This window comes from Zingiber officinale, chromosome 5B (assembly GCF_018446385.1).
Source record: "Zingiber officinale cultivar Zhangliang chromosome 5B, Zo_v1.1, whole genome shotgun sequence".
NCBI classification, from domain to species: domain Eukaryota; kingdom Viridiplantae; phylum Streptophyta; class Magnoliopsida; order Zingiberales; family Zingiberaceae; genus Zingiber; species Zingiber officinale.
Genome location: NC_055995.1, coordinates 5,864,856 through 6,008,502, shown reverse-complemented (window position 1 = coordinate 6,008,502; position 143,647 = coordinate 5,864,856). Strand labels below are relative to the sequence as shown.

Sequence of the window (143,647 nt, the reverse complement as noted above, 5' to 3'; positions counted from 1 at the left end):
ATAGGGGCCGAGAGGAGAAATTGGTTTTGGTCTCCAGATAAAATTAAGCATCCCGTGTTCGCCCCGAACACATAACTTAATTTTATCAATAATAATTCATTCCACTAGAGAACTATTATTGAACTACTGCACCAATCCCAAATTATATTTTTGGGCTCCTTCTTATTATGAGTGTGTCAGTCTCCCTGTGTTTAAGATATCGAATGTCCACTAATTAAGTGAGTTATTGACAACTCATTTAATTAATATCTTAATCCAAGAATAGTACCACTCAAACTTATCGTCATGTCGGACTAAGTCAACCTGCAGGGTTTAACATGACAATCTTTATGAGCTCATCTTGGGGACATTATCAGCCTAGATTACTAGGACACAGTTTCCTTCTATAATCAACAACACATACTATAAGTGATATCATTTCCCAATTTATCGAGCTTATTGATTCATCGAACTAAATCTCACCCATTGATAAATTAAAGAAATAAATATCAAATATATGTGTTTGTTATTATATTAGGATTAAGAGCACACACTTCCATAATAACTGAAGTATTTGTTCCTTTATAAAGTCAGTATAAAAGAAACGACCTCAAATGGTCCTACTCAATACACTCTAAGTGTACTAGTGTAATTATATAGTCAAGATAAACTAATTCCTAATTACACTATGACCTTCCAATGGTTTGTTCCTTTCCATTTTGGTCATGAGCTACTGTTTACAATTTATAAAGTATTGATAACATCATCTTCTGTATGTGACACCACATACTATGTTATCTACAATATAAATTAATTGAACAACTACAACAAATGTAGATGATTTGACCAAATGTGATTCTTTATTTAAAATAAATGTTTACAAAAGCTTAGGCTTTCAGTATATACTCTAACAAATACAACATATATAAATGTCCTTAAAAAAGACTTTTCTTGACATTTTAGAGTGTCGTTATATCTTTAAATTAGGACACTTTTCATGTTAGCATTGATATTGTATAACGACATTATAAAATGTCAAGAAATTGAGGAGGGTCTAAGGACGACATCACTTTATAGGACATTTTTGGTAGATGTCACCAAAACGTTAGTGTCACCATAAATATGTAATAAGGACATTTATGTGTGTCATGAAAGACTAATTTTCTTGTAGTGAGTGGAGAAGAAGAGTTCAAATGCATATGTCTGCGTACCTGCACCCGTTGCAATGGGCTTTCTTTTATACCTTTTACTAAGGGGAGGCCCGGTTGCATCGCGGGGCTACCACGTAACCGCCACTTCTTTATTTGTACCCCAATCAGTTCACGTTGGCCTCCATATTCTCCACTTGCCTCCCAAGGTATTTGCCAAAAGCTGAACTGAGGGAGCCCAGAGTGATCGAGCTGTAGGGTTGAGATAGGTTGAGCAAGAGAGGTTTGGCATGATTGGGAGAGATTGGTTGATACTAAGCTAAATGGTCGAGTAGGCTAGAGTTGTCGGGTGTAGCCGAACTAAGGAAGTCGAGGTCGACTGGATTTAGGGATGTAAACGAGCCGAATCAAGTCGAACAGTATTAGGCTCGAGCTCGGCTCGTTTAAGTTATATTTGGGCTCGAGCTCGGCTCGAGCTCGAATCGAGCTTTTATCACAAGGCTCGAGGTCGGCTCATTTTAGAATTATCAAGCTCGCAAACAGTTCGAGTTTGGCTCGTTATTAGCTCGATTATCAAAGTTAACGAGCCTAACTCGTTAAGCGAGCTTAGATTCATTTTCGGGCTCGTTTAGAGCTCGTTTTGGCTCGTTTTAGAGCTCATTTTTTGGCTCATTTTAAAGCTCATTTTAAGGCTCGTTTTAGAGCTTTTTTTTTTTTGCTCGTTTTAGAGTTCATTTTTTTGCTCGGTTTAAGGCTCGTTTTTTTGGCTCGCGAGCCTATAAACGAACATGCTCGTGAGTTTACGAGCCGAATATCCTTAAGCTCGAGCTCGGCTCGATAAAACTGTCAAGCTAGAAGTCGAGCTCAAGCTCGGCTCGATAAGATAAACGAACGAACTCGAACGAGCTTTTTATCGAATCGAGCTCCGAATAGTCCGCGAACCTTTTGGTTCATTTACATCCCTGACTGGATTGGAGTTGTCAGGACTAGCTGAGTTAAGGAAGTTGGGCTCAACTAGGCCAGAGTTGTCGGGCCTCAACTCGGGTCTATCGTGACCCATACTGATCTTTTTTATATACATCTCAACTTGACTTTTGACTAAAAGGCTTGACTCCTTAACTGGGCTGAACCACATGGAGGCCCCCCATCCACCACATTAGTAATGCTAATATGTTATTATCTATTAGACATTGATTTGTACTTTAATTTCTTGATTCTAATAATATATGACATTGTTTCATGAGATACTTACGGAGTTTTCCACTTTTCCCCATGCCATGACATATTTCACTTTGAAACTAGTGCAATTACCATTCTAAGCATGCAAGGTAATGCTAAAAGTTTGATATGAGCTTGAATAATTAGTAACAGATTTGTACTCGAGCAAAAAGATGATTACGCATTAATAGAAAGATAAATTATAAAATCGAGTATATCATATGGGAGAGTATATTTTTTCTCCGACTTCGTCAGGAATTGACCTCTGCTAAACAATGAAAGTAAAATTCAATTGCTTAAGAGGAAATTGAAGAGTAAAATCTCAATCCACCTTTTTCTTTCCTTTCCTGCTTACTTAAAGTTCTCAATATGCGAGGTGTTTTCTTGGTTTTTGAACCAACATTTTTCAGGTCACAAAATGTTGCATTAGGATGATGATACACATAGTCATTTGCTATATATGTGGGATGCTCTATTGGCATGAAATATGAAAATCTTGCTCAAGAGATATTGCTTGTCTTTTTCTTATCATAACTTTTGTGTCTAGTTTCAGTTTTAATTAGATATATTAATTTAATTGGAGATTTTTTTTTCTAAAAAATCATGCATAATTACATGAAATATTAATTAATTATCTAGAAAGGAAATATCTTATATTGATCTTTTCTGTTTTCCTATATTAATTATATATTAACCTGTTTTATTTATTAAATTTTATAAAAAGAGAATCAGTCCTAACCTGATAAATTAATCTAAATAAAGACATAGCATATCTAAATTTCTTAAACGAAGCCTCAGGTAGGAACGCCTTATGTTCTTTAAAGGGAAAAGAAGAGATTGTTAGGTTTTGAGGTTTAGGGTTTAGTGATTGTGGTAGAGATCAGGACGATGCCTCGAGATAATGACGACGAGGAGGAGAAGGGAGAAGAAGACAAGGGAACATTGTTGAAGTGGGACGCCATTCTACCGGACGAACTCCTGCAGAAGGTGCTTTCCTTTTTGCCCACCGCCAACATCATCAAATTGGGCATCATCGTGTGCAAACGGTGGTACGAGGTGCTTCACTCCTATTGGATCAGGACGATCCCTAGGCATAGTGACGGCGAGGAGGAGGAGGAGGAAGAAGAAGACAAGGGAGCATTGGTGTCGTGGGACGCCATTCTACCGGACGAACTTCTGCAGAAGGTGCTCTCCTTTTTGCCCACCGCCAACGTCATCAAATTGGGCATCGTGTGCAAACGGTGGTACGAGGTGGTTCACTCCAGCCCCCCGTTGTCGTGGCCGATGATGGCGCCACAGAAGCCGTTGTTCTTCAGGCGCTTCTTTAACGACGCCAGCGGCTTTTCGGGCCGCGTATACGACCCTTGCTTCCTCCGGTGGTCCAACTTCGACGACTTCCTCCACTCAGACATCCAGTACGTGTCCTCCTCCTGCGGCCTGGTCTGCTTAATGAACCACGATGACAGGAACCACTTATTGGTCGGCAATCCCATCAAGAGAGATTGGAAGCTGCTTCAAGTTCCCGGCTGCCGTGACACCTTCTGCAGGACGATGGCCTTGTCGTTCGACCGCAGCACGCGTGGCTACACCGTGGTCGTTGCCAAGTGCTGCCAGAAGTTCGAGGAATGGCACTTATTTGTCCACATCTACCAATCGACGACGAAATCGTGGGACATTCACTACGCCCCAGTCCTCATCCTCTGGAAAGGCAATCACCAGGCCGTCATATGCGACGGTGTGCTCTACCAATTCATGTGCCATCCATATGGGAACCCCAGCTTAATGGCGTTCGACCTCATCAAGCCGCCCTCTAGCATTTACCCTCTGATTCCTATGCCATTCCCTTGTGCCTGTGCTGGATTGATCAACCTGTCGAACAAATTGGTCATGGTTGCATTGCTCAATTGGGTCCGGCCGCACGACGGAGCGGTGATTTTAGAACTTGAGGATAAGAAATGGCGGGAGGTGGCTCAAATGCCGATCTCCATGTACAAGAAGTTAGGCAGGTATAATTTAATCTCCTGCGGCGCCGGGGACTTACTCTTCATGCACTCCCCAATGTGTCCGGAGCTACTGACCTTCGACATGAAGAAGAAGGTGTGGAAATGGGCGACCCATCCCTACACCGAGGGGTCGCTCTTCTGCTTCAAACAGGGGGCCTCAGTCTTTCGCGACCTCTGCTTCGGCTTCTGCTTCGAACCGAGACTCGATGTCTCTTCTTGATCTCTTTGCTGCTTCATTTAATTTACAACTCAAAAAAATATTTTTTAGTTCCTTCTTGTTTTGGTTACAAAAGAAATTTTTATTATCTGCCAAGACTTTGATCGTTTGTCTATGAGATAAAGTAGGAATCTGAACGTAGCATGGAAAATCATGACTAATTTGAAGGCTGTTTATCGCAAAGGTAAAGGGATGTGCATTCAGCATTTCACGAGGTAAAGCTAGGGGTTCCCTTGGCCACTTCCGACCATTGCCTTCTCTTAGAATAGGTGCCTCATCAAGAAACTGTCCAAGAGCTATGAGGATGACTAATTGTGCATGTTAAAGTACAATTAAGTTTTGTTGATAATCAATAATAGTAAGATGAACATGAGAAATCCTAAAAGAAACTAAACAAGAATCAAATATATGAATTGTTTAATCCTAGTGATGTAATAATAGGCCTTATATCTGAACTACTAGAGGCCACTCTAAAAAATATCGTATCTGTAAAGGATGTACAAAAGATCCAGAATCATATTGGGTCTCTTGTATGCAACCTTATTTTACATTTTATAAGAGATTGTTTCCGCAACTCGAACACATGACCTCAAAGTCAACTTTATTGTTGCGTTAAGGCTCCCCTTCTACTTTAACTTGTTAACTAGATCGAAGTAAATTTATTAAACTTTATTTAATTATTAATGGTAGACTATTTGGTTTACAAATAAAATTAAAAATCCAAAATATAGTTATTCTTAGTTATCGAATAAATTGTATTTACTTGAGGTTTGTCTATATGCATGAGCATTGTTGATCTATGCTTTTTTTTGATAATGTATTTTTTAAAAAATATCAATTATGAAACAAATAGTGCTGGTAATTTGCAAGTTCTATATATTCTTAAAAAAATTAGGTTTTGGGATGATCATTACATATCATTTGATCCACTTCATCCAAAATATAAATAAAAGGGTTGTTTTATCTGTGATTCAGTTATTAATTTGGTCTCAATTTCCTCCTCGGTTCTGCTAATGATAGATAAATGGTGAAAAAGATTTCAGTTTGCACACAATAAGAACTCACAGATATCCTTGTTTTTTCGCTCCCATTTTTCATTGCAAATAAGTTGTTCTTATCTTTTTTCCTTTAAATCTCTATATTTGCATGAATTGAGTGGCGCTGACAGTAAGGAATCTATACATTGACAGATAATTGGATAGAGAGCAGAGAAGTTACTGATCTTCAGAAAATAAAAAGAATTATACTAAATATTGAAGAAGCAATCATACTTGCTTGAGTACAAATTTTAAAACTTATATATAGTGCAGAAATCATGCATCAATTTTAGGTGCATCAAACATCAAATCATATGTAATATGATCCATATAATGCAGAAAATAAATGTTAGGAATCTTGCGACGTAAAACAAAGTAATCTAATACCATCCATATAGTGCAGTAAATGTCAAAATCAACAAAAGAGAACTTGCCTTGGTGTTTTTGCATATGGGAGATGACTAGCGAGACGTAGGGAAAGACGACCTTAAGCGTTCCAACGGGGTTCTTCCTCTATCTCCTCCGAAGTTGCTAGGGTTTGGATGGGGGAGGTCGGCGGCTTCAAAGGTGAGGGGAGGGGAAATAAAACATGTATTTTAAAGGATAAGCCGGGTCAGATTGCTAGCCAATTGGGTCGGGTTCGTTAACTTATTAATACATTAATTGCTTAAACGTATTAATGCTTGAATGTTTTTTTTAGGCGCTACAGCATTCTTTTGAGCTATTCTTGTGAAGACAAGTTTCATCCTAATTTCTAAATATTTAGAGCATTGTGAAGGTTCATGTATGAGCATTTATAAAAGAATCACAGAATGATGAATTGATCTGTTCATGGCATGACAGTATACCTTAAGCACTACCTTTTAACACCAAGATTGTTAAATTTAACAGTGTAACCAGCTTGGCTTATGTTACTTGTCCCCACCACCTCTAGTTTGGTACCTTTCAACATGTGGCTGGAAGGTGGGTTCTTCTTGATATCACTTACACCAGATGATACTTCCAATACACTACCAGATTGATTGTATTTGGAACTCTCTATTTTTGTCTTGTTTGGATTTTCATTATTCTTTTGTGCCTATATAAATCCTTGTTATCTCTCAGCTTCTCACACATTTCCTTACAAATCCCTCCATTTCTTCAGAGGTTCTATTCTCTTAAACTCTATACATCTCTCTTAAACTTTTATATTCCATAGCTTCTTCTGTTCTCTTGTTTCTAATGCTTGTATGATGCTGGAGATGGTTCTTAAATCTGGTCTCAGCGACAGGTGGAAAATGTCAACATTGGCTATAGGCTGACTATTACTATTTATTTCTGTGCACATTTGAATACACAGTGAAATTATTTTGATGTTGCCAAATTCAATAATGTAAACAAGAAATCTTACATCTTTTAGATGAGTAGTTGGACAATTGAAAACCATGAAGCATCCAAATTTATAGATTAAGAGGCTACATGCACTATTGATCTACATTTTTTTAGGTTACACCAAAGTTTGTAGCTTCTATTATTTTAGGGGAAAAAAAACTTACTCTCACTATAATATACCCCTAGGATTCTCAGTCTTTTAAGAGGCAACTCATAGACGAATTCATTTATGATGCCTTTCTACATGACGAGGAAGATGGAAGAGTGGTCCCTATTTAACAGCATACCCTACTAATTTTCTAGGTAGATCATCCACCATGACTTTTGTGTAGTTCAACTAACTCATTGAATTGATGAAGAAGCCACACCAACACACAAGGAAGAGGATTGATAGTAGAATTGGAGGGAAGATGGCAACCCACCTTATGCATTTGTACCTATTAGCTACTATAATAAGTCTGTTTGTACCTTATAATCCAATGCTATGTAATTTCAATATTTGCCACCCAATCCATCAATTTAAGTTTTAATCCCTTCTACTTGAGACAAGTGTCACATTTTGATTTGTGTATGTTGATGCATAACCTTGTCGAAGCGGCTTCATTGGGTCTGAGATAAACATTTGACTTAGATTACCAACAATCTCATGGTTGAGCTTGACTTTTCTAACAGTATCCAAATGGTAGATGAGCATGCTTCTTTAATAAAATGTCTCTGACATGGGTAAAGGCTTCAATGAGTGAATATGACATTTGTACCATGATTGTGAAAATTGCAACAAAGATCTTAGGACTTTGGGGTCCAACGACCTAAATTGAACTAATTGATCCAAATTCTATGCAAAATCTAAATTGAGTTGTATATCGCCTTCTTCAATTATTTACCATATGTTAATTTTATCTTTGTTTGATGCTTATACATTCATAATCCCAAATTTATAAAAGTTGATACAATGATAAATTTTAGATGTTAAATACCTTTTTCATAAAGTTGTTATTTTTAAATATCTAAGATCTGGCAATCCTACACCAATCCCATGCTCCGATGTTGTGTACCTTTCACCATTCCTAGTGAATTTTGATCCTGACTACATTGCTGATATAGTGTTACAACCTATAGGTATGCTAAATCTCATATAGATACTTCTAATTAGTCTTTAGCTTTTAGGTAAAAGTTAACTAAGTTGTATGTTCTTGCAAAAAAAAAAATGATTCTGAACTTTAGCACTAAGATGAACTTGGTTTCTTTTGCTTCTAGAAACATTAGGGTTAAAATGTTAAATAAGTCAATAAGGACAAGCATAAAGTTTGCTTTGGATGAGAAAACTTAGAGTTCTTTTTCTTTTAGACAAGATGAATTAGTACATTTTATCATAATTTTATATGTAAATCATCAAGAAGTTTATCTTCTCTCTGGTATATTTTGTTTCCATTTGGCTTATGGAATTTTATAGTGAATAATTTGTGTGCATCTAATATTGTGCATCTTTTATCATATTCTTTCTTTATAGTGGTTTATGGAAGTTATTACATCATTTTTATGGCATTTACTTTTTTTATGCTATTAGGTAGCTGCTATACCATATAATGTGAACAAGACTTGGGAAGCTGCTACTCCTGTGATGCAGGCCCCTCCAGTTAATCAACAATCATATATCATCAATCCATTGAATCCAACCCCTCTTCCAAATGAGAACTATGCTAATCAACAAAAGGTTATTTATTCACAAGCTCCCAACTTTCAACATTCTACTTCTAATCATGTCTCGGAGATTTTTTAGACACAATCCCAAACATCCCTGACTATGGAGGTATGCTAGTTTTCTAAAGTGCATATACCTGCAAATCCTAGGATTGCTCCAAATGTGGGACATAATGTGATGAAGACGCAGAAGGATAGTTCTGGTATAAATGCACCAATTAGACTAGCTTATGTTAGTGTCTCGATGCCAAAACCTATTACTAAATCTCCAGTAGAAGATCATGGGAAGATCAAGGTGATTGTTTCCTTTATTTCTCATACTTGCCCGTGGTTGTATTTGGCACAGGGTGGCATGTTAATGCTTTTCTCATGTTTCAAAAAATTTGCATTATTGTTCTTTATTTTCTGTAAGTTATGTTTCCTATAGATTCTGGCTTTCTAGATGGCATGAAATCTTTATTTATTTAAACCAAACATATTTCTTCCCTATCTTTGTCTAATTTTGATGGATTTATTAGGGAACGTTCCCACCATCATTATGTGCTTTATTTTTGGAAGATATGTGCCCTTGGGAAAAAAAAAACCCCTCCACCCTCCAACTACTTGACGGTCGGCTATAAGCTGACCCGGTGATTTACCTCTCTTCACATAACCTGAAAACGGACTCTGAAGGGCGCTTAGGGTAAGCATAATCATATTTTGCTACAAAAGTGGATATGTCTTTTGCCCATTGCAAGAATGATTCTCAAAGATTGGGAAATGAAAACATACTGAAACAGCTTAACCTTTGATCAAGACCAAGTTATTTTGACTTTTGCTTTGATATGAATACCATCATTCTATTTGAATCTTTCATGTTTCTTTTCAAAAAAATGAGGCAGTTAGTCTTCATTATATTGATTTTATGTTCCAACACAGGTTAAGCATAGTTTGGTGGTGAGGACGATTATGAAACAATATTTCCATCGAAAATAATCATAGATTTGTATGTGTAGAAAAATTGGGAAATGAATTTTATTTTATTTTTTTTGAACTAAAAAAAAAAATCTTAATTGAATTTCTCTGCTATATTTGATTGAGTTTTTGGTGGATTTACCATTGGTTTTTTAAACCAAATATTGAATATCTCCTAATGTTTTCTTCATATCCTTGCTCTTTTCCTACCAAATAGAAGGTGGTGAAATCTGTAATGGAAACTCTTTCTATGGGATTTTCCATGCACCAGAGATTAATTTGGTTATAGGCTTTACAATTTTAGATAACAATGCCATGATGATAAGCAGTGTACTCTCAATAGCTAAGAGTTTTGAATAAACACTTAATCATTTGGAAATCTTGTTAACTTTGTCTTTTCACTAAATTTTTCTGTGGATTCTAGTTAATTTTGTCTTTTCACAAGAGTCTTGAATAAACACTTGATAATTCAACATAAATAAATCCACTAAAATTTTCTAATTAACTTTGTCTTTTCAAGATTTTGATCTTATATGTTTATAGCTAGTAGGCAACTTTCTAATTTAGGTGTTCTAATCAATCCTCATACAAGCCCAAGGTGTAAAATTTAACCATTTTTAGTGATGATTGATATAGTGATTGCGTGTTAATCATTCATTTCACCTATGTTTTATCCGGTGTCATATTGTGTATAGGTGATTGCCAAAGCAACTGCCAATGGGACACTTTTTACTGAAGAATGGGATATTGAACCACTTTTCACATTGCCAATTGTGCAAAGGTATCCCACATCTTATGGAGATGAGATATTGTTACAATTCTTCAAACATTTTAAATTTAGCTTCACAATTTTTTTGCTGTAGGGCTCTATAACTCATGGAACCTAGACAACAATTTAATGGGATGATGAGTTTTAGTGCCATCTCCGTTGCTTCAATATTCAGAGCTTGACATAATTTTGATGGCTTCTTGATTGTTTCACTTAATGCAGTGATCAACAGAGTGGCTCTCCCTGGACAAACTCTAAACAGAGCCCTAGTAGGAGAAAAAGTCGATAAGAACCAGTTGTGGATGAGGAGTTGAGTGAGAAACTTACATCTGTTGATAATAACGCAACAAACAATTTCAGCTTGGGACAGGTTGAAGTAGCTGAAAAGGTGGAAATCTTTTCTCCACTTTTAGTTCTAATTTCATTTTTGGAAAAAGAATTCTGCCAATCTAGTTGCTGCTCCTGATCTACTAGCTGTGCTCCAACACTAGTTTCTACTGCACATATGACTGTAAATTTTGTAGCAACCAAATTTACTTATCTGATGTTGTGAAATGCTTTACATCACCATCATGTATTATGAGATATACACTATTGGCATACTTGTTTTAGTATTTCTTTTACTATAGTTTGATTGCATCACTTCTAAATCCCTATGAAATTTATCATTTTCATGTATATGAATACTGATTTTCATAAAGATTATATTGTTGTGCCATCCTTGCTTGTTATAAACTCTCATGTCCGGACTAATATTTATTCGATTAGACCTCACTTGTCAAATAAACCATCAAAAAGAATATTGTATGTTTTTCAAAATCTGATGCTAAGTTTCTTTTGTCACCTATTACCTTAAAATATTAACTTTCATAGTTATATGTTGTATACTTGTAAGCGTGTGCTATATGATGAGTTTTATGTTGCATGTACTGGATCACTTCCATGGCCTTTTTGAAATCAATTGATGAGATGCTAAATCTAATTTAGGTTAAATTAAATTTCAAGTTAATACATTTTCTGTGGATTCTTTTGAGAACCTATCATTACCTATATTTTATACAGTTTTTGTAATATATGTTAGATACTATGAGTATTTATATTTCTGTATTATATACTGTTATTGTGTGTTAATTATATGTTTCGAGTTAATTTCTTTTCTTGCTTTAACTTGGGTACTTGATTGGCCATTTCGCAGCTTGTTATAAAAAAAAACTCTGAGAGCAAGTCAGTTAATGGTTGGGTTGGTTTTATGTTTCCTCCCTCTCAACAACAATTTACTTTACCTAAATTTGCTCAGCAAGCAATGAAGAAGGCACATTTTCCTGACACTTCAAATGCAGCTGAAAATGTTGATCATTCAAGTGATAGTGACAGAGCGAAACCTGACAAAATATTATGCTAGTGTAATAATCATTCAAGTGATAGTGACAAAGAGCAAAATCTGACAAAACCTGAAAATGTTGATCATTAAGGCCTATGCTTAGGGCCTAATTTTATTAAGATCAATTATTATTTTAAAAAATAAATAGATTTAATACTTAACATTTACATTTAACAGCTATACTTCTTAGGTTGTATTAGGCATGCATGCAGCTTTTGTTCCATATTTGACTTGCTTCGATTTTTATTCTAGTGCTTTTTTGATTTTACTTCAGATTTTGCTAGCTTCCAATGCAATGATTTTACTTCAGATTTTGCTCCTTTCAATTTTCATAGTGCTCTTCAATTAATTCCAATAACAACTATATTTAATTACATATTAATTATAATTAGTGTATTCTCTAATCCTAAAATCATATCTAAAGCTACAATATAATTATATAAGACCTTACACATAATATCTTTTTTTTCATCTCATTTTGTAATTAGTTGATTATCTACTCATTCTCTCATTAGTGCTCCATGTATTTTTCCTCCCTCGTCATTGGTTCTCTAAGAAAATATCCTTCTCTTATCTCACTTGGTAATATTTTTTCGCTCTTTTCTTTTCCCCGAAATGTTTTTTTATTATTTTATAAAAATGATAAATTATAGAAGGAATAGACTATGAACCTAAATCTAGATTATTAGTAATTATATGATAACTTTCTTATATATTTATTTTGGTAATAGTTAAATTTTAAAATATCATCCAATTAAAATTAGCATGAATTTTTAAATCTAATTATTTAAAGAAAAAAGTTATATTTGTCATTGTCAGTTTTAAGTCTGAATAAAAAAGATTTAAAAAATTATATTTAAAAAAATATTATTAAAGATTTTTTTTAGCCTAGGGTCTCATGGAACTTTGAGACGGTCCTGGTTGCTATGGTAATTGATTTTAAAGAATGTGATGCATTTTGTTACCAGATTCCTATTCATGATAATTTAAGCAATTCTGTTTAATATAATATGAGCTTGTGCAACTGGCCGTGCCAATCACAGTTGAAAAGGCTCTAGTTGTTTTTGTATTTTTTGCACAACTACCATGTTTCTAAGTTGCATACCTAGTTAGCCTTGTTTCGATCTACCATTATTATTAAATCTAATAGCATTTATCTTCTTAACCTAGTGATTAGTGAACATGCACTTTTTTGTTTCTAATAGATTTACTTAAATTTCTTATGATGCATAAAAAATGATTAACCAGGCTGGTAACGTCGAGTCTGGATGATTGGTCCGATTTTATGGAAGTTTTCCATCGGCCAACGGATAGTTCAGGAGCTCAGCATCCTTTAGTTGCGTATTCTATTAGAAGAAAAAATTTCTACAAATTTGTTATAGCTGGGGTTCGAACTACGGATTTCTAGATGACAATCTGAATGTCCTATCGTTGCACCATAATCCCGGGGGCTTTCTTATGATGCATCAAATTCTTGTGCAAGGAAGCTATGTTACATCATGTACTATCAAGTGTCCACTTGTTGGAACTCTATTTTGATCTAAGGGGCTAAATTTAGTCCAATTTGTAAGTTGCGAGTTCAATGTCAAATGGTATATTGATTCCACTTTAGTCCAATATGTGGAAAGGAACTTCATAGTCTTAGATGAGCCAATGACTATTAATTAGGGCGTAATCATTTTGGGTTGATGATTGAGTTATATAGATTTCACTTTAGTCCAATATTGTGAATTGTGGGTTGATAAAAGAGCTAATAGGCTTAGACGATGACTCTATTTTAGTCCAATTTGTAAGTTGGGAGTCAATAAAAGAGCTTTATAGGCTTAGATGAGTCAATTACTATTAATTTGGGCCTAAGCAATTTTATCCATTGTGAGTTGTGAGTTAATAATTCATAAACTTTCGGATGAGTGTTGAATCTCTCGTGTGACCTTTTTTTACGATAATTCCATTGACCTGGAATAGAAGAAAGGAGAGGAACAAAACTATTGACGACCTAAGTTGAAAAGACATATTAACACATGAAAATAAGGGTGGGAAAGATGAACAGAAGGAATTAGAAATTGATGTGAAGAAATTAGAAAATTGATTTTCTGCGAAGAAGACAAAATTAAGAGCCCGTGAAACTCAAAATATATGAGGGCTTGAGATTTGTTGGATTATATTGGCTAGAGATTCAAAAAGACCTTAGGTAATATGAAAATACTTTACGAAATGTAATATTGGGCCACTATGAAATAATACCTATCAAAATTTATGGTCCCCATACTTTAGGGAATATAATTTTGCATGGATATGAAATAACACATACAAAAAATAACATCTAGACATGAAAAATGCAAAGATGAATATATAGGGTTTCATAAAAATTAAAGAATTAAAATATTAATATTGGAATGTAATTAGGTGAACTCTAAAAAATGATAAAATAAAAGAAAATTTTGAATTAAACATGTTTGAAAATGATTAATAGATTCTATAAATAAAGAAGTTGAATCAATATAGGGGAGATCAAATAATTCGGGCATAAATGAAAGTGATTAAAAAAATCTGAATGTGAGAAGCAATATAATGTTGTATTGATTTCAATGGAGAGAAAATATTCATGTAGCGGATCCATAGTTTGGAACTAGAATGTTTTAGTTGATATAGATGATCCTACAATTTTCAATGGTGATGAAGAAATACCTAATTTTCCTGACCACCCATACAAAGAGTCGTTATGTTAGGACAAAAATGTTTCTATAATTTCTATTTGTATCTAGCTGGAAGGCCGATGAAAAAGGTGATGAAGCTGCGAGACATGCCCTTGCAGTTCACTCTGCCGTTTCATCTGGGAATTATATTCTTTTTTTTTCAGACTACAAGCAACACCCAATTTAAACACTTTCTTCATGGGTACTTACTACCTTAAGTCCAATGTCATTGTTATTTTCTGTCTTGGCAATCAATTAAGGAAGTTTATTGAATATATAGATCTTTATGCAGAGCAGATGAGATTTGAGGCTCTGAAATGCATGTGCAAGTCTTCAAGTTGTCCCTGTTTCATCTATCACTGAGTCTTTGGCTTCTCAAAATTTACACTGTCCCAATCAACTCCTCACTAAAGACCCACTATCTGTGTTAGTACTATACAACTAGCTGCAAGTATAACGTCACAAGTTATCATAAAACAAACAGATTAAACCAGGAGGATATTCTCAATTCTACTTGCCATGCATGAAGTACATACAAATCTGCCCCAAATATGACGGCATTAATCTGGAGAGAGTCTTAGACAAGGTTACATAATAGTTCAAATATTTGTCACAAACTCACTAATAAGTAATAATCAACCAGCCAACATTGAATTATATGGTTTAAATCTAGTTTTTTAATGCATGGATGTTTGTAAGGGTTAAGTAATTAGAACCGAAACAATGTGCAGTGTAAGAAGAAGAATAGGAGAGAACAAGAAATAATATGAAAGCAATAAAATCTATTGTTCATTGATATTTGTCCTAAGGATAATATAATATATAATATTCAAAAAGTACTTGATCAATTAATTAATTAATAAATAACAGAATTATTCTAAGAATAATTCTGAGAATAATTATAATAGAATTATTAGAATAATCCAAATACTAATATGATTTAGTTTGGTAATTTGATCCGGTCAATTTTGATAATTCTGTTTTTCTCTTTTACCCTCCGACAAACTCAACGGGAGATCTCTGATGTTGAGTTTGCTTACTAACTTGTTGAAACGTTGTCTGGATAGTGGCTTAGTAAAGATGTCAGCGATTTGATCTGCAGCAAAAATATAAGAGACAGATAACTGCTGAGTTGTCACACGTTCACGAACAAAATGAAAATCAATTTCCACATATTTTGTACGAGCATGAAAGATTGGATTTGCTGTAAGATATGTTGCTCCAATATTGTTGCACCAAATTTTTGGTGCAATATTTGATGCAAGATGAAGTTCAGAGAGAAGTGATTGAAGCCAAATAATTTCTGACGTTGTATTTGCTATAGCTTTATATTCTGCCTCAGTGCTTGAACGAGATATCGTATGTTGCTTTTTCGAATTCCATGAGATAAGATTTCGTCCAAGAAATATTGCATATCCACTGGTAGAGCGTCTATCTTCAGGAGAACTTGCCCAATCCGCATCATTATATGCATGTAAATCTTGAGATGATTGGCAATATAGAAGAAGATCATGTACAATAGTACCTTTGAGATAGCGAAGTATTCTTTTTACATTATCCCAATTTTGTTCAGTTGGAGCATGCATGAATTGACAAGCACGATTTACCGCAAAAGTAATATTAGGGCGTGTGATAGTGACATATTGTAAGGCCCCAACAATACTTCGATAAATTTATGGATCGGATAGAGCAGGAGAAGATGAAGTTGGAGAGTTGTTTATAGCAATTGGTGTAGAGACCGACATGCTCTATCCATTTTGGCTCTTACAAACAAGCCTATGCAAAAAATTTGATTTATCCTTGGTGCTATCATAAATTTTTTAGAGGAACAAGATTATCGTAAGGTCGTTCAGTTGTTCTGGGCTAGATGAGTTCACTAGACACTCTATTACGGACAACAAAATCAACCCGTCAAATTAAAGGAAAGAAAATCTCAAAATATAGTATGTTGTAGTGGGCTAGATTTTACCCTTATAAAAGGTAGTGTCGCACGTCTTTCCACCCTTTATAGGTATCTTAGTCCACCTTTCATTTTTTATGCTAGTGAAGATCAAAAAATTATTTGAATATTATGATGACAGAACAATCTCTGGCTAGAGAAGGAGGTGAAAACAACCTTTCCCAAAAATGTAGATATGTTACATTAACGGTCCTCCTAATGTTGGTCTCACGAATATGAAGGAAGGTACATACAGATGTGCATGATGGGATAAACTCCAGGTAACAACTTTCCCCAAAACTTTCAAGCGTTGACACCCTTGGTTATAGGATTGAAAACATGAACATGCTCATCGACAAATATTATTAACCAATCATAGGAAAATCCAATTATGGTGCCATGGATATAAGAATTATTTTGAATCTGATTCTCTCATATGTTGATGTAGTTTAGGTGCTCATTTGATTCATCTTAACATATAGTTTAGGTGCTCATTTGATTCATCTTTAAATAGAAACAATGGAGAAATATGAAGATGAATATTAAAATTGTAGCGTATAAGATGGATAACAGCACGCCAACGTTTGCATACATTACCACGACTCAGAAAATCCATAATAGAAAGTTTTAAAAATATAAAATCTAGTAAATTTAAAGATGATAGCGGCCAGGGGCGTAGCTATATAAGGCTCAGGAGGTACGGTCGTACTCCTGGAATTCAAGAAAAATATTAATACGGTGAAAAAAAAATAACAAAAAAAAATGTATAGTCATAAATTTTAAAACTTTCTCGTCTTTTTAACAAAAAATTCCAATTAACACCCTTTCAACCTAACTCATTTTCCTCTTTTCCCAAGTCAATTTTTTTCTTTATCCGTTTATCTTCTTCTCCCTCTAATCCCGAACTTTTTTTTCCTCTCTAATTTTACCGACAAAATCTTTTGCGACATGTCGCTACTGTTACTATCGTCGAACACTTATTGCTACCATTGTCACTGTCATTTGTTGCATAGTCATTGTCTTCATTTGGCTAATGTCGTCGCTTCGTCAATGCTCCATAAAAAACACTTTTTAATTGAGGTGAAATTTATTTAATTGATTTCTTTCACTTAGCCGACACCGTTGTTTGCTGCCAGCATCACCATCATCATTCGCCGACTTCATCGCTTTGCCTCTCCTGAGTGAAAATCCTAGCTAGCCACTAATAGCGGCTGTAAAAAAAATAAAGAAATGGCTATAGTTTATAGTATAAGGAATTTAAAATAAAAGGAAAAAAAATCTTAACAACAATAATTGATACCTTATAAAAATATGTTTAATCACTTAATTGACATCTTATGAAATCAGCATTATACTTACCTACTACATTCTAAGACAGCTAGATAGGAAATTTTGGATAGCTACTTAATATATTAAATCAATTTTATTTTTCTCCCAAAAAACTCTTATGAGATAATCTCATATTGGTAGAAAGAACTACCTCATCCTTTTGACTAGCCAATGTTTAAACCAATGCATTTATTTTTTAAGTAGACAATGTGAGGTCAATAGTAGTGTGCAGTGAGCAAGACTTTGTGTAGTGAGGTCAAGAGTCTTGCTCACTGCACACTGCTATTGACCTCACATTTGTTACTCAAAAAGTAAATGCAGTTAAAACATTAGCTAGAAGGCAGTAGTTGATTGATGTTATCTAAGTCTTTTTGGGGAAAAAATAAAATTGATTCAATATATTTAGTAGCTACGCAAAGTTCTCCTATCTAGCTGTGCTAGAATGTAGCGAGTAAGCATAATACTGATTTCATAAAGTGTCATTTAGGTGATTAAGCATATTTTTATAATGTGTCAATTATTGTTGATAAGATTTTTTTTTCTTTTACTTTAAATTCTTTATACTATAAACTATAATAATTTTATTATTTTTTTACGACCGTTGTCATCTTTGGATTTACTAGGTTTCATATTTTCAAAACTTTCTATTATGTATCTTCTCAGCTGTGTTTGCCCGCCGCTGTCCGCTTTATGCACTATAATTCTAATATTCATCTCCATACTCCTCTATTGTTTCTATTTAAAGATGAATCAAATGAGCGCAAAAACTACATCAGCATATGGGAGGATCATATTCAAAAAATTCTTGCATCCATGGCACCATAATTGGATCTTCCTATGGTTGGTTAATAATTGTTGACAAAGATCATGTTCATGTTTTCAATCCTCTAACCTATGTGTATCGACCTTCCGTTGATCCCCCTGGATGAAACAATTGAGTGAACTGCAAGGGCATGTATGACAACTTCATCGCTCTTTGCTTCAGCTGATAGCCTGGGGATAAATGGATCAAAAAATCAGAGAGAGAAAACAATGAATAAAAGAAGCATGAAAAAAATAAATATGCACTAGCCATTGTGTCATAGTCCTGAGTCAAGTAAAATATTTAACAAAGAAATTAGGCATTTAGAGCAAAAAGTGATAACGCTCAACAATGCAATATCACCGGCCTCTCGGCTAGATATAACCAAATAAATCACGAGAGATATTTTTATCTTAGCATCAGCCTTTTGCATGGGAGGTCAGAAAAATTGGACAGTTTTGCAAGAAATTGGGCATTTCTTACAGCATATGAACATCATCATCATAAAAAATTGTAAAACCATCTACATCAACTAAGACATGCTAGTTCCAAACTATGGATCAGCTACATGAATATTTTCTCTCCATTGAAATCTATGCAACAACTATATGGCTTCTCACATTTAGATTTTTTTTAATCACTTTCATTTATCACAGAATTATTTTATCTCCCCTTTATCCCTCACACCTTCAACTCTATTGATTCAACTTCTTTATTTATAGAATCTTTTAATCATCTTTAAACGTGTTTAATTCAAATTTTTCTTCTTTTTTATCATTTTTTAGAGTTCACCTAATTACCTTCTAATATTAGTATTTAAATTCTTTATTTTTTTTTTTGAAACCCTATATATTCATCTTAGTGTTTTGCATCTCTACAAGTTATTTTTTTTTGAATGTGTTATTTCATATCCATGCAATACTACATTCCCTAAAGTATAGCTCCCATAAATTTTGATATGTATTATTTCATAGTTGCCCAATATTACATTTCATAAAGTATTTTCAGATTACTCTAAGGCCTTCTCGAGGGCGCCCTCCGCCTGAAGGTGGCGGAGGCGCTGGCTCGCTTCGGAGGCACCTTCAACACCTTGTTGAGGGCGCCTTTAGTAGTGTTCTCCAGCTCCTTTAGCTTTTCTGCTGTTTCGATCGCCTGGGTGATTGCTGCCAACCGAAATAGGGTTCATCCAAACCTAATTTCCGACCTTCTCCTCGAGTAGGCTTCCGCTCTGGCTTCTCATCCCTCGAACGTCGTGTATGTTCTTCTCATCCACCGGTGTACTCTTTCGCAACCCTCTCGCCCCTCGGATGCACCGAACCCATCGACTCCCTTCTCATGCCGTTCTTCTCGCTAGCTACATCTTCTGCTTGACTTGCTGTGCTCCTAAGCTCTTGCACACTTACCCTCTGTTTGGGAGCAGGTGAGGGAAGGGGAGGGAAGGGTAAATAAAGGGTAGAAAAATTTTTAACCTTGTTTGGGAGGGGGTGAGGGAAGGGGAGGAAAGGTAAGGAAGGGTAAAAGTTAACCTTAAGATTTGCTTACACCCCAATTTGGGTGTAAGGAAGGGTAAGAGAGATTAAGAAAACTTTTATTCCAATTTTATCCTTATTCATTATATTAATTACCAAGTGTTATTTTAGGTTTCTTATATTCCTTTTGTTTCAGCGTTGGTTCATCTTCCTCATTCCATTGCCGCTACTACACAACTTCTCGCACTCCACGGCATCGGTGCCGATCGACGCGGCCGGACCTTGCAGCATATCTCTCCAAAGACAGGTAGCCCTAATCTTTTCTTTTTCTTTGTCTTCTTCTTCTTCTTCTTCTTCTTCTATTCTCTACTGTGTCTTCTTCTTCTTTTTCTTCTTCTTCGTCGTCTTCTTCTGCTTCTTTTTCTTCTATTCTCTACTGTGTGTCTTCTTCTTCGTCGTCTTCTTCGTCTTCTTCTTTTTCTTCTATTCTCTACTATGTCGTCTTCTTCTTCTTCTTTTTCTTCTTCGTCGTCGTCGTGGTCTTCTTCTTTTTCTTCTATTCTCTACTGTGTAGCACTGTTTTTTTTTTCTGCTACCCTAACTTTATGATCAATGATATTAAGGGTCAGTAGCGCTGTTTAGACTGTGAGATGAGCGAAATAGCTAGTCTGAGTGTTGTATTAAGGATAAGCACTATATTTCTTAGCACTATAACATCAATAATCGTAAACAATGAGTTCTATTATAGGGACTGTTTAAATATAGTGCACTGTTTCAACACTATATTAGTACTATATGGTTCGTTGTGAGCACTATTTTTTTTCTATTTCTTCTATATTTACTGATGGTAACCTAACTGTTAGTGCACCCCTACATTTGTTCGTTGTGCACTGTTTAATCCTTAATCGTAAAATAGAAGGGCAAATATCTGCTATATAGTTCAGTAGTATCCCTTAACGATTAGTTTCTTAGAACGTTTGTATGTTTTGCAAATAGGGGTAGCTGAGATGATATTAGTCATAAGCACTATATTCCCCGTTAAGAAGGGTCATGGTATTTATTCTTTTTTTTTCCGCTTCTTTAATGGCATTTCCCCGTTTTTACTTATGGTAATGCTAGATGATATAAATAGCACTGTTTTTTCTTCTGTTTCTTATATTTTTACTTATGGTAATGCTAGATGATATAAGTAGCACTGTTTTTTTTTTTCTATTTCTGTTATATTTACTGATGGTAATGCTAGATGATATAAGTTCACATTGCTATCATGTCATATAGTCATGTAATTTGCTTATAAATTATACATACAAAAACTTCAACATGACAACGTTGCTTATATTGATGTGTTTTTGAGGTAAGACTAAAGTTTTCATGGTTTAAAGCATTACCTATTTATAATTTATTTATTTTTTTTTCCATTTATTTGATTATAGATGGGTGATGAAAATGGTAAATGGAATGATTTCATTAAGTTGCATCGTATGCATCAACTCGCATCGGCACAGGTTGTTTGTTTAGTTGTAACTTGGTATGCACAAAATAGGCACCAACAAAATAGTCAAATTCCTCGTGTTGTACAATTAGAAGGAGAACGTGTACGAAATGAACTAATGACAAAAGTGCTAACTAATTATCAATGTCGTAATATAATTAGAATGAGTCCTTCTGCATTTGTGGAATTGTGTAATCTTTTAGTCAAAGAAGGTGGTTTACGACCTACAACAAGAATCACTGTGGAAGAACAAGTAGTAAAATCACTCTATTTGCTAGGTCACAATGTTACAAATCGTGCACTTGGCTTTTTTTTCTATCGATCGGGAGAAACAGTGAGTCGTCATTTCCATAATGTTTTAAGAGCTATAATGGAATTAGAGGATAAATTTCTCAATCAATCGGCTGGGTCACAAGTTCCTTCAGAAATCTTCAATAGCAATCGATTCTACCCATTTTTTAAGGTAAAAATATTTTTCTTATCTTTTGACTAGTATAACTGCTTATATATATATTCAAAATTATTAATAATTTAAATATAGTATATCAGGATTGTGTTGGAGCAATAGATGGAACACATATTCGTGTTAAAGTTTCTCCCATTGATGCCCCAAAGTTTCGTGGTCGAAAGGATTTTCCAACTCAAAATGTTTTAACAGCATGCACATTTGATTTGAAATTCACTTATGTCTTAGCTGGGTGGGAAGAGACAGCATCGGACTCGAGAATAATAAAAAATGCATTAACTAGACAAGAATGTCTTAAAATTCTAGAAGGTAAATTAAATGACATATATTGTGATTAGACTTTCCTTTTACAATTTATTAACACATAATTTTTTTGTTAGGAAAATACTATATTGTTGATGTTGGATTCATGTTAAAATGCAGTCTTATTACACCATATCGAGGAGACCATTATCATTTGAAAGAATATAGTCGTAATCCACCACGAAATGCTCGGGAGTTATTTAATCTTTGACATTCTTCTTTGCGCAATGCAATTGAAAGAGCTTTTGGAGTCGTTAAGAAAATATTTGCTATTATAAGAAGTTCAACGGAGCCACATTATGGAATTGAAACACAGAAACAAATTATTTTCTGTTGTTGTATTTTATACAATTATTTGATTAATGCTGATCCAGATGAGGGTTTGCTTGCCGAGGTTGATGCTGAACTTAATAATAATAGTGAACATCAAGAGGAAAATCATAGTAATAGAGATGACAGTGACGATGCAAGAAGGGGAGAATTTCTTAGAGATTCCATAGCTGCGACTATGTGGTTAAATTATAATATGTGATATTTATGTTTATTTGTTTATCTACTGATTTTGGACAAATGCTCTTGTAATTGGATGACTATGAATGTTGACATTTTAATTTATTATGTGACTTGGATTTTATATCATATGACTATTTGTGTGATTATGTGTTTGATTATTACTATATTTTTGTTTTTAAGGATGCGAAAAAAGGACTTACAAAATGCTAGTGCAAGCAAGGCGAATAATCAATGTATCTGGACTAAAATAATGGATGATGCTCTTATTGATGCATATTTGAATCAGCATAATATAGGCAATAGGGTTGGTGGAACCTTTACTACACATGCATTTGAAAATATTGTGAATGAATTGAAAGCAAAATTTTCCGACAAACTTATCGATAAGGAAAGGATTCAAAATCGCATGAAACATATTAAAAGATGTTGGTTTTCATGTTATGATATATTCAAGAATGGTATGAGTGGTTTTGGATGAGATCCCATTACAGAATTCTTCATTGCTAAACCTGAAGTTTAGCAACAACTAATTGAGGTGTGTTTCATAATATGCATTTGAAAACTATATTTGATTTTTTTTTTTCTGTGATACTGTCTATAAATGAATGTTTAATATAATTATATTATAATTTGTAGATAAAACCAGCAGCTGCCGAATGGAAGACCAAGCCTATTCGAAATTATGAGAAGTTAGTTCAATTATATGGAAAAGGTAGGGCTACAGGACAATATGCTGAAACTACATCATAAATGCGAAAAAGAAAAGCTAGCATAGAAGTAGAGAATAATGTTGGTGGTCATAATTTTGAAACCATTGATGAAGTTGAATTTATGATTTCTCAACAGGAAATCCATTTGGACAATGAAGATGCAGTTAATATGGATGCCCAAATTCCAACTCAACCATCTAAATCTCAAGCTGACTCTTTTGTTGGATCATCATCAAAGAAGAAGAGTGCAAAAAAAGGAAAAGTTGGTGATGAGAATATAAACAATGCAATTGACCATGTAGCTCAAGCTATTATGAGTTCAACACATGAAATGGTTAAGTCAAATGAACTTCCTATTCCTGAGCATAAAGTGTGGAGTTTGTTGAATCAATTAGGTGTCGAGCAACATATCACTTCTACATGCTATTTATTTCTTGTTCAACGCCCAAAGATGTTGAAAGCTTTACTTGGATGCCCTTTTGAACATCGCAAAGACTTATTACTTCAAATGTTGGATGGAGAAAATCTACGACATGATTAAGTTTTTTGCTTGTTATGTGAGATGATTATATTTGGATGATATGTATTATGCATTTGGATGTTATGTACTTGGAAGATTTTGGATGTTTGTTGGATGATTATTATGTCATGTAAGACTTGATATTTGATTTTGGATGATTTATCTATACTTTGTGCCTTTTGTGTGTTTTTAGATGATTTATTTGTTGTTAGTCAATTACAACAGATTTAAATTCCCCTCTTTGCATCTTGTTTGGATATATATAATGATCAGGTAAACCATGAATGATAAAATTACTGATTTTGAATCATCAGTAGGAGGTTGCTTCTCCATTTTATGAGCAACAGTAGCTGCACTCTGCTGCTTAGGTTCATCAACCAAGTTGGTAAAATTATCATCTTCAATTATTTCATTTGGGAAATTGGTTGCATCTTCAGCAATGCTACCACACTCCTTCCTGTCTAAATCTGCTGTAAAGTTGGAAGCATTCTCCTGTTGATTCTTTGAGTCTTCACTCTGGAAACAATTGAAAAGTGCAAACTATTTAGTAAGAAATCATTGTCAAACCAAGTTTGAGATTGACACTTGGTTGAGACTATTTTAGACAAGCTTCCGTGAAGGAACTTTTGCCAGAATAATTTTGTGGATAACAATCAACACAGTAACTAGTCATATGCACAAATTAATTATTAGAAAAAACTGCTACATGCAGGCACTTCCACATGAATAATACTGAAGCAATAAGAAGTGTAGACAAGCAATTCCTCCCTTGATCCAACAAAGTGAGTTATTATCTGCACACTACAAGACACTCAGTCCTAACTATTTTCAGTGCTACATTACTTTTCTAGCCAATTATCAATATATCTAAGGGCATTTCAGCAGTGACACTAATTCACTTAGAACTCTTTTAATAACATAAAGTTTTTTTGGTCTCTCCAACCTTCACACTTTTAACCCCAATGGATTTGTAACAACTATACTGGAAGAAAGTCAAAGTAATGCTTTTTCCCATAAACAGTCCCTAATAGTGTTTGGCTTCAGAATATCAATATTTCAAGACATCTGGCAGATTTTTCACTTTATAAAATGTACAGGAGAAAAAAATGAACTCATAACTTAATACTTCTATCATTGTAAGATATAATACTGCAAAACTTGACAGATACTTAAATGCGAGGCTTAATTGAAATACAACGACTACTAATACATCAAATAGGCTTCTTCCTAAAGTTTGAAGATTCCAATTTGTCGTTACACGTTCAACATCAGTGAATTGCTTAAGCATCTACAAGTGTCAAACTTGAAACTAATAACTTAATTCAGAAAACTATCACACGGACTAATATAAATCAACAATTTGAAAAAAGGATGTTAGATAGATTCTGAAGTCGACAGTGATCTTTGTGCAGTCAGGCCTAGAAGCAGGCAGTTATTATGCAAACTCAAGCATAAACTAAAAACAACATGCTGTTTCTCACTCGAATCAGCTTGCAACAGATGAAACAGAGCAATAGACTGTAGGACAAGCAGTTAACTCATGATTGTGGAATAAAAAATGATAGAGGGTAATTTAGTAATATTATATACTTAACCTTCATTATCCTTCCTTTCCTCCCAAACATGAAAACATATGTTACATTAATGAACCTTCCCTCCCTCCCAAATAAGGAAAATATAAATATTTTACTTCCCTTCCCTTTCCCTCCCTTCCCTTTCCTTTCCTTCCCCTTCCGTTAATGAATCTTCACTCATCTCATCCAAACATAGGGTTAGACATAGGGATTAAACCAAAACAAGACCTAACCTAATTTGGTTGGTCACACCAAAAATAATCTTGGGGTTCCAACAGCCACCACGCCACATGTTGCCAAATGCACCCTGGCCAGCGCGGTGAATGCCTCCGCTAGGAACACGAGGGATATGTTAGCCCAGGACTCGGCAGACGTCTGGTGGCCAGCACGCTTGGAGACGGCGTAGGACTAACGGGCGTTCTTCGATAAATTGGATGTCAGGTAGAGGGACATTGGCAGCCGCCATGAGGGTAATCGAACGGTGGCGGAGGGGTGAGGGTAAGCGAGCTCGACTTAGCCTTCGAACGGAAATGGACGAATCTGCGAAGGGCAACGGACACAGATTATATATCGAGTGAGATGGAGAGAAGGGTTTTGATCACAACCGCTGGTTGTACTTTAAACGGTCCATAATGAAATCAGAGAAATAGGCTCAGATCCGACCGTCGAGTCAATTCATGGTAGAGGTAATTCCATATTGCAGAGGTATTAAATATGTTAATCAATAAAATATATTTGACAAAGAAAATGATAAATCATTAAAAATAACATTCCGATAATCATTGAAAGATGTCATTCAAAAACAATGTCAAATATAGCAGCTAAGAAGACTATATCACAAAGAATTAAACAAAGATTGAAAGAGTAATAAGTGATATATAATATAATTAACTATATATTTCCTTTAAACATTATCAAGTTTCATGTTGTAGCTGATGGAGACTTTTGAGTGTTCAATTTGATCTGCATGCTACGTGACGTCTTAATTATTATTATTATTATTATTATTATCAAAAAGTGTATATTAATCTCCTAAATCATCAGGTGGACCCTAAAGGAGTGTAATTATCGCAATTTAAATAAGACATTGACCTCGTGTGCGCACGGCCGTCCATTCCAGAAATGGAAGTTATACTGGCCGTTGGATCTTTCCAGTTCTTCCAATACCAGGGGCAATGTGTCAAACTTTATAACGGTTCAAATCTCGACGCCTTCTGTTTCTTCCCTGCATCCATCCCTCCGAAGAAAACCCGAAGACCAAGATTTGGATTCCTTCTCCCTGCGGTGCTATTTCCCCTCTGGCGATCTCCGAGCTGAGCGGGGGAAGCGATGCCTATCTTGTAGCAGGTGGAAATCTCTCTTCGTGCAGTTGCTATTGTAGGCTGCTCCTCGGATCTGGGACCGCGGGGGGGATTTGTTTGACCAGTTCGGGATGAGAAGGTAGGAGCTGCAGAAAGATGGGGTCTTGCTTGCGGGTTGTAGCGTTCTGGCTGGTGATCTTTGGCTGGTCTTTGTCATGCGGCACTACTGATGACCCTGTCGATCTCCGTCGAGCGTAAGTTTGATCTCTTTTGCTGTTTTTTTTTTCTTTGCTTTTCTTGTTTTTCGATTCATTGGGATGTCCGTGCGCATGAGATTGAACGGAAGGGAAAGGTTTACAGTCGCAACTTCGATTACTTAGGACATTCTTTACTCTGCTATATGACAACGGCAATGATTGTGTCTAAATACATTACGTAAGGGGCCATGTGGAAGATCTCTTCTTTGGTCGATTATGTAGCCCTCCTTATTCATTTGAATCAGAAAGTTCATTCCTTCTCTTGCTAGCAAATCAAACAGAATTAGTAAAGATGATACCCTGCACCTGTGCACTTGTTAATTGCCCATCTGGAATATAGTTCTGACCACTCCAACATGAGAACGTCCTGCAGTTCCATTCCCAGAGGATATCTTGGCCGTATACTGTATTATCACTAGCAGTGTGTTATCTCTCTCAAAAAAGCTTAATTGTTTTGTCCTCTCATTCTCCACCCAACTTGGCTGAAGGATTTCGTTTTAGAATACCTGCATCACCCACACTCCAAAACTTTTGGTATTCTTCTTGTCTTTCTATACTTGCTAGTATAGTTCAAAGGACTAGAGTTTGATTGTTTTCAGCAACTTCCATGCAGTGCAACCCCATTGTGGGTGGGACTTATCTTCTATGGCATGTTCCTCAAGCTGTGGAATGATTTGATGACTTCTCTTCATCATTTGAGTTTTTGTTTGATCCCCAGGCTTATTTTTTCTTGCAGTTTCATAGGGCTCACAGACAGATAAATATTCTAAGGGACTTCTAAAAGAGATATAATAACAAGTGGCAAGCCCAACTATTTCTGGCACTTTTACCATTTGTAATAAATACTGACATACTCGATGATTTTTTTTGGAAATAATTTTACAGTTTTATCGTGGTTGATTTAGTCAAAGCTTTTTCTTTATCTTTGGAGTCATAGCTTTATGTTGATTATGCAGGTTTCCTATCGTGGAACCAGATTCTGAGCATACAAAGCTTCGTATTGCAAGAGAGGGCTTGGAGGCAATTAAAAAAATTACAAATCCTATAGCTTCTGTTGTGGTTAGTTGCAACTTAAATATGAAATTGAAATGAAAATTCATAAAAAGGAAGGTAGGAACTAAGGTTCATATTATTTTTTGTTTTAACTCCTAGTTTGTGATTAATTTACTAATTCTTGGCGGCTCTTATTTACCCATTTGAATGCAATAGCTTTAGTCATTGTTGCTCCATATTTAATTAATTTTGCTATTCATTATTGTCAGGAAACAAATTACAGTAAGGATTTGAGTAAGTTCACAATGGAAATGGAAATGAAAATGTATTAATTCCTGAAACATAATGGTGTATATTCATGTATCTTTCCTAAAAGATGGAAGATCATCCATCTGATCACATCGTAACGTGTGATTGCAGTCACTACTTTTTCTTAAACAAACTCTGTTTTTGTAGAATAATTGTTCTCTTTTCAATTTGTGTCATTTTCCCAGCTGCTTGGACTGCACCAATCTGGTCTAGCTTGTCTTGTCAATATAATTTCATCTCCTCTAGTTTGTACCCATCAAGTTTTGACTTTTTTGGACTATATTTCTCACTCAAGAGAATTTTGCAGTATAAGCCTATCATTTTATTCACTCTCCTAGTACGCTCACACAATCATTTACCTTTACTGTGCCATGGATAATTCACACTCTCTGAATATGGATATGATCTTAAGAATCTAATCTCTCTCTCTCTCTCTCTCTCATTTTTCACATTTTTCACATTTTTCTAACTAGAACCATCTCAGGTTATTGGTCCGTATCGTTCTGGCAAATCCTTTCTTCTCAACCAACTTCTATCTCTCTCTTGCGACGAAGGTGCATTTTCTATTGTTTCTCATTTGGTTATTTTGTTAATAACTGAAGACTAAGGTTATTTTATTCTGCAACTGTCATGTGCAGGTTTTGGTGTAGGGCATATGCGAGACACTAAAACCAAAGGTGCATAAATACTAATGGTCTTATATTTGTCTCTCAAGTGTCAGCAAGCTACTTTTTGATGTCTTATGATAGTCTCAATCACTTTATCCACATGAGTTCTCTCGTTTCTTCCAAGATATAATAATATCCCTCATGACTATTCTTTGTAGGAATATGGGTTTGGGGTACGCCAGTTGAAATGGATTTTGATGGAAGAAAAATATCTGTCTTGTACGTTGATACAGAAGGATTTGAAAGTGTGGGGAAATCAAATGTTTATGATGATAGGTAATTAGAATATTTCTCCGTCAAATACAAGTCATATATTTAATTATTTGTTTGATTTCTGCAGAATCTTTGCTCTGGCTACAATTATCAGCTCTGTGCTTATTTATAATCTTCCTGAGACGGTTTGTTCCCAGTCTGTTGGAAATTTCATCAGTCTATAATGGGGACTAGTAACTTTGCAATCTGCACTAGATTCATTTGATTCCTTTTTACATGTAATCCAGTTTCACTCTTTTGTTTTGGTGGCTCCTGTTATAGATTCGTGAGGCTGATATATCTCGGTTATCATTTGCTGTTGAAATTGCAGAAGAGTTTTACGGAAGGTCTGCTTCTGGATTATGTTAAATAGAAAATTTTAAAGTTTATTGAAAATTATTGGTTTTTCATTCCTGACTGCTGCTTCTTTTTCCAACTGGTTGATTGTTTGGAGAAAAGGGTAAAGGTACTATATTGTTACTTACTATCCTATGCTTTGGAGGAGATATTTCTTGTAGTTATTCACGGTGGTGCCTTATAATACAGGGGCAGGATGTTGCTTTTGAGCCTGCTAAGCTCTTGTGGCTTATCCAACGAGATTTCTTGCGTAAGTTTTCTTTATATATCCTTCCATACTACTAATGATAATATATTAAGTTGTTCACATAATGTTTGCATAATCATACTTATCCTACTTGCAGCTTTGTGCTGATTATGATTTTAGAAGAGAGCAAAGTGAGGTGTCCTGCATTAATTGGAAATACAAATATGATGAATAGTTGGCCATAGTTTATGGTTTATTTCTTATTTTAGTATTTAATGTGAAGTTAATCATTGACTATTGTATTGTCATTGCACTACCATATATGTCAACTTTGTCATAATTTTTCCCTTTTATGTCTGTATTATAATTTTTCCTTTCTTTAACTTCCACAGCTGTGGCAATGTCTCTTAAATCATTCAATATTTTAGCAAACATGTTTTTATTCCAATTATACAGAAGGAAAGTCAGTACAAGAAATGGTGAATGAAGCCCTCCAGCATGTACCAAATAAGAGTGGTCAGTCAATTCTTACTTGTGACTTCATTGGTGTGTGTTTGATATTCAAATGAAACTACAAGTTATCTTAATAACTTATCTTCGAGTTATTTCTTGATTTTCAGGTAACAGAAATATTGATCAGGTATTGTAATTCAAAGGATGAAGTCAAATTTACATGAACGAGCATGTTTTGTCTCCTTTTACCTCAGTTTTCCATGTTTCTGGCTTTTCTGTTGGCACTTTCTTTCCCCTAGTCAAGTGGTTGATGGACTCATTCATCTTTACCCTCCATTTTCATGTGGTCAATCAGGTAAATCAAATTCGAGAATCGTTGAAGATAATGGGTGATAATAACACTGCTTTTAGCTTACCACAGGTAATCTATTATTAAGTTTCCATGACCTATCACTGGCACAACTGTTTTTTATATAAATGGTTACATATCCAAGTTTACACTTTTCTTTGCCGTGTCAACATAGTTCTTCATTTTTACATGAAATATCATGTGCATTTCACTTGGTTTTGCTATGGATTAATGTGAAGTTTGAAGTTTTATTGCAATCACCTATTTGTTTGACTTGATCTTGCCGTTGTTGACATATTAAACAATAAAAAACACCTCTTTCAAATGTGCTTAAATCTGTGTGGCCAATCACATGAGGATTGGCAATACAATTTATTGAAATATCATATTTTTTTTCCAATTTTCCTTTTGTAGCTGTGTAAGCGATGAGTCATCTAACTTAGTAGTGTATTGTTGGTCAGAACTGAACTCAGAATTTCATTTTTGCAATAAGGTAACTTTGATAAATATGTTTCCCGATTCACATACCTGCTACTATCAATCTCATTTTCAAGATTCATTTTTATGTTTGCAACTACTTATTTCTAACTTACTAGAAAGATTTGAATTTTTCAACACAAATTAGGTAGTACCTTCTAGCTGAAGGTGTACTCTCTGTTATATCTGATGCATTATGAAGTTTTCATGATCATGTTGTGTTTCCATAATAGTTTGGACCTGTGTGGTTATTTGCTGGTTGATTAATTGATTGAGAGTTCAAAATGTTGAGCTGATTTTGTGTTATTTTATTTGTATTGCTCATCTCGTAACTATATCATGCTCTCAACACTGGGTTATAAAAGTATGTGCATCTAAGTCAAATCATGTTATATTTCAATTTCATGGTTATAAAGGTTATGAAATTGTTGGCAGCCTCATCTCCAAAGGACTAAACTTTGCGATTTGAAGGACAATGAATTGGATCAATTGTATGTGAAAAAGAGGGAGCAGTTGAAACAACTTGTTGCATCAATCATTCGCCCAAAGCTTGTCCAAGGAAAATTTCTAAATGGAAATGATTTTGTAGATTTCCTGGAGCAGGTGGTTTTTCAGGAACTTATTATATGTATGATACTGTTTTTATGATTGGATAATTTGTGTTGGCTAAACTGCGATGCTTTTTGAAACACAAGCAAAGTCATGTTTGAAAAATTCTAATACCTTGGTTTCTTGACAGATTCTTGAAGCATTGAATAAGGGAGAAATTCCATCCACAGGTTCTATTGTTGAAGCATTCAACAAGGCAATTCTAGAACGTTGCTTGAAACTGTACAGTAACCATATGGACAGTTTGCAACTACCGGTAGAAGAAAAAAGGCTGCAGGAGGTTCATGAAGAATCAAAGTTCGAAGCAAAAAAGTTGTTTGATCATCAACATTTTGGTCGGAATCACGCTGAACAATCAATTTTGAAACTCGACGATGAAATAAACAAGGTAAACATATAACAAAATTATGGCAATTCTAGGGGCCTACTGATCTAGTTCAATTCAAACAGACAGTTCAAAAGAAGTGTCGATTAACAGTCACTAGAAGCCTAGAATCACAAATCTTTTTGCTTGCATTTGCCCTAATTATGTAAAACATATATAACAAAATCATGGCAATTTGATGGGCCTCCTGATCTAGTTCAATTCAAATAGACAGTTCAAAAGAAGTGTCAATTAACAGTCACTAGAAGCCTAGAATCACAAATCTTTTTGCTTGAATTTTGCCCTAATTAGTCATTCAATAGGAGTTGATGACGTATTTCAGTATATGGTTCTATCTATTCATGTAGTAACCTGTTGAATTTATTTTAGTGCAAACATATACATTGGTCTTCTGGACAATCCTGTCTGATGGCTGCATGTTAGCATGTCAACTAGGCAACTAAAAAAAAAAAACTTAAGCATGCTACTAGCGAACTTAGCCAATGGGTAAGTTGCCTAGCATGCATTAAGTGTGAAGTAAATTTTCACTTAATAAGATAGATTATGATACTGCTCTCCATTTTTTGTTTTCTGGTGGCCGATTTTGGTTATGCATAGAAAATTGATTATCGTGAAATGTCTCTCCTACGCATATTGAAATTTAATCTTGATGTTTCTCATGTTTACTATAATAATTTTTTATATTCACTTATGTAATGGCCATTACCAGGTTTTGAGAACATTGATTCTTATAAATGAACATCGGTCATCAAAATTGTGTGAAGCTCAATACACAAAGTGTGAGGATAAAATGGACAGTCTTCAAGTTATGAGACTCCCTTCCATGGCAAAATTTAACAATGGTTTCCTTCGCTGCAATCAAACTTTTGAAAGAGAGTGCATTGGACCTTCGAAAGAAATGTATAAGAAGAAGATGACAAAGGTTAGATTTCGACCCATCAATTTTTATTGAAGTTTACAATAAAATTTGAGACGCATTAGTTGCAATTAGTAACTTATTTCACTGCAAAAAGTAGACAAATCAGTTGGTATATCATTACTCTTTCTTGGTCCTATCCCCTTCAGATGACAAAGTTATCAGTGATTCCATTGAATATATTTTTCTCAACTTGTCGACTTTTCTTCAGATGCTAAGTAAAGCTCAATCCCTCTTCATCAAAGATTACAATCAGAGACTTTGTAACTTGTTGGTGGCTTTCTCACTCATTGTGGCGATAGTGGGCCGGTTCATCGTCAAGTTTATATTGTTCGAGCTTGCTGGCTGGATAATGTTTATTTTCTTAGAAACATACACAAGGTTGTTCTGGTCATCAGAATCACTATACTACAACCCTGCTTGGCACGCCATTATCTCTACATGGGAGACTATAGTCTATAGTCCTATTCTCGACTTGGACAGGCAAGTTTCAGGCATTTCTATTCGATACCGTCTCAACAAACATGAATCATTTGCCTGTTAAATCGAATGCAACCTTTTTAATCGATCATTTTCAGATGGGCAATTCCAATTGGTGTATTGCTTCTGGCACTGCTCCTATACTGGCGTTGTTTTGGTAGGATGAAGCATGGCTCTAGTTGGGTGTTGCCATTGTACAATAGCCGCGATGAAAGTGGCTCCAACCATCGAAGATCGGACTAAATGCACACTCCAAATGGACTGAGCTTGCTTAACCAGACGAATCTGGTACATTCATCAAGGAGGGGACATTGTTTCTGGAGATGCAATCTTAAAGCTTCATAGTGTTCTATAGATGTTCCTCAGTGTGGTGCAAATTGCTTGTCATATGGGTGTTTGAGTTGTCATTTTAATCCTTAATTGTACCAAATAAACTAGTAGAACATGTTCACCGAAACAATGATGCTTTGTAATCTTAATTATTCATTAACTACTGATGATTAATGTCTGAAGTATTATATTTAGTGTATTTTGAGACTCAAATAATGGATACGAGTGATAAAGCATTCAGCGTAGCAGTAAGAGAATAAGAGTTCAAATTTCAGATAAGATGAATATTTTAGAGATTAATTTTTGAATGTGTATAAGTTGTATTATTGCAAACAGCAATGTTTGATTATCAAACATAAGAATAATTTTTGTAAGGTAAATGGGAACATTGCATTATGTTGCTATGTGAAAATAAAAGTATTTGAACATTTGTATATAAAATTATATTTTAGCACAATATGAATATACTGGATAAAGAAAAAAGTCATAATTAAAAAAATAAGAATTTTTAACTCGGTTATCTTAATTTGTTAATTTTGATTAAAATTATCTCCAATTTTATTTCCATGTTATATTCTTAAAAAATTGTCAAACTCAAAATTTATAATATTTCTATATTACTTTACATTTAAATATATATTTTAAAAAATTAATATTATATATTTTAAATTTTATATAATATATTTTTTTATCAAGATTACTTTATTTATTACCTGATGTATCTATTTATTTTTATTTTTTAATAATCTAAATATTCAATTTTAATTCTAGAGGCAGTTGATTCGAGGAAGTTAGGTTGGTATATATTTAAAAATAAATAAGTAAAATGATAAACTCATCCTTTGGTTGTGCACTGTGTTTAGAGGAAAATTTTTTACAAATTCATCATAATTAGAGATTGAATTATGGATACTTAGGTAACAACTTAGATATCATGTTGTTGTACCATAGCCCGAGGGCTGGTATATATTTAAGCACTTTGAAATGTTTACTTTTTCATCTTTTTATCGAACCGAATAGATAAGTTTCTAAAATATTCAAATCATGTATCACAGTTTCAAAATTATCAAATCATGTACCCACTTCCCGTTTTACCCTCGTTCTCAAATCAATTCAATTGGAAAAAAAAAAACCAGTCAACTAATTTTTTCAGTCAAATCGATTTCTTTCTATTCAAAAAATCTATCAGCCAATTTTGGTCCAAATTAGTTGATGGACCTAGAGACCTCATAATGATATAAAATCAATTCTTATATGTTCGTCTAGTTCTTTTTATTGTAAAAATACTATTAAATATCAATTTGACTCAATATATTGATAGTACTGATTTTTTAAACATGAATTAGTTTTTCAAATATATTCGTGTTTAAAAAACATTATTCTCAATATATTTGATCAAATTGATATTTAATAGCATTTTAAATGAACTGGTGAAACTAAATTCTATGAGTTCTATAGTTATTATAATTATATCTATAACCTCAAACATCAATTTGACAAAATATATTGAGAGTGATAATTTTTTAAACACGAATATGTTCAAAAAATTAATTTGTGTTCAAAAAATCATTGCTCTCAATATATTAGGTCAAATTGATGTTTGATATTATTTTTATAATAAGAATAACTAGATAAACATATAGGAATTGGTTTCATGCCATTTCGAGGTCTCTATATCCATTAACCAATTTTTGTTAAAATCGGCTGCTAGAGATCTCGAAATGACATGAAACCAGTTCCTATGTGTTTGTCTAGTTCTTCTTATTGTAAAAATAATATCAAACATTAATTTAAAACAGTGATTTTTTGAATACAAATTATTTTTTCAGATACATTTATGTTTAAAAAATTATTACTCTCAATATATTTTTGTCAAATTGATATTTGATATTATTTTTACAATCAGTAGAATTATGAATATATATAAATGATTTTATGTCATTTTAAGATTTATATGTCTATTAGCCAATTTTGGGAAACCAACTATGAATTTTTTAAATAAATAGAAAGAAATTAATTAAAAAAAGTTAATCAATTTTTTTAATCAAATTAATTTGAGGACGAGGTAAAATAAAAAAAAATAAATATAAAATTTGATAATTTTAAAATTACAATATATAATTTAGATATTTTAAATATTTATCTACGTCGATTATGTGCCATGCTGTATAGACCGCTAATAAATTTTAATGTTTTAAAGGAAATTTAGGGAGAAATTTAATTTTGGTATTAAATCGAAAAAGAGATTCTAGGGAGTAGTGTTTTTATTTTTTTTTAATTCAGTTTTTTTTTAAAGAGCATTTAATTTTTATCCTCCTTTTTCTTTCTTTATCGAATGGGGTGCCGCCGCCGTTTACCTTGGCATGCTCGTTTACATAGCCAGAATCGGTAATCCACCAGCCGCCAGCCGCCCCAGCTCTGTTTCTCTCTGCTGTCGGAAGCGTGTCGAACTCCAGACGAAGAAGCGAGGTTGGCGATCCCTTGACGGAGAGAAAGGAATGAAGTTGAGACCGTTGGTTCTACTTCTTGTAGCATCTTCCGTGGTTTTTTTGCCCGGAGTTTTTGCGGATGGAGTCACTCCCTTGGAGGCCAAAGAGCTCAGAGACGAGGTATCGCTTCGTTGTTAATTGACAGATCTGGTTTTCTTCTTCCCTTTTTCTTTGGAAGCGGTAATGGGCGCCCTTTGTCTCCGAAAAAAATTTGATCTTGGATGAAGGTTTGACTTCCCAGATCTGTAGATGAAATTCATTGGTAGAAAATTGGGGGGTTTTGGTTGTTTTCCTTTAAATATGTCGTTTGCAGTGACTTAGTGGTAAGGTTTTTGGTTTTCGTATCTTCTTAATTGGATTAGACGACCCTTCATACGATAGCTTATGGTTTCTGATAAGATTCTCTTTCAATAGAATTTGAATTTCATGGAAATCTACGTGGCTATATTATCTACAGTTGTAAATTGCTAAATTTGAAAGGCATTGGAATATGCCATTTTTAATTTCTGATTTAAACTATTGTTGTTAGTATCTTCTTACTTCTCAGAAACTTCAATATGGATTTTCACATTCTACTATGACGTTTTAGTCTTGATGTGGTATGGCATTTCCTTCTTGATGATCCATTTTTGGTTATTGTAGCTCTTGACATGTCATTCACATTTTGAATTGGATCGTAGGCTTTTGTTTTTTTCATTTGCTGCTTTTTATGTTAAACTGACCTACGAAAAGTTAGTAAACAGAGTGAATGCATGATGTATTTTGCTGAAGAACTTTTTCTATGGTTGAAACCAACAACTTTTAGATAACACAGGAAATTGTGTTCTCTTTATCCATGCACTTGATTTAGTTGACCATTCTACTTCTGAATTAATTTAATTCTTCTCTGCTAGAGCCATTCTGCTTAGGACTTGGTTTGAGGTGGTAGTCTAAACATCAACTATTTGTTCAGGGAAAATGTATTTTCTTCAGTATGTGAATTATGTTCACTAATGTTCTAGGCATTTGTTTTTATGAACTAACTTGCACTACATTTTTTTTGCACGTGTTGTTAAACTCAATTAAATGTATGAACAGTTTGATATGCCCTTTATAGAAGTCGAAAGAAGAAAATTTTGTTTAGCAAGGTAGAAGGAGACCAAATCAAAATGGAATGGACAACATTTGTTTTACTAGTACCAATGCTAACAAGACAGCTTTGCATAAAACTTGATGTCAGTAAGATTCATTTAGGTCACAGCAAATAGTTGGGACATGCATTGCGTTCTCTTTTGAAATAAACTCATAAAATTGATTATTTAGTAGTTATATTAGAATCAGATACTCATCAGTTTGTTTTAGCTGTGCGTATACCTCTTTCTTGACATAGGTGCGTGAGATGTTTTATCACGCTTTCAATGGATATATTCAGCATGCTTTTCCTCTTGATGAATTAAGACCCTTGAGTTGCAAAGGAGAAGACTCGCTTGGTGGTTATGCATTAACTCTCGTAAGGGCTATTTATTTCCCACAAATACTTTGCTCTATAATCAACTTTGAAATCAGTTTCTAATGTTTGTTGTTATATTTGAGTAGATAGACTCCTTGGATACCTTGGCATTACTGGGGGATACTGAAAGATTCGGTGAAGCTGTTGAATGGGTCTCTAAAAATGTTAACTTTGCAATTGTAATCATTGGTTCCCTTCTCTAACACTTTTGTGTTTGTAAAATATAGCATAGATGTTCAATCTCTAAAACTTACTGCATTTATGCAGAATAAAACAGTTTCAGTTTTTGAGACCACAATTAGGATTCTTGGGGGCTTGCTCTCTGCTCATCTCATTGCCAGTGACTACTCTACGGTATGTGATTCATTGTCCAAAGCATAGTTAGACATGAGCCTTTGTAAGTCGCTAATCAGAATTGCATTTTGTTAGTGCTAGCTAGCATATTTCTCATTAGTGTTTCTAAAGGAAAAGCTTGTATTATTATTCTGAATATCATTTTTCACAGTGCCTATATGGACCTAATATTGCTACTTGCTAAAATGTTCTAAATAGTCTTATTTCATTGTTTGGATTTACAGCCTTTTTAACTTAAGTTTGCTAGGTTATGCTGCTTTATGTGTCAGGTATCTTTGAGATTTGTTTGTTCACACCAATGACTTATTTTCTGTTTTGCAAGTGCAAGAAGGTGTTGACTAACTGAACACAACATTTCTTCTTGGTACTTTTGTTGCATAAAACTTAACTATTGGACTCATACGTATATAAGAAGTTTGTTGATGCTGGAAGTTATCACTATTGGGGCAGTTGTATGAATAATGGATAGACAATCACTTGATCATAACAATATTTAGGCAAGATTATTAGCTACCATCACATATTATATGTGAACTTATAATTTGAAGATAGGAATCACATTAATAAGATGTGAATGTTGTTGGTGGATGTACAAAAGTTCATAGGAGTCAAGGACTCTTAGCTTTTGACCTGTGTTCATCACCCTTAGTTACCCATGGGATAATATCTCGAGGTGGGTTTATTCAGTTATTCTCTCTGATATGATTTGTTTCATAAAAAAATTGGACAATGAATTCTAGATAAAAACAAGTTAACAACACTAGCAGAAAGTATATTTTCTAGGTTAGAGTTCCACTATGCATGCTCATGTGAAAATTTCTTCATATTTCTTGTGCATTCAACAGATTCAGTAAACTTTATTGCAAAATTTCAAATAGGAACTCATAGAGAAGATATCTCACAGGGTATGAAGATTCAATCCTATGATGATCAATTACTTCATTTGTCTGCGGATTTGGCACAAAGATTACTGCCTGCCTTTGACACTCCCACAGGTTCTAACTTTTGTGTCTACATTATACACATATTATCTTCTAATTAATGTATCTGGTTATTGTCTATGTGCCTACTGGTCAACTATGTTGTTGTTTCATCCCCAAATTACGTTGTAACCATTCTATTATTCATCTTCTTCAGTAGAGTTTCTATAAAATGAAAAGAAAAAGACAGTCAGTTGCAGTTTTTCCTTCTTTTTTTCTGTTGGAGAATGCCTTGTGTTCAGACTGAGCCTACTAATTCCATATTAGTTATGTTGATTCTTTGGATTATTTCAACTTCCTTTTTCTCACAGGAATCCCATTTGGATCTGTCAATTTGTTACATGGAGTTGATGAAAACGAAAGCAAGGCAAGTTGTTAGTTTTGGATGATGAAGAATTTAAGAATGAACAGATGAATATGGATCAAACTGTATAATTTGTGGCATTGTCTCCCTTTATGATTTTCTAATTGTGATAATATGTTAGCATGAACAATCAGGATTCTGTTTTGCGTATGTCAAAACAATCTTGAACATTGCTCTGTTTTGCCAGGTTGATTCATCACTAAAAGGGGTCATTCACACCATTTATTTGAACCATGAGGCTTTTCTCTTTCTGTGCTTTTCTGATTATTGTTATTACAGCTTGTTTTCAAATCCACAAGGGATTGCAAACTGTTTAGCTTTGATAATGTCTTATTTTTATATCATCGCACTTGACATTTGGCATGTATTTTATCTCCCATCTTAAGTCTGATCCAATTTTACATCAAATTTAAAATCAATTTACCTCTGGTCATTCTCAAGAGTTGACTTCACTGAGTTGACTTCTCTGAACAAGTTTGTTGCTTCCAGACTCAAACTTCATCTACCTTAAATTTCATGATGTCCTATAGTTGTTTTCTAGGATTAATTTATTTATTTCTGTCATATTTTCACCTAATAGCATCTTTAGAAACTAAAGGATTTGAGGTAAGTAGGAAAAAAATGAATACATGTAATGCACTTTCAGTAATAAGAGAAGAACCAAGAGGATAGTCCAGATGGGTGGACATAGAATTGTTGTAAGTTAAAGTTTAGTTTCTTAGATCTATTGTTCTATGAGAAGTACATATTAATGAGGATATCATTAATAAAGATAGAGGAGAATTGAAATGGTGGGAAGCTTTTAGATTCCTTTGTGACCATCATGTGCCTCTTAGGCTAAAAGAAAAAATCTGTAAGACTAGGGTACAACCTGCCTTACATTATGAATTGGAGTGTTTGATTGTTAGGAAGTAACACTTAGAAAAAAATTAAGGTTGTAGAGATGATAATGTTAAATGAATGCATGACATTACCAGAAAGGATCAAACAAGTAAATTAATATTTGAAACCAAATAGGTGTAGCTCGAAGGGAAGGTAAAATAAAGGAAGATAGGGTGAGAATCAGTGTAATAGAATATCTGAAGGGTAGAGGGAGGCCAAAAAAAAACTTCAATTGATGTAATAGAAAATTATTTAATTCATTTGAATATTTTATTCTTGTTAAGCCAGTCTATAGTCCTGGTGACTTAAAATACTCTTTCCTATAGCCAAACCTAGTAGATTTACTGATTTACCTGTTTCTGATTCTGTTAGAACATTTAGGACATGCCTCTCCAAAATCTCCTGATATTGTTTGTTAAAATTCATGGCTGTATATTTACCTAGTGATATATGAGTATAATAGTTAAAAATTTTGTATACTTCCATTTAACTCATCCTAGAGAATATGAATTGTTGAGTTTTACGACTTTCATTTTTTTTTTTTAAGTTTGGAGCTTAGTTATAATATGGTTATAATTTGTCAATTCTGCAAATTTTGAAGCTTAGTCTATTCAATGATATGTTTTCTGGTTACAGATAACATCAACAGCAGGTGGTGGCACTCTGACATTGGAATTTGGGGTGCTTAGTCGTTTAACTGGCAACCCAGGTTAGTTCAGTATTTGATGTTTGAAGTAAGAAATTTTTTTTGTTCCATCAGTAACACCAACTCACTGCATAATATACACTCCTAGATTATGATGCTTTCTTGGAAAATTTAGTTTAAGATGCACCTACTTTCTCAGTAACCAGAATGATCAATTGAGTTCCACTCTATGATAAAAATTCTGCCTCTTTACCACCTGTTGTAGAAACATGTTAATGCATAAAACACTTATGTGCTAGTCACTATTCCAAAGGCTAGTAGCCGCCCGTGATTTACCTCTTCCGTGTTGGCCCTGGGACGGATTGGCGGGGGCACTGGGGGCGAGCGTATTCGCCTTTTGCCACCATGTTAATGCATAAAACATGGCACCTTGTTGTTTGCTAGAAAATTAGGTAATCTTCCCTCCTTGGGTGATTACAGATGAATATAGAATAGTGGAAATAGTGAACCCTTAAATAGAAAGCAAAGCTCACTTGGACTCCAGATCCAACTGTTACATGTAGGAATTTTATATTTCTAATGAGGGGGACCAAATTTTGTTGATCTATTTAATTCATCAAATGATAAGGATCTCATGTTGAAATTTTGATTTTTCTTAAGTTGTCAAGTGTTTATTTGATACTTTGTTTGGTCATGGGATACTGTATTCTCCATCACCATTTAACTCGTCAAATGATAATGTCCTCATGTTGAAAATTCAATTTTCTTTATTGTATTCACCATGTCTTTCTTAGGATTTATTATATCCGCTTCATGTAGTTGAGAAGACTTTGTATTTTTTCCCCCCTAAAGTAAATGAAAGAGGAGCTGCTTTTTCCATCATATATGATTGATCATCAGGGCTTTTTCCATATAAGAAGGGCGAGCTGCTTTCCTCTTGCTTCAATAAACTGGATAAAAAGGGCAAACAACATGTGCTGTAATGTATTGCTAAATGGTGTCAGATTAGTTGAAAATTACTCTGGTGTTTTGACACTGGAAATACATAATGTTAATTCTTCTAGATTCAATTAATATTGGATTATTCCATGACTTTGTTGCATATATTGTGATCCTGCAGTTTTTGAGCAAGTTACAAAGAATGCTGTGCGAGGAATATGGGCTCGCAAATCAAAGATCAACCTTGTTGGAGCTCATATCAACATTTTCACTGGTGAGTGGACTCAAAAGGTAATGTCTCTCTTGTCTTTATTTTCATAATAATGGATTTAGATTTATATTGTTATGAGCAGTACATGATTGTAAGTTTTATGTTCGAAGACATGATAACCTTTTTTCATACATCATTCCCTGGACACCAAGCACAGATAATATGAACTCTGTTGTAAATGGAAGGATGTGAACCAACCTGCAACCCATCAACAGCTTGCAACTGCTGAGAGTACATGAGAACCTTAGACTCATATCAAGTGCTTTTTAAGTGCTGATCCTTATGATTCATTGTTTCAAGACTTTCCTACTTTTTTTTGTACTTAAAGCATGCTTGTTTGCAATTTTTGTATGGGACTTTTTCAATCAAGGCATGGAAATATTATGCTTTAATCTTATGAGTGGTTATCCCAATATTTTGAATTACAATGCTCCCATTTGTCTCCATGCAGGATGCTGGGATAGGAACGAGCATTGATTCTTTCTATGAATACCTTCTGAAGGCATGTTTGCTTACTTAATAAATTCTAAATTCACATACATTAATTAATCTTCTAGCCTCTATCACCTTCGTCTTTGCTAGGGCTTTACTTCTGCCTAGTCTGATACAATAAGTCCCCAATAGACCTTGCCCAGGGGAGCTACGCATGTTCATACAATTCAATTTGCTATAAGCTTGTCTCATTCCCTTGGGCCTTTGAGGGTTGTTTCAACAAAACAGCTCTATCAAGCCTAGAAGGGAAGGTAAAATGGAATATATTCTCACTAGGATGCCACTAAGAAAGTGTTCTACACAAAGGACAACCAAAATTCACATTATTTTTTGAATTTGAAAATTGTATAGCTTCCAATCCACTGTCAATATGGAGTTAGGCAGACCATTCTTTTTTGCTTGATAATAACCCTTTTTCTGATGTGAATTGAAATTTCATTGTATATATTCATTTACACCTGTTGGTCCTTTAACAGGCATATTTGTTGTTTGGAGATGAGGAGTACTTATTTATGTTTCAAGAAGCTTACAAGGCAGCCATGCGTTACCTCCACCACGATCCTTGGTGTGTCATCATTTCTTCCTCTTCTATTAAACTTTAATTTCAATTTTTATGTTCTTTGAGTATTCCTTGATTTCCGATTCCTTATTTTGTGAGCTTCTAATATTTTCCATGCTTTCACAATCATTCTTTTAACTGATGCAGTCAAATGCATTTCTCTGGATTGTTTGTCCTTTATAACAACTTACAGGTATGTGGAGGTGAATATGAACTCTGCTGCTACAGTCTGGCCATTGTTTAACAGTTTACAAGCATTCTGGCCAGGGCTTCAGGTTTTAAACATTTACTTTTGTAAAAAAAATTATTGTAGGTTTAACAGTTAATATTCCTGCATTGCTGATTATATTAATTGTAAGGTTTTAGCTGGAGATATTGATCCTGCTATTCGCACACATGCTGCTTTCTTCAGTGTCTGGAAAAGATACGGATTTACTCCAGAGGGCTTTAATCTTGCAACTATGAATGTCCAGGTACTTCAATTTAGTTATATTTTTTCTGTTTACCCCATAGTTTTCTTAACATAGCTTGTTTCTTCAATTTCAGCTTGGTCAAAAGAGTTATCCCTTGAGACCAGAATTGATTGAGAGTAATTACTGGCTATTTAAAGCTACCAGAGATCCCAGGTATGCTCTTTGAACTGTGAATCAGAAGTTTCTTAATCATCATCATCATCGTCATCAAGTATTTCTCCCAACTATTTGTGTTTGGCTAGATGGTTCTTTTCCAAACTCTATGAAAGGCAAGCAGTTAAAATATCAAATCTATTCTAGAAATTCTTGACTTGCACAAGGCTCTCTTGTATAGAGAGATAAAATGGCATGAACTTCTTGCTAACAATAGTGGTACTTGTTTTAGAATCTGTATCCAGAAAATCTTGCTATACGCTAGGTGTTTTAGAATTGTAGCAACTTTCATCTGTGAGCTTGCTGTCTGAGAAGTGAACAAGGAATATGAAAAACAATCTTTTCTGTTTCTGCTTAGAATAAATTGCACAACACTAATAACCAATTGTTGACGTGTCTGGTTCATGTTCTACTTAGACTGACATGACTCATGGTACTTCCCCTGAGCTAAAAGTTAGGATTTTAACATTTCTTGCATCCACTCAATTGTGATTCTCATTCCATGTTTACCTCTTTATGTATTATTTCATTTTACATGCCATCTGAGTTTAAGGTAATCTGTGTACTTGTTCACATGATGCTTGCACAATAGTTTGATATTTGTTTACATCTTTTGTCTCTAATGAAATACACCTTATACTCGTACAATCAAATATTATCTGTGGGCATTACATATATGCAAATGTTCATATGTCAACCAGGTACCTTAATGTTGGAAGGGACATGGTGGCAAGTCTTCAATATGGAGCTAGGTGCCCATGTGGATATTGTCACATAGCAGATGTAGAGACTCACGAGCAGGATGATCATATGGAAAGTTTTTTCCTCGCTGAAACAGTAAGGATGAGTTACATTTTGTATTAACATGAAGTTCGGCTAACTAATTTCAACTATAGGTGAAATACTGAATCATAATGTGAAAGCCAAATTCCATCCATATGGTTTAAGAATAGCCTGCATCATTCATTGTTAAACTAATTCTTCTTTGGACCTGATCACCTGATATGTATTCACTTTCATAAATCTGCAAGGAGCTGCAGTTTTTTCCCTCATAATTTAACTCTATCTGCACTGAACAAGTAGCTTCTTATATCATACCTAACTTGTAAAGCATTGCAGGTTAAATATCTTTGGTTGCTTTTTGATTTAGCTGTGGGTCCAGATAATATTGTTGAGAATGGGCCATACAAGTAAGTATCACTAGATATAGCTTGAATATTCTACTCCAAGTAAAGCTTTTTAACTGATCTCTTTAACTGCAGGTACATATTTAGTACAGAGGGTCACCTTTTGCCTATTACTCCAGAAATATCTTTTATCAATGAGCACTGCTCGTATTTTGGAGCATTTTGCAAAGATGAAGCTAAACATGAATATGATGGCTATGAGACGACACTTAAACATCAGGAAACAAATAATACTCATCCTCATAGAACCCAAGTTCATCAGTTCAATACCCAGAATTCATTTTCAACTTCAGGCTTCATGAAGGTATGAATAATATCCTCTTCTTTTTTTTTTTGGTGAATCTCTTACAATCGCAGTCAACCCCCTCCCTCCGTCTGAGAGATGTATTGAACTATATGTTATGGGATACCAATACAATGTCTCTTTAATAGCAAGATACTTAGCAAATATTACGGGCCAACTAGAACAAATCCCATTCTATTCCCTAATTTTAAAACAAGTATATTCCGATGTTTGATTGCAAGAAAGAGCTTCGATTATCAATTCCCATGAAATTGTGATAACACAAAGAATAGCTATTTCTTTGTTCCATTCTAAATGTTGGTGCAATATTCCTCAGGTCAAGGTTGACCTGGTTGTCCAAGCTTGAGTCTTGGTTAGGGTTTCGACGTTTGACAATACAAGACTTCGATGATATGGACAAATGCAAGTGCAATTGTTCATTTGGGGAGATTGTTTGGTGCAATTCCCCTCTGATCAGGGTCTGATCAGTTTGGTTGTAGAAGAGTCGAGTAGGTCAAGGTTGACCGGATACTTGACTGAGAAAGTCCTAACTGGGATGTTAGGCAGAAGGGAAATCCTGGTGAGTGAAGCCAGGTGAAAGACCTAGTGAGTGAAGATAGGCAGTTTGGAAGTCCTGGTGAGTGAAGCCAGGCAGAAGGAAAATCCTGGTGAGTGAAGCCACGTGAAAGACCTAGTGAGTGAAGCTAGGCGGTAAGAAAATCCTAGTGAGTAAAGCTAGGTGAAAGTCCTGGTGAGTGAAGTCAGGCAGAGGAAAATCCTGGTGAGTGAAGCCAGGTGAAAATCCTAGTGAGTGAAGCTAGGAGAAAGTCCTGGTGAGTGAAGCCGGGAAGAGGAGAAGTCCTAGTGAGTGAAGCTAGGCAGAAGGGAAGTCCTGGTGAGTGAAGCCAGGCACGGGAGAAATCCAGATGGGTCAAGGTTGACCAGACATCTGGTCAAAGTCCAAGTAGGTCAAGGGAGTGACCAGATACTTGGCATGATGAAGAAAAGTCCAAGTGGGTCAAAGGGATTGACCGGACACTTGGTGAGGGAGTCCTAGCAGGTCAAGGGTGACCGGATGCTAGGCATGATGAACCAACAGGTCATGGATTGACCGAATGTTGGTTTGGGGGCTTGGGACTTGGTTTTGGGCAAAAACTAAGTCTGGATCGATTGGCTGATGCCCAATCGATCGGCCGATCGATTGGGAAGGTCCCCGCGACAAGCCTTGAGTGGGCAAGTCGCAGAGCACACAGAACGCCTCTGGATCGATCAGTGGATCGATCCAGAGACCCCAATCGATCAGTGGATCGATTGGGGTAGCGCGTTTTGTCGCGATAAGCCCTGGATCGATCAACCGATCGATCCAGGCAAATTCCGCAGAGCACAAAGGCGCTCTGGATCAATCCACTGATCGATCCAAAGCTTCCCCGATCAATTGGGAGCAATCCAATCGATCGGGATCCGACCGTTGGCGTCGTATTAAGCTGCAGGCGCTCGATTCCTTCGGTAGAACTTTAAGAGAACTCTCGAGCACATCTTCCGATCTTCACCAGCGATCACAGAGCTTTTCAAGGTTCTCACCGCCAGTTCTTGAAGCTCTTGGAGGTTCTTCCAAGTCAAGAGGCGGATCTACTGCAAGAGGAAGAAAGCTAGGGTTAGGGTTTTCTTGTACTCATTGTAAGCTTTGTGCTTGTATTTTATATCCCTTTCCTTTTCCCTTGTAGTGTGAACTTGTAGGGCTTCTCCGCCTTTGGTAGTTACCATAAAGGAGTGTTATTAGTGGAGGGTGCGTGAGTAGGTGTGGATTCTTGGACTAGTCACCTCTTGTGAGGTGGATACCAAGTAAACCATCCTTGTTAGCATTGTGTAGTTTGTTTCGTCTTTTCCGCTGCGTATTTCAAGAAACAAGCTACAACGAGCATTTAGCACGCGACGAGCTATTCACCCCCCCCCCCCCCCTTGCTACATATTCGGTCCCAACAAGGGGGATCAGAGCGGGGACACTCTTCACCGGAATCATCGCCGGAAGGGGCAAACAAAACAAGCAAAGCTAGAGGGTGAAGAAGTTGGAGCAAGAATTATCAAAGTCAAAGAATTCAAGAAGCTCAACTTCAAGATGTAATTCCAAGATGGATTTGGATTTGACACAAGGGTGGCTCCACCGTACACATCTACAAGCTTCGATTCTTGGAGATCAAGAATTGAAAATTTCTTGATGATGGAGATAGAGCAATGGTTTGCTCTCATGGAAGGATTTGAAGCTCCAACAAACTCCAAGGGCAAGCCTCTCAAGAAAAGAAAATGGAGTCAAGAGCAAGTTCAAAGGAGCAAGGCAAACGATAAAGTGACCAAGCTTTTGGTCAACTTATTGCCAAGCAATATTTTGGCTCAAGTTGGAGAATTCAAGGATGCCAAGGAGCTTTGGAGCAAGTTGGCATCAATTCATGAGATCCCCTCCACTGTACCGAATCAAGAGGAATCCAAAGAGGGCGACTCATTGGAGCAAGACCAAGAGAAGGACTCCGAAGTTGAAAGATGCTCAACTTCCGAAGAAGAAGTCCAAGAAGAAACTTCATCCTCAAAGGAATGCAACCAAAAGAGCAAGAAAGGAGCATATTCCTTGTTTCATGTACAAGAGGATGAAGAAGAAGATCAAGCCTCCACCTCTAGGATTGAGGGGGAGTGTAGATCATTGACCCCGGAGCAAGAAGAAGCCTCTATATCCGGGCCAAAAGAAGAAGAGGATGATGAAGCTTCCACCTCCACAAGTCAAGCAAAATCAAATGGAGTATCATCTTCGGATCAAGAGGAAGCTTCTACCTCCGGATTAAAAGGAGAAGATGCCACTCCTACAAGCAAAGGTATAACAATTTCAATTAAATAAAAACCATATTATATGCTTTTAATGTAGGGAAAAAGGGCATTACAAAAGTAAATGCCCTAAATTAGCCAAGAAGAAGGGCCAAGTGGCACAAAAGAGCAAGGAGAAGCCCAAGGAGACCATCCCCGGAACAAAGAAGAGCAAGGAGCACATTGTGTGCTTCTTGTGCAACCAAAAGGGGCATTACCGAAGTCAATGCCCTAAGGGGAAGAAGAAGGTGGTCAAGACTCTTGGAGGAAGCTCAATTCAAGGGGGAGCCTCCAAGGTAAAAAGAAAGATAACTTTTATTGAGCCTACCCCTTTAAATTATGGTAAAAAGCATGCTAGTACTAACCTATATCATTTTAATGGTATTTACCATGAAAATAGGAGGCATGATAAAGTTAAATAAAATCATGTAGCTTTTCATGCTAAAACCACTACACCTAGGGCTAGGAATGTAGATAAAAGACTAGGCAAGAACTCTAAGGATTTTAGCTACAAGCCTAGAAACAAAAATGCTCATGGACTTAATGGAAAACCAAAAACTAAGGACTTAGTGATGGAAAATCAAGTCTTGAGGTCAAGACTTGACAAACTAGAAAAAACCCTAAAAAGGATGGAAAATATCCTTAAAGGGCAAAATGAGGTTTAGGACAACAAGGGTCATCCAAGGGCCATAGAGGTTTGGGATACAAACCTAAAATCAAAAAGAATGTACCTACTTACCATAGGGTTCCATATAGCTATGGAACCAACCCTAAGTCTAGAGGTCAAGTCAAGGATACAAGGAAGTTATCCCTAGAAGTATCTTTGCAACAACAACGTGACTAAGACTTCTAAGAAGTCTAAGAAAGTCACAAACAAGGTCACAAAAGAAGCAATCCCTAGAGTTGACTTAGAAAAGGTGACTAAGGCTTCTAAGAAGTCAAACAAGGTCACTAGGAAGGTATCTAGGGAAGTTATCCCTAGTAAATACCTAGAGCATCCAATGAGCACCAATAGGTTTTGGGTTCCTAGGAGCATCTTCTCTACCCATAGATGGGTTAGAGAGTGTCAACTCTAAGAAGAAGGGTAGTTAACCCAACTTTGAAGAAATTGACACTCAAGGAGCATTTTCAAGGTTATTATCAACCTTTGAAAATGAAATAGATTTATGATTTACTATTTGAAAGAGTAAAATGTGCCAAATTTGAGAAGTTTTGGTTTTATTTTAAAATGACACATATTGGAAAATCATAAGAACTACCAAGTTGAGATTTTGGTATGTTCTTAGGAAATTAAAGACAATTTGAGCCTTAATTTAAAGTGCTACTCTTGTGAAAAAATGAAATATGGCAACACTTGAGGAATATGCTTAATTTCAATTGGCATAAATTAATCAAAAGAATTAGAAATACCAATTTAGGATTTGGCACTTTCTTGAAGCACTTTGGGCAATCTAGGGTTTAAGTTTTAGGATTAGCTAAGGTTAAGGATACTTAGATAGATAATCTAGGTATATTTTGTTTATACTAAACTTTGCCATGATTGTTTGTCCATTATATGCCATGACATCATGTTTTATTGTTGCACTCATGCCTTATCATGAAAATACAAAAATACTATGTCATGTCATACATACATCATGTAGTTATAGGAAAATTTTCTTTTGAAAATTATTTCTTTTTTATGTATGCCATAACATTATCATGCATTATGTTTATTTCCTTAAAATTAAGGACAAATGACATTTATAAACAAGTGGAATCAACAAGTAACATCCTTGGTGGATGTTTACCACTCAAAATGCCTAGATAGATATGCATGATCCCTAGATTAAGGCAAAATCAAAATTTACATCTCACAAAGATCTATAAGATGACTTGTATATGTTTTAGTGCACATTAGATACATGTGAGATGTAAGGATGATGAACAAGACTCAAGATGTTGATTTAGTGCATTCTTTTGAGTTTTAAATTCATCAAAACACATAGTTATGTGTTTTCCCATCATTGGGAAAGCTAATGTACAAGTCATGTGCATTAAGCCCAAGGAACATGGTGGGATATTGGTTTTGAAAATGTTTTTAAAATGATTTTGGAAAACCTTGGTGAAGGCTATCTTTTGATAGTAATCACCATTGAATAGTTAGACACAAACTTGAAGAAAACATTAAAGTTTTTGCAAGTTTTCAAGTTTGTGTCAATCTTTGAAAATATGAATTATTTTCTTAGAAAACTATTTTTCCATGATAAAGTATACCCTAAATAATGTTTACACAAATTTTTATGATTTTTGAAATTTTGTAGATTTTTCTACGGGTTTCTGAAATTCACTGAAAGTGAATTTCAGAAATATCAGGACCTCAATCGATCACCCGATCGATTGAAGGGTCTCAATCAATCGGGCGATCGATTGAGAGCAAGCTTCTCGCAAACAGAAGCCGTCTGGATCGATCCACCGATCGATCCAGTATTCCTGAATCGATTAGTGGATCGATTCAGAATGGTCCGATCGATTGGGACCCAACACCAATCGATCGAAGTTGCTGATTTTAGCTGGTAAAGCCTGATTTCAGTATTTTTGAACCATTGTTAGTCGAGGTAACCATTCCAAACCCTTAAAAATATATTTGTATACATAAAAAGGGTGTTTTCGTGTTGAAAACAAGGATGGATTGGTTAAGGAAGACTAAATTGAAGTTTAAGTTGAGGTTTGTTTCAATATTGAATTTTTGAACCTCAAAACTTCTAAATTTGGGTTTCCTAAAGGTTTAGGAATTCCAAGTCATTGTTGGTGCAATGACAGAAGTTACCACCATGTCTTTAGAGGGAGGGACTCTTTAAAGACATGAAAAATATTTTTTAAACCTTGAAAGGTGGTTAACCTTCTTTTCAGAATATGCTCAAGGTTGAGCATTTGAACTTTAATGGGGAGTGGATATCCTCATTGTTCAAGTGGTTTAAGTTAAAAATGCTCAAGGATGGCATGTGACTACATTAATGGGAAAATGCAGGGTTGAGGATAATGAAGGGTATGAGACCTTCATTATCGTGTTGATCACAATGAGTGAAATTGTGAACAACGATGAGCAACTCTTCAGGGAGAGAGTCTAAAAAGGGAGAGTTTTCAACAAGTGAATTTGTTGATGTGTGCCCAAGGATGGGGCAAGTTGTTGATGTGTGCCAATAGGGGGAGAATGAAGGGTTTAAGTCAGGACTTCATTATCTAGAGGGAGTTTGCCCTCTTAGGAGGAGAATGAAGGGTTTAACTTATGCCTTTATTACCTAGTGGCATGAAGGAGGTTTAGGCTATGAGATTAGTCTAACTTACAAGTGGTATTGTCAAACATCAAAAAGGGGGAAATTGTTGGTGCAATATCCCTCAGGTCAAGGCTGACCTGGTTGACCAAGCTTGAGTCTTGGTTAGAGTTTCGACGTTTGACAATACAAGACTTCGATGATATGGACAAATGCAGGTGCAATTGTTCATTTGAAGAGATTGTTTGGTGCAATTCCCCTCTGATCAGGGTCTGATCAGTTTGGTTGTAGAAGAGTCAAGTAGGTCAAGGTTGACTGAATACTTGACATGGGAAAGTCCTAACAGGGATGTTAGGCAGAATGGAAGTCCTGGTGAGTGAAGCAGGTGAAAGACCTAGTGAGTGAAGATAGGCAGAGGAAAATCCTGGTGAGTGAAGCCAGGTGAAAATCCTAGTGAGTGAAGCTAGGTAAAAGAATCCTAGTGAGTAAAGCTAGGTGAAAGTCCCAGTGAGTGAAGCTAGGGGAAAATCCTGGTGAGTGAAGCGGCAGAGAAATCCTAGTGAGTGAAGCTAGGTGAAAGTCCCAGTGAGTGAAGCCAGGAAGAAGAGAAGTCCCAGTAGTGAAGCGAGACAGAAGGGAAGTCCTGGTGAGTGAAGCCAGGCACGGAGAAATCCAGATGGGTCAAGGTTAACTAGACATCCGTGAAAGTCCAAGTAGGTCAAGGGAGTGACCGGATACTTAGCATGAGAAGAAAAGTCCAAGTGGGTCAAAGGGATTGACCGGACACTTGGTGAGGGAGTCCTAGCAGTCAAGGGTGACCGGATGCTAGGCATAATGAACCAACAGGTCAAGTTTGGATCGATCAACCGATCGATTGGCTGATGCCCAATCGATCGGCCGATCGATTGGGAAGGTCCCCATGACAAGCCTCGAGTGGGCAAGTCGCAGAGCGCACAAAACGCCTCTGGATCGATCCAGAGACCCCAATCGATCAGTGGATCGATTGGGATGGCGCGTTTTGTCGCGATAAGCCCTGGATCGATCAGCTGATCGATCCAGGCAAATTCCGCAGAGCACAGAGGCGCTCTGGATCGATCCACTGATCGATCCAAAGCCTCCCTGATCGATTGGGAGTAATCCAATCGATCGGGATCCGACCGTTGGCGTCGTATTAAGCTGCAGGCGCTCGATTCCTTCGGTAGAACTTTAAGAGAACTCTCGAGCACATCTTCCGATCTTCACCAGCGATCACAGAGCTTCTCCACAGGGTTCTCACCGCCAGTTCTTGAAGCTCTTGGAGGTTCTTCCAAGTCAAGAGGCGGATCTACTGCAAGAGGAAGAAAGCTAGGGTTAGGGTTTTCTTGTACTCATTGTAAGCTTTGTGCTTGTATTTTGTATCCCTTTCCTTTTCCCTTGTAGTGTGAACTTGTAGGGCTTCTCCGCCTTTGGTAGTTACCATAAAGGAGTGTTATTCATAGTGGAGGGTGCGTGAGTAAGTGTGGATCCTTGGACTAGTCACCTCTTGTGAGGTGGATACCAAGTAAACCATCCTTGTTAGCATTGTGTAGTTTGTTTCTGTCTTTTCCGCTGTGTATTTCTGAAGAAACTAGCTACAACGAACATTTAGCACGCGATGAGCTATTCATCCACCCTCTAGCTACATATTTGGTCCCAACACTAAATACATATTCTTACTCCATAAGCTTAAAAAGTCAAAACTATAAATTATAATGAGCAAACCAGGTTATGCAGATTTTGCCGGTTGGGCTGGCTAGTTATATCAACCAGGCTAGACATTCCAGTCGGGCATGGGTATTCTGATTAGGCCAAGCAGACTGAACTAACTGGGCCGTTAGGGTGGATAGATAGACTAGGCTGAATGACACATGCTTGCTGGACAAAATATTTCATTTGATCCCTTTTGTCAGTGAAAATTAGTTCTTATCTATTATATCATTCTTACAAATTGAAATATTCTACAGGGACACTGTCCAGGCTTGACCCATGCCCAGAGGTTTGGCATTTCATATACCGAATATAAAGAGGATACCTTCACTAGTGAAGCTAGTCAACTTCATGATCATTCTGTCATCGTTGTTACTGACCCAAGTTCAAAACCGACCAAGCACAGCAACGATAACGATAGCATTCAGGAACCAGAGGAGGAACTTAAACACAATGAAGGTGATACACAGCAAGAGAAGGATGTACCAGCTAAGTGAAATTTGCTTGGGCGAATTCCACAGAAGACGGTAATTTACCTTTGAGCGATGATGAATGTCATTTGAGTTTAAGAACTCAGACAGCCGATACAAAGTTTTCGAATGCTTATCAAGAATTCGGTCATCTTGTTGATAAATCATTATTGATCTGCGAATTTACAAGCATTCTTTTGATTTCACCTGGCAGTTAGCATCAATGACAGAACTGTTAGAACTGAGAAAGCAAAGACACTTGGAACATTTATGTTTCTAGATACCTTGTGGTAAAATTGTACAATAGGGTTAAATCTATTTGGAGCCAGATTGACATTTTTTTTGTTTGTTTAAGAAACGACTAACATGTCAATACTACCCTTTTGTGGAATGTAAGATTATATGAAATAATTAATTTATTTCTTAATTAATTGCAATTTAAAATTTCATTTGTTTATAGGATTCAAGGACTCGTCTGTTTGGCCCCTTCATTACTGACATTGAGTTGGTTGCTGTTCATATACTCAATGAATGCTTGCTGGCTCTTAATGTGAATTCAACAAAGCAGACAGAAGAAAGCAGCTGGCCACATGCGGCTAAGCGCAACCCTTCGCGACTAGATGTGCCACGAGCCAAGCCGAGGGCTAACACGGATCTGTGTCGATGACACTCGACCGAGACAGTCTGTGGCCCCTCTTTGCTAGCCAAACTACACCCACATTGATTCAGAGTTCCAGAGTCTTGTGCTCATGTACATTGAACAAGACAGTGGACTGCCTGCCAGCGTGCGCATTAGGTAGCTTGTCACAAAGATAATAAATCAGCTTGTTTCTTGCTTGATGAATCATTGACTTCTCAACCAAGAAACAAAGAAAATCTTTCTCATGTGTGGTGTGTTTGGGTTTGAGGAACAACTTTTGACACAATGAGTTATTATTATATCTACTGCAACTTTCCACAATGTCTCCTGGAAATATGTTTTCAGATATCTTCATCCAAACCAGTTCAATTCAAAGCAAGCATTAACTCACTGATTTCTTCACCTTCTCTAATTGATCACATGTGCTGTCGGGAGCATCATTGCACGTCTGATTAGGCCCTGTCTACTGCAACAGAGATGGTGGATTATTATTGCATGTCCATAAATATATTTTCCAATCCACCAGGACTTCGATTCAAAGAACAAGAGATGTACTCAAAACTTGATGCTTATCTTTTACACAATAGCAGGAAGGTACAAAACTTCAACCACACTATTCGACTTTGATACAAAAACAAGCAGGCAGACTTTCTATGTACAATTGCGTGAAATACAAGTAGTCCTGAAGAACTCTAATTTTTTTGTTCCTTTAGCATCTTTTGTGTTTCAGAAGATGATCCAGTTGACAGAGATGCAGTTTCAAGCTTTCTTTTCAGCAGGACTGTGGAGTTGGGCAAATCCAAGCAAAATTATCTATTTTCATAAAGAAAATACTGGATTCCTTTTGCATATTTGTAGAGGAATTGTGGATTTCTTAGTGTCTGGATTCCAAACCTCTTGCTTCAGATCCTTTCATTATCCTTAGCCTTTTGCAAGAACATATAAACATCCTGCACACATGAAATTAAGGAGATCGCAGTCAGAGAAAGCACACTTGAATTAGTGCAAAATCAAGTTAATTACAAGGAAGGAAATCATGAGACTTACTCCCAAGGAACATCTCCGACCAGCATCAAATCTCCATCTTTGTCTTCGTAAGTTATGGCGAATTCAGATCCATTGCACCCTTCTTTTCTTGAGAATTCTCCTGAATAATAGAAGAACAGAAATTTTCATTACTACTTTGTGGTAAAACACAAAAAAGAACATATTTTTATGGAAATAGCTGTTAGATCATGCTTCTTCACCTTGAGAGAAGCAGTTGAACATGCCGTCCAAGCCCTCCCTGAGCTCCTTGTACCCTTTGTAAACCTTGAGATCAATCTTCCTCAAGTAAGGAGCTCCATCCATGCTAACCTTCACGAACAACCCAGAAGCCTCCGACTCCACCTTCATCGCCTGGAAGCTGTTCTTCCTGTACGTTCGGATCGGCGGCCAACCAACCACTTGAGCCCTAGAATTTCACCAAACACCTACCCGTCAGCAACCCACCGAAATACGCACAAAGTTCGCATTTTTCTTTATCTCAATGACCAAAACTTACTTGGCCGCCGAGCCAGATCCGCCATTTCGGCAGCTGGAGTCGTCGCCCGCAGCGTCGTCCTCCGGCAGCGACCTTTTGCTACCCCTTGTAGCCAGCGCATCGGATCCCGGCAAACCAAGGCGTAGCTCGGTATCCTCGACGTAGCTCGCCATGCCAACCGGCTTCTTCTAAACCCAGGCACGAGCACAGGAAGCTACCGATCGATCCAAAACTGCAACCTCGGGATGAAAGGGTCGAAGACAACGATCTGGTTGCCGACGAGACGACCCTGTTCTGGATTTATAGCGTAATAGAAACAGGGGAAGAGGAGGAGGAGTCGACGACAAGCTTTCCGTCAGTGCGTGGAAGCCTTTTAGGGATTTAAAATCGACAACGAGGCCGGTCGGGTGGAAGGCGGACAAGGAAATGGACCATGCCGGTCCAATGCCAGGCAGGCGTCGGCAACCCCATCATGTCGCCCGGTTGGGATCCTGCCGTTCAGCTTCCTCGAGCGGCTGTGGGGACTCATCCTAGCCATTGAATCGAGAGGCAAGCCCCATGGGTGTGTTTCTGGGGGAGGTCCAATGGCGCGTTTTCGGCATAGTTGGCAACCCAATTAATTAATTGATGAGCACGAAAATTCCATTTTACTCTTATTTATTTTGCCGATATTATTATTTTACAAATTACTTGCCCCTTCATCTCTAACTACAAACTCAATTTGTCCTCAGTCTATTCTCAGATTTTCTTTAAGGTGACATATTTCTTTACTTCAGCTCCTAATAGATATAAATTTACTTAATTATCTTTATTTTTAATAAGTATATAAATTTAAATATATATATATATATATATATATATATATATATATATATATATATATATATCTTACTATTTTATTAAAAATCCCCCCCTTTACTAACTAACTTTGGTGAAACCTAAAATGTATTTACGTTAATGTCCTTTTTTTTTATTTACACTAAAAATAATTCTAAGGTTTATTAAGAATTCGAATCGAAACAATCAAATGATTCAGCTCGAGACTCAAATTACAACGATATAATGAATTTTTTCATCATTAATTTTCTCTTGTTTTATATATAAAAAAATATAGTTCTTTTTACCTCATATCTTAGAATTGACAACACTATGATCAAAGAAACTTCTATAAATATTTTAGGCCAACGATGTTAAAAAATATACTTTTCTTAGTTTTTTTTATTAAGACAAGTATAATATTAAATTAAAATAATTTTTTACATAGGGAAACTCGTTACAATAGTTTGTCACTATTGTATGGGTCAATTTATATATTATTATATTACACACGCAACGTGTGTGCACGATCACACTAGTATATATAATTTATCTTAATAGTACTATTTAAAATTAAAATTAAAATTTTTTTCAAATCAAATTAAAAAATTTCTTTATGGGCATATATCCCAATATTTTATGAAAGAACATCCATTTTGATAGAAAATATGTTAGATTCTAATTTAAATGGAGAGAAGTTTAAGAGAAATTATACTTCCTTTTAGACTATTTATTAGAGCTCTCGGACGGATCAACCTGTGGCGGGGTGGGTCGACCGTGGCGAGCTAACCATTTGGCGGGGCGGGGTGGGGCGGGTCGACCCATCAACATGGCGGGTTGGAAAATTTCCAACTCAACCCAATTCAAGGAGGGTTACGGGTTTGGCAGGTCAACCTGCGGGCCCATCAAAATTTAAAAAATAAAAATAAAAAATATTTCATATCTTCAATGTTTTACTTCGGAAAGGTTTCATCAATTAAATGTATCAATAAATATATATTTTAAATATAAATGGATACAAACAAATACTTATGTTGGATGAAAAGTACTATTTTTATTTCAAAATTATAACAAAGAAATATAATAAAATGACATAAAACTTAGTTTACATATATTTCTCAACCCGCGGACCAACCTAAACCCGTTGCAGGCCAACCAAAGCCCGTCGCGGGCTAACCCGCGCTGGTCGTCCCACGACGGGCTTGGGTTGATAAAGTTTCAACCCAACCCACTTAAATTGTTTGGCGGGTGGGTCAATCTGACGGACCCACCTAAATTGACGGCTCAGGAATTCGGAATAAATCTTTTCAAACCTAGGGACAATGGATAAAGTTTCAGTTGTGGTGAGTGATTTTAGGACAATTTGTTATTTTACAAATTATTTGGTGTTTAATTTGGTAAAATATTATTTATATTTATTTAATATATATTAAATTAATTAAATAAATAAGGTTGAATAACTCGTTAAAATAAATAAATAAAATTAAACTCATAATATTTCAAAAATAGAAATTATAAACTCTTATCAATATTTTCATGAATCATGTCTATGGTACAACGATAAAATATTTTTATAATTAATCAGACATTTATTGATGAATTCCTAGTTACAACACATAACACTAGTTACCGAGTAACACGTCATTCATACTTTCTAATTTACCCGGATAACAAACTTATGTTATGAAACTCAATAATCAAATAAATAAATTTAAAATATAAAAATATCAAATAAACACATTTCAACAATTTAATTTATTTTAGACTCACACGACTCATTTAGCTTATCAAATAAATTCGAGCACCACCAAATTTAACTCCATTAGACCAGCCCTACATAAAATCTTGCTAATGGTAATTTAGAAATTTAGAGGGGATAAAATAGTGATTAAGCATGAATTATAAAAAAAAAACACATTCACCTTTTCTAAAAAAAAAAATCACATGCTTTATCCTCGTGGATAAAGAAGAATAATTAAAATATTAATATTTACCTAAATAATTTTAAAAAAATAACCTGCCTCGTGCGACGTGTCGACACTTCACGTTACCATCGTAAAAGGCAAGCGGGACCACCGACGATTAAATCCAACGGCGACGCGATGTCAATGTACGTTGCATTTGTGTGGATGAAATTAAGCAAGCGAGGAGACGTCGAGAACTCCGACGCGTGCGTGTGGAAATTAGGAGTCCAGATCCTCTGCGCCCGCCTCCCGTGCGCCCTCTGTGCACGTCACTACGCGACAAAAAAACCACGCGCTAAACACGTGCGTTTCTCCGCTCCAGTAATAAAACTCAGCTCCAACGCACACATATCACTTCCTGCTGATCGGTCTGTTGACCGATCAGAAAGAATACTGATCGGTCAGCAGACCGATCAGCAGGAATACTGATCGGTCTTGCTGACCGATCAGCATTCCAGCAGGATTTTACCCTTCTACCAGTAATTGGTCTTGAATTGGGACCCCAAAGCCCATTAGACCCTAAAATGGAGTGCCTAGATAAGGTTTCTTCTTTTGGATGAAGTAGGCCAAGGGATCTGTAAAGTAAGTACTAATAGATTAAGACCTTGTCATGCATATTTTTAGCACAGTATCAGTGGCAGCAGTACAAAGATAAACAAACAGCAACTTAATGCTTTAAAAACCTTTTAATAGAGAAAGATGATAAAGACTTTAAATTGATACATCTTAAATAACTTACTGAACCAATCTATAGAAAGAAGCCGTGGAAACTAAGTAAATGTTAAAGACATACTTTAGAATCCATAAAAATTCTGAAATTCCCAATAACCTACACGTCATCCAACACTATAGTCCTTAAGAACAAGCAACAGACAACTGATCAACATGCTCATTTCATGACAACAGAAGTCTGGATAATCAATCAATTCTTAAAATATGAAAGATGTAATCCCCTTATTGGACGACGGAACAAGTTCTCAAGAAGAACCTAGGTACATCTCACCAGATGGAATTCCTGTAGGCCTGTGAAGATAATATCACCAGATGGAAGCAAATATCTTCCTGCTGGAATGCTGATCGGTCAGCAAGACCGATCAGCATTCCTGCTGATCGGTCTGCTGACCGATCAGCATTCTTGCTGATCAGTCAACAGACCAATCAGCAGGAAGTGATAGGTATGCGTTGGAACTGGGTTTTATTATTGGCGCAGAGAAATGCACGTGCTTAGCGTGTGGATTTTTTGTCGCGTAGCGACGGGCGCAGAGGGCGCACGGGAGGCGGGCGCAGAGGATCTGGACTCGGAAATTAGGCCAACAAGTCTTTTCTTGTCTTGTCTCGTGTCATTAACTTTCACACGTGTGCGCTGCCGTCACCGTTTTGGCAGTACGTGTAGGGCTCTGGAGAGCCGGACTTAGTGTGGGCCACCGCTGCCGGACAGTACCAACGGATAGAGTTGGATTTGAGAAAACCAAAAAATAAAAAAAAATATTTAAACATTTAAATTCGATTTGAAATCGGTGAAATTCAAAAATAAATATTTATTGAAGCTTAATTAAATGGTTAAGATGGACTAGTTAAGCTAATAATCATCTAATTAAATTAGTTGAATTGGTCAGGAGGGTTAAGATGGATGAGTTAATCAGGATAATTAGATTAGTTGACTGGAATAGGTTAATTGGATAGGTCAAAGTGACCTAATTAGATAAGGTCAAAGTTGACTAGTGGAGCAGATTATTCATATAATTAGAATTGTAAATGAATTAGCTGATAAAAATATTTATATTCATTAAAGGAGATAAGACAGACATTACGATGCTCAAGCAAAATGTTAAAGAGAATTTGACAGTAATATCTTAGGTTTCCATTTGTCGGTGTTGTCATTATTAACTTATATACAGCCAGAGAGTCTTCCATGACTGGCGTCCTTAATTAGAATTAAACATTCGATTAAAATTAAATTGACTGAGTTAAATGTATGAAAAATTAAATAAATTATTTTTTTTAATCAATCGGATGGAATCCACCGAAGTTCTTTATTAAAAAAACAATAAATCCAATTGATAAAAAATCGATTAATTTATTTATTTATTACTGAATTAATTGAAATTTTAAAACTTTATTCGATTTTAATAAAATAATCAAAATTTTATTTAATTAATTATATTTTTTAAATAAAAAATAATTAAACTCCTTATTCGATTTATTCTATCTAACTGAATTATAAAATATTATAAAATTTTAAATCGAAATCTAACTAATTAACAGAAAAAAATATAAAATTGAATTTGCTTTTTGAAAAAACTGAAAATCGTATTAACCAAACTGAATTTTTAAATTCGATCGATTCGATTCGGTTAACTCAATTTTATCAAACCCCTTGAACTTAGTCTCTCACTCATAGGCATGACTTCCAGTCTATTCTCGGTCGGTTTCAGTGTCGATCGGATTCCTTAGGCTCAAATATTTTTCACTCATGGGTATGACTCGCAGTTTACTTTTGGTCGATCCCAGTGTTGGTCGGACCCCTGAGCTCAATCCCTCACTTGTAAGCATGACTTCCAGCCTACTCGAGGTCATCCTCAGTCCCTCTGGCTCAATACCTTTGAGTTGGGCTCAGTCTCTCACTCATGGACATGACTCCTAGTCTATTCCTGATTGACCCTAACACCGGGCGGACCCCTGGTCCCAGTCCTTCAGTCATGGACACCACTCCTAGTCTACTCAGATAATTACAACCACTTGTCAGAGAATAACGGTTATTTATCAGGAGATATTTCAATACTCTGCCACATGCATTCCACGAAACCCTCTTTTGCTCAACGGAGATTAGTCGTACATCCTCCTTCACTCGACATACCTTGATACTAAACATTTTCTAACATTTTATTATTACGGAGGTTATGAAAAACGATAAAAAATGAGATCTTCTCCGTTGATTAAGTACTCGCTCATACACATAGCTACTACAATTCTACTCTTCACTTTCTTCCAATACTTTTTTACTTTGTCTTGATTTTGACTTGAACTTCGAAGTGTATTAGAGATATCTTTCTTGATTTACACCCTAATACTTCCGTGTGATTTGCTTTTAATGTGTGTAGATCCGTGGATACAATTGTTGACAGATCTTCAGATTCTAAAGCTCAATCCTCTCTTCATCAATGTTGTCCTCCTTATCATCCACTTCTGTTTGACTGGTTCATCAGTTGCAACGTCGGAAAAATGAAGGGGTGTCCATTCACCTTCAACTTCTTCCATTGAAAGCTAGCCATCAAAACATCGGTGGGTAACTGATATTTTGCTTGCTATATAAGATGACGTCCAAGAGCAATCGTTGATCAGAGGAGCGCAGCGGAGATGATCAGAGCTTTGCGAGGCGATCAGCGAACGGAGGAAAACACCCAGTGGTTGGGATTTGACTCGTGAACTTTGGAGCACTTTCCAATTATCCCGTGATTGTGATTCCGACAACGGCTACCCACTTCGACCGCCAACATTTTCAATTGCGACTTTAAAAAATCACTGTGAATGATTATATTTACTATATTATTTTATCATTATTTAATTTCAATTTTCATACTCTCAAAACTATCAACCCATTGTCATCCTTATCATCCACTTCCGTTTGACTCAGTTTCCCAATAGAATCACCGACCGAGGCTAGCCTACACGTCGTTCAACTCAAGAGGGTCATGGTCACTGTATTTTACATGTTCAAAGAGACTTGTTTTGACAAAACTTCGAATTGTACCAACAGCTAAGACGGCGGCGGACGCCCTCGGTGTTGGTGTGTGAGCCAAGGTCGCGGCGCTGACGGCAGCCATTGAGGAAGAAACGCAGCGGGATTTTGCATTGTTATCCCTTTCCCACATTTTGTTTCACTGGTCAAGAACACCACTCAAGAACAGAGGACTGTGTTTCACAGTAGGGGTTAAGAATCCAGCCATATAAAAAGATGAACACACGAAACCAATCCACTCATCGATAAATTAAAGTTTTTTTTTTGTTTTACATGCACAAGGGATAGACTCACCTTTTCCTTTTGAATTTAATAATGAATCCCTGTCAAGAGGCTTTAAAAGGTGAGCCATTCCTTGCTGCGTGCCCTCCTGTCAAAAGCAGGTTGGCTATAGTAAATACACGCTGAACTACTTCAGTGACTGTCCACGGCTTCAGTATGCTCATCACGCACCATATTCTTCAATATAATGGAGGTCACACAACTTCCGAAAAGACTGAGAAATAGAGCAAAAAGATCATCTGCGAAGCAAGAGATCACCAGTCTTCACATGGCACTACACAGTAGAGTTCCTAAGGGACCACCCTACATGGAGGTCTCCCGTTCCTTCTCCCCAGCCATCCCCGTGCTCATTTGAATCTTACACTTTTTGTATTCGTTGCAGAGTTTCTGATGCAGTTGCTTTCCATTTGTTTTGAGCTAGAAATTAAAAGGGGCGTGTCCCGAGTTGTCTGCATATGGATTCAACTGTTGGATTGAGAAACTCGGTATGAAGTTTAAAGTAGTCTTTGGCGTTCATCCTCTAGTTCTTTGACAGCATGAATGATCCTCGAGCTGCCGGAAGAAGCATGCGAGACCAGGAGGTGCAGTTCTTCAGGTCAGCTGATCCAATCGACGAGAAGAGGCAATCGATGCTCATATCTGGCCGGACTCAAGGACTCTCATTAACTCTCGGGCCGAGAAGAAGATCTGAATGCACGTTCTCTGAAAGAGAAGGCAGTGCATCTGTGTCCTCTATGTCCTCTGTGCTTCAGCAATCCAGATTCTTGAAGCCTGCTCGAGAGCTGCTCGATGAGGTCGCGTCTGTGAGCAGTGCAGTCGAGCTGAGCTTCGATGAAGACCCGAGCAAAGTAAGGCCATTCGGAGTGATCTCTCTTGAAGTTGAGCAGAGCAGCCTTGATGCTGATGTTAGAGTCGTCAAGCTCGTTGCTTTGTTGGATGAGGTACAGAGAAAAACTCTACTCTCCCTAACTGTTCATTCATCTCGATGACAGATCGATCGCCGTGTTTGATTACAGCTCGAGAACAGATACCGGCAGTACTTCCATAGAATGGAGAGAGTGATATCGTCTTTCGAGATCGTTGCAGGGAGTGGAGCTGCTGGATCCTACACCGGCCTCACAATCCAAGCTATGACCCGGCATTTTGCCAACCTCAGAAATGCAATCATCACTCAGATTCACAGGCATTCTTTCAAACACTCGCCGGCGCCGGCGGATAAAAATCTGAGACTGAAGAGAGAAGCTCTTCAGAAGCTTGGGATCATCCAAAACAAACAAGCTTGGAGACCACTCAAGGGGCTCCCTGAAGACTCGGTTTTGGTCCTTCGATCTTGGCTATTCGAGAACTTCCTTCACCCGTAAGCTCGATCGATTGCATCTTTCAGAATGTCTGAAGATTTTAGTGATCTTGAACTTGTGTTGCATTTTGGTTTTGGCAGCTACCCTGATGACAATGAGAAACTCAAGCTGGTTTCAAAGACAGGATTGACTAGAAACCAAGTAACGTCCATGCATGTTTCTAAATCTTTTGTCTGTAATTTACGAGTAGGGAGATGGCTAATTTTCATTTGTGTCTGTGGATTCAGATCTCCAACTGGTTCATAAACGCGCGGGTGCGGATATGGAAGCCGATGATAGAGGAGATGTACAGGGAGGAGTTTTCTGAGGATTCAGGAAACATGAGCCCATGTTGCAGGAGCAATGAAGAAACATAAAGAGGCCAGCAAAGTTAGAGGATTATGGAACTGAACGAAAATGGCATAAATCCAGTTTGCAACAACATCAATGCAAGTGACAAGAGTGTTCTGTTTAGCTTGTAGCTTATGGAATGTTTCTTGATATTGTGTGACAACGAGTTCAAACGGTCAGATAGCGATTCTTTCATTGCAATGTTTTCAAGAGTGTTCTGTTTTTTTCCTTTTTTCTTTTTAGTTTTCTTGGAGGAAGCCTGCCGTAATATATCCTCAATTTTTTTGGATCTTAAAGTTGCTATGATGGTTTTGTAGTAGATCATATGAATCAAATTGCACAAACATGGGTCAAAATTAGTTGAGTTTGATTGATATGGATAATTATAGTAAAAGATGATTATACTCATCTCATATGTCTTTCATAGTCCGTATCAAATTATGTGAAAGGAGGTAAATCATATAATCAACTTATAGGCGATCATCTTGATTGACATGGATAATGATTCAAAGATGGTTCATGTTAGATATTATCTTGCCACCATGTTGGATATTATCTTGCTATATGTAATGGCGGGGTCAGAACGATTTATCTATCTAAGTTGATTCGGGGCTATGGGACACGATTGCATGTATCGTCACCCTGTATTGTCTTCCTCTTTCTCTTACATTTTTCCTTTCTCCAATTGCAAATCCGAGCTACAACTCCTTCTCAACGCTATCGCGTGCTCTAAAGCTCGAGTAACCTAAGATGTGGCTCTGCCCATCTTTGGCTGACATGTTGTTTGTAACCTTAGTATTTATGTCATTTCGGATCAAACTCATTAAGTGATTAAATTAAAGGTTAATTGTGGAATTAGGTTATTGGATGTGAGTTTTATGTGTAGAACTTGTTAATCTGTTTTTTCATTAATGATAGGTGGATAATAGAATCAGGTATATATAGAGTATCATCTCGATAAAATTAAATACTGTCATCCAAATCTATGGAAGAATTGATAATTTTGAGGACGACAAAAACAATGACCACTACATTGAAACTCATAGTCTTAATTTATGCAATTTAATTTTTGTTGTAATTTCTTATTGTAATTTATGCAAAAAATTGTTGAATTCATACCATTTTGAAATTTCTATTAAGAAAACAATTCATCAATTCAAGACTAGCCAACTTCTATACAACTGAAAATGACTCGTGAATGATAACCATCTTCGGTAAAGTTATTGAATATAGGACAACTATTCGTGTTGATCTTGGGACGGACTGACGAAGACACTGAAAATGAACATATTCATTTTTTATCATCATTGAATATAGGGCATCTAAATTGTTAAAAATTAGATAGCTAACTTTGCTTCAATTGAAAGAAGGGTGGAATTAACTCATTAGCATTCTATAACTCATTAAATTTTATGAAATAAACTATTAATTGAATAAACGAATAAATAAGATTAGGAGGTATTTTATCTATATTTTACAAAATAAAATGGGTCAGATGTTATATAAACTACACAAGGCAAAATGGAAAAAGTGATTATTTTTTTAAAAAACAAAAAATCGGGTAGGCCCGCCGTGACCCGGGCCCAACGGCCACGCACTCTGGTGGGGCGGCCGTACCGATTGCCACGTCTACTTCTGAGTCTTCGCTTTGTCTTCCTTCGGAAGGCAGAGGGAGACCGCACTGGACACCGTTCGAAAGTTGAAACCCTCGTAGCTCTCTCTCGCTCTCCTCGCCATGGATTTGGACCCCGAGGGCATCTTCCGCGACGACTCAGATTCTGACGCCGAGTTCCATGAGGTAAAGCGATCCGTCTGTGTTCCTCGCATTTATCTGTCAGTTCGTGTGCGATTTCATGGTTTTCCATGTTTCCTTGCTGCAAATGATCTTCAGGAGAAGGAAGCCACTAAGGATCTCGCGGTCTATCTCATCGATGCGTCCCCTAAAATGTTCGCCCCTGCTACCGCTCCCGTGAGCTCCTCCCTATCATCGACTCTTCTCTGTTTCCTGCTCGTATACTATTATACTGAATGCACGTTGTTTTTTGGTATTTTTGAAGTTTAGGCAGAATAATTACGGAGATAAAGAAAACAAACTTTTTTTTCGATTACTAGAATAGCTTCAAAGTAAAACAATTCCTCCTTTGAGAATAATTTTTATGAAAATGACGATAAGCGTGAAGAAGTCGAGCGATAACCCCTCGCTAAAATCTTCACCATTGAACAGTGTTTCAGTTTGTGATGTGCATTGTGCCTGTTTGGATAATTAGTTAGTTGAAACTAGATAGATAGAAATGCTTCTCATGGGTATGCATTCCATGGTAGAAAAATTTCATACTACGAATTTCTTATCTCTTATTGTATTCTTGATGATCTGGACAAATTTACTGCAGATGAAAGCTTGTTTTTGTTCCTTTATTGGAAGATGATGTCTTAACTCATGTTACTTGCAGGATAATGCGGAAAATGGGACTTATTTCCATGTTGTAATAGACTGCATTTCTCAATCTTTGAAGTCCCAAATAATCAATAGATTAAACGATGAAGTTGCTCTTTGCTTCTTTAACACTGTAAGTGATTTTTGCTATTTTTTTTGTTCATGACTGTTTCAATCAACATTGGGACCGCAAGAACCATCTGAATACCATGCAATGACTATTTCCATCAAAATATAAACATTTGTTAGTTTATCTCTTTATTACTACCTTTCAGAAAATATGATTGTTATTTAGACTTAATATTTTGTCTATAAATTGTTCTTTGATTGCCAAAAATGGATAATTAACTTTTCAATTAGATTTCTTTTCCGCTCATAATCTTTGATTAAGTATTATGAATCTAGAGGCTAGAAAGATCAAAATGAATCAGAAAAACATAGATACATGGGAAGAAATGTATGTTTATTATTATTATTATTATTAATCTAGAGGCTAGAAAGATCAAAATGAATCAGAAAAACATAGATACATGGGAAGAAATGTATTATTATTATTATTATTATTATTATGTATTGTCAAATAGAAGGATATAGGTGAAATGAGTCTGAATAAATTTGTATTTTCCTATCAATTTATTTAAAGTACAGCCTGCCTATACATTATAACAAATATCCTCCTTTTTTTTCCACTTGAGGATTTCTGTTGGATATGATATATGTTGCTCTATGTAATTATTCTTGCATCATTGACGTCCATACTAATAAACTTGATTAACATAGCCAAGCTTGAGTTATTGCTTGTTGTTATTTGGAACTTTTTGATGTTCAATCTTTTCATCACATTACTGACGACTAACCTTGCAATCCTTCATTTGCTACTTTCTTGCAGAAAGAAAAGAAAAACCTACAAGATCTTAATGGTGTGTATGTCTTCAATGTCGAAGAGAGTGATTTCCTTGATCAACCTACTGCAAAGTTGATTAAAGAGTTTTCCAGTATAGAAAGTAGGCATTGTATTGCCTAACTACAACATGGTTGCCTATTCTAAATAATATTTGATGCATCAGTTCAAAATATTTTGGTGCATGTATGCGCTTAAGAAAACATTGAAGGGAATATTTAATGCTAATAGAGTTGTCTGTTTTAATATTTATGAGTCATGACCTGCTATAATTTTTTATCATGTACATTTGAATTCCACTTCATTTGTTATTATTATATCTGATACCTAGAAGATTATGCCGAACAGAGTTTGCTTATAGGGAAGTTGGTGAGATTGTGTAAGTGTCACATATCTAGGATGTACAAAGTGTCAATTTTTTCCTTAAACAAAAATAGCATATCAGTTGTAAATCAATATCTTTGATAAAATTAACATAGATGAGAATCTACTTATCTATTAAATGAAGTAAGATTTGGACAAGTGCAATTACTCTGAGTCTAACCAAATGTTCTTTGCCAAAGCATTATAGTGACAAGTTGTAAAGATGTAGATTTCATGCCAATTAAGCAAATACAACAACAACCAAGTCTTATCCCATTAGGTTGGGTCGGCTATAAAAATTCTTCTATGCTATTGAGCTCTATCCCCTACTATATCATCTATATTTAAATAAATTTTATCTTGTTTTATTGTTGCTAATCAAGTCTTTTTTAGTTTTCCTCGTTTAATATGTATATTTGTCATAGGTTCACATCGCCTAACTAAAACATTTTTTGACATGTCCCTACCATCTCCCTATAACATAGAAGGTCCACACACATATTGGTCGTTTAAATGGGTCTCTCAGAGTTTTTCCTCAATATATGCAACCCTACTTTCTCCCTAATGTTTTCATTTTTTATCTTATCCATCCTTGTATGTTCACATCCACCTTAACATCTTTATCTCAGCAACTCTCATCTTCTGCTCATGTGCTCAAGTCGTAGCCCAACATTCAGTTCCATATGATATAGAATGTTAAACTGCCGTTTTGTAGAACTTCTCTTTAAGTTTTAAAGATACTTTATGATCACATAAAACACTTGACGCTTTCCTCCATTTCAATTGTTTGTATTTATTGGAAGACATCTCTCAATCTCTCCATCCTTTTAAAAAAGATCCTAAATACTTAAAGTTCCAAATAACTTGTCATCTTCTATCTTAAAAATTGTCTGATTACGTTTAATATTATTAAATTTAAATTTTAAATATTCTATGTTTACTCTATTAAACCTAAAACCTTTTACTTCCAGTTTCTTGCCAAGATTCGAGTTTAACATTTACTCATTTACGTGTTTCATCTAACAAAATAATATCATCTGTAAACAACATGCACATGGTACCGTGTCTTGGATGCGTCCAATGAGTTCGCTCATCATTAGAGTATAAAGATAGGGACTTAGAGCTGCTAATTGATGTAATCTTATCTTTATAGGAAACACTTCAGAAAGTCTTCATTCTTATCGTTACATCCTTATACATATTCTTAATTAGTTCAATATATATTACATTAACACTTATCTTTTTTAGAATTTTTCATATAATTTTGGAAAGACTCTATCATAAGATTTTTTTAGTTCAACGAATACCATGTGTAGATCTTGCTTTTGTCCCCGATACTTTTCAATTAGTTGCCTAAGAAGATGTATAACTTTTATTGTTGACGTATGAATCCAAATTAATTTTCAATCACCGTGGCCTCATTCCTTAATCTTTTTTCCTATTACTCTTTCCTAAAATTTCATAGTATGGCTTATTAATTTAATACCCTTATAGTTTGCACAATTTTATATGTCTCCTTTGTTCTTACATAAGAGAATTAGAGTATTTACCCTTGATTGATCAGACAATTTTTTTGTTTTCAATATCAAGTTAATAATATCTAAGCCATTCAATTCTTGTTGCCCTAAGCATTTCTATACCTCTATTGGAATATCATCTAGTTCAACTATTTCTCCATTTTGTATTCCATTTAAAGTTTGTTCAAAAGTTTGAATTCTACAATGAAAATTTAAATTTCTATACTCATTTAACATACTTAAATTATCTAAGTTAAGCTGGTCACCTAAACTTTTATTAGAAAGTTGATAAAAATACCTCAACAACCGATCTTTTATTTTTCTTCATCATTTACTAGTATCCGATTGCATTCTTTTTTAATACATTTTATTTAGATTAGATCTCTTGTCTTCCTCTCTTAAAGCTATTATGTAAATGTTTCTTTCTTTCTTTTTTATTTAATTTTTGATATAAGCGTTCAAAAGTTTCTTTTTTGCTTCAATCCCTAGTTTCTTAACTTCCTTCTTGATTATTGTATATTTTTTAAAGTTTTCTGGTTCTTACAAGTATATAATGCCTTATAGGTGTCTGTTCGTTTTTCTTCCACTTTCTCCTCTACTTTCTCATTTCACCACCAACATTTTTTACTTTGGTGGTGTATGTTTCTTTGACTCACCGAGTATACTCTTATTACTATTTTCAACTTTGATATCATCTTATCCCATGTTGTATTCTAGTTGTCGTATATTTCTTTTAATGTTTGTATTGTTATCATCTCCTTAAATATGTTTTGCTTCTCATCCTTTAATTTCCACCACTTAATCTAGGAGTCGTGCATATTTTATTTTTATTGATAATATGCTTAAAGCGTATATCCAATACTACTAACTTATGTTGGGTACTTCCAATCTTTATAAATCTTTCTATCTTTCTTCCTAAGAATAAGAAAGTCAATTTGTGATTTATTATTCTCACTTTTGAACTTGACCAAGTGTTTTTCTCTTTTCGTAAAAAAATATATTAGCTAGTATAAGGTTATATGCTATCGCAAAATTCAATATAAATTTTTCTTTTTCATTTCTTATTTCAAACTTATAACTCTCATGCACCTATCATATTCCTCATTTTTTCATTCTGACATGCTCATTTATATATCCTCCTATAAAAATTGTTTTGTTTGACAGAATGTTTTGTAATAACTCATTTAGGTCGTTCCAATACTTTGATTTGATGTCTTTATCCAATCCTACTTGAGGTGCATATATGCTAATTACGTTAATAGTTTCTTTCGCCACTACTATCTTAAAAGCTATAATCATATTCCCTTTCTAACTACTACAACTTCATCCTTTAACGAAGTATCTACAACAATAGCCACTTAATTTCTTATTTTACTCCTTCCTCTGTACTATAACTTAAAAGCCGAGTTCTTTTTCATTTTTTCCTTCTCTTCTACCCATTTTGACTCTTGTATATACAAAATACTATTTTTTTTCTTAATCATCGTATCTACTACCTCCATTGTTTTACCAATTAGCGTTCTTATATTTCATGTTTCAAATCTTAGACCATTAGTTTTCATATAATATTTGTTCTTATTTAATCCATGGTGTGAGAACACTACACTCAAGTTCTCATGAAGTTGTAGCGGTCCTTGTAGATTCATTACATTCGGACCCTGCAACACGAACTCTTGTATATTTAACACTACATTCGAGTTTTCATGGAGATGTTGAGGTCCTTGCTGAAATGTTACCGTCAGATCCTGCAACGCGTTCCTTTCGTGCAACAACTTAGCATTATCACAATAGTTTAATGGTTTCATTCATTGAACATTTGCGACAACCTAATGCAACCCTCACCCTTTCTCATCCTGGCTTGGGACCGGCCATGACGGGCTTAAAATTTAGTTGTACGAACTGAGGAGGATATTTCATGAGGAAAGGTCATTCAAACCATTGTTCACCTTTTTTTTCCCCTCTTGAATTCATGGTATTGAAAGTGAAATTTGACCATAAGTTTATACTGTCCTCTGCTCAGTCCATAGTAGGTCAAAACTCAACATTTTTACTCTCCCTACTTTTATGCTACCTTATATATAAATTCCCAGTTGGATTTTGAAATACAAGAGTTGAGAGATGGTTAATTGGGTTTGGAGTTAAGTTTCTTGTATCGTGGTTTTTCTAGTATCTTTTAGTGTGGGTACTGTACAGGAGAAAATTGCTCTGTATTGGGATACTTTGACTGTAGGCAAGTTGAGGTTATTGGATGGCAAGGTAAGTTTGTGTACTTTCCACTTCGTTCTTTTTAGCAAGCAATTGCTATTAAGGTGCACTTTCACAGTCCAAATACTCAAGAGGCAGTTGATTGTATGTTATGCAAAAAGCAAGGTTCCTTTTAGGCATAACATACCTAAGAGTAAGACCCTCAAAAGAGGAAAAGAGAGAAAAAAACTATGAGCTTATAAGTATTGCAACTTACATGTAGTTGCTATATTTAATCAAGCATAGAGCTGAAACATATAGGGTTGTGGACAATTTGAGGTTAATTTTTATTGTGGCATTTAAATCTAATAAGTTAGATATATTAAAAAAAATCCATAAGGAATCTGATAATCTATCAGTTGATCTACAAAATGTAACTGATTCCTTCCTATTGTTAGAAGAGGAAGGAGATAATTGTAGATTAGTTGTCAAGATTCAAGAAGCAGACAGATGGACTTAATTATCTGTTGTTCTAAACTTTTCCTTAATACTTCTGCATTGCAATTTGTTTGATATGTTGGTTAAACCATAAAATTTCCTGAATTAATTCTAGATTGCATGGAATTTTGATTGATAACATCATCCGTAGCATTTGAGAAGTGTGGCTCTTCTGACTTATATTATGCTGACACCTCTATTATATGGCAGACATATTTATGAACAATATTGGAAGTCGGTATGGAATTTTACCTGGATCTAGAGATAATTCTTTGTATAATGCTCTTTGGGTTGCACAGGCACTGTTGCGCAAGGGGTAGGACCTACACTTAATTGACTGATTTTTCACCATAAACATCATTACTGATTATTTCTTTCAACTTCTCTGCTGACTAGTTCTTTTTTCTGCCAGCTCTGCCAAAACTGCTAGTAAGAGAATTCTTATTTTTACTAATGAAGATGATCCATTTGGAAGTATGACAGGTGCCATAAAAGCAGACATGATTAGAACAACCTTACAGCGTGCAGAAGTATTGGACATTATGTATTTGCATTTATATGTGGTTAGTTAATGGTGTATCTTTGAAAATAAATTATGAAATAATCTTCATTATTGTTTTCCAAGGATGCAAAAGACTTAGGCATCTCACTCGAGCTTCTTCCACTGGGTAGTTTAGATGAGGAGTTCAACTTATCCAAATTTTATGCTGTATGTCAGTAATGTCAAAATAAAAACTTTTCTGTATTATTTATTATTTTTAAAGTCATTTTATGCTGGATTTATTTTTCTTATGGTAGGAAATGATTGGATTGGAGGGTGATGAACTAGTCCAGTACTTGCCATCTGCAAATGAAAAGTAAGCTCTAGAATTTACACGTAATTATCCAGTAGTTTCTGTTAGCACTTGTACGATTTTGTAGCTGTGTATCACATATTTGATTATTAATCGTAAACATCTTTTGTAAAACTTTTCTTTTTATAATCAGTCAATCTAGAATGATGAACTTGTAAGTACCAATTTTTTAGTTATCATGCCTATATGTGGAGAATACATTCTTCTTGCTTGTTTTCATTTCTGAGTTGGCTGGTACTTGTTGTCTATCCTTGCTGGTTTCAGGGTTCAAAATCTTCAATCATAATGCAGTTTCAGTCTTTGATCAGAATGGTATAATACTAGTATCGTGTTGGAGTGCTGATGTATGGTTCTAATGGCAAAATTAAAGGTGAATGGATAAAAGAGATTGAGAAAGAGAAAAAAAAGGAACAAAGGTTTAAAGTACCATTTTATGCGGATGTTTGGTCTTTGACTAGAAAGATATAGGTGCAACACTATGTTGTGCCGACATTTTGCATACATCAAAGCATGTTGAAACTTTATTCTTTAATAGTTATTCGCTTAGTTCTGTTACTTTGAAAATAAAACTATAGCAATTAGATAATTAATTGAATTTATTTATCATATGATTCCATGTTGATATTCTACGTTCAAGAATGTCGGCATGCTGAGTTGAATTGAGATGATATTTACTTATTTAATCCTCTTTTACTTAGTTTTTTATTTGAATAAGATTATGTCAATTATTAATTAATTTAAAACAATTTTATTTACTTTTTATTTCAATATGTGCCAAGATAAATTCATATATGTTTGACGTGTATAATCCTATTTAATTTAACATGATTACTTGTAAGAATTAGATAATTAATTGAATTATAAATGTAGAAAAGTAAGGTAAAAGAAAGAAAATCTTGAATTTATTTTGTTATGTGTCATAACGTACAATGGCATGCTAAGTGTCTATACAACATGTACTCATAGGCACAGTGAGCACGAGAGAGATTATCATACCCTTCAGTATCGAAGTTTTGGTAAGTTACCGGAGCAATGTGTTTCGATCATATTTCTCAGCACAATCTGAGATTTCAGATCATGTTTTCAATAATCTCTCAAGCATAGATCAAACACAATTCACATCACAAGCTCTATGATGTGCATGCTTTGACTGATTGCATAGGAGTACTTCAAATGCCTATACCCAGCTTGAATTTAAACTGTCTTTACTTATCTTTGGAAATTGCATTTTTTGTTTGCTAAAGACTTTCTTTTAAAACTATATTGTGGTATATCTAATCACATGCTATTTTGTATAAGCGTGCTCGTGCAGGGAAAACATGATAATTGTAATGCTATGCACTCACCTCTCAGGTTAAACTGCATTTGAACAATTTTTTGGGTTGAACCATGTAAAGGAAAGTTCCAGTTATGTTGTTCTAACTTCTATGCTAATAATTAGTGTCGTTATTGACTAGGTTCTAGTTTCTTCATGCTTTTTTTAATGTTTGTAATGATGTTTTATTCTGATAGGAATGCTTGGGATTTGCAGCTTTATCTATCTAGTTCCCTTGATAAATTGCCTTTTTTATTGTTTCTGACTTTTATCTTCCTTTAACTCACAAAGGCCCAGAATTGTTATTTGCTTTATGGAAGAAAGATTTTAATTGAAACACAAGGCACAAACCATTCAATTTCTGGCAGGCATCATATTCTTTTCTGTGGATGTATAATTCAGGTTGATGGATATGAAAGATCAGTTGAGAAAAAGAATTTTTAACAAGCGAAAAGTTAGAACACTTACATTTTCCATAATAAATGGAATCTCTATTCAAGTGAATACTTATGCTTTAATCCGTCCTACTTTGCCAGGTACACCATCGTCAGTTTCCTAAAATGCTCTAATATTCTTGATCATATTATAGTATTAACCATTGTCATGCTCTATGTCTTCTCACTAAGATGGATGCTACTTTCTCTTTTTAGGGGCAACTATATGGCTTGATTCTGTAACTAATCTTCCACTGAAGGTATCTAGCAAATACAGAGGTCTTTGTCATTGGTTCTTTTCATTTTTAATCAACTTTACAAGTTTACTTGTCACGGTTACAATCCTCACATTGAGGAATATAGCTATTAAATAATTTAATCACTCAAAGTTCAGTAAGTTGTACTTGCTATATTTCTAAGTACATTTAATTAGATAAGGGCAAATAAGTAAGGACAAAAAGAAGTCCAATTTTAATTCTTTTCCAAATTGTGATCCCATCTGTTGTTTCTTTTTGCAAGGAGACCTTTTTCTCTTCCATTCTCCTTACTATCAGCTGGTCAAAAATATATACTGCTGACTGCAACCTTTTTAGTCTAATCATAGTATTTAATCATTCATTTCATCTTTTCATTTTTAACATTATTTTTCTTTGTCAAGGTGTTCTCAAAGTGTGCAACAAATTTACTTCTTTTTCTTTTTTTTTTTAAACAGTAATATATATATGATCAACATGTGTAAAAATATTAATTTGTAACAAATATTTACATATAAAACTTAAACAAAAAATATAGAACATGCAATTTTTTACTCATTAAAAGCAAGTTTTCACACTATTGATATATTTTTTGTTTACTAATTTACTTTGCCAAGTTATTTTAATCTCAGTAGTAAATTATTGATGATACTTGAATTCTACAATATATATATATATAATGAGATTAAAATAACTTGGCAAAGTAAATTAGTATACAAAAAATATATCAATACTGTGAAAATTTGCTTTTAATGAGTAAAAAATTTCATGTTCACTTCTGGGCGCCCAGTGTGCACTCAGTCGCGCACACCGGATGCCCACGGGGTATATATATATATATATATTCAATTATAACTCCCATAGCAGCATTTATTCATAAAATTAAATAACATTGATAAAATGTAGGTCCAATTATACTTTTTAAATGTAAACAAATATCTGAAAATAGCAATTTATGTTATTTGAAACTGTCTATACTGTGTACATATATATTGAAATGTTTGTAGGCTACTTTATTAATATGTTTTTAATGACACTGATATCCTAAATATTATTTGAATATTTCAAATAAATTAATTAACCATTAATATTGAATCGCTGAGTCAATTTTTTGTTCATTACTTACATAATTACAAAACATAAAAATCTGAATGTAATTAATTATAAAAACTAAAATATCAGACTACTGGTATAATTTATACATAAATAGAGGACAAGCTAAATCAATAATGTTCAGTGAAAAGAACAAAAGAACATTCTAGCTAATCTGACCTCTAGCCTTCTTTTATGTTAGTTGTGGTTTTTAAATGTTGCAAGTTTTAACTACATTGTAGTATATCAGGAGATGAGTTCATTAGTTAAAAATTTTCATTGTTCCCTTATGTTCTTTGTTTATTCTGAGCATTGATAGATTGTTTTATGTTTTTTCTTGTTCAAGGTTCTTTTTGTTTGTCTTTGTTCAATATGATAAGGGACCATAAATTAAATTTTGAATATGAAGTTTAATGAAGCACAATTTCTTGAGGAAATTAAAATAAGCAAATTCACTTCCTGTTAAACCAATCTCATACACTGCCCATATGTTACCTAAAGATATTCACAATGCAAATTTTGTATTTTTTTAATGATTTGTTTGTGTGATGAACTTTATACCATTCTTTTCAATCAAATGTTCTTTAGGTCATATTTTTAGTCTTAAGTACTCTGGTATTTGATGGCATAGATATTACCAAATAACTGATTTTGAAAGATGGAAATGGTGAGTTTTAAGATGTAATTGGCTAATTGACAAGTGAACGAAATCAAGTTAAATAATTGACTCCCAGATTGTTACATTGTCAATAACACTGATTGTAATGTCCTTTGTTTCCTCATCAGCAATCAAACCGAGATTATTGAGGGACTGTAATATCATTACTCATTCATTATTGTTTTGATGAGTGACATTTAACATAAGCATATGCAGCACCACATACTATGACTGTGCTATTCACCATGCACATTTGGTACTTATATGCACCTTTTGTTCACGGCTGCTAAATGGGTTATGTTTGGGTGTTCATCGTAGAATATGCTTCATTTGATTATAAAACTTTTTTAAGGTTAATATGGATATGCATCAGCTAATTTCCGTAATCAATATGCCAGATGTGATACTAGACCATTTCATTTGTTATTAGATAACTATTAAGAGATAACACTGAGAAGGAAAGCAATTGAAATGGCATTACCTTGAGAATCTAGTCCACATATATAGGAGCTTCATCATGTGAATCACCTTGTGATATAAGTAAATAGCAGTAAATTGGGTCTGAAGTAAATAATAGGATTGATTCCTAAAGGAATTTCCTTCTCTTCAGGGTTTCTGGATTGGTTCATCTCAATTTGTATGCCAGGTTCCCATCTCATAGATTGGTATTGGGCTAGTGCAATTTTGCACATCTTAATGCGGCCTAAGATCATGAAGCAGCACCATCTCTTTCTTTAAAAAAAAAAGCATGTACTATTGTGTTACATCACTTTCCAAGTTGAATAGCTGAACTTCAGTTTGCCCATCAAAATCAAATCCAACAAAATGACACCATTAATTATTCTAATATATATGCTTTAGCTTATATCAATTCATTTGTTTTCAAATAGGGCATGTTTGTATTCAGCATGTTACTTATTATGTGTCACATCCTGTTATTTTTGGTACAATGTTATGATGCTATAGATGCGACATAATTTGCCAGATAGAGAAGTCCTTAATCTGTGCTGACACTGGTGCTTTAATTGAGGGACGACCTAAACTTTTCCACTCTTACAAGAAGTTAGTATCATTTCTTCCCCCCTGTTTGTTAATAGAAGTGCCTTTTCTCTACTGCATGCTCACAGATCTCTTATGTATTTCCTGAGCTATTTACTTACATCATCATTTACAAAATAGATGTTGGGCTATTCTTATATGCACGTAAATTTAATAGACGACTTGTATCATTATATTATAACCTGATATGTCAAAATCCATAATAATTTTATGTAAATGGCATGCCTGGAAATGCAATTTCACATGGTAATATCATCTATCAACCAGATCCCCTTTGCAAATTTTAAGATTTGGAGATTCATGTTCAGACATGAAAATGAGTCTTCCATATTTTCATGAATAAAGTTAAGTAGAATTTTGTAAAATTTGCAGACCTTAGATTTATTTTAGTTCTAGTTGTGCAATTCTTGTTTACATAATTGCTTGTATGTATTTGAAAGTTCTTAGAAATTATTTCTAGTGCATCTAGTTTTGTGGCCCATAACCTTGTGATAATTGCAGCCAGAGAGTTCTCTTCTCAGCGGATCAGATATCTGAAATCAAGAAGGTTTCAAATTACCACCTTCGTCTTTTGGGGTTCAAGCCCATCGATTGTTTAAAAGATTACCATAATTTGAGGCCATCTACATTTATTTTTCCAACTGATGAGGTATCATTGCACTCCATTTTTGTCAAGATTTTGTCAAACATTTATTTCCCAATTGGTGATGTGAGATTGCATTCCGGTTGCAAGTAAACTTTGTAATGTGCACCTGTGTAAGAGGGAAGCAGATCCAATGTTATGATTTGGTTTATTGATTTCTGACATCAAATTTCTTGTATATGCACTCGTTTGAACCTGCATATGCTCACAAAAAAACTAAGATGTTTCTGTTAACTTGTTTATGAACATGCAAACTATGTCTCTAGAATTCAGGCAAAAACATATGCATATTTTTTTTATCTTTTGTATACCTAATGACAATCACTCTATTGGTTTCTTCCATGGGTTTTATTATTAATTGATATAGGTTGTCATGGCTGAAATTATTGTCTTCGTTTTGGTATTGACTGATACACAGTTATCTTAGTCAATATTGTCAAGACAGGATAAAGATAAGGTCATAATTTATTTTTTGATTTCATTTCCTGATAACTTTGAGTAGATGAAGCACTTTAAAAAGGTGAGGGGAGGGGAAGAGGAGATAGTGCACTAGTAGTTGTAAGGTGAGGTGATGCCAAACCAGAGAAATTGATCACCGAGATACATTTATAGATATGTGAAAAAATAGTTCCAATACTATATGCCATAGTAACATTATTCAATTTGAGTTTTAGAATTTCAAGGGGTTGATTCATTAGGATGCTACAAAATCTATGTTATGATTCGATGCAGGATATTTGCTTTGTTATTAATAAGTCATTATCATTAGTAAAGATGATTGTTATATTTGTGGAACTTTGCTGCTTTAGAATTTCAATTTAGTTGACTTTCTAATTTCTAATTTCAATTTACTTGACTTGTTCAGGGAAATATATGTCCTCTTTGATGAGTTTAGTTGTTTGAAATTTTGCGGTGTGAGTTCTCAAGTTGCATCACTTGTATTTGGAGTTAATAACCTAAGTGGAATTGGATTATAAGATTAGAACTCGAGTTCATTTTGGCACTGTTGGGAGTGTGCCTAATGTTGGTACTACAATTTCTGAACCACTCTGGCTAGGAATCGCCGAATCAATACTCAACCACCAAACATTTACTTGGTTTTAATATATGATGTGCACTGTTATATTTTCTTTTATATTTGAGCTAAAACAACTTGTTTTGGTCTATGTAGGAAATCATTGGGAGCACTCGCATTTTCATTGCTTTATATCGATCAATGCTACATCTTAAACGGTATGTAGCTACTTTCTAAGATACTGTTTTTCTGTAATGTGAAAATGATTTTTTTTTGAAAATCATGCTTTTTATTATTCATGTTAAATTGGTGTCTGTAAATCACCCTCTTATCATCATCCATATTTACCAAAATTGTTAAACGATCTCAATTCATTACAAATGCAAAGTCAAAATAGACACTGTTAGGAGAAACCTTGATCTTGTGGTTTGACAAGAAAGCACTTGTACCATTCTTATACAACAAAATCTAGTATATTTTTGATGGAGTTGATCAAAATAGATTATTATTTTTTCATGCTTATTATTTTGTCCAATAGGGGCTTGACTTCGTGCTTGTGCTAAAACTGTTTAATATGACATTTGCATTTGGTAATTTCTCATCGTGCTTCCAGGTTTGCTCTTGCATTCTACGGCAGCTCAAGCAGTTCTCGACTGGTTGCACTTGTTGCACAAGTAAGAATTTCCATTCACAATTGTATACCTCACAGTGTTATTTTTTGGAAATCTATTCTTAATAAAGATATCCAGGACTTGTTATTTCTTCTTCTGGTTGAGATCAATATGACAATATGGTTTTTCTTAAGTGCTATGCATAGTTGTTAACTTGTTATGCATGTCTTGTTTTCTGCTATTTCGCCTGATTTTTAGAATGCATGTCTGTTGATAGTTAAAATAATCATCTTAAACTTTATCATAAAAGTCAGTCCGTTTAACAATGGAATTCTCAATTTAAATATCCCCTACTAATATGAATCCAACTGGGCAGGATGAGATAGTAAATTCAGGAGGTCAACTCGAACCTGCTGGAATGCACATGATATATCTACCATATTCTGATGATATTAGAGATGCTGAACAGGCAAGTAGAATTTCTGGTTGATCGATTATCACGTATCTGATTTAACTTCTATGAAATTTTCATTCTTGTAAGCTTGCAGTATCACATAAGTGTTGATGCTGCTGTACCACGTGCCTCAGATGATCAGATCCAGAAAGCATCTGCTTTGATGAAGCAAATAAACTTGGAAAATTTTTCAGTGCTACAATTTGCAAATCCTGGTACTGTGCATTAATTTTTTCCCTAAGCTTATTGATTTCTCATATTTTGCTTTGTTATATTGTCAGCAGTTCTTCACTGGGATTTGTCATTGGCATAAAAGTGGTCTGTATTTACATCAATAGTGATTAGTCTGTGTGTCATGGTAGCTTATGATGCTAATTATATGCCCTATATTTGCCATTGTGCTGTTCTAAATTTTCCATTCTTAGGTACTTCAGTAGCTTAATAATCTGGTACCCTTTCACTTCCAAGTCTAATTCTCCTTCTCCAAACAATAAATCTTCTAATCTTCGCACGTGCCAGTTTACTTCAAGGTTTTGCTTGAAGAATCCAGGATAGTATCTGACCGAAGTGGATGGACCAATCCTGAATTCATTCCTTTATCTCTTTAATGTTTGTTTTATTATGGTACATTATTTCTTGATAGAATAGATATTAACAAATGAACTAAGCACATCATATGCTTTTAAAACAGATGAATAGGGCTGATTACTCTAATTGCCCCAAGGTCTCTGCCCATTGATCTGTTACATCGTTGTTGAATTTCAAGTACTAAATAACAGTTCATTCGATTCTCTTAACTGTGACTTCTGAGGAATTTTGATGCCAATTTTTCTGCCTAACTGTAGCTTTGCAGAGACATTATGGATTACTGCAAGTCTTAGCTCTGGATGAAGATGAGATGCCAGATTTCAAGGATGAAACCCTGCCTGATGAACTAGGATTGGCTAGGTATCTTAATTTGGTTTTGTTACTTTTCACAAGGGATGTCTTCGTGAATCTTGATTTTCTTTACTTCACATTTACGACAATAATATAATCCTAATATTATATGCAGACGTACAGTTTTCCGTGCGCTGGAAGATTTCAAAGTTGCTGTCTATGGACAAAACCATGACCAGGAGGAAACTGAACACATGGCTGCCAAAGCTTCCGGCAGTGAGGCTACTCGGAAACGCAAAATGATAGCCAACAAAGCCACTGGTGAGAGTGCAAAGTATGATTGGGAGGATCTTGCAGAAAATGGGAAGGTACAAGTGGTGCCATTTTATAGTCTCATGTCAGTTTTTGTTAGAAAAGCAAACTTAACTTCTCTTTGTAACTGATTACCCATCTGTGAACCATCTCAACCAAAGGGTCCAAATCAGAGCAATGTCTCTCCATGAATTTACTCGATAAGAATAAATCATTAATTAGTCGCCTTCAGTATATAGTGTAATAATTATTTATTTATTTATTTTTATATACTTTTTTGCAGCTAAAGGATCTAACGGTGGTGGATTTGAAGTTCTATCTGGCTGCACACAACCTTCCAGTGACTGGGAAAAAAGATGCTTTGATTAGCAGGATTTTAACTCACATGGGGAAATAACAAAGGTTGGATTTCTGTTCATAATATGAAATGAGGTTCTGAAAATTGCAGTTTTCTTTCTTGTTAATCTCCCTCTTCCCTGCACTTTGATGTTTTCTGGTGAATTCAATGAAATTTTGGACTTACAGGGTAGTGTTCTTCCAAGTTGGACTAGACTAGTTGATTCGACCATTTAGCTAGGCATAGGAGACCAAATTCTATGTGGTTGATCTGATTAAAGACAGTTGACTAAATAGTGGTTCAGTTGGTCAACTCCCTGAAACTAGACAAAGCCATAGCTTGTAGATCTAACTATTTCAATTCAAGAGGTCAAATTAGAAAGAGCTTAGAAGTTATTAAACTAAACATTGTGGATTAGACTTTTAACAGCTAATTAAGGAAATATTTTTTTTTCCTTAAAAAAATATATTATAAATAAATTGAAGCCACTGTTTGAATTAAATGGAAAACATAAAGTTAAACTAAATGAGAGTATATATAGAAAGAGGTTTTCATTGTATTTAGAGTGGGAGTCTCACCCTAATTTACAATGTTTTATTTTGTCATCTTCACCATGAAGTGGCTCCATCTCATAGTAGAATATGGGATTATATTTTATTTGGAACGATAGTAACAATGTAAAACTCATCACCTATCCAATCCCCTAATGGCCTAATCAATCTACCTTGTAAATAGCACTTATTCTTAAAAATCACTCATATTTCACTTCGTTATATGTGATCTATCTATTGCTTGATGAAATTCTTGAAGGCCCGTAAGGAATTTAAGTTGCGTAATTTGTAAAGGAGCCACTTTAAGATATAGGGATGATTTTGAGGTTTTTTATTTAAAAATAATAACACCTACGGTTTTTTTAAAAAAAATCTTGAATTTCTAGAAAAAAAAAAAATACTATTTTAGTAGAATTACAAAGTTAAATAATATTTATGTGGATAGAGGTTGAGCAAATAAGTTAAGTAGGTTGGAATATAATTTATGCATTTGGTATTAAAATAATATTTATTTAAACTTTGATCGTTATTTCTTTCAGTATTTACCATTTACTTGCAATATACATAAAGTGAAGGAAAAGAGGAAGGTGGCTATGGCATTTCCATTTACTTGTATGATATATAAAGTAAAATCATACGACTTTCACGATGACCGATGGAAGTTCGTGGGGGCGGAGTTGTCGGAGGGCTGATCTTCTGGACCGTTTTTTACGGTCCAGGGGATGGTCTTTTAGTATGTATTGGTGAAATGAATGATCCCCATTCATAAAATAGGTGGGAATCATTCATCCCCACCAATCCACATCAAGGGATCATCTCCTGGACCGTAAAAAACGGTCCAGAGGATCCGGGCTAGAGCTATCGAGGTAGATCCTCAACATCACTTGCAAGCATGACGAGACGCTCTAGGAGGTGAGGCCAGAATGCAGTCGTCGAGTCGAGTAACCAGAAAACAGAGAGAACATACGGAAAATTGGTTCCGTCCAAATTTGGGTGGATGAGAAAATGCACGAAATGTTATCAACATATGAATTTAAAATCAGTTCGTCTATCAACAATGGAGCTCCACGGTAAACAAACAATTAGGGCTATAAACGAATTCAGCTAAGTCATGTGTTGTTCAAGCTCGTTTAATGAGGAAATAGAGCCAAGTTAAATTTAAAATGAATTAAATAGTTGAAATAATTATTTAAGCTTGACTTTTTTTTTTTTTAATGAGTTTGAATTTTGATTCATGAGATGTTATCATCGAGGATTCAAGTTTATTTAATTATTTAAAATTTTAATATTTTAATCATGATTGATGGGTTATTTAGTTTGATAATTTAAATGTATCTATTCATTTAAATATTTTTTTATATTTAATATGTTGATAAAAATTTTATTGATAAATATTTATGAACGTGTTTTCAAATATTATTATTATTATTATTATTATTATTATTATTGAATATTATTTATCAATAATACTCATAAATATTATTTAAATTTATTATTTAGTTTAGTAAGTTATTTAAATTTTCCTATTTAATTGCTGTTACAGGTATTAAATGAATATAAATAAATTTTTAGTTGTCATGTACTTTTTCCATTTGACTTCGAGTGGTAACGTCAATCACACAAGGGAAGCAGCAAACAAACATACCGAAACCGTCATGGTTGGCATTTCCTTGTTTCCTTCTTTGAAAATTCTTCCTGATCTTAATTTTCTCTGTATATAATCTAATTATAGATTTAGTTCCATGCAAAATCTAGAGCTCGCCGGAAGCAGTGGAGGTTGGGTGGAATTGAGATCGAGAGAGATAAAAAAATGGCGGCGGAGGCGGCGGCTGCTAGTGTGTTGGTGTTCCCCTTCCCGGTTCAAGGCCACCTCAATCCTATGCTCCTGTTCGCGAAACGCCTAGCCGCCAAGTGGCCCGCGACCACTTTCCTCGCCACCCGCTTCATCGTCCAGTCCATCGCCACCCAGGCTGGGCCCGTGGCGGTGGCCGCCATCTCTGACGGATACGACGCCGGGGGCTTCGCCTCCTCCCCCAGCCTCGAGGTCTACCTCGAGGTCTTCGAGGCTCACGGCGCGCGCGCGCTGTCGGAGCTCATGGAGGCGCGCGCCGCCGAGGGGCGCCCCTTCACCGCCGTGGTGTACGACACGTTCGTGCCGTGGGCGGCGGGGGTGGCGCGGCGGCACGGGGCGGCGGCGGTGGGCTTCTCGACGCAGTCGGCCAGCGTGAGCGCGATATACTACTACGTGAGAAGGGGGGAGCTGGCGGCGCCGGTGGAGGAGGAGGGAGGGCGGGTGGCGCCGCCGGGGATGCCGGAGATGGAGAGGCGGGAGTTCCCGACGATGGCGTTGGGGGACGGCGCGTACGCGACGCTGGCGGCGTACGCGCTGGAACAGTTCGACGGAGCCGGGAAAGACGACTGGGTGCTCTTCAATTCCTTCGACGAGTTAGAAGGCCCGGTGAGCACATCTTCATCACACTCCTCAATCTTTCAACAATTACAAACTTTTTACCCTCGCAACTTTTGAAAATAACCTAAAAAGGGCACTTTTTTTAAAAAATACCCTTGTTTTTTTTTAAAAAATATTTTTAAAAAACTTTCAGTCTCCACGAGTCAATATCATCGTTCAAAATTTATACCTAATTAAATTCATACATCTCAACTTATTATATATAGATTTTTAAATTAAATTTTATCAGCTTAAATTCATTATAACTTAACACTAAATCTTAAAATCTTAAATTCTAAATTCATATTATTAATTTTAAAGATTATAAATTAAGAAAAAATAAACATAAATATCAAATTTAAATAGATTTTATGAAAAAAAATATCAAATATTGTGTGTAATATTGTAATGGCATTGGAAGGTGATCGAATGTCTGAATGCCCATCACTTTCGCGCCGTCAACGTGGGCCCCTGCGTGCCGATCTCCGCCGCCGACGGAGCCTCCTACGGCATGAACCTCCTCCCGGCGGAGGACGACGTTTGCATGCGGTGGCTGGCCGGGCTGCCCCCTCACTCCGCCATCTACGTCTCCTTCGGAAGCTTCGCCTCCCTGAGCCCGGCCCAGATGACGGAGCTGGCCCTCGGCCTCACCGCCTGCGGCCGCCCTTTCCTCTGGGTCGTCCGCGACGCCGAGCGCCGGACGCTGCCGCCGGGCTTCTCCCCTGCCCTCGGCCTCATCGTGCGCTGGAGCCCGCAGCTGGCGGTGCTGGCCCACCCGGCCGTCGGCTGCTTCGTCACCCACTGCGGCTGGAACTCCACGCTGGAGTCCATCTGCTCAGGCGTCCCCATGATCGGCCTGCCCCAGTGGACCGACCAGCCCACCAACGCCAAGTGCGTGGAGACCGAATGGAAGGTGGGCGTGCGGGCGCGCCCGGGGGACGGCGGCCTCGTCAGCCAGGCGGAGCTGGAGCGCTGCGTTCGGGCGGTGATGGACGGCGACGAGGGGGAAGAAATTCGCCGGAGCGCGCGGCGGTGGAGCGATCTGGCTCGATCCGCCGTCCAGGAGCGAGGCAGCACCGACAGGAACTTGGACGCGTTCGTGGAGTTCGTCAATTCCAAGACCAACGCCGCCGACTCTGATCAATAACTGAACGGCGTCAGCATGGACGATCCAGCACGACGAAGCCTGCTGACGTAACGTGACGTGACGTCAAGGGACAATTTCTGCATGAATGAATCCATACTATCGCTGTTTAATTCGACTGCATTTCTGTTAATTTAATTTCTTCCTTTCTCCAAAATTTCAGCAATTCGATCAAATCGCACTTAAAATTGAGGAATTCTCACGAGACCGTTTTAATTTTCAAATGTTTCAAAGGATATGTTAAAGTTAATGTCTTATCACTTAAGTTTACTCATCACTAAGGTTACTTGCCCCCTAAGTTTCTAAGGTTACTTGCCCCCTAAGTTACTAGGTTACTTGCCCCCTAAGTTTCTTTCAAGTCTATATAAAGGCTTTGTAATCAAAAGTTTAAGTATCAAGAAAAACTATCTATTTCTCCTCAAGAGCTCTACCAAAATACTTACCAATTTCAACAGTTGGTATCAGAGCGTCCAGGTTCTACCAATCCAAATCCATGGCCAGCTCGAGTTTAACAAACATCAACCATCTCATTCCAGAGTTTAATGGCGAAGACTATGATTTCTGGTACGTGAAGATGAAGACCATCTTTCGATCTCTTAACCAATGGGAGATTGTGGAGAATGGAGTACAAGAGCCCGAGGAAGCCACTGCCCTCAATGAGGCCGGTCTGAAGAAATTAGAGAAGTCTCGACAAGCCGACGCAAGTGCTCTCTCAATCCTTCAAAGAGCAGTCACTAAGGCTATATTTCCCAGAATCATGCGAGCCAACACGGCTAAAGATGCGTGGGAGATCTTGCAGAGCGAATTCCAAGGAGATGTGAAAGTAAGAGCGATTAAGCTCCAATCACTACTCAAGGATTTCGAAAATGCCAAGATGCAGGAGAAAGAAACACTCATGGAATTCTCAACCAGAATCTTTGATCTGGTCAATATAATGAAATCTCATGGTGAAGATATTACAGATCAAAGGCTGGTACGCAAAATTCTCATCTGTCTTCCTGAGAAATATGATCCCATTATTGCCGTCATTGAAGAAACAAAGGACCTAACAACACTCACCGTTCAAGAAGTGATGGCATCCCTAAAATCGTTCGAGCAAAGATTGTCCAGACATTCTGAGAAGCCAATAGAGGGTGCATTCCAATCAAAGCTCAAAATTGGTAACAACGAACGAGAAGGCCAATCACGATTTGGATGGAAATCAAGAGGACGAGGTGGACGTATCTCAAAAGGAAAAGGAAAAGACAACTCATCGAATTGCAGCAATTGCAATAAGCCAAATCACTCCGAGAAGGACTGTTGGTTCAAAGGTCAATCGAGATGCAAAATATGCAATCGATTTGGTCACCTCGCCAAAGATTGCCGAAATAGGAACACTTATCAGGCAAATCAGGTTGGAGAAAATCAAACAGCTGAGGAGACACATGGAACATTCTATGTATGTCACACGACCACCAACAAGGAGCAAGGAAAATGGTTGCTGGACAGCGGATGTAGCAACCATATGACGCCGATCTCAGAAATTTTCTCTGAACTCGACATTAGCATCAATGCTCCTGTTCAGTTTGGAAACGGAGAGCAAACAAAGTCAAAAGGACTTGGGAAAATCGCCATCGAGACGAAGGAAGGACCGAGTTGCATCAACAATGTCTTGTGTGTGCCGAGCTTGAGTCAAAATTTACTCAGCCTCGGACAATTGGTAGAAAATGGGTACAAGCTCTGCTTCGATAACAATGAATGTGTTATATTTGACAGGAGAGATAAGTCAAAGGTGTTCACAAAGATCAAAATGGTCAATCGAAGCTTCGCTCTCAACATCAATTATGCCGACCTAAAAGCTCATCAAGCTTCTACCTCGGACTACCTGACATCAACCTTATGGCATCGACGACTCGGTCATCTCAATTTACAAAGCCTCAAAGAGTTATCTGGCAAGAGTATGGTGCAAGGACTTCCTCACATAGAAGGAAAGCAACATGTATGCGAAGGATGCGCGTTTGGAAAGCAACATCGATTACCTTTCCCAAAAGGAGTATCATGGAGAGCTAAAGAAAAGTTGGAACTTATCCACACCGACGTCTGCGGGCCGATGGACACCCTTTCTCATGCTCAGAATAGGTATTTCATTCTTTTCATCGACGATCACACTCGTATGACTTGGGTCTATTTCATGAGGCAGAAGTCCGAAGTATTCATGATATTCAAGAAGTTTAAGAGTCTCGTCGAAAAACAGAGTGGATGCTTCATCAAAACCTTAAGAAGTGACAGAGGCAAAGAATACACTTCTAAAGAATTTCACAATTTTTGTGAAGATGAAGGAGTAGAAAGGCAACTAACGGTAAGGTACACCCCTCAACAAAATGGTGTTACCGAGAGGAAAAACCAGACAATCGTTGAAATGGCAAAATCAATGATGCACGAGAAAGGTTTACCCAAAATCTTCTGGGCTGAAGCAGTCTACACAGCCGTTTATTTATCTAATCGATGCCCAACCACAGCCATACCAAACAAGACTCCGTTTGAAGCATGGAGTGGTAGAAGACCATCGGTGAACCATCTCAAGGTATTCGGAAGCATTTGCTATTCTCAAATTCCAAAAGAGAAACGAAGCAAACTTGACGAATCTAGCGAAAGATGTATTTTTGTCGGCTACAGCACCATGAGCAAAGGTTATAGACTATTTAACCTACAGCTGGGTCAAGTTATTATTAGCCGAGATGTTCAAGTTGATGAAAATGCTTTATGGAATTGGGAAGAAAACAAAGTTGAAAAGAAAGACATTCTGATCAGTACTGACAAAGAAGATGAAATTGAGCCAAGCACACCAGATTCAAGCTCATCTCAACCCAACGAAGAAAGCTCAACTGATCCAACTTCATCAAACTCCTCATCCCCAAGCGCAACTCCAAAAAGGTACAGATCATTGAGCGATATATATGCTACATGCAATTATTGCTCAATTGAGCCTGAGAACTTTGCTGAAGCAATCAAAGAAGAACCATGGAAAAAAGCGATGGAGGAGGAAGTTCGTGTAATTGAAAAAAATCAGACATGGCAGCTCGTCGATAAACCAAGAGACAAAGAAGTTATAGGTGTTAAATGGATCTACAAAGTAAAGCACAACCCAGACGGATCCATTCAAAAACACAAAGCAAGACTTGTGGCCAAAGGATATTCTCAACAGCCTGGAATTGACTACGGGGAGACGTTTGCCCCAGTAGCTCGGCTAGACACAATCCGAGCTATAATTGCATTCGCCGCCAGCAAAGGGTGGAAACTTTATCAGCTTGATGTCAAGTCAGCATTTCTCAATGGTGAATTGAAGGAAGAAGTGTATGTAGATCAACCTCAGGGTTTCATCCTCAAAGGAAAAGAAGAGAAAGTCTACAAACTTAAGAAAGCGCTATATGGACTTAAACAATCTCCTCGCGCTTGGTACAGTGAGATCGACAACTATTTCAACCGAACAAAATTCGAAAAGAGCAAGAGTGAACCAACTTTGTATGTCAAGCAGCAAGGTAATGATGTTCTTATAGTCACTCTTTATGTTGATGACCTAATTTTCACTGGAAGCAACGAGAAGATGATCGAAGAGTTCAAAGATGACATGGCTCAAAAGTATGAAATGAGCGATATGGGTCTACTTCGACATTTCTTGGGCATGGAGATCTACCAAGAAGAAGAGACAATCTTTATCTGCCAAAAGATATATGCAGAAAAGATTCTGAAGAAATTCAACATGCTGGGATGCAATCCTGTCTCTACACCACTCATTATGGGGGAGAAATTGAAAAAGGAAGATGGAGGAAAAGCAGCGGATGTCACTTATTACCGTAGCCTCATTGGTAATTTGTTATATCTCACAGCAACTAGACCTGATCTCATGTATGCTGCAAGTCTACTTTCAAGATTTATGCAGAGTCCGAGCCATTTTCATCTCGGTGCAGCAAAGCGGGTCTTACGATATGTTCAAGGGACAACTGACCTCGGTCTAAGCTTTCAGAAGAATCACGCACTTAATCTTGTCGGATATTGTGACAGTGATCTTGGTGGATCCTTAGATGACATGAAAAGCACTTCGGGGTACTGTTTCTCCTTTGGTTCAGCAATATTCTCATGGGTATCCAAGAAACAACAAAGTGTTGCACAATCGTCTGCGGAAGCCGAGTACATCTCAGCATCAGTAGCCACTTCACAAGCAATTTGGCTTCGAAAAATCTTGGCTGATCTCGGTCACCATCAGATTGAAGGAACCGTGCTACACTGCGACAACAAATCTGCAATCGCTATGGCTAAGAACCCAGTTCACCACAACCGAACTCGACATATAGCACTCAAGCATCATTTCATTCGACAGGCAATTGAAGATAAAGAAATTCAACTTGAGTTCTGTCGATCTGAGGAGCAATTATCTGACATCTTCACAAAAGCACTTCCGAGAGAAAGATTTCAACAGCTCCGAGCCAAACTTGGAATCCGACAACACATTAAGGGGGAGTGTTAAAGTTAATGTGTTATCACTTAAGTTTACTCATCACTAAGGTTACTTGCCCCCTAAGTTTCTAAGGTTACTTGCCCCCTAAGTTGCTAGGTTACTTGCCCCCTAAGTTTCTTTCAAGTCTATATAAAGGCTTTGTAATCAAAAGTTTAAGTATCAAGAAAAACTATCTATTTCTCCTCAAGAGCTCTACCAAAATACTTACCAATTTCAACAGGATATGACTTTTTCCATTTAATCTCTCTTGTCATTTACTATGATACTATGTTTAAATGACAGTGAAAAAAAGATGATTACAATTGTAGCAGATAGGAAATTGATCCATATTCCATTATAAATTATACGGTAATAAAGATATCCTCTAAAAGTGAGTCAAAATAGAAAAAATTAAGTTGATATGGAGATCATAATAAAATGATCAAATCGTAGGGTCGGATGAACTATGAGGTCACGGAGTGCGGATCAGATAAGGTTGGCTGAGCGAGCTTTGAGAGCCGGTCGGAAGTGAAAGGCTGACCATACCATATGAGCAGCCATCCTCCACATTTGTAGCCGAGGTTAAAAGCCAAATATAAAGTTATTTGGTCCTTCGCGATAGCCGATCGGACCTTAGGTCTGATCGGACACAATACACCTCTCTGACAATAATAAGGTTGAGTGAAGAACAAGCTAATAGCTCCATTTAGTATGGCCGAGCTAATGACATCTCGGCCGAGTGGCCCTCGGTTAGCCTACAGCGAGACCTACACACACTTCTTATTGTACTATTTTGGAATTTTGTGCTACCCACAACAGAGAATGTTCTATAGACAAATCATACTTTAGAAGTTTCTAGCTTGTCACATTAGAGATTTACGTGTCCGCTTATATAAAGGTGTCAGGGATACATTTAGACTTGTCTTTTCTTAGGAACGTGCATATGTTTTGGGATATGTGCACAGGCGCTACAGTGACACTATAAAAGGGGGTCTCTATCCATAAGCGGAGATATGCAATGCTTCATTATTATACACACTCTCTGCTATTGTTCACTGCTACTATTCTTTCCTCCTGAACCGACAACTGAATTGAGCGTCAGAGAACCAACGCCGAATACTCGCTCCCTGCCTCGACACTAACTGCTGATTTTGCAGGACAGCACGAAATCTTCTTCCAGTTAACACCAGAGTCACCGTAATCTTCTTCTAGTCAATATCAAAGTCACGTTTTCAGTTAGCCGTCTTCTCAGTTTTCGGACAGGATTAATAGTAAATCAGCTACTTTCTAATCAACTGATGGTGTTAGATTTTTTTAAAAAATAATAGTATTACATTTTAAATATAAGTATTATTGTACAACACTACAATGATATTGATTTTGAAAATATAACATAGTGGTCTTAATTTTAAGATTTATATAACACTAAATTAGTGATATTTTTTAAAATTAACACTGCAATTGTGTTGTTCTTTTAAATCTGGCACTACAATAGAATTGTCTTTTTTTTTTAACTCAGTAGTTGACGAAATAGGTAAAATAGAAAATAAATATGTAAAATCTTTTAAGAATTCTCAATTGCCGCCAAAAATTCAACAACCGATCTAAAAACTGTTAATCCATGCAAATTCAATCAAACAATCCATTTAAAATGCTCATAATATCTATACAGTCTCAAATAAGATATGCCTCTAAATAAGGTACATAATTCACCACCTCAAACCCATCATATTTGCTTGGCCACTCGTTCAGATCTCCTCTTGCATTCACCTCAATTACCTCCTTTCCTCTCTGTTCTTCCCTCAAATGCCTCTGTTCTTGTTGAAACTCGTCTAATTACTCTTCATGCTCCATTCCCTAAATGCCTTTTCTCTCTGAATCTTGTGTGTTGTATGCAGACCTATGAGGGACTCAAAGGTGGTGCCGAGGCTGGTGCTGGCGGAATCCGGCAGGATCGAAGAACTCGAGAGCTTCCAACAATATGTTGGTAATTACAACTTCGATATTTATCGATCTTTTGATCGTTCATGGCTTTGCTTATATATAAATGTATATATTTTGCAGAAACATCTTTGATTTGTTGTGATCTTTGTAGCTAGGCAGCTTGGATTCGAAGATTCTAGGGAATGCCCTATCCTTTGCAAACTAGCCAATGGTTATCTGAGAAGAAGCAATGAATGCGAGGACGACATTTTCGACTTTTTATCGCAAGAGCAAGAACATGAATCTCTGTATGTGAAGCTTGTGGAGGAGCTGGATAAATGCATATTAGGGTACTTTGCATTCCACTGGAGCCATGCTCCTTTCTTAATTACTCAGGTAATTATTAATTAATGCACATTTTAATCGTCTCGAGAATCAACTAGTTTCAATTTCCTTTGTTTTATCGAATTGTACAGGTTCTGAGTGCCGATCACGAGCACAAAATGAAGCTGAAGAACTTTGTAATGGAGGCGACGAGGTGCCATTACTTATCCACAATGCTTTAATAGTTGGGCAAAAATGAGAAGGGCTTTCTATGATTCCTTTTTTAATTTTTTATCAAAACATATTCTGCCTATTTTTGTTGAAATCATGAATCGATCGAGCACGTTTAACAATTATGATTTTATAGGTGCTACGTATGTTGTAGTAGCTACGGATCATGGTTACTATAATACATATTTAATCTGTTCAAAAATATTTACATTATAACAGTTATGATTTTATAATTGTTACAACGTAAATTTAATTATATTCACTTATCATTTGCGTTATAATAACTACGAAATAGTAGCCTCTATAATGCAGATTCAACTTGCACACCTAATATTTATATCGTAATAGTTACGATTTCATAATTGCTATGATACGACCGACCTATTTAGGATTTAAACAGGAGAAAATAATGAAAATAATATACTGAAGAATAGTTGAGTAATTGTACATAAATTGCTGGTGAAGTCTAGATCATGAGAAGCTTACAGACATTGACTAAAAACACAGGAACATAAGATTCGAGAGGGTGGCGAAAGACCTGAAGGTGACAAGAGTCTTCTCTACGCTGGTGGAGGAACTGAAGGCCATCGGCATCATCCACCAAGAGGAGTTCCGCCGCTCGGAGGTCGTACTTCCGGCGCCAGCAGACGCCTCAGAGTACCGCAGTCCGGTTCTTCTTCTTATGGGCGGAGGGATGGGCGCCGGCAAGAGCACCGTGCTTAAAGAAATCCTCAAGGAGTAAGCTCTGAGCTCCATTTCAAAACATCAATGGCAGCCAAAGAGTCATCAACCCTCAATTCACCTTTCTTGCAGTCCCTTCTGGTTAGCCGCCGCCGCGAGCACAGTTGTAGTGGAAGCTGATCAATTCAAAGAGATGGACGTAATCTACAAAGCCATCAGCTCGAGAGGCAACCACAGCGACATGCTCCAAACAGCTGAACTGGTGCACCAGTCATCCACCGACGCTGCCTCCTCCCTCCTCGTGACCGCGCTAAACGAAGGCCGAGATGTGATCATGGATGGCACACTCTCTTGGGAACCATTTGTCAGGCAAACGATCGCCATGGCACGGAATGTGCATCTCCAGCAGTATCGAATGGGAGTCGGATACAAGGTTTCCGGTGACGGAACAGTCACAGAGAACTACTGGGAACCAGTGGTGCAACAGGAGGAGCACAAGAGCCCCCAAAGGAAGCCTTATAGAATAGAACTAGTTGGAGTCATCTGTGATGCCTACTTAGCAGTTGTTAGAGGAGTCAGGTATAGTTTAAGGCACAAAAGGTCTGCATTTGATGTTGAAGAGGAGCTTTGGTACAACGGTAAAATTGTTTCCGTGTGATTTAAAAGTTACACGGAAACAACCTCTTACAATGCAAGATAAAGCTGAGTCTTGCATTGAGGGAAACTTCGTACACCAAGCTATTCTTCTTTTTATATATAGGTTTGATGTTCAAGTTAAGAATCATGTTGACAGGAGGGCTATAATAATGGGGAGAGCAGTGAGAGTTCAATCTCAATTGAAATCCCACAAGAGGTTTGCGAGTGCCTTTCCAAGATATTGTCGACTCGCCGACTCCGCGAAGCTGTATTCGACCAACTCTATGGGATCTGCAAAGGTCTGATTTTTGGTTATGTTTCAGCTTTTGTTAACTGTAAGGTTTAGAGTTAAGTGAATTAGTATTGAATTGCAGATGACAGAGTGGAGAGATGGAAGCAGAAATTTACCGGAAGATCGCGATTGTATCAACTGCTTGGAGAAGGTGAGCAAGTTGAATGAAGACGCCGACTCGATCTATGAATTGTACCCCGAGGATGACACTGGTCATGGCTCCGGGAGCATTTGGGATGAAATCACATCGCCGGCGAGAGCAGAGACACAGCAGCAACTGAAGGAAGCTGTGAAAATAATGGAGAGATCATTGGTGTAACAAAAGTTAGTGTCAAGTTCTTAACTATATATTAGCAAGAATTTTATGTAAAACTAGAATCACATTGTTGAATGAGAGTATCATTCAGGATACTCAACGCATCAAAGAGTGGTATTCACTTGTATCCATATCTAGTTTTCAGATGCTACAAAAAAATTTGCATCAAAAGATTCAGAATACATGAAATTTAGATTCAGGATATATAGTCAAATTTGATCCAAAATACGTTCTAAATATGCCTAATTGGGGTTTCTTCCACATCATCTCACAGAGCTGAAATAAAAGAACTCAACGCATCAAAGAGTGCACACAAGAGGCAGAGAGAGCCAAAATGCATCAAACTAAATCTCCCACTAATCTTCCTCCAAATTTATGGAGTCCTTGAACTTCCCATACAAGATTTTCTTCAATTCAGCCATCTGCGCAAGAACAGACTCCTTTTCTTCCTCCAGCCTTTGGAGCTCCTTAGCAGCGTCCTCTTTCATTTTCTCCAGTCTGCTTTCAACTTCTTCGGAAGGCACGTGAGCAAACACCTCCCCTATTTGGAACCTCAAAACATCTTCATCAGATAAGATCAACTCGTTGCTGGCATCCTCCAAGTTTTCATTTGCTTCCTAACAAAAAAGGAAACAGATTAATTAGAGAGAATTGCATCTGTATACAGTGTTTTCTGTGGACCTAGCTTAACTGTCAGCCTTCTAAATCAAAGTAATCAATTCCAAATAGTCGAGATCCGTTTTGGGTTTCATGGTGAAGTGAGTGAAAATGAACATACTTTTGATGTGTACAATTGAATATTTCTGATATGCAAATAAATCTTTTTCTACACAGTGAACTTGATGTTAGCCGAACCAGCTAAGCACTAAATAGTGTTGGGATCATTCAAGGGTAAACACGACCAATACATATATACAACACAAGGTCTATATCTTCACTAAACCTACAAGGCTACAAGCATACCTAAAACCTTTACCCAGCACTAACGATAACCCAATGAAAGTCTAAATGAGATCTTTTTTTATAATTAAGATGAATAATTATCAAGCAGATATTCTTTTTATTTCGCAAAAAGAAATACAAAGCTTCAAATATGTAAACTCAATCAATAAGCCAAATTTCTAGTAGCAACTTGACCATATCATATCAGATGGCAGGAAACCTATCCCAATAAAAAAATTTCCATGTAGTATTAGCAGATCATAGGTTGTCCCTAATCTAAACATCATCCCCTTCAATCCAAGAGAAATTGAATTCACAAGTCAACAGAGAAAAGCACAACCAGAGAACTCCCAGTTGCATTAGTGAAGAAAACATATGCAAGAGAGAGGACTTCAGAGAAACTTGAAGAACTAATTTGATAATGAAACACCATCTTGAAGAACTTGAAGTGTTAAGGCCTAGAAAGGAAGTAGTCGATATTTTTCCATGTATTTGATGAGGGAACTTCCAGTTACCATCGCTTTGATTTAAAAGAAAGAAAAAAAGACAACTAGATCACTTATAAAGACAAGTCATGGAAAGGAAACAGAGATGCATGCCTATGGAACACTGATGTGATCTGTATATGTTTGGAAAAAAGAGACTAGCCTCACTAATCACTCCTTGGCTTGCTTAGTTTTTGAAGGGTAAATATCACATAAAAGATAAATTAAAACAAACACAATGTTGGAACAAAAGGGCATATTTGTTCATAGTCATACAAGCTAAAACCAGAGTGGACTCTTTTTTTTTTTTTTTTGCCAATTTTTGTCTTATATTTTATGCACTTCTTGGGTATGAGGCAATTTGCTTGCATCTTATCAAAGACAAACTATGCAATGTACTCTTGATATGCCACCGGAATCTGATATTGTAATGTTTCACTTTTATTGCGTATGAAATTCTAATTATGTAACTGTAAAGGCATCTGATGAGAAAACTAAGGAAGTTGGTCTTTGACAAACTTATGTGGTTGATAGGAGTACTTTTCTCACAACAAAGTTTTATGATTAATATTGTAAATTTGAACCTCTAATCCAAGTTCCTTACCTTTACGCAATTGGACTAAGTTTTTAGGAGTATTTTTCTCACTTAATCACTGACATTTGAAAGCTTCAAGCTTAATATATGCATAATTACCTTATCACATTATTGAACTCTATGTAAGGGCTTCATCATGCTTCACTGTCAAAAACAAAAATATAGGTGGAGAAAACAAATGTAAACCTATTTTGCTAATGATAAACTAAATGCGATAGAAATTTGGTAAAAAAAACCTCAACAGCCATAAAGGTAACCGTATTTTGTTATGTAGATAAGGTAATCCAATAAAGAAGATCAATTACTAAATCGAGCAACCTCTACTTCGTGATAATAGCAATTTAATTGACCAACACATACCCACTTTTAGCAGACCCACAAAAGATAGAAGAACCAGCAATATGTTATCTTCACAAGTCTAGTGAAAAAGCTGTATGAAATTAGAGGGAGGATAGCAAAGAGACGAATGGTCGATGCGAAATCGAAAGCAACACACCTTGGCGACCTTGATCTCTTCCTCGAGCTCATGGTACCGGTTGTTCAACCTCCCGAACTTGTTGATGTTCTGCTGATCTTCCCATGTGACCTGGGTCTCCGATCCTTCGCCCTTAAAAACCGAACAAAAATCAAACTTTTCAGGATCCCCCAACTGCTCTTGGAGAAAAGTTAAGATCTTCGAGACTACTAGAAATAGGGTTAGGGTTACCTGCTGCATCTTCAAGACGATCCTCCTCGGCGACAAAAGGAATTCAACCGGACTAGAAATAAATAGCGGAGAAGATCGAAGTGTTGTATTATCTAAAGTATTTATTTCATTTCTACGTGGACCCATTAATTTTCATTTTTTTTATTTTTTTAAAAATAAATATTGAGAATATCTTTTTTTACCGAGGCCTTGTCTTGCCGCGGGACGGGTGTCTGAGACCCTCTAATAAGAGATCGTAGATCCAGTAGACCGGATCTTTTTTGTCCACAATCTAATTATGTTCGAATCAAGATCATAATTCGATTATAATAAGTTGTAATTCTTTTTAGGTTCATTTTTTTATTTAAGTTGTTATTTGGATTGGGATAGGTGGGTCGCCTGGAAGGCCCCCCCTTTCCTTAACGTTCGACAGCTCAGCCATTTGTCCATCGTGGCAGTCTCTGGACACCCTCCGTCGCTTATCTTGATCTAAACTACAACTTAAATAGGAAGATGAATCGAGGAGAATCGTAACCAATTACGACAGGATCAAATTGCGGTCATGATCTGACCGTAATTGGATTATGAATCATCCCATGGTCCATAACAAAGTGGACCAGAGGATCGTCTCTCAGATCTAGAGTTCGAAACTTAGTTGTGCTGTATTATTAAGAATTTTTTTTCTTAATGGATAGCAGACTTGACAATGCTGGTGGTCAAGATGGGCCTCCATGTGTACTTCCCTGATTTACCCTAATGACCGGTGGGAAACTTTCGTGGGATCGGATCGGTCACCTAGATTCAACGTTACCTGACTTGATTAATCATTTTTTTTTCCAATGCCTTGTCTTCCGTCAGCACGGTGCCTAGTTAGTTAGGTGGCGATAAATTTATTATAACGGGTAAGGATTAATTTTCAGCCTCTTGTAAAAAATAAGGTAAGATTACGTACAATGGATCCTTCCTCAAGACCCCACATGTCGGAAATTTTATGCACTGGGCTGCTCTTTGTATATCCCCATGAAAAAGTTTCGCCCACCTCTAGTCACTTGGCAGTTGATTATAAGCTGATCCTGTGGTTTAACTCCTTTTATATAATCTAGGGACAGATTGTGAGGGACACCCGGGATGAACGTAATCACCTTTTAGTATGCGCCAATGTCTTGTCTTTGCCCTAGGGCATAGCCAAGTCGGTAATCATGTAATAGATTTATAGAATTAAGGGTTGAATCATGATAAAATCGTAGAAATATCCTTCCATATGGAGACCTACTAGGTACCTAATTTACTCTTTCTCAATGATCTGAGATAGTTGTGAGAGGGGCCGCTAAGATGATAGATTGCACCTTTTACAAATCCAATGCCTTGTCTTCAGCTTGATGTGATGGTAAAATGAACGGATGGATTTTGAGGGTTTGATTTTCATACCACGTAAATAAATGTCTGCGGTGTTTAAATCATTCGTAATACTGAACTGTCTACTATGATTCATCTGTGCTTTTTGAATTTAACAGGTGGCCGATGAAAAATTTTCATGGGATTAAATCGATCATCGCTAAGTGAATAAAGGATAGAAATACTTGACCTCGGAGGGCATGATACCTTAGTTAGGTCCTCCAATGATAGAATTATTTCTTTTTTCAAAAAAAAAAAAATTCAGTTGGAACATATTATAGAGAATTCATTTAGTAATAGATTAAAAAATATGAGGGATAAATTATACCTGAGCTTCTTGATTTACTACAGCAACCTATGAAAGTTAATCACCTATATGATTAGTCGGCTGGGATAAATGGTCTCAACCGAAAAAAAAAAATAGAAATAACAGTTTCTGTTTTTTTTCCCAATGCCTAGTCTTCTTATTTTAGAATAAATTTTGTTTTATCCTTTATAATTAATTCATCTTTTTAAAAAACAACCTTCGCACATTTAAAAATATTATTTTATTTTTTTTCTAAACTTTAAAAATCTCACCAAGAGGTATTTTTTATAAATAAATAAAAAAATTATTAATTCACTTGGCATAAATTGCTGAATTGTATGAATTTATTCCCCTCTCAAATCGAAGATTTAAACAAATTAAATTCAAAATCTGAAGAGCTTCCAAAGAACAAATTATATTTGAAAGGCTTGTGCCTAAAGATTAATTATAGAAAAAAAACTTTGATTAATGGGCCAAACTAATTGATCGAGTGATTAATACAGGGAAACTGATCATACTCTTTTCTCTAAATCACAAGATATTCTATCAAAATTTAACCAAAAAAAAGTTAGGATGGCATCATTTGCCCCCTCTAATTAGAAAGACAACACCACTTTAATGCTACATGTATGAATCAGAATACTTTATCAACCATTGAATCATGCCTAACACACAATATGTGAAAACAAGAAGCCAGCAGATGCGAAAACAAGGCTCTTCTTCACCATCTTGAATGCAAAGTTCTATCTCAGTGCCGATGGCTCGAGCTCAGTCTTGGACCGCCTGTAACCCAGCGTCACCACGAACTCTTTGGCTGACGCGCCGATAACTGCTGGTAGCCTCTGCGATAGCCGTGCCCCTTGTAGCCACTGTTCGATCACATTGTGCAGACAGATTGTGGGCATCAGTGGTTCATTGTGACATGTTATTTCGACCTGAAAGACAGAATTTAGTAACTGATGGTAATTCATGTAGTTGACAATAAATACTCTCTCACCGAGACGAAACCTTAGAAAGAGTATTCACAGTAATTCATGTATATTCAAAAGGAGAAACGAACATTTCGATACCTTACTAAGATTAGGTGACAGGTCGCTAGATCTCTTCACTAAGGCATATGCAGAAAACTGCTTAACATTTATGTAATAAGAATTGGAACTAACTTGCTGATAAAGAAGAAATAGGAATAGTCTGGTAGAGTGATGTAGCTTGTTTGTGGAGAAGTTTAAGGTATAACTAGTGACATAACTGTTGTGAGAAACAAGGATAGATAAGTCTTTTTATCTTTTGTAAATAAGTTGATGCTTAGGGTTGTGTGGTTATATAAACGAATGTATTTCTCCTAAAATATGAAGGATTTAAAAATCTCTTTATTACAACATGGTATCAGAGCAAAGTTCTGATCCCTAACCCTAGCCGCCGGTGCATCTTCTTCCTCTCTGCCCTAGCGCCGACCAAGCTCTTCTCTTCTCTTCTTCATCGCTGATCGCCTGCTGGTGGAACTGGAGAAGGTGAGAAGGGGAACGACACCTTCTCTGCTCGCGCGAGCCCGCGGACGCCCTCTCTGCTCGCGCAAGCCCGCGGACGCCCTCTTTGCTCGCACAAGCCGCGGACGCCCTCTCTGCTCGCGCACGCCCTCTCTGCTCGCGTACGCCGCGGACGCTGTTGCCACCGACCAGAGCCACCAGCAGTAGCCTCCAGCAGTGTCGGACAGAAAGCACAAGAAGCTGCCTCCTGTTCCAGAGTTCTCTGCCTCCTGCACTTCACCTTCCTTCTCTTGATTTTTTTTTTTTTTCTCTTCTCTTCAGCCTAGTCTGCTGTCGCCGCCCTTCCAGAAAAACTTTTTTTTTTTTTTTTTTGTGATCTTAATGGCGGATAACGCTAGTGAAACCTCTGGGATTTCTGTGAACCCTATGTCTTCTTCAGGACAGGTACAACCAGTTTTCACAATGACAGACACTGGAGGGTTCGGTCTTCAGATAGTATCAGAAAAATTGTCTAAGATAAATTATGCATCTTGGGCAGTTGTTGTTGAACTTTATGTCGAAGGCCATGATAAACTTGATATTCTTCATGGCACTAAAGTAAAACCAGATGAGAAGGATCCTAGCTTTCGCACTTGGCGGCGTGACAATATTCAATTAATGACTTGGATGCTTAACTCTGTTAATTCTGGCATCAAACAAGTCATTCTTCATAACAAAACAGCGTACGACATGTGGAAGACACTAGAGCAGATGTATGGACGTCGACATGATATGCTGCGTACTTATCAGATCAGTAGTCAAATTTTCAAACTTGAACAAGGTTCTATGTCCGTCACCAATTATTTTACTACTCTGAAGGGGCTGTGGGATGAGTTTGACTACTACCGGATGGAAAATTGGAGTTCCACGGATGATCATCAGAGATATTTAAAGCTTCTGGAAAAAGACAGAATTATTAAATTTTTAGATGGCCTTACTGCAGAGTTCGAAAATTTAAAAGGGCAAATCCTTGGTCTTGATCCTACTCCCTCTCTAGAACAGGTTTACTACAAAATTTTAAGTGAAGAAGGTAGAAAAAGGACCATGAACAACAAGGGGATTTCCGCTGTAGGCCCTCCGATTGGGGAGACCTCTGTCTTTATTGGTTCTGCAAACAAGTTCCGATCTGGGGGAACTAAAAGACAAGGGGACAGATTTTGTCGGCACTGCAAGAGGACTAATCATGATTCAGATTTCTGTTGGGAAAAATATCCAGAAAAGAAACCTGAAAAATTTAAGCACAATGCTAAGAAGGCTCCTAATAGTAGTAATATTGCTGTCCAAAAGATAGAAAATAAAGAAACTATTGGTTCCTCTGTGCCTTCTACCACTGGACTGTCTTCTACTGATATTGTTAATCTCCAGCATCTTCTCTCTCGGCTTCAGGCTTCATCTTCGGCCTCTACTACTGCAGACTCTACTCCCTTTCAAGCGCACACAGGTATTCGTGGTCTGGGATTAAGTGTTACTGGTCCCAGCTTTTACAGCCCCTGGGTCATTGATTCAGGAGCTACGGATCACATGACAAATGCTGCTAACTCCTTTATTTCTTACTCTTTATCCTCTGGGCAGGAGAAAGTGATCATTGCAGATGGAACCAAAGCCACTGTTGCTGGCAAAGGTTCCATAAAACTTATAGATCATTTTTTCCTATCCTCTGCACTTCACGTTCCTTCCGTCTCTATTAATTTACTTTCTGTTAGTAGCATTACTAAACAACTACATTGCTCCGTAACCTTTTTCCCTGATTATTGTGTCTTCCAGGATCTCGAGACCAAGCAGACGATTGGGACTGGCCGTGAAGTAGGGGGTCTTTATTATTATCAGCTTGAAACAACATCTGCTCTGAAATCTGCAGCCAAGTGTTTAGAAACTAAGCATCAAGAAATTCTTTTGTGGCATTCTCGGTTGGGACATTTGTCTTTTCAGTCTTTGAAAATTTTATTTCCTAGTCTTTTCTTTTCTGTTTCTTTTCAGTCATTTCAATGTGAAATCTGTCAGTTATCCAAACATTGTAAAACACATTTTTCTGAGTCTTTAAAGAAGAGTTTATCTCCATTTGATCTTGTTCATTCGGATGTGTGGGGGCCCTCTCCTGTGACTTCTTTGGATGGCTATCGATATTTTCTCTCCTTTATTGATGACTACACCCACTGTACATGGCTTTATTTGATGAAAACAAGGGACGAAGTTCCTCGTCTTATTCAAAATTTTTGTAGAATGGTTGAAACCCAATTTAACTCAAAGGTGAAGATTCTTCGTTCTGACAATGCCCGTGAGTACTTTGCCCAGTCTCTAAATACTTTTCTTGAGGATTCGGGAATTCTTCATGAGTCATCCTGTCCCTACACACCACAACAAAATGGAGTGGCCGAGAGAAAGAATCGTCATATTCTTGAAATAGCCCGTGCACTTTTATTTCAACGTCACTTACCCAAATATTTCTGGGCTGATGCTGTTCTTGCAGCCGCTTATCTCATCAATCGATTGCCATCTAAAGGTCTCGGGAACCGGTGTCCTCTCACTATTCTTCATCCTGGTGTAGAGTTGTTCTCCCTTACACCTCGGGTTTTTGGTTCTCTTTGTTTTATTCATGTTCTTGGTCCCAAGTCCTTTAAACTTGATCCTCGTTCTATACGAGGAGTTTTTATAGGGTATTCTACTTGCCAGAAAGGCTACAAGTGCTTTGATCCTATTACTAGGACGAGATATATCTTGAAGGATGTTACTTTTTTTGAGTCTGAGTCCTATTATTCTCCTCAGTCTCATCCTCAAGGGGAGAATATTACCTCTTCCTTTGTACCTCAAGTGGTTCCTCAAGTGATTTCTTCTCCTATTCCACTGGATGTCATAGAAAATAGAAAAGATGCCCCTGGGAAAAGATGCTCCGTCACTAGAGCACAGTCTTCACCAGATATTATTACTTACAAACGACAAAGACACAAGCAAGAACCTACTATTGATCGGCTAGTTGAATCGGATGCTCTGGCTCCTGATCCTGTGAAGCAGTTATCCTCATCAGTTGAGTCAACCGCACCTCTAAATATGAATGAGCTGAACCTTCCGATTGCTGTTAGAAAAGGTGTCAGGTCATGTACTCAACATCCTATCTCCAACTACGTTTCATATTCTCGTTTGTCTCCTTCATATCATGCATTTGTTTCATAGTTATCAAATCATGCTATACCTTCTTCCTATTATGAGGCTGTAAGGGATTCAAGGTGGCAGGAAGCAATGAACGAAGAAATGGAGGCTCTTAACAGAAATGGTACTTGGGAATTAGTTGATCCCCCAAAGGGGAAGAACTTGGTTGGTTCTAAATGGGTCTATGCTATCAAGTATAACTCAGAGGGTGAAGTGATTAGATATAAAGCCAGACTTGTTGCCAAGGGATTCACCCAAACATATGGGGTAGATTACTTGGAAACTTTCGTGCCAGTTGCAAAGCTGAACTCTGTCAGGGTAATTCTTTCTCTTGCTGCTCAATATGATTGGCCTCTATTTCAGTTAGATGTTAAAAATGCCTTATTGAATGGTGACCTTTGTGAAGAAGTATACATGTTGCCACCTCCTGGAATTGAAACAAAAGGAAAGGTTTGCAAGCTAAGAAAAGCTTTGTATGGGCTTAAACAATCTCCCAAAGCATGGTTTGATAGGTTTTGCAAAGTCATGATATTGTTTGGCTTTAAACAAGGAAATGCTGATCATACACTCTTTATAAAAAGGAAAGGGGACAGCACTACCATTCTTTTGGTTTATGTTGATGATATGATAGTTACAGGTGATGATGAGGTAGAAATCCAGACTCTTAAGTCCAAGTTAACATCAGAATTTGAAATTAAAGATCTTGGATCATTGAAGTACTTCCTGGGCATTGAAGTCGCTCGATCAAAAAAAGGGATCTATGTGTGTCAGAGAAAATATGTGTTGGATTTACTCAAGGAGACAGGGAAGCTGGGTTCTCGGCCAGCGTCTACTCCTATAGAAGTAAATCATGATCTTACTAGTTCTAGTGGGGAAGATCTTACAAGTCTGGAAAAGGGAACGTATCAAAGGCTGGTTGGAAAATTACTCTATTTATCTATGACTAGGCCTGACATCACCTATGCTGTTAGTGTAGTAAGTCAGTACATGCATGCTCCTAAGACTATCCACATGAAGGCCGTTGACAGGATTTTAAGGTACTTGAAATCATGTCCTGGAAAAGGCTTGCTGTTTAAAGGAGGTGGTGATCTGAAGGTGGAATGCTATTCTGATGCAGACTGGGCTGGTTCTCGAGATGATAGAAGGTCCACTTCTGGCTATTGCATTTTTTTGGGAGGAAACTTGGTAACTTGGAGGAGTAAGAAACAAAATGTTTGTGCACGGTCCAGTGCTGAAGCAGAATATCGAGCCATGGCACATGGTCTTGCAGAGATGTTGTGGTTGAGTTTTCTGTTGACAGACATAGGATTAAAGGTTGAATTACCTCTCAAGCTGTATTGCGACAACAAGGCAGCGATCAATATTGCAAATAATCCAGTACAGCATGACCGGACTAAACACATTGAGATTGATCGTCACTTTATTCGGGAAAGACTTGATTCTGGAGAGCTATGTCTGCCTTATGTTAAGTCTGAGGACCAACTTGCTGATATGTTTACAAAAGCTATACCCCAAGCTGTGTTCGACTCTTCTCTTAGCAAGTTAAACATGTTTGATATATATGTTCAACTTGAGGGGGAGTGTTGTGAGAAACAAGGGTAGATAAGTCTTTTTATCTTTTGTAAATAAGTTGATGCTTAGGGTTGTGTGGTTATATAAACGAATGTATTTCTCCTAAAATATGAATGATTTAAAAATCTCTTTATTACAACAATAACAACCATGAGCAGTTGACTTCCATTAGTTGTGGAATTGTTGTGGAATTGTCAAACTCTGGATAAAGGCAATCTGAAAAGCCAAGTTCACAGAACCCATAACACATGCAAGCTGCAAAGTCAAGGTCATTTAGAGCCAGTGCACAGCAGAGATTTAGACACTTATTCCAAAGACCAATTTCAAGAGCTTTAGTTGAATTTTTGCTTTTAGCATATAAATGCATGATTCCAAGTAATGATCGAACTAAGTAGTCAAGAGATTCCTCCTAATTTGGATCTATTATTCAAAAACAAGAAGAGAATGATGAAATTCTTTATTGTAGAACAAAGACAAGACATGGGGAGGTTATTTTATTAACAATGCAGACAAGGAAAAACTTGGATTTCTGAAGTGAAGGAAATTACAAAGGGAGAAAGATCCATCCCAGAAGAGGAAATGGAGATTGATTTCTTGACATTAAGTGGTCATTGTACACCACTTAAGTTGCTAGAAAAGTTTTATGAGACTGGAATGGATATTAATGCATGGGTAAGAGAAGAGGAGCATTGATACTAAGCATATGAAGATCTAGACTAATTTCCAGGATATAGATTGATACTATGGCTACTATCAGAACTATTGAGTGTAACAGAAGTTTTTTTTTCTTTAATATTTTTACAATAGTATTAAGTGAATCTATCAGTAACATTCAAAACCTCTTTGATGTTATTTGCAATCTATATTGTTATTTTTGGAATAAAATGAAGGCTATAAATTGGACTCGACACTTGAATCATGGAGAGAACTTCGAAACAAAAATCTTTAAGTTAACTAAAACTAAATATACAATGTAATATCAATCAAGGTTTAAAATCTCGTCATGAGTAGGAGTTTTGGTGGTTGGCCAGAATGCAACTCTGAATCATCTCGCTCATAAAAGAAGTTTGTGGAACTCTCACACGTATGGAAGAAGTTCTTCTTTTATCTATGTGCCTATTGGCTAGTGGGTTATTATTCAACAAGGTGATATTGATGAAAATACCATTAATAGGAGGATAAGCATGGGATTGAAATGGAAATTAGCTTCCAGAGCCATGTGATAATCATGGGTCTATAAGGTTAAAGAAAATTTTTACAAGGTTGTGGTGAGAATTGCCCTACTGGATTGATAATATGATGGTCAATCAGAAAATAATATATTAAAAAAAATTGGGTAGACATAAGATGTCAAGATTAATATATACTGTTATAAAATTAAATTTAAAAATATATTAAGGGGCAATTAGGTGCGATTACAATAATGAAAATAGGAAAAAATAGGTTGACTTAATATGATTATGAAGATGTTCATAGAATGAGCTCTATAGGTATACATGTTAAATTGATTAGAGTTAATAATGCAAGGGTAAAGGAGATCAAAGAAAAATCTAGTTAATTAAAAGTGATCAAAGTGATATTAATGTTCTTAATGATATAGAATTATAGAGTTCAACGGAGAAACACAATTTGATGGTGATGATACAATATTGTTGAGCTCATAAATGAAAGATTAATGATTGGACGGATGTATCTAGTGTACCGGAATATACCAAAATATTGCGTATAGCTTTGTTCATCATAGATTAAAGCACAAATCAATATAGTACTATCTATCCTTTGCAAGTTAAACTACTAAATGTGTTTGTTAGCTACATAAATAAAGTATTAGATTAGCAGATCACTGCTTCATGGATATCCAAACTTGGATTGTAGAAAGTGATATGTATTTATTTCAGGGAGAAGACTCACCTCATCTTCACTGAAAAGATTGAGCTTCTTGACAAGGTACTTCTGAATGTAAGAAACAGGGATACTGTCATCTCTATGATCAAGAACAAAAAGAGCAATCAAATGGTTAATAGTAGATGCTGGGGTAAAAGAAAAAAGGATATAACTTAAAATGTACTAATCATTTATCTCCAATCCATAAAAGCATCAGAAAAGCACATAGAAAAACTATCCTTTTATTTGAATTGAACTCTACATCTATGAAGAAAAATTAACAATCTCAACAATACAACAATGCAGAAATAACATGGTGTTGACTTCATCCTAGTACCAACAGAGTTAGCTGGAAACACTGTAAGATACTTTCTCATTCTTCAAAGTGTTTGTTGTAGATTCATTTAAGATACTTTCCCATTCTCCAAGGTGCTTGTTGTAGATTCATTTCTTACTCAATGGACACAAAAATGTATAATTAATCAATATTTGCCTGTAAGCATAAGGAGTTATATTGGTGATATTGGTGAGCAAATACAGTAGGAATTGTTCATATGTATGGGTATATATACCCATATCGTAGCAAACAAAAATTCTTTTTTTCCACTATCAATCAAGATGAACATTGAAGATTGGTTCACCCAGAAGAAAAGTTTTGAACCTCCAAAGAAAAAAATCGAAAAATCATCATGAAAAGATAATGGATCAAGAGCCAAATACAAAATCAGAAGCAAATATCAAAGTAATTGATTTATTAATCGATCTTTTGACTAACGATCTTTTATGCAAAATAGGTCAAATTCAAGAACAGTATGATCTATGGACCAAGTCGATTGATCTACATGATAACCTAATGGATCATTGTGATGCTAGATGTGTCTTTTTGCAACAGTTTTACATATTTTTGTCAAGTAACATTCACACAACTTGTTAGACATACTACATTAATTAGTAATATAGCTAAACCACAGCATGTAGTTTAGGAAACTTGAAATAAAAGAAATAAAAACAATAACAAATTCAATCTTCCAGAGTCGTTTGAGCAAGATAAGAAAATTCAACTCACTTTATCCTCAAATAATTAGTTGATATTTGGGGCAATGCGGAGTCTCCAGTCCTGAAACCATTGCACATGAGATCAGTAAAAGACAATGAAACAAAAATCATCCAGTTCTCAAGCTCCTTAACTGGTCAAAATAGGCAATCAAGGAAAACCACAATGGAGTTATCCTCTTATCACTTCGAGCATTAAAAGCATCAGGCAGTGTTTGGGTGGAGTTAGCAAGGTTACTCTTTTTCTGGTTAACTGCCTTCAAACTTCTGGCCTTAACTTTCATACGAACTGTTTGAAAATTGTCATTCTTCTGATCCTGAGCTTTGAAATCATGAAGATGCTCCATTATGGTTTTGTTTCTATTTGTGTCGCCATCAGAAAGTTCTTTTTTCTCAGCCTTAATGATAGGATTCTGTGGAGTTGACCTAAATGATTTTGTTCTATTTGCAGCTTCAACTAAGCAATTCAAAGGTTTCCAGAGCTCTCCATTATCCTGGATAGCTTTGTCACCATTCTCTGTATGTTTATTAGCATTATTATAGGGAGTTTTTGAATTTGAAGAAGCCTGAAATTATTTCAAAGAAATAAACATATGTTAACTCTCAAAACTTCCGGAATTCAATAAAAGTAACTTCTAACTACAGCAGCAAAGTTAAGCCACAGCAGACCAGAGTTTACCTGTCTGCAGCTCAAGGCCTGCTTGATTGAATTCCCATTTGAGTTTGATTTTTTCACAAACTTATTGGTGGTATCATTCTCATTTTTACAGGATATTGATCCACTACCATGAAATGTAGCATCTTTATTGCCAAGTGCTTTTTTCCTCCTTCCTGTTGAACCTGTCTGCGTAGTTACTTTTGGAGTGTTCACCACCAATGAAGAAAGAGAAATTTCTTTTCTTCTAACAGGTAATGTAATGGAAGAGATACTATCACATGCTCCATTTTTTAGTTTCTTTAGAGGAAATATCTTTGCTCTCAAATCTTGCAGATTATGATCAGCTCTGAAAAAGATAGTATCCAGACATGCATTAATTCACATAAAAACATATAACTTTGAGTTTGAGCAATTAACTTCAGCAGATTTTTCATGTGTTATAAATCAAAAGGAATTAAACATTCTTCTTGCTTAATATGTCTGGGCATAGTCAATGATTTTCCATAGGTGTACATCAAGGGCTAAATCTAAACTGAGTTTATTTTTTTACATTAGTACTAGATAAACTCATCGATCCTATTGAAAGCTCCTTGTTATATATTATTACCATAAGATTGTGCTAATTCATCAAAGTTTAAAAGGAGTTAATTAAAAGTTTGAATTGTGAAAAGAAACTTTGGAAATTCAAGATTCTAAGTTGAGCAGAAATATATGAATTGTAATTTCATTATTAAGACATAAGCAAGAGAATAATTGTGGTGCAAGAAGAAATTCCTGCAAGATTTTAAAATATCATATTATTTAATGAGAAAAAGATGTTGATAAATATATCATTAATAGGATAAAAAGTCGCAGCTAAAATAAGTGGTTGTTGTACTCCTTAATGTAAAAGGAAAGTTTTATATACAGGTAAGAATATTTGGAAATTGAGAAATAAAATGTACAAAAATTACCCTAACAGAGATGGGAATGCTCAAATGAATGTGTGAGGTACTATCTAAGAAAAGAAACAAAAATGATACCACTCTAGAGCAATTAGGTACAATTCTAAAGATAATAACATGAGAGAAATATGTCAAAATGGCATGGGCATGCTTAAAAAAGCCAATGGGATCTATAATTAGACAATAATCAATGTGTTCAAGATGTGAGTGGTAGGTGACAAGGTTTCAAGTATCAATGGCATCTCACCTCTATTTGGAAAGACATCCCATTCTGTTTGCACCTAGTTGCGACACAAGAACAGAATATCGCACCATGTTCTCATGTCGCTAGTGACTCTCTAAGCTTCCCTGACTTACAAACCATAACTACTAAGACTGCAATAACAAGAATGATACAGCCACCTCCCCCCTTCTCTTCTTCCTACCAAAACCGAAATCTAAAGCCCAAATAGAAAATTTTTTATTTATCCATTCAATTTTGGTTCAGAAATCAAAAAAGATTTTAGTTTCGGTTTGGTTTCGATTTAGAATAATATATATATATATATTGTTTGGTTTATAATAAATTTGTAGTATCAATAATTTAAAAATAAATTTAATTTTTCTTTTCAATTCAAATCTAACACTTATCAAGTTCAATTCAATTTGTAGTAAACCAATATACTGAATTGTGCTTACCCTACCAGGTCAGCATGATTGATAAGTATCAATTGGTACCATGTTGGCATAGGTTGGCATCCACATGAAACCATGCTAGGTGGGGACAAAACTAGTTTCAGACTTGATACTTTAAAACTTGGCGGGGGAGACAAAGAAAACTCTATTTTACTTAATCAAAAGTGATTTGAATGATTCAGATATTACTAAGGATACAGCTTTTATTCATTCATGATAAGATTTATATAGCCATTCCAAAATAACTAGGACTTACACAATTTATTGTTGTTGGTGTAGAAGTAAATACTACCTTGTTCTACCTACAATATACCCAACCACGAGCACATAAATATGCATATTTTTTATAAAAAGAAATTGGATTATGTATATTAGTCTTGCATGTATGTGCCTACACGTGCTGTTGATCATTAGACATCACAATAATCATGAGGTAACATCCCAATAATCATGAGATAGTCAATTAGACATCTCTCCTTGAATAAGTTTTACTTGGATAAATGTGTACAAAAGTTTTAGATTGCAGGAGCAACAATTAAGAATACAGAATTTCAGATTGATTAATAAAGAGATTCCACGTGATGGAAGGCTTTCTTGGAAGTTCCTGAGAGTAAATAATTCCTGATTAAGACGGGAACTTCTAGAAATGCCAAGGCAGGATCCAAATGTAATATACAGAAAACAATGCCAAAACTCAAATATTAAATGAGGTATAATATTATACTACCCCCTAGCATTGAAGGATTCTATTGAGTTTCTTGGATAGATTGGACTTAAAAAAAAACAGACTATATAATGGTTTTGCTCCATGTAGACACATCGGTGTCGGCATGCATTCATCTGGCATGTGTCCACTGCATATTTGCTCCTAAAGTTATCAAAGACCTACTCTCCGAATCCAAATTTGCATTTCTCAGCTGACCAAAGATTATAAACTGATCATGCTGATTGATTAGCTCCATTTAACAAGTCCTCAACAACCCATCTTCCCATGCTAGAACCAAAGACAGCCAATGGATAGTGTGAAGTCTTGCCATTGTTTGGACAATTTTGTTAATTGTCACACGACTTTCTTGAACTGGTGTCTCCCTATTGATTTTTATATCCACCCAAGAACTAAACTGTCAACGTCCGTAATATTCAAAAAATGTTACTGTCTACGATGATTTCCAGTTTTTCCTCAACATTCTTTGAAGAAGTTTGAAATTTGGATGCATCATGGTTTCATAGAGTATTTTAATAGAAACAGAATATTTGTGTAAAGCATGTTCAAGGACCCCAAAGAAAACCCATCTAAAACTTCTCAATCAATACACTAGTTCAAGTAATGATAATAAAGAATCATTCACAAACCAAATGGTGGCTTTAAAGCAATAAATTAAAGTAGGATGACAATAATGCCTGACACAAAGTGTTAAGTTTGGCAATTGATTTAAATACTAACCACTCACCAGTCACATGTTGAATTTTAAAGAGAAACATCCACTGGATTTAATGGTTAAAAATCTATGACTTGCACCAGCAGTGGCTGTCTATTCTCCTTGATTCTTCAAAGAAAAACACGACATCTATTTCTGAGTATCAAGAGAATACATATCTCATAAGTTCTATTATGCTGTTCCTTCATGAACTAAATCCAACTTCCAATTGTTCACTTGAACCTATAACAATCACCCTCGATGATGTTCACTTTATTTTCACAAATCCAGGGAGGGTCTTTGACGAAATAAAACAGTGGCTCATAACTTATATTCCTCAATATTTATAATAAAGGAATTCCATAAACAACTCCTTGCTTGCACTATTAGTTGCCTTGCTTTGCATATCAGGAACTGACGATGTGGCATTTGCTGTGAGATCACAAGAATTTAGAACCCCATACAGCAATCATCCTACGATAAGCAGCACCCTACAACATTATGTATTAACTTTCCTCGTAGTTCAAAGGATCCAAATTTGCAGAGTTTGAATGAACTACTCAAGCACAACTCCAAAAACTCTCGAAAAATAGGGACCAATTTAGAAATTTCTTCTATAATTTTAGAGTTTAAATTTCTATAAGTTTTAAATTCGTAAGAGTTGTTAAAAGTATGTTATTTTCTTTAGAGGCGAAGTAGACATTTTAAAGTTTGTTATAATTTTTAAAGAAAATATGGGTTTTTTTTAAATATGTTTAAAAAAGTGATTAAGATGTCATGTAATATTATTCTTCAATTTATAATATTTTTCTCTTTGGTGAATTTGAGAGTTTGAGCTTTTTGTGGTGTGATTTTTCATACTTCATCACTAACCTTGGCCTTCTCTATCTTTCGAGACAATTTTTTGCACTTGTTTCCTATGTTTGAAAACAAAAACTAAAAATAACTATATTAAGTTATTTTGGGACTCAAACCCAGAGAAGGAAGAAGAGGGGAAAAAGGAGCATCCTTAAAATTTCTTGCCTTCTACCTAAAAAATATTGAACTCAAATCTTTTCTTCATGCTGACTTTCAAGTTTCAAAACCAAGTCTCATATGCATTCAGTGTAACTTCTAGAAAGCATTAGACTTCTGATAGGCTGACTTCATAAGTAAGGGAACGTAATATTATCCTAGGCTAAACTTCTTTCATTCGGGCCAGAAATTTGAGCTGCATGACAATTAACTTTCCCACCACTAAGATAATTAAGAAACCTGCTATACAACTTAAAAGCACATGAAGATTGGGTACTGTTGTCCAATACCAGCAATTAATCCTTGGCACTTTGTTTTTCTTTTATTTAGATTCTTGCATTCACCTAGTCTACATTTATAAAGTTAGTAATAGTGCCTAGAAAATTGAAGTTACAACTTAAACTACAAGAATATCCACCATGTTTAACACTTGAAGAGCCAGTTATACAGATTCAAGGATCAAACAATTGCAATAAATGCAGCACAATGCAATTGAGAATGATGATCCATGAGAAATCCATACAAAATACAGTTTGAAATGTTTAAGGAAAACAAAATTACCTGAGCTTTTCTACAGGAAGACACCCTAGATGAATATTGCACACAGGACAGCGATCTGTCTCTTCTTCATCGAGCTTCTCATATATGCAATTCCTGCAAACTGGACAAGGTAGAAATGTTAGTTTACATAATTGATCAACTCAAGTTACAAACACGAAGACACATCTTTTAGGATATAAGTACATAAAATAAAGTAACTAAAATATGAAGAAGTAATTACCCAAGAAATATAATTTTCAATTAGTGACGAAATTCAAAATTTAAATTTTACCAGCAAAAGATTATCCAACCATCACAATCTTATTTTGAATAAGAGAATGATATCAACCCAAAAAATCAGCAGACTGTAGTAGTTTTTTGAAGTTGAATAATTAACAGAAAAGGATCGTGCGTCACATATGTGATAGAAGCCAATGGCATCTATGACTGCAAACAAGAGAAAACTAATGTAAACCAAATATTCGCATAGCTAAACGAATATTGCGGTTACATCAACGACTCAAAATCTTACAACAAAATGAAGATCAATCCCAAGTTACTTACCTAAATATATTTCGAAAATGTTAATAAATCATACAAGAAGCTACGTAAAGCCAAAGATAAAACTCTATCGTTTTCCCTGCATGCATTGAGGTCCTTTCTCGGTTCATAAAGTACCATTTCGATCTGATAAAAATACAAATCTGAATTAATAATGAATCAAAGCAGAGACGAAACCGAGACAGCATAAACGCAGGAATATGGAAAACCAATGCATGCCACCATGACGCGTCATGGCGTAAGGGAAGGAATTGGAAAGTTTAGATGATACAAGAAATCCAACCTTCAAGGACGTTTGTTGACCTCTAATCTTAGAAACTAGCAAGTGTGCAGTTTGTTATCACAAAGAGCATCGTAACGCCGAGATATTACGTAGAATGAAGACCGGAGAAACCAAGACCACGAGGAATCTTCGTAAACACAGTAAAAAAAAACATCGATCACGACTTCGAAACATCTGAAAGGCGGGAGGCCCAAATAGGAGGAAGAAGCGAAGAGGAGAGGGGGCGGTGGGTGTGCTCACACGTATGCAGGCACTCGGAGATGGTGGTGGCGTCCCGCATGAGCTTATTGCAGATGGGGCACGTCAAGCACGAGGCCAAAATCTTCCGCTTCACCTTCACCATCTGCGCAGGTCCCGCAGCCGCCGCCTCCTCCTCCTCTTCCGCCCCCGAGGTCTCCATCTCCGCGTCTGCCGCCAGCCAGGAGCCCTTCGTCACTCCGCCGCGGTCCCACCGTGCATGATACCTCTCCTCATCCAGGCGCAGCGACAAGGTCCGCTTCTACAGCTCGAGGCACGGCATTGATGGATCAACCACTTGCCGAAGCGCGGCAAGCAGGGATCTGACGAGAAAAAACCGAACAAGATCCGATTTTGCGAGGGAATAAGGGACCCGAGAAACGAAGAAGAAGACTCGGGGGGCGATTTGGGTGGTGGAGAAGCACGGAGTCGAAGGGGAGCAGAGAGATCGAACGAGACGGAGGAGGAGCAGGAGGAGAACGCGAAGAGAAGGGGGAGAATGAGACAGTGCGCATATAAAAGGTCGTATATATGAGCGAAGGTTTCCTGGCTTGGGGCGTCGCCTTTCGTGAACCCGCATTCTCGCCCCGAGACACGGACAGTGGGACCACCATAGGTAAGCCAATAAAGCAATTGGTAGAACTCGAACATACGACGAGGTCGTGGACGTGGATTTATTGGCGGAGAGAACGTGTTTCGGAAGATTGCCCTTTTCTTTTGTTCGCATCGGTGCAGCGGAAGGGATAACGTGCGCCGAGAGGGTATTTTTAGTTAAATGCCTATTTTTAAATTCATTAAAATTATATAATTTTACAGCTTAAAATGATGGTAAAATGGGAAATAATATTTAAGTGCTGAAAAAAATAGATTTTTTTTTTATATTTTTGAAGTTTAATATTAGTTGAACTAAAGTCAACTAAGTAGTTTGCTTGTGCTTAAAAAAAAAATCAAGTGAGGTTGGATTGGAAATGTACAGTGTTTTGTTAGAATTTATAATTTTTTTTTTGAATTTTTCCAACCTATCTTGAGTTATTGGAATTTTTTTTTATTAAATATTGACTTAAAAAAAATATATATGAAGTAAATATCAAAATATTAAAGTTTGATAGGTTTACATTTTTTGTTTAAATAAATATTGATTGAGGCTGGACTATTCAGCTTCACATTTTGATCATCAAATAAATTGAATAAGTAAGATGACTCCTGACGTAAGGCTCCAGCATCACTAATTATTCAATATCATTCGTGCTACTTGAAGAAAAAACTTTATAAGACTATATAACAAGGTAATATGAACATGTTTGAGATAACAATCACATAATATAGCTATGTATTTCAATCAATAATAATTTAAGAGTAGCAGATACCTAATAACATTTGTGGTTAAATCCTTTTTAAAGTTAAGTCAATCACCTCTCATATTGTGTATACTCTATGTTACATGACACAATAAGAGAAATCATGAATGTTACATTTGCGGGGTATGAATCATAGTTTGTAGAATCATGATCCTACGCAGAATCGATTTAAGGTCATGATCGAATCGGTTAAAATCGTAGAATTATACGATCCTACCAAAATCCTTAAAATCTTATCATACATGATTAATAATTAGAAAAAAAATACCTTAAAAACTCATTTATATATAAATAAATAACTAATTTTGTATATATATATATATATATGCAATCATTTACACTCGACACTCAAATTACATTACTACATGTACAAATTTAAATTAACATATAATTCAACTATCATTCACGCATAATAATAATATTTATATTTTCATATTATACAATGAAAAACTATAAAATTTCTATTAACACAATAATAATAACACATTCAATGTCAAAAATATTTTCTTATTTTATAAGATAATTCAATTTAAAGGCCAACAAAATACCTAACGTATATAACAGAAACTTGAATCCTTTAATTCAAATATAAACGTCGAAAATAATCTTCTAAAGACTAGTTAATGCACACAATACTATATAATATAATCCAAAAATTCATTATTTTAGAAAAAAGAAATGACAAAATATTATTGATAAAAAACTAATTTAAAAATAATTAAATATATGTTTAAATAATTTAAAATCCAAATAAGATGAAAAAAATTAAAAAAAAAAAGATAAAATTTTCTAAACATATGAAGAGGATTTAAATTATATTTTTTAGATTTAAAATAAGGTGGTTAAGGATAAACTTTGAAATTTATTAAAGATCTCTGAACGATTCATGGTTCAATTCGAGTCAAAAATTATGACCTCTTAAAACTTTCACCAATCCTGCTGCGATCCTACTACAAAGAATAATTCTACACAATTCTAAATCAATTTTGAGTTTCCAAATCGTAGGATCGTACGATCCGAATCGTAATTTTGCAAACTATGACATGAATCACGTGTTAGAAAAAAACAAAGCTCTTCCTATCTCTTAACCACTTAATGATCAACTTATAACTTAACTCCATGATTTATCTTTTTACAGGTTACCTAATCGATGGATATTTTTATGATACCTAGTTTTATAAGAATAAAAGATTGTTATTTGTACAAATCATTCAAATTTTAGAAAATCATGTAATCAAACCTAGGAAAACATAATTAAGACGATTATCACAAACAAAAGGTGTTATAACTCTCCTTAAGCGGCCAAATATCATCAATACCACAACAAAATACAAACAAATAAATCACAAAAACATTTTACTCTAATACTTCAGTCTTTTACCTGGAAAGGATCAAACACCCATATTTTTTATCCACTAAAAATTAACCCTAAAATCCATTAAAACAAACAACCATACAAGCATGATCTGCAACAACCCACGAGGAGAAGAAGAATGGTCCGTAAAATAAAACTTCAATAATAAGTGATATTATTATCTAATACAACAGTAAGCATTTTTACATCATGTGCAACATGCAATTGTATGCATCTCATGTTATCTTTCAACTTCACAAGTTTCATTGATGATTAATAAAACTAAAAACGCCTCTCCAGATCACATGTACATTCAGCACAAAAACTTTTGGAATAATCATTTGGTTTACTTCTTTCACCATTTTCAATGAACTGAAAACAAGAAACTGCTCTCTAAGAATCTAGAGACCAGTTAATTGTAAATGCTCTCTAATCCTAATACTCAGCAGAATCAAAACCATTAAGCGCTTTAGTCTCGCCTATTTGAAATCAATTGGGTGAATCTTGTCTGACTACATGGCCATTAAATTCCATCGAGCTCACAAAACAAAGCTCAGGAGTCCCATCTATGCAAACATCATATAACCCGAAGGGCAATCCTGCCATGAGCAAAACTAGTAACCGTGGAGCTCACTTAAATCCTTTCATTTGTCTGAAAAGTGTCGATAACAAACAGACAACTGAAGCACCTTAAAACGACTGAACTATGAATGAAAAGAAGCATGAGTGGCTCTTCTCATTTCTCATGTACAGCTGCCTGAGACAAAGCACTGCATCAGACATGTTTACAAGTATTAATTAGCTGCATATCTGTACTGTCAGGCATCAATATACCAATCTGGATTAATAACATAATCTGGTATCTAATTCATTCTCAGCATTGATCAGCAGGAAGGGTATTTGAACTAATAGCCTCTTAGATAGCCACTAAACTTACATCACTCGAAGATTGTCCTGATCAAAAGTGAAGAGAAACTTTACAATCAGTCGAAACAAATTGCAATAGCATTTCAGAAGGATGGAGATAGGCATCACATTCTATCAGCTCAGCTTAACTTGATCACAACTAACATTCTGATACTGAAGAAACTGAAACCTGAGAACTTAAGGATGGAGTCTGCACTGAAAAGAGTAAGATCCAGATAGAAATCATATTAAAAGACACTGCTGGCTACAACTAGTGCAGATGAAGCACAAACATCCATAAACAACAGTTTGCAAAGACAGATTCCAGTGTCCTAATGAGAGGAGTTTACATGTCTCTCAGTCTTGAACAAAACAACTGCATTGTTTCACATGCCACCCTGATTTACCTAGTCCACCAGAAGCATTAATAGCGAACATCGTAGGATGATGGACGTCCACCCCTACCAGGACGATCATAAGGCCCTGACCTTTCCCTGAAACTTCCACCATTGTAGCGAGCAGGTCCACCAGACCCATATCTGTCGCTTCCACCACCACGTGATCCATCTCTATCATAGCCACTGCCACCTCTTGGCGCCACATCTCTATCATAGCTACCAACATGAGGCCCATCCCTCTCATAGCTTCTCTCCCTGCTGTATCCATTATGTGCGTAATTCTCTGGTCCACCTCTATGTCTACCACCTGAAAAGTGATCACCAGGAGGCCCATATCGTTCACGACCACCACCATAACGGCTGTCCCTGCTGTCTATATGGTCTCGGTCACCATAGTAGCCACCATCATAGCGATCATCAATGAAACGATCATTGTGATCATGTCCCCCTCGCCCATCACCTCCAAATTTGGAGCGAGAGGAAAATCGACCATCATTACCTCCTCCAGCAGATGTGCACTCACGCGCCCAGTGTCCAAGACGACCACACTTAAAGCATTCATCAGAACGCCCTGCAGGTGGGGGTCCATCAACACCATGATAGCCTCCCCTACCATAGGACTTGTACCCACCACCATCATAGCGAGTGTTATCTGTGTTCATTTTAGGCTCAGCCTTGTTCACTGAAATGACACGTCCATCCAGCTCGCATTCATGCATCTGGCTAATAGAGACCTCAGCTGCACGTGCATCAGAAAATGTCACAAATCCAAACCCACGAGAGCGGCCAGTATCTCTCTCAACCATAACCTACAAATGAGAAGACTACTAAGCAATAGATACTGCTATTCAAACTAGTTACCCTGCATATGGTCAGACAAGTAATGTAATATCTCGCTTAAATTCCACTAACCCAAAAAAAAAATCTCAAAATATGTATTGCTGTCAAAATCATGTATGACATTAGGAAAATAACCGCATGAAGAAACAATATAATGAGGCATAATGCTTAAATGAACATAACAAAATGTGATGGTCCTATAGCTACTAAATTCCTCATTTCCAATTTTAATTCAAAAGACAAAAATGAAATTGCAGCAACAGCCAATATAAGAACCATATGAGCAGGGACGCAGAGAGACAACAAGAAATAACATTTAAATTTATTAATAGGAATTTATTGTCTTTTTACCCGGTAGAATATTTTGGTGGAAATAGAAGAGACAGTCTAAAAACACCAGTTATCCATGTGAATGCACTGATGTGCTCACAAAGGAAATTCCAAGAACATACAAATGTAGCAAAATCAGCTTAACTATTAATTATGAAAATATCAAAAAATGTGAAAAAATGCATGAAAATATAAATATTTTCAAGTTTAATTAATCATGCTCCCTGCATCCAATACATCCCATGGGCTAATTTCAGTAATATTAAAAAAAATGAAATATTGTTAAGATGTGATGAGAATATAAATATAACTAGATAAAAAAAGAAACTGTAACTTGTATAATAGAAAAAAAAAATGGGAGGGATGAAGGATGAGGAAAAGTAGTAATAAAACCACGAAATGGCAAAAGAAAAGTGGCATGGGTAAGGAAATTGATAATCATAGACTGGAGGAATTTTCATTGTACTATTGTTAATGTTACCTGAAATGGTCACTCTATTTGTATTACTGTTGGTAACAATATTAATACCAAACTTCCCTGGTATGGATAAGAGTATTGATAGTATTAACAGTAATAATACTGGTAATGATAATTAATATAGGTAATGGTTTGATTTGTGTGTAGAATGATAAAGGAGAATATGCAATGAAATTTATAAAGAAACATTTCGGCCTTTCTCCTAAAATAATACCACGCATGAAAAGACATGCATAATCATCTATTACATGGAGAACTGCATAAGTTGATGGAAATGAAGTTTATACAACAAAGAGATTTGGTATGCAAATATGCATAACAAAAAAAAGTTAATTAAATAGAGATTATCCGTGTTTAAATTCAATATATTTGCTAACACAATTTACCTGATAATGAAGTGATACTGATGAAGATCAATCACCTCATTTGTCAATTAACAATGTGATATATTCAGACATTTCACTGCATTTTTGTTTGTGTGTGAAAGAACCCACAGCCTATTGTGATTAAAGAAAAACCCACGTATGACGGTTTTACCATCCAATATAGACATCTGATAATACAAAACCTTGCTGACTCTTCATCTTACAACCAGTAACAATGCTCACTTTCAGGGCAATGCAACCCAATGAAACAGGCTCAACAAAGCACAATAAACAGTTCGATGACCTTGATGGATCAGATGATGTAAACAATTGAGTTTATGCTTGGACTCTCGTACTGTTTCAATCTTAAGCTGGTGTTTCCTTAAGAACAAAATAAGCAACTCTTCAATACCACCTTCAAATCAGATTTTCCTAGACGGTGAATAAAACAAAACACTGCAACAACTACCACAACTAAATTGCCATAAAAATCTCATCTGATTCAAATATGCAGATTGCACAACAGTCAAAATCTTAAGCTCAGAGACAACAGTCAAGTGAGCAGTTGATGAGAATCAAAAAATCTAGAGCATGAAGAGTTGGCCAGTTCCAGAACCACATTAAGAACTCTGAAAAGGCTAGGAAGAAGCTTGAATTGAGATAACTCAAGCGACAATATGAATCCAAAAACAACTTTTGCATCCAAGGATCCCCGAAACACACACCAATAGTCAAAGGAACAGCAAGCAACATGATAACACTAATGCTAGTACTATCACTCTGATATCCCGTATCATTCATTACTGGTTCTTATGAACAAAATTTTAAGAAAGTTAAAGTAAGCATCTAACTACATGTATCTGGCGACAAACCTAAACAAAATTAACCACATATTTTGCTTTAAGAAAAAAGCAGCTGAAAGGCCAACTTTCAAAAGAAAGGGATGGAGATCTTATAAAAAGCGCAATTTGATGCAGAAGATGAGGAAATCAAGATAAGGATGGTATGGAGTAGTAGCTTTCCCTGATTGGGTAATGACGATATAATAACCTGAGATTCAAGAGTAAAATTGCAAGAAAAGGGAGCAGCTTCTTTTTCTGAAAAATTTTACAATTCAGCAACTGTCAATTAGGGACCTTCTGCTGGTTTTGATGTTACTGTTGGTTACTTTGTTGTTCTCTGTCAAAGTCAAGTTGCTGAAATGATCCAATTTGTTCAGAAAGAAATGCCCAATTAAAAAATATTTCCTTCCGCTTTCTACACATTTTCCAGCTACAGTGACACTCATTTCTGCTTAATGGTTTGCACCCAAGCACAATTTTCACCTTTGAAGTAATGTCCATTCTCACATGCCTATACATCCTTCTAGAAAACCGTCTCCATTTAGAGTGACACTCTAAAACCTCAAATATTGACACAAAAAATTTTAAACAAAGGCAATAACAAGCAAGAAGTGGTTGCAATCCTTCTGCTTACTGAAGAGGTGATAACGTGTGAAATCTGCAACTCACTTAACACAGAGTTTGATGAGCCAGAAGCCCTGGGAAAGCTTATTCTGAATTGAATTGATGAGTCTGTTAAAGATCTTTCAAGCATCCCTCAGAGAAGCTAAAGAGATTCAAAATCAACAACAGAACACACTTCCAGTGGATTTCTCAGCAGACACAGTGAAGAGCAGAAAATGAACTTTACCTAGACAACTCAAATCATGGATCAAGAACTTGAGTCAAGCCAGCATTCCCATATGTCTAGAACATTGGGTGTACAACTCAATGATCAATATGGTATCATTCTCTTTTAATCTCAAAGTGTTTGCTTAGGTGAATATTAAACCAAAAATCACACCTCTAGAAGCCTTTTATTGTCAGCAAGGCAATCCACTGACTAGAAGATAGGTGTTGTGATCTGCTTCCCATGGATTTCTCAGCAGAAACGTTGAAGAGCAGAAAAATGAATTTTACCCTAAACTAATAAGCAGACAAGTCAAATCAAGAATCAAGCATTTGATTCAAGCCAACATTCACTCATGGTGCACGACATGGAATGCCAACAACTCAAATGGTATTAGTATGGCAATCTTCTCTTTTAGTCTCAAAGTGTTTGCTTGGGTGAACACTCTCACTAAAATCCATCACCTGAGAAGCCTTTTCCCATCAGCCAGACAATCCACTGAATAAAAGTTAAAGCCTTATGGTCTGGAACACTCTATTGAATATTAACCATGCAACTCAATCTTGATTTCTCTCCGAAACTAGTTCATAACATTGAGACTGATAAACAGTAGTCAGATAATATAACCCATGAGGTCTCTGAGTTGACTGGAGAGTTGAATGTGCAAGTTTTCATAATCCAACTGTGAAAGCACCACATCAGCCAGAAAACAAAGAGCAGGCTCCTGCTTGAGAGATTTTAACCAGGAGATTATCTATAGATAAGTCATTTACCCAGATAGAAACAAACAAACTTATCCTCATGCCACCACGCATGACAAACTAAGATCGATGGTTATCTTGCACGTTCACCTAAGGACGAAGTAGGATTGTACTCACGTCAAGCCCAGCAGCCAAGAAGACATCTTATCATGTCAGATAAATTTTCAATGATAAGAGACATAAAAAATGTAAGAGTCAGTTGCACAGACAAAAAAAAATAAATGTAGAGAATCAACGAGTAAAATAGTTGCCGACACAGTTCGAAACAAGTATTTATGTTGCTTGTTTAGAACTGATGCAACAAAATTAGATGACTGTTGCTTTTCTTAACTCAGAAAAATCCAATTGAGAACACACTCTTTACCGTTCATTTCACAATGATCTTATTCATTCGGTAAACAAATTGACATTTTTAATATGCAATTGAAACCTTGTCAAACCATGAAGAAAAATAAGTCATCTTGCTTGTTGGATGAAGATCGAATCAGATAAGTCATAGGAAAGAAAACCCTAATTGAATTTGCCGAAACGAAAAAAAAAAAAGAGGAAACGATTTATACTTTAGCCTCGACGACCTTTCCAAACCGGCTGAACTCCGCCTCCAGCCGCCGCTCCGAGGTATCCCTCGATAAGCCACCCACAAAGATCCGGTTCTCTTCCTTCGCCGACATCACCGTTACAGATCCCTCTTTCACAAAATCTACAGAGAAACAACAAATCCCCGACGATCAGTAAAAAATCATTTGGCTCTCGATCAGAAACACAAAGAAGCAATAGCAAAAGGCTGAAACCCTACCAGGAACCGGATCGAAGAGAATGCAAACCCTAGGCGAATAAAGGTGAACCGCGCACGGCAAGCTTTTAAAGGCCTTTTTCTAGGAAAGTGCAATAGGATGCCTCGCGGCGCACGTTGAAGGTTAACCTGGTCTAAGATTGATTGGATTATCGGCTATATCAGAAGTCAGAACCGCATCTGAGTATTTATATTATTTAATTTAAAAATTAAATATATTTGTTGATAGATAATTTGTAATTGTTAATATAAAAATGGTAGTGATTCTGATGAATAACATATTGAAGTAAATAGTTTAATTAAATTATTATTTAAATCTAATTTTAATACTGGAGTTATTTCTAATGGTATGTAAATCTCAATTATTAAGCCCAATTGAATTTTTTAATTATTTTTTAACTGTTAAAAAAATATCGTTCCATTTGCAAGGGTGAAAGTGACCCAACTTACACTGATGTTATATACTATGTTTACTTCGAGGTGCGACCAAGAAGAGGGATAGGAATGCTTAAAAAAAAATAATATCTATGAAAATACCGTAAAAGGAAGAGGGAAAAAAAGAAAAAAAAAATAAAAAAGGAAAAAATAGGTGACACCTTCCGCTCCGGTCATCGCCGAGATGATGTGGACTATGATGTTCGCGATAGGATATCAAAATTATTATCCAGGTACTCGTGGTGTGAACCTCAGCTACGAAATATTTGTAGGAATTTTTCTTCCAAATGGGGGGCGTAATTAAAGGATGCTGAGTTTCTGGGCTAACCACCACATGTCCTTCCTGATTTATCTTGATGGCCGATGAAAAATTTTCCTAGAACCGGATCGATCACCCCCAAAATAATCAATGATACTAAATGAGATTATCATTTTTTTTTCCCTTTTTTCAAATTAGAAATGACAAACACTCAAATCGACAACAATCAAGTAGATCACACGCATATTACTTGAGATGTCGGCGGATGCTCCCCTCCATTGCCACCTCTTTCGACATCTCGTATCTTCTCCTTCTATTCTAAGCTCTCGCTAGCAATAGCAAAGGTTCTCTGGGCAGGGTTCGACCGCCGAGTGCACAAAGACCTTCTTCCAGTGCTCACAGCATCGTCGGCCGGCTCAAGCTGTGTGAAGGTGCCTCACGAGGCTGCCGCCTTGGGTTGGTTGTGCTACATTTGCGCAAGGACAATGAGGATGGAACCGTGGAAGGGAGCTAGTTGATTCACATGAAAATGAGACACAGTTGATACACTGAAGAAATGTTTCATTGCAAGAAGGAGAAGAGAGCAGAAGGGAGCTAATTAATTAACTAACATCAGTGGTGGTGGAGTAGATCAGAGGCGTGGAGATTCTCCGCACGCTGCCGTGAAGTCAAGCCTTTGCTAGAGCATCCAAGCCGTCGTGCGCTGGAACAGAAGAAGCCTGCAAGTTGAGTTTGGCTGCTTTCTCCACCGCTCTAGTGGCCGCAGAGGGCGAGGAGAGAAGGAAGAGGAGGAGCAACAACAGCTGAAGGAGCGGTAGGAGGAGAGGCGGCGACTGTAAGTGAACTAGCAGTGCTGCCCGTGTCATGGCGCCGATGGAGAGGTGGTTGTGTGTGCCGCGGCAGGGGAAGATCAAGAGGATTTGGACGAACGAGAAAAAAAAACTTAAAAGATACGTTTGGTTCAAATTATCATGTATAATCTTGGTTATGTGATTATCAAGTAATCACATAACCAAGATTATGTGGAATAAAACATAACCAAATATTATTTTGTTCAACTTTTACCTAGGTAATGCAATAAAAACTTGTTTATTTGAAGGTTTTAATGAATAACCTAATTTAATATTTTACTATATTACCTTTAGTTATAAAACCAACCATATATATTATTATTATTATTATTTTTAAGCCCCCTCAGATGGGTTCAGTGGCTAGCATATGAGATGTTGCTATTATAAGGTCTGGAGTTCGAATCTCGACAAAGCGAGGTAAATGACTCCCTTATGTGCTAGTTGTTGGGACCTTGACGTTCGCTAGAGGGGGTGAATAGCGTCTCACCCAAATCGTCGCTTCCTATGCTTGTTAGTGCACAGCGGAAACAAATACTAACAAACAAAAGCAAAGCTAACCCTAGAAAACAATAAACAAGAAGCAAACCCAATGACACGTTGTTTAACGTGGTTCGGAGATGAAGCTCCTACTCCACGGCTGCCCATAAGGTGGACGATCCCGATCCATCGGTGGATGACTCCCCGGAAAACCTCCGGCTAACTCATGTAGCTCCTTGTGGGTGGAGAAACCTCGCCACAAACTCTCACCAAGGACTCTTGAGAGGCTAGGGCACTGGTAGACTACTAATAGGGGTTAACCACCTCTATTTCGTCAACCTTAACCAAGCTTCCAATGCTTGGTTATATAGGCTACAAGTTAGAAAACCCTGCCTACCAATCGATTGCCAAAACATGCAGTCAACTGCCCTTCGTGGAAATTCAACCGTTGCAACCCAACGGCTCGATACTAACTCTCTGTTCGCTCCCAGTCGACTGCACTAGTCGACTGCACCAGTCGATTGATGAAACCACCAGTTGACTGCTACAGTACTGCTACAATAACGCTACAGTACTGCTACAGTAAACCCTAATTCTAAGATTTTACCCTGAGTACATTCACTCAGCACTCGTTCTCGCCCGACCAACCTAGACCTAGCCTTCTAGCCTCCTTCATCAGCCTTGCGTCCCTCGGATGCCTCCTCATCCTTCACGTCTTGCCTTCTGGAGTTTCCATCGGCCTTGTCATTATTGTCGGGTCTTCCTTTGCCAAGAGGTCGTGCCTCCGGGACTTCATCCATTGTCAAGTCACACATGGACTTACGTTGCCAAGACTACATGCTTGGACTTACACCGCCAAGATTCATCCTTGGACTTTCCTCCTTTGCCAAGATCACACTTGGACTTTTCTTGTTGTACATGTATCCTGCACACTCACAATGCATATCAAATACAACAATAAACCTAACTTAAACCTTTGCCCAAACATCAAAACTTAGGGTACCCAGATTGCTCCAACAATCTCCCCCTTTTTGATGTTTGGCAATCCGTTTAAGTTAGGGAAACAATATAGCAATAATAATGCAAATAAATATATAATCTACACATGCATAAATCATGAAACCTAATCCTAGGCTCCCCCTTCACCTAAGCTCCCCCTTGAGCTAGGATTTCTTGCAAAGATAAACTTCTCCTCCTTTGCTAATAAATGAGCAATCGCTCCCCCTTCACCTAAGCTCCCCCTTGAGCTAGGATTTCTTGCAAAGGTATGTAGGTTTCCCACTTAAACCTAAATTTCTCCCCCTTTGCCATATATCAAAAAGAGCTCCAACAATATCCCAATTATTGGATTCTTTGACCTCTAATGACTATAAACATCATGTATTAATCCTCCATAAGATTACATACATGTTCACCACTCTTTTGATCATTTTCTAATGTTGAAAAACATTCTTAGATTGTATCAGTCGACTGTCATAAGTACCAGTCGACTGTCATAAGTACCAGTCGACTGACATCTTCAAAACGAGTTTACAGAAACATTCTGTGCTCATGAACAGTGCTACCAGTCGATTGGTAAAACTATCAGTCAACTGGCCTCGTCAAAATGAGCTTACAGAGACCTTCTATGCTCAAAACTACTGTTACCAGTCGACTGGTACATTATGTTAGCAAAAATCAGTCTTTTTAATCTAACTTTAGAAATGCACCAGAAATTCCATAGACCTCCAAAAATTCTCAAATTTTATGGAGAAGTCTATTTTAACCTTATATACTTGGGCAAAATATATATATAAATAAATTTATCACAGATCCCAAGATTGACACAAAATTCAAAACTAGCTAAATGATTCAATTAAACATTGGCTTAAAGTCTTAGTTTTGACTTCCTCTTGATGTATCTGCCCATACTAAACCACAATACTTCCCTAGCATGGGTTTATATGACATCTATACATCAAAAACTAATTTTTATGCAATATGACATCCAATGTCATATTTTCATGCATGAAACTTAACCCAATTGTGCCAACCAACTACAATAGAGACTCAAATCCATCTCTAATCCCTTTGGCATATCTTGGTTCACTTGAGATCTTTTACCATATGCCCCAAAGACTCTTTGAGCTCCCCCTTGAGCTCTACTTCACTTCACAATGCTCATCCTAGAGCATGCATTAACTTCCCAATGAAACTCCCATTCATTGTACTCAATGCTCCCCCTTGAGCAGTAATCTTCTTCTCAATGCTCATCCAAGAGCATTTTTCACCCTAGCAATGAAGATAATCAATCTTCCATTGTTCCCCAATACTCAACCCTGAGTATTATCCATCACGAAGGTTTAACATCCTTCCAAGGTCCTTGAAAGTAACTTTTCATGCATTCAAGGAGTAATTCCCCCTAAAAACATGGTCAAACTTCTGTCATTGCATCAACAATGACTTGGAGTTCCTAAACAGTTAGGAAAACCAAAACTTAAAGTTTTGAGGTTCAAAATTCAATAATGAAACTAAACCCCAACCTAAACTTTACCTAAGTCTACCTTAACCAATCCATACTTGCTTTCAAAAATTCTAAAAAATTACAAAAATCATGAAAATTCATATAGATACTCTTTAGGGTATATTCTATCAAGGAAAAATAGTTTTCTATAAAAATACTTCCTATTTTCAAAGATTGACACAAATTTGAAAACTCTTGAAAACTTCAATATTTTCTCCTAGTTTGTGTCTAACTTTCCAATGATGATTACTATTAAAATATAGTCTTCACCAAGATTTTTCAAAAGTATTTTGAAATCATTTTCAAAACCAATATCCAACCACGTTCTTTGGGCTCAATGCACATGACTTGTATATTAGCTTTCCCAATGATTGGAAGACACACAACTATATGTTTTGATGAACCTAAAATTCAACAAGATGCACTAGATCAACATCTTGAGTTTTGTTCACCATCTTAACATCTCACTTGTATCTAACGTGTATTAAAACACATACAAGTCACCTTATAGTTCTTTGTGAGATGTATATTTAGTCTTGCCCTAAACTAAGGGATCATGCATCTCTATCTAGGCATTGTAAAAATCATGATCATCCATCTAGGATGTCACTTGATATGATCCCTCTTGTTGGGACACTTCCATACATAATAAATATCTTTTGTCCTTAATTACAAGGAAATTGACATACTGCATGATGATTAATGACATACATCAAAATAGCAAAGCATGCTATAGCTACATGATGTATGCATGACATGACATAGTATTTTTATATTTTTCATAATAAAATGTGAATGCTAAATATGATGTCATGGCATATGATGGGGAAGCAATCATGGCAAGTTAGCATAAATAAAATGTACCTAGATAATCTATCTAAGTATCTTTAATTCTTAGATACACCTTAAAATTAAATCCTAGATTGTCCAATTTCATCAAGAAAGTGCCAAACCCAATTTTGACATTTCTTTTTCCCTTTCTAAATTTGTGTCATTTTTAAATTAAACAAATTTCTCAAAGTATGACACATTTTATTCTTTCAAAGAGTAAATGAAATCAAATTAAGGCTTAGATTCGCTTTTAACCTTCTAAGAAAATGTCAAAACCCCCAACTTGACATTTCTTATCCTTTTCCAAATATGTCAATTTAAATTAAATTCAAAACCTCAAAGTTTGACACATTTTACTCTTCCAAAGAGTAAGCGTCTTACATTAGGACCTAGATTTTCCTTTAATTACCCTAAGAAAATACCAAACCCCCAATTTGGTATTTCTTATGTTTTTCCACATTGTGCCAATTTAATTCAAACATAATTCCTTAAGATTTGACACATGTTACTCTTTCCAAGAATGACAATTTGGATTAAGATTTACATTTCCCTTAATTCCATAAGAAAATGTCGAATTCCAAATTTGGCATTACTTTTGCTTTTCTCTAGTGTGTCAATTTAAATTAGATTTAACTCCTCAAATTTTGACACATTTTTGCTCTTCAAGGCTTTAAGCACATTTGATTAAAGCATGGATTTTCTCTTAATTCCTTAAGAAAGTATCAAAATTCTAACTTGATTTTTCTTATACTTTTCTTAAGTGTGCCAAGTTAGATTAAGTTCAACTATTCAAATTTTGGCACATATATTACTCTCTCAAAGAGTAACCCAATAACCTTTTTCATTTTCAAAGGTTAATAATAACCTTGAAAATGCTCTCAAGTGTCAACTTTACAAAGGTTGGGTTAACTACCTTTCCAATTGGAGTTGACACTCTCTAACCCCATCTAGGGTGTAGAGAATATGCTCCTAGGAACTCAATACCTATTGGTGCTCCTTTGATGTTCTAGGTCACTTCTAGGAATAACTTCCCTTGTAACCTTCTTTGTGACTTTATTAGGCCTTTTTGGAGTCTTAGTCACCTTTACTAGATCAACTTTAGGGATGACCTCCCTTGTGACCTTCTTTGTGACTTTGTTAGACTTCTTAGAAGTCTTAGTCACATTTGTCTTGTCAAAAGTACTCTTAGGGATTCCTTCCCTAGTATCTTTGACTTGACCTCTACACCTAGGGTTGACCCCATAGCTATATGAAATCCTATGAAAGTAAGTTACATCCTCCTTGGCTTTAGGTTTGTATCCCAAACCCCTATCGCCATTGGATGACTCTTGTCTAGCTTTTCCAAGGTTTTGCTCATTTTGACCCCTAAGCATGTTTTCCATTCTTGCTAAGGTCCTTTCTAAATTATCAAGTCTTGTCCTCAAGACTTGATTTTCACTCCATAAATCCCTAGATTTTGGTTTTTCATTGAATCCTTGAGCATTTCTATTTTTAGGCATATATCTAAAATCCTTGGTGTTATTGCCTAAGTTGTTATTTACCTTCCTAACCTTAGGTGTGACAAATCTAGCATGAGGAGGAATATATTTATCCTTAAGGTTATCATGCCTCCTATTCTCATGATAAATAGCATTAAGATGATAAGAGTTATTTCTAGTATGCTTTTTATCATGTGTTAACGGAATGGATTCATTAAATGGTACATTGGTTTTTACCTTGGAAGCTCCCTTCTTCTCCCACTTCTTCAAGTGCACTAATTTCATGAGCTCTCCTCTCCTTGGGCACTTTGTGTGATAGTGACCCCACTCACCACATGTAAAGCACCTAATGTGCTTCTTCTCCTTCTTCTTCTTCCTACAACTCACATTAGTTTCTAAATTAACTTTAGTGAGTTTAGGGTTTACCTCCTTTACCTTCTTGAGTGAAGGACACCTGCTCTTGTAGTGCCCCATCTTACCACACTCAAAACATTTGATGCGGTCCTTTGTGCTCTTCTTGGTAATTGAGGTGGAGGGTTGAGCTTCCAAGATCTCCTCTTCCTCAGATTTCTCTTCTTCCTCTTCACTTGAAGATGTGGATGCTTCCTCCTCTTCCACCTCTTCCTTCTCTTTCTCTTCCTCCTCTTCCTTTTCCTCCTCGAATGTTGACATCTTGTCAACATCGGATTGGTCCTTCTCTTCTTGGACCAATGAGCCCTTCTCCTTGAGCTCTTCCACTCCTTGGATTTTTGTAGGGTGTTCATGATAGGTAATGATCTTTTTCCAAAAATCACTTGCATTTGTGATTTCACCTACACTCGACAAAATATTAGAAGGTAGTAAATTATGCAAAATTCTTATTACCTCCTTGTCCGCCTCCGATTGCTCTCGTTGCTCTTCGGTCCAATGCCGAGGTCGGGGCGTTTACCCTTCTTGTCCGTAGGAGCTTCAAATGGGTCACTCAAGACAACCTATTGGTTCCAATCCATTTGGAACCATATCTCCAACCGCTTCCTCCAATAATTGAAGTCTTCTTTGTCGTACGGAGGTGGAATTCGGATATCTCATCCAAGCGGTCCTTTGGACTCCATCTTCTTCTTCCTCTGGCTTCTTGCTCTCTTGGTGGTTAGTCCGTAGAAGAGCGACCTCGCTCTGATACCACTTGTTGGGACCTTGACGTTCGCTAGAGGGGGGGTGAATAGCGTCTCACCCAAATCGTCGCTTCCTACGCTTGCCAGTGCACAACGGAAACAAAAATACTAACAAACAAAAGCAAAGCTAACCCTAGAAAACAATAAACAAGAAGCAAGCCCAATGACACGTTGTTTAACGTGGTTCTGAGATGAAGCTCCTACTCCACGGCTGTCCGTAAGGTGGACGATCCCGATCCGTCGGTGGATGACTCCCCGGAAAACCTCCGGCTAACTCATGTAGCTCCTTGTGGGTGGAGAAACCTCGCCACAAACTCTCACCAAGGACTCTTGAGAGGCTAGGGCACTGGTAGACTACTAATAGGGGTTAAACACCTCTATTTTGTCAACCTTAACCAAGTTTCCAATGCTTGGTTATATAAGCCACAAGTTAGAAAACCCCGCCAACCAATCGACTGCCAAAACATGTAGTCGACTGCCCTTCGTGGAAATTCGACCGTTGCAGCACAACGGCTCGATACCAACTCTCTGTTCGCTCCCAGTCAACTGCACCAGTCGACTGATGAAACCACCAGTCGACTGCTACAGTACCACTACAGTACTGCTACAGTAACGCTACAGTACTGCTATAGTAAACCCTAATTCTAAGATTTTTACCCCGAGTACATTCACTCAGCACTCGTTCTCGCCCGACCAACCTAGACCTAGCCTTCTAGCCTCCTTCATCAGCCTTGCGTCCCTCGGATGCCTCTCCATCCTTCACGTCTTGCCTTCTGGAGTTTCCATCGGCCTTGTCATTATTGTCGGGTCTTCCTTTGCCAAGAGGTCGTGCCTCCGGGACTTCATCCATTGTCAAGTCACACATGGACTTACGTTGCCAAGACTACATGCTTGGACTTACACCGCCAAGACTCATCCTTGGACTTTCCTCCTTTGCCAAGATCACACTTGGACTTTTCTTGTTGTACCTGTATCCTGCACACTCACAATGCATATCAAATACAACAATAAACCTAACTTAAACCTTTGCCCAAATATCAAAACTTAGGGTACCCAGATTGCTCCAACACTAGTCACTATTTACCTCCTCCGTGTTGGTCCTGGGACGAATCTCGACAAAGTCGTTTTTCTATTTTTTCTTTTTCTTTATTTTTATGTGTATTTTTTATTTTTTATTTTATTTATTTATTTAAATTTTTAAAGTTTTTTTTTTACTTTTTTTTTAATTTGTTACGTTTTTTTATTTTTTTTAATGTTTTTTAATTTTTTCTATGCTTTTTCTATTTCTTTTATTTTTTATATATTTTTTATGTTTTTATTATTTTTTACGTTTTTTTATTTTTTTTTAAATTTTTTGAATTTTTTAAAAAAAATTCTATTTTTTATTTATTTTTATATATTTTCCTTTACGTTTTTCTTTTTATCACATTTTTCTCTTATTCGAGAATATTTTGGGTAAAAATATTTCGTTAATTTCAAAATCAAGAAAAATCTTGGGAATGAAGGAATAGAATGATAGTAAGGGGGTGTTTGGTTGATGAGTTTGGGAATGAATGAATGGAATGATAGTAAAAGATAGTGTTTGGATTGTGGGTTTGAGAATGACATTTTGGGAATGATTACTAGATTTATGGGAATCAACCAAACCCATATAACTTGATGGGTTTCATTTCCATTCCTATTTCTATTTCACCCTACTTTCAAACTCATACCCATAGTCATTCCCATCATTTAACCAAACACCCCATTAGTTTTCCGAGGTTTTTCGATTCTGGGTTGTATGTCCATTTTGCTGACATGTCGGGTATAAAATATTATTCAGAAATCATCGATTACCTAAATCAAACAGGATTTTCGTTGATAACTTTAAATGAATAACTAGGATTATAAAGGATAATCCCTAATCAAACATATCCAAAAATGATCTGCCGATGAATCCACAAATCCATCCCTCCGTTAATTAATGATAAGTAAACTACAAAATCGATGAGTAGTTCATCCTTCTTCTGAAGGTAAACAGTGTATAGTTTTGTAGTTAAAAAGTTTTCCTAATATTTTTCAGTCGGTCTCTCCAACTAAATAGACCATTAAAAAAAATGATAATTTTAATTAATTTTTTTGAATATTTTTAGGAGGATCGTTCCGATTTAATTTCAAAAGTTTTTTTAGATTATCTTTCATTTAGAGGAAAATTTTTTATAAAAATATTATAGCTGAGGATCAAATCTTAGATATCTAGATGATAATCTAAATATTTTATCATGGTATCATAGTCCTGGAGACAACTAAATTGTTCAAATAGTGGTAAAAAATGAATACGTTCGTCCTCAACGCTCCCGTCAATCCGTCACAGGGCCAACACGAAGAAGGTAAATCACAGACGGCTACTAACTTTTAGAATAATGACTAACATATAAAGAAGATATTTACTTTAATTTTATCGATATTTGAACCCCAGACTTTATTAAGATTTGAACCCAGACTTCATGTATTTGATTGTCCATAAAATTTCAATATAATAACAACATAAGAATTGATTTAACAAAAATGCATTTGATGTAGAGAGGATATCGGCGCCACGTGATATGACCGAGATTCGATCTGCATAGATCTTGATCCGTCCGAATCAAGATGGAACTCAAGTTAGATTAGATTAACTCGTGGCAAGCTCGAATAAGTCGGACTTGTTTTGCCGAGGTCACCTCATGGTGAATTTTATGATAGTTCTTGTAATCCCCAATCAACATGAATTCTAGAAACCGAAAGAGAATTTTAAAGAGAGAAAATAAGTCTAAGCATGCAACGAAACATGGCATGACAAAATAAAATGATGAAAACGACAATAAATCAAATTGAAGCAGAATAGCTACTATCATAGAGAGTTGTCTTCTCGTTCCCGAAATCCCTGAGGAGGAAGGAGAAGTGGAAGTAAAAGAAGCCTTCCGAAGGATTTAAGGTGACAGTGCTGTAAACACTTATCAATGGGGAACGAGGATTTTATCAAGATGATCTAATCCAATGGGGATCTAAATCTAATAATCTCCTACTTAGGTTACATGTGACGTATATATAATATACAATTATAATTTTGATTAATATCAAACTTTATAGATACAGAATATCCTTGTAAACAATGTGATATATTAACTTCATTTGTATAGGATTAAATAAGTTATAGCTATTATATGTGATTATAACAAGTCCAACAATAATTATAATACTAATGTCATTAATGACATAAATTAAGATGTCATTATAACAAGCCAACTATAAATAGGTCATAACTTCATTTGTATAGTATAAAATTATATAAAATGTGATTAATACATATCAATTTCCAATTAGTTCTAGAGTAACCCAAAATATTATGATTATATTTGTAAATACTTTATGCTATCATATTTGTAAATATTTTATGTTAAACTACAACAGCAAATATCTAAGTCTTATGATTCCAAAAGAAATTTATATCATATTTACAAACACCAAATGTTAAACAGCAACAGTAAATCATGATACTTTATTCAGAGTGTCAAACAAACATATAAATATTCATTAATATTTTAAACTTTAAGTATGCATAATAATCAAAATCAAATGTTTATCTTTATTAACATAGAACAATAAAATAAATACAAACTCTCACTAGATGAGTATTTCTTCCCTAAGAAGAACTCTCATATCCACAGTATGTGTATAAAACATCTTAGGCACCAAGCCTTTAGTGAGTGGATTTGCCAACGTAGAATTTGTGTTGATGTACTCTATCATCACTTGATGATTCTAAACTCTCTCTTTAATCGCTAGAAACTTGATGTCAATGTGCTTAAACTAAATTTATGCAGCTTTATTATCACAGTTGATCCTTAACGATCTGTCAATGTCATCAATAATTTGTAGGGCTGTGATGAAATTTTGTAGCCAAATTCCATGATTAGATGCTTTATATCATGCTAGCAACTCTGCCTCCATAGTAGAAGTGGCTACTAGCATCTGCTTGATGCTCTTCTAAGATACAACCCCTCTAGCAAGCATGAAAATATAACCTAAAGGAGATCTCTTACTATCCAAGCATCCAACAAAATCAGAGCTTTATTATCAAATCACCTCAAGGCGATCTGACCTTTGATACATAAGCATATGTCCTATAGTTCTTTGCAAATACCGCATCACTTTATTTACTACTTTCTAATGAGACAGTTCTGTTAGGATCCTTCGTACGGAGGCTAGAGAGGGGGTGTGAATAGCCGACCCCAAATCGTCGTTTCTTTCTACAAAACGTGTTAGCGCAGCGGAAAATAAACACAGAAACGAAAGGGAAAGAAGACAAACCTCAAACAAACCGATGTAACAAGGTTCGGAGATAAACTCCTACTCCTCGGCGTGTCCGTAAGGTGGACGAAGCCTATCAATCCGTCGGTGGATGAGTCCCCGGAGAACCGGCTAATAAATGCTCCTTGTGGGTGGAGAAACCTCGCCACAATACTTGTAACAACAAGAAAGGAGTACAAGGAAAGCAAGAAGCAAATACAAACAACAATATGAATGCAACACTCGCTTGCCTTCTCTGTCGACCGGAGGCGATGAAGTAGCAACTTCACAACCCAACTGTAGCAGCTGATCGACGACTGGAAGCTCACGCGAAGCTTCGGAAGCGAGCTCAACAAAGCTCAGAACCTCAGAGCACAGAAGCAGAAGCTTCAATCCAAGGAAGAAGAAGAAGAAGAAGGCTCGCAGCAGCAGCCCTCCTTTTATAACCTGCGAAGAAAACGAAGAAACACAGAAGAAATCTAGCCGTTGCGTCGCAACGGCTCGGTCTGTGGACCGATCAGGCTCCATGTGGATCGGTCCACGGACCGATCCATTCCCTAGCCTTCGCTTTTGTTCTCTCGATCGGTCCAGAGACCGATCAGAACCTCTGATCGGTCCGTAGACCGATCGGCTTCTCTCTCGAATCTGCGCCTCGATCGTTGTCCGATCGGTCTGCCGATCGATAACTCTGATGAGGCTATCGATGGTTACCGATCGGTCCGGTGACCGATCGTGCTATCGATGTCATCAGATCGGTCCCGGTCGATCCAAACTCCCCAGCCCTAAACCTCAGGCTTCTACACCAACATCTGGTCAACTTTGACCTGTTGATTCATCATTCCTAGCATCTGGTCACTCCCTTGACCTGCTAGAATTCTCCACCAAGTGTTCGGTCAATCCCTTTGACCCACTTGGGCTTTCCTCTTCGTGCCAAGTATCCGATCACTCCCTTGATCTACTTGGACTTCCCAACACCAGATGTCCGATCACCCTTGATCCATCTGGATTTTCCCTTGCCCGGCTTCACTCACCAGGACTTCCAATCTGCCTGGCTTCACTCACCAGGACTTCCAAACTGCCTGGCTTCACTCACCAGGACTTTCCCGAATGCCTGGCTTCACTCACCAGGACTTCCACTTCCGGTCCAGAGAACGAGCTACCGAGCCCTCTCTGACCACAGTCCGGAGAACGAGCTACCGAGCCCTCTCCGTCTTCCCATGTGCCAAGCTTCCATACTTGGACTTCTCCGTGCCAAGTCTCCATACTTGGACTTTCTCCCGTGCCAAGCTCCCTGTTTGGACTTTTCCGAGTCAGGTCAACTCACCTCGGGTCAACCAGGTCAACCTTGACCACGAGTTGCACCCACAATCTCCCAAGCTTGTATCCTTGTCAAACATCAAGATACAACTTTTCTGTTCACGTCAAACATCGTCATAACTCATCAAACATCAAAACATAACTCGAGTCAAGTCAACTCGAGTCTGGTCAACCAGGTCAACCTTGACCTAAGGTTGCACCAACAATCTCCCCCTTTTTGATGTTTGACAAAACCCATAAACAAGTTAGGTTAACCCGATAACCTAACTTAGGGTTTCCAAAACATTCTCCCATTCTCCCCCTTGGGACATCTCTTTGACAAAACCCATAAACAAGTTAGGTTAACCCGATAACCTAACTTAGGTTTTCCAAAACATTCTCCCATTCTTCCCCTTGGGACATCTCTCCCCCTTTTTGACAAACATCAAAAAGAGGGAATCAAGGTCAAGAGTTTCTTCCCAATGAAAGTCCCATACCTTTCATTGAAACCCTTAATTTCCCCCTTGATACTAAACTCAACACTCAACTTAGTGACAATTCCTTATCACTAATCCTCAAAAGTCTTAAGAAGTAAAAACTCCCCCTAAAAGTCAACTCCCCCTTGACAATTAGGTAAGACTCCCCCTAAAGGTCAACTCCCCCTTCACCATTGCACCAACAATGTCTTGGAGAGTTTCAAACCTTTAGAAACCCGAAACTCAACTCCCAAAAACTGAAATTTCAGACACATGCTGAAAATCAGAAATTCGGCAAGCACTGATCGGTCCCGAGACCGATCAGGAACCCCTTGGATCGATTCCCAAATCGATCCTCGCTTTCTGGATCGTCACTGATCGGTCACCAGACCGATCAGGACTTCCCTGAATCGAGATTTCTGATTTTTCTCCCCGGGAGAAATTCAGAAATTCACAGAAAATTACAGAAAATTCAAAAAATCGTAAAATTTTGAGGATACATTCCTCATACCATATGCTATCATGGAAAAATAGTTTTAGATGAAAATAACTTCCATTTTCAAATCTTGATACAAAGTTCAAAAACTTTTGAAATAGTTCAAAGTTTAACTCATCTTTGTATCATCTTGCTCAATGATGAATGCTATCACTAGAAAAGCTTCATCAAGGTTTTTCAAATCAATTTTAAAATGATTTTAAACCCTTTAATTTAGGACCATAATCTTAGGACTATATGTACATGACTTGTACACAAGTTTTCCCTATGATCCTCCAATCTCTTGAATTAGGCTCATCTAGGTACAAGAACTATGTACCTTGATCCTAACTCATGATCCTAATATCTCACACACATCTAAAGTGTATCAAACACATCCAAGTTAATTTTGATGTGAGATATGGGTTTAGGTCATCTTAGGCTAAGTTCTCATGCATTTGCTAAACTACACTTTGATCTCAATATCAAAATGTGTTTTTATCCTTAAATCAATTTCATTTAATGCACAAGATGATGACATGGCATATAATGATTTCATAAGTAAAAACATGTGCCAATGTCATGATGTCATGACATAAAGTGTGAAACTTAAATAAAGCATGACATTTAAACTAACCTAAGCATTATCATGACATTTTAAATGATCATAAAATAAACATGATGTCATGACATGACATATGGCAAACAACCATGGTAAGTTAGCATAAATAAAATACCTAGATTACCTATCTAAGTATCCTTAACACCTTAGCTAACTTAAAATCTAAACCTAGATTGCTCAAAGTGCTTCAAGAAAATGCCCAAACCTAAGTTGGCATTCCTATTTTTCTTGATTAATTTATGCCACTTAACATTAAGTATATCCTCAAATATTGACATATTTCATATTTCCTCAGGAATAGCACCTTTTTAATTAAGGCCTAGATTGTCTTAAATTCCTAAGAGAGTACCAAGACCCCAACTTGGTATTTCTCTAGGTTTTCCTAACTTGTGCCAATAAAGATTAAAGTCGAATTTTTTTTTTAAAATATGACACAATTTACTCTTCAAGGAGTAAATGATAAATCCATTTCATTTTCAAAGGTTCACAAAACCTTGAAAATGTTCCTTGAGTGTCAATTTCCTCAAAGTTGGGTTAACTACCCTTCTAATCGGAGTTGACACTCTCTAACCCATCTATGGGGTAGAGAAGATGCTCCTAGGAACCCAATACCTATTAGAGCTCATTGGGTTCACTAAATATTCACTAGGGATAACTTCCCTAGCAACCCTCCTAATGACCCTCTTAGGCTTTAAAGCCTTGGCCATTTGGGACTCATCAAGATCAACTCTAGGGGTGACTCCCCTTGTGACCTTGGTGTTGGTCTTCCTAGCCCTAGATTTTGTTCCATAATCGAATGGAACATTGTGATAAGTGGGCTCGACCGTTTGGGACTTAGGTTTGTGACCCAAACCTTTCTTGTCCTTGGACTTGGATTTTTGACCCTTAAACCCTAGAGATGACTTCTCCAAGTTCTTAAGAGCCTTTTCCAAAGTATCAAGTCTTGACCTCAAGACTTGATTCTCATTTTCTAATACCTCAAGTTTTAATTTGTCATTGTTCCTTGAGGTACTCCTAGGCATATGTCGAGTAGTTTTGGGATTTCTACCTAGATTTTCCTTAGCCTTAGATGAGTTGATCCTAGGGTTGGCTTTCCTAGTGTTATCCTTATCTAGGCTAACATGTTTATCACCTAAGCACATATATTAGTTCCTAAAGTGAACATGCTTATCATTATTAGCAATTGCAATAAAACTACTAGCATGTGTCTTATTAGAATTGCAATAATGAGCTTTAAATGTTACCTTAGGGTTTGCCTTCGCTCCCCCTATTGACGTGCTCGGTCTCTTGTCCTTGTGAGGTTGCCTCTCCCTCGGACATTGACTCCTATAGTATCCCCTTCGCTTGCATTGGAAGCACACCACGTGCTCCTTGCCTTTGCGTATCGGGACTCCGGCTTCCTTGACCTTTGGCGCCGGTGGAGACTTTCTAATCCTCTTTGGACACTTACTCTTGTAGTGCCCAAACTCCCTACACTCAAAACACATTATGTGTAATTTGCTTGAAATTAAAGTGCTTGAGTTACCTAGGGTTGAGGATGAATGTAGACTCTCTCCTTCATCCCTTCCGGAGGTAGATGCTTCTTCTTGCTCCAATCTTGAAGAAGTGCTCTCCTCCTCTTCTTCCTTAGATGTTGAGTAACCCTCAACTTCTAATTCCTCTCTTCCATGGTGTGAGCTACTTAGCTCACTTGACTCCTCTTCATGGCTTGAAGTAGAGCTCTCCTCATGGAACTTGGCCAAGTTGTTCCACAACTCCTTGGCATTGTTATAACCACCTACCTTACACAAAATGTCATTAGGTAATGAAAATTCAAGAATTTTCGTTACCTCATCGTTGATTGTGGATTGGTGGATTTGCTCCTTTGTCAACTTTTTCTTCTCTAGGGTTTCTCCGTCTTTATCCACCGGATGAGTAAACCCTACCTGCACACAACTCCAATTTTCAAGGTTAGTCATAAGAAAATACCTCATTCTTACCCTCCAATACGCGAAGTCGCAGCACTCGTAGAATGGTGGAAACGTGATGTCTTCTCCGAGTCGATCCATTCTCTAGCTTGTGCTCCCCCGGGTGTTAATCCGACGAAGAGCAACCTTGCACTGATACCACTTGTTAGGATCCTTCGTACGGAGGCTAGAGAGGGGGGTGTGAATAGCCGACCCCAAATCGTCGCGTTTCTACACACTAGGGTTAGCGCAGCGGAAAATAACACGTAGAAACGAAGGAAAAGAAGACAAACCTCAAACAAACCGATGTAACGAGGTTCGGAGATAAACTCCTACTCCTCGGCGTGTCCGTAAGGTGGACGAAGCCTATCAATCCGTCGGTGGATGAGTCCCCGGAGAACCGGCTAATAAATGCTCCTTGTGGGTGGAGAAACCTCGCCACAATACTTGTAACAACAAGAAAGGAGTACAAGGAAAGCAAGAAGAAAATACAAACAACAATATGAATGCAACACTCGCTTGCCTTCTCTGTCGATCGGAGGCGATGAAGCAGCAACTTCACAACCCAAACGCAGCAGCTGATCGACGACTGGAAGCTCACGCGAAGCTTCGGAAGCGAGCTCAACAAAGCTCAGAACCTCAGAGCACAGAAGCAGAAGCTTCAATCCAAGGAAGAAGAAGGAGTAGAAGAAAATTGAGGCTCGCAGCAGCAGCCCTCCTTTTATAACCTGCGAAGAAAACGGAGAAACACAGAAGAAATCAGCGTTACGTCAGCGGCTAGTGCCTCGATGCGTGGACCGATCGGGCTCCATGTGATCGGTCCACGCACCGATCCATTCCCTAGCCTTCGCTTCGTCTCGATCGGTCCAGAGACCGATCGAGAACCTCTGATCGGTCCACGCATCGATCGGGAACCTCTGATCGGTCCGTGACCGATCGAGCTTCTCCTCGAATCTTTGCGCCTCGATTTGTCGATCGGTCTCGGGCCGATCGATAACTCTGATAAACTCTTGGATGGTTCTTGATCGATGCGGTGACCGATCAGGCTATCCAGTGTATCACTGGATCGGTCCCCAGACCGATCCAAACTCCCTAGCCCTAAACCTCAGGCTTCTACACCAACATCCAGTCAACTTTGACCTGTTGGTTCATCATTCCTAGCATCTGGTCACTCCCTTGACCTGTTAGAATTCTCCACCAAGTGTTCGGTCAATCCCTTTGACCCACTTGGGCTTTCCTCTTCGTGCTAAGTATCCGATCACTCCCTTGACCCACTTGATCTACTTGGCTTCACTCACCAGGACTTCCAATCTGCCTGGCTTCACTCACCAGGACTTCCAAACTGCCTGGCTTCACTCACCAGGACTTTCCCGAATGCCTGGCTTCACTCACCAGGACTTCCACTTCCGGTCCAGAGAACGAGCTACCGAGCCCTCTCTGACCACAGTCCGGAGAACGAGCTACCGAGCCCTCTCCGTCTTCCCATGTGCCAAGCTTCTATACTTGGACTTCTCCGTGCCAAGTCTCCATACTTGGACTTTCTCCCGTGCCAAGCTCCCTGCTTGGACTTTTCCGAGTCAGGTCAACTCACCTCGGGTCAACCAGGTCAACCTTGACCACGAGTTGCACCCACAATCTCCCAAGCTTGTATCCTTGTCAAACATCAAGATACAACTTTTCTGTTCACTTCAAACATCGTCATAACTCGTCAAACATCAAAACATAACTCGAGTCAAGTCAACTCGAGTCTGGTCAACCAGGTCAACCTTGACCTAAGGTTGCACCAACAAGTTCTAGGTTACTAACATATCTGTCTAATATCCCCACTATGAACGTTATATCTGGTCGTGTATAGACCTGTGCATACATGAGACTTCCCATAGCTTACACATAAAGGAATTGTTCCATCTCCTTTATTTTAAGTTCAAGTCTTGGACACTACTACAAATTGAATCTATTATCTCTAGACACAAGTGTGTCACCAGGTGTATAGTTTTGCATGTCATATTTTATAAGCATCTTTTCAATATAGGTCTTCTGTGAAAGTCCAAAAATATCTCTTAAACGATCACAACATATATCTGTATGGCTAAAACAACGGATG

General features: G+C 36.6%; 10 protein-coding genes across 18 annotated transcripts; 6 read left to right on the top strand and 4 right to left on the bottom strand.

Moving 5' to 3' along the window:
• Nucleotides 1-26,803: 26,803 nt before the first annotated feature.
• LOC121984012 (guanylate-binding protein 4-like) lies at nt 26,804-34,088 on the top strand. Its single transcript, XM_042536763.1, has 17 exons — nt 26,804-27,146; nt 28,106-28,208; nt 28,936-29,005; nt 29,090-29,128; nt 29,278-29,395; nt 29,460-29,517; nt 29,654-29,718; nt 29,831-29,837; nt 29,918-29,978; nt 30,372-30,431; nt 30,536-30,555; nt 30,724-30,789; nt 31,630-31,797; nt 31,934-32,191; nt 32,898-33,110; nt 33,316-33,587; nt 33,683-34,088. Exons 1-17 carry the CDS (start codon nt 27,049-27,051, stop codon nt 33,825-33,827), a joined length of 1,821 nt encoding a protein of 606 aa, XP_042392697.1. The 5' UTR covers nt 26,804-27,048; the 3' UTR covers nt 33,828-34,088.
• A 2,145-nt stretch (nt 34,089-36,233) lies between these two features.
• LOC121984006 (alpha-mannosidase I MNS4-like) lies at nt 36,234-55,265 on the top strand. 2 transcript variants are annotated; one of them, XM_042536756.1, is made up of 18 exons: nt 36,234-36,523; nt 37,773-37,892; nt 37,979-38,071; nt 38,160-38,246; nt 39,151-39,241; nt 39,538-39,593; nt 41,109-41,181; nt 42,239-42,348; nt 42,780-42,830; nt 43,297-43,385; nt 43,573-43,654; nt 43,739-43,852; nt 43,926-44,005; nt 44,707-44,842; nt 45,125-45,195; nt 45,268-45,496; nt 53,562-53,831; nt 54,235-55,265. In XM_042536756.1, exons 1-17 carry the CDS (start codon nt 36,278-36,280, stop codon nt 53,799-53,801), a joined length of 1,968 nt encoding a protein of 655 aa, XP_042392690.1. In that variant the 5' UTR covers nt 36,234-36,277; the 3' UTR covers nt 53,802-53,831; nt 54,235-55,265. The 2 variants fall into 2 exon arrangements, with proteins under 2 accessions (XP_042392690.1, XP_042392689.1); XM_042536755.1 differs by lacking the exon at nt 54,235-55,265 and having other exon boundaries at nt 53,562-54,201.
• LOC121984033 (auxin-induced protein 22D-like) lies at nt 54,967-56,284 on the bottom strand. The gene is made up of 4 exons (XM_042536797.1): nt 55,958-56,284; nt 55,662-55,867; nt 55,462-55,561; nt 54,967-55,364 (listed from the first exon to the last, which is right to left on the bottom strand). Exons 1-4 carry the CDS (start codon nt 56,107-56,109, stop codon nt 55,289-55,291), a joined length of 534 nt encoding a protein of 177 aa, XP_042392731.1. The 5' UTR covers nt 56,110-56,284; the 3' UTR covers nt 54,967-55,288.
• Nucleotides 56,285-62,829: 6,545 nt separating this feature from the next.
• LOC121984026 (BEL1-like homeodomain protein 11) lies at nt 62,830-64,714 on the top strand. 3 transcript variants are annotated; one of them, XM_042536782.1, is made up of 5 exons: nt 62,830-63,018; nt 63,120-63,678; nt 63,754-64,094; nt 64,176-64,236; nt 64,323-64,714. In XM_042536782.1, exons 2-5 carry the CDS (start codon nt 63,274-63,276, stop codon nt 64,449-64,451), a joined length of 936 nt encoding a protein of 311 aa, XP_042392716.1. In that variant the 5' UTR covers nt 62,830-63,018; nt 63,120-63,273; the 3' UTR covers nt 64,452-64,714. The 3 variants fall into 3 exon arrangements, with proteins under 3 accessions (XP_042392716.1, XP_042392717.1, XP_042392715.1); XM_042536783.1 differs by having other exon boundaries at nt 62,830-63,050; nt 63,159-63,678; XM_042536781.1 differs by having other exon boundaries at nt 62,830-63,050.
• Nucleotides 64,715-66,085: 1,371 nt separating this feature from the next.
• LOC121984009 (ATP-dependent DNA helicase 2 subunit KU70-like) lies at nt 66,086-82,424 on the top strand. Its single transcript, XM_042536761.1, has 19 exons — nt 66,086-66,223; nt 66,317-66,394; nt 66,876-66,992; nt 67,749-67,863; nt 72,533-72,638; nt 72,735-72,852; nt 72,948-73,031; nt 73,121-73,179; nt 74,894-75,027; nt 75,142-75,185; nt 77,915-77,991; nt 78,490-78,637; nt 79,803-79,864; nt 80,260-80,320; nt 80,634-80,726; nt 80,806-80,926; nt 81,557-81,659; nt 81,766-81,958; nt 82,186-82,424. The coding sequence occupies exons 1-19, from the start codon at nt 66,161-66,163 to the stop codon at nt 82,297-82,299; spliced, it is 1,890 nt and encodes a 629-aa protein (XP_042392695.1). The 5' UTR covers nt 66,086-66,160; the 3' UTR covers nt 82,300-82,424.
• A 2,124-nt stretch (nt 82,425-84,548) lies between these two features.
• LOC121984018 (indole-3-acetate beta-glucosyltransferase-like) lies at nt 84,549-86,649 on the top strand. Its single transcript, XM_042536769.1, has 2 exons — nt 84,549-85,248; nt 85,661-86,649. Exons 1-2 carry the CDS (start codon nt 84,601-84,603, stop codon nt 86,384-86,386), a joined length of 1,374 nt encoding a protein of 457 aa, XP_042392703.1. The 5' UTR covers nt 84,549-84,600; the 3' UTR covers nt 86,387-86,649.
• Nucleotides 86,650-92,759: 6,110 nt separating this feature from the next.
• On the top strand, nt 92,760-95,263 carry LOC121986460 (calmodulin calcium-dependent NAD kinase-like). Its single transcript, XM_042540429.1, has 7 exons — nt 92,760-92,844; nt 92,953-93,176; nt 93,257-93,318; nt 93,843-94,073; nt 94,149-94,595; nt 94,810-94,951; nt 95,027-95,263. Exons 1-7 carry the CDS (start codon nt 92,760-92,762, stop codon nt 95,261-95,263), a joined length of 1,428 nt encoding a protein of 475 aa, XP_042396363.1.
• A 128-nt stretch (nt 95,264-95,391) lies between these two features.
• On the bottom strand, nt 95,392-98,142 carry LOC121984036 (probable prefoldin subunit 4). Its single transcript, XM_042536799.1, has 3 exons — nt 97,989-98,142; nt 97,779-97,889; nt 95,392-95,877 (listed from the first exon to the last, which is right to left on the bottom strand). The coding sequence occupies exons 1-3, from the start codon at nt 98,112-98,114 to the stop codon at nt 95,617-95,619; spliced, it is 498 nt and encodes a 165-aa protein (XP_042392733.1). The 5' UTR covers nt 98,115-98,142; the 3' UTR covers nt 95,392-95,616.
• A 2,052-nt stretch (nt 98,143-100,194) lies between these two features.
• Nucleotides 100,195-115,664, bottom strand: LOC121984021 (E3 ubiquitin protein ligase DRIP2-like). Of its 2 annotated transcripts, none has more exons than XM_042536772.1 (7): nt 115,182-115,664; nt 114,119-114,218; nt 109,528-109,852; nt 108,984-109,414; nt 108,862-108,912; nt 107,823-107,895; nt 100,195-100,604 (listed from the first exon to the last, which is right to left on the bottom strand). In XM_042536772.1, exons 1-7 carry the CDS (start codon nt 115,339-115,341, stop codon nt 100,413-100,415), a joined length of 1,332 nt encoding a protein of 443 aa, XP_042392706.1. In that variant the 5' UTR covers nt 115,342-115,664; the 3' UTR covers nt 100,195-100,412. The 2 variants fall into 2 exon arrangements, with proteins under 2 accessions (XP_042392706.1, XP_042392707.1); XM_042536773.1 differs by having other exon boundaries at nt 100,461-100,604; nt 107,823-107,864.
• Nucleotides 115,665-118,037: 2,373 nt separating this feature from the next.
• On the bottom strand, nt 118,038-124,481 carry LOC121984029 (glycine-rich RNA-binding protein RZ1C-like). Of its 5 annotated transcripts, XM_042536792.1 has the most exons (4): nt 124,200-124,336; nt 123,652-123,729; nt 121,229-123,560; nt 118,038-120,003 (listed from the first exon to the last, which is right to left on the bottom strand). In XM_042536792.1, exon 4 carries the CDS (start codon nt 119,998-120,000, stop codon nt 119,221-119,223), a length of 780 nt encoding a protein of 259 aa, XP_042392726.1. In that variant the 5' UTR covers nt 120,001-120,003; nt 121,229-123,560; nt 123,652-123,729; nt 124,200-124,336; the 3' UTR covers nt 118,038-119,220. The 5 variants fall into 5 exon arrangements, with proteins under 5 accessions (XP_042392726.1, XP_042392722.1, XP_042392724.1 ...); XM_042536788.1 differs by lacking the exons at nt 121,229-123,560; nt 123,652-123,729 and adding an exon at nt 124,436-124,481 and having other exon boundaries at nt 124,200-124,339; XM_042536790.1 differs by having other exon boundaries at nt 121,229-123,782; nt 124,200-124,339.
• Between the last annotated feature and the right edge of the window lie 19,166 nt (nt 124,482-143,647).

Excerpts from the sequence above, each read along its gene's own strand:
- LOC121984012 (XM_042536763.1), top strand. The coding sequence starts at position 27,049 with ATGGGGTCTTGCTTGCGGGTTGTAGCGTTCTGGCTGGTGATCTTTGGC. Across the intron at positions 28,209-28,935 it reads ATCCTATAGCTTCTGTTGTG|GTTATTGGTCCGTATCGTTC; the intron begins GTTAGTTGCAAC and ends GAACCATCTCAG. Across the intron at positions 29,129-29,277 it reads GCGAGACACTAAAACCAAAG|GAATATGGGTTTGGGGTACG; the intron begins GTGCATAAATAC and ends TATTCTTTGTAG.
- LOC121984006 (XM_042536756.1), top strand. The coding sequence starts at position 36,278 with ATGCTCGTTTACATAGCCAGAATCGGTAATCCACCAGCCGCCAGCCGC. Across the intron at positions 42,349-42,779 it reads CTGGTGAGTGGACTCAAAAG|GATGCTGGGATAGGAACGAG; the intron begins GTAATGTCTCTC and ends GTCTCCATGCAG. Across the intron at positions 45,497-53,561 it reads CAACTTCAGGCTTCATGAAG|GGACACTGTCCAGGCTTGAC; the intron begins GTATGAATAATA and ends AATATTCTACAG.
- LOC121984033 (XM_042536797.1), bottom strand. The coding sequence starts at position 56,109 with ATGGCGAGCTACGTCGAGGATACCGAGCTACGCCTTGGTTTGCCGGGA. Across the intron at positions 55,868-55,957 it reads GGATCTGGCTCGGCGGCCAA|GGCTCAAGTGGTTGGTTGGC; the intron begins GTAAGTTTTGGT and ends GTGAAATTCTAG. Across the intron at positions 55,562-55,661 it reads GTTCAACTGCTTCTCTCAAG|GAGAATTCTCAAGAAAAGAA; the intron begins GTGAAGAAGCAT and ends TCTATTATTCAG.
- LOC121984026 (XM_042536782.1), top strand. The coding sequence starts at position 63,274 with ATGAATGATCCTCGAGCTGCCGGAAGAAGCATGCGAGACCAGGAGGTG. Across the intron at positions 63,679-63,753 it reads TCGTTGCTTTGTTGGATGAG|CTCGAGAACAGATACCGGCA; the intron begins GTACAGAGAAAA and ends GTTTGATTACAG. Across the intron at positions 64,237-64,322 it reads CAGGATTGACTAGAAACCAA|ATCTCCAACTGGTTCATAAA; the intron begins GTAACGTCCATG and ends CTGTGGATTCAG.
- LOC121984009 (XM_042536761.1), top strand. The coding sequence starts at position 66,161 with ATGGATTTGGACCCCGAGGGCATCTTCCGCGACGACTCAGATTCTGAC. Across the intron at positions 75,186-77,914 it reads TAACTAATCTTCCACTGAAG|ATAGAGAAGTCCTTAATCTG; the intron begins GTATCTAGCAAA and ends ATAATTTGCCAG. Across the intron at positions 80,727-80,805 it reads ATATTAGAGATGCTGAACAG|TATCACATAAGTGTTGATGC; the intron begins GCAAGTAGAATT and ends GTAAGCTTGCAG.
- LOC121984018 (XM_042536769.1), top strand. The coding sequence starts at position 84,601 with ATGGCGGCGGAGGCGGCGGCTGCTAGTGTGTTGGTGTTCCCCTTCCCG. Across the intron at positions 85,249-85,660 it reads TCGACGAGTTAGAAGGCCCG|GTGATCGAATGTCTGAATGC; the intron begins GTGAGCACATCT and ends TGGCATTGGAAG.
- LOC121986460 (XM_042540429.1), top strand. The coding sequence starts at position 92,760 with ATGAGGGACTCAAAGGTGGTGCCGAGGCTGGTGCTGGCGGAATCCGGC. Across the intron at positions 92,845-92,952 it reads GAGCTTCCAACAATATGTTG|CTAGGCAGCTTGGATTCGAA; the intron begins GTAATTACAACT and ends TGATCTTTGTAG. Across the intron at positions 94,952-95,026 it reads ACTCTATGGGATCTGCAAAG|ATGACAGAGTGGAGAGATGG; the intron begins GTCTGATTTTTG and ends ATTGAATTGCAG.
- LOC121984036 (XM_042536799.1), bottom strand. The coding sequence starts at position 98,114 with ATGGGTCCACGTAGAAATGAAATAAATACTTTAGATAATACAACACTT. Across the intron at positions 97,890-97,988 it reads TCGTCTTGAAGATGCAGCAG|GGCGAAGGATCGGAGACCCA; the intron begins GTAACCCTAACC and ends TCGGTTTTTAAG. Across the intron at positions 95,878-97,778 it reads AAGAGATCAAGGTCGCCAAG|GAAGCAAATGAAAACTTGGA; the intron begins GTGTGTTGCTTT and ends CTTTTTTGTTAG.
- LOC121984021 (XM_042536772.1), bottom strand. The coding sequence starts at position 115,341 with ATGGAGACCTCGGGGGCGGAAGAGGAGGAGGAGGCGGCGGCTGCGGGA. Across the intron at positions 109,853-114,118 it reads CTTCCTGTAGAAAAGCTCAG|AGCTGATCATAATCTGCAAG; the intron begins GTAATTTTGTTT and ends TATCTTTTTCAG. Across the intron at positions 109,415-109,527 it reads AGGCCTTGAGCTGCAGACAG|GCTTCTTCAAATTCAAAAAC; the intron begins GTAAACTCTGGT and ends AAATAATTTCAG.
- LOC121984029 (XM_042536788.1), bottom strand. The coding sequence starts at position 124,310 with ATGTCGGCGAAGGAAGAGAACCGGATCTTTGTGGGTGGCTTATCGAGG. Across the intron at positions 120,004-124,199 it reads GAAAGGTCGTCGAGGCTAAA|GTTATGGTTGAGAGAGATAC; the intron begins GTATAAATCGTT and ends TCTCATTTGTAG.